The 144,179-nt window shown below is 42.4% G+C and overlaps 1 long non-coding RNA gene across 2 annotated transcripts; it reads left to right on the top strand.

Moving 5' to 3' along the window:
• The first annotated feature begins 34,991 nt into the window (after window positions 1-34,991).
• Window positions 34,992-110,619, top strand: LOC144292812 (uncharacterized). 2 transcript variants are annotated; one of them, XR_013360203.1, is made up of 5 exons: window positions 34,992-35,290; window positions 35,993-36,081; window positions 103,429-103,588; window positions 103,794-103,976; window positions 107,341-110,619. It is a non-coding gene; the product is annotated as an uncharacterized LOC144292812 (long non-coding RNA). The 2 variants fall into 2 exon arrangements; XR_013360204.1 differs by having other exon boundaries at window positions 103,429-103,592.
• Window positions 110,620-144,179: the final 33,560 nt, after the last annotated feature.

The following is a 144,179-nucleotide window of genomic DNA, read 5'->3' as shown; positions in this document are numbered from 1 at the left end:
GTATGTTTTTTACATGTATGAATACATGCCTATCTAAACTCATGCCATAAGGATGTGTCTTTTTCTGAGATAATGTCTGATGCATGTCAGACGGATTTAATGGATATACACATGTTTATGTACAACATACATATGTGTGTACACACATACATAATATGTGCATTCTTTTTTTTTTTTTGAAGAATTAGATTCTTTTTTTTTTTTAATTTTTATTTATTTATGATAGTAACAGAGGGAGAGAGAGAGAGAGGCAGAGACACAGGCAGAGGGAGAAGCAGGCTCCATGCACCGAGAGCCTGACATAGGATTCGATCCGGGGTCTCCAGGATCGCGCCCTGGGCCAAAGGCAGGCGCCAAACCGCGGCGCCACCCAGGGATCCCTAATATGTGCATTCTTTTTATATGTTTTATTTTATTCTTTATTTCATTCTTTTTATTTTATTTTATTTATTTTATTTATTTATTTTATTTTATTTTATTTTATTTTATTTTATTTTATTATTTATTTTGTTTTAATTTAATTTAATTTTATTTTAATTTTATTTTTTGGATCATTCTTTTTAAAAGTTGTATATCCTGCTTTTCACTTACTACTCTTCCTGTGGACGTGGACGAGGTGGCCATTCGTTCTCCATAGTACTGGACGGAGCCTACTTTCCTACTGTGTTCTCGCTGCTAGGCCTGTGTGTGTTACACTAGATGACTCTGCAGTCTGTGACCTTGGAGTTCTCATCTCCACTCCTTCATTGTGCGTTCTCAGGCAAACCCCTTAACTCTCCAGAGCAGTAATTGTCTCTTTCACAGAGTTTTTATAAAAATAAGACCATGAGCATGGAGGTTCCTATTACAGTATCTGGTACACAGAGGTGCTCAATGAATGCAGGTCCTTTTTCACACTCCTTAAATTCGACGGTAAAGGCCTCTTCGGTGTTGCAGGGTGGGCCAGCTTTTTTTTATTTTATTTATTTTTATTTATTTTTTGGGGGTGCCCAGCTTTGATAGATTTCTGGTACCTGGTGACTACAGTTTAGGCAGAGATCAGAGCTTGTGCATTCTCAACATAGTCCCTTTCTTTGGAATGTCCCCGAGAAGGTGCTGAGAGATACCAGTTGCTGTGTCCCAGCCACTATGCTCAGCCCCCAACATTCAATACATATTGGATGTGCTCCCAAATTGCCTGAGGTATCGATTGTCGAGCTAGCATTGCTCCCGTATGAGTCTGCTCAGGCTGCCCTAACGAGAAACTACAGATAGGGTGGCTTAGAAAATAGACGTTGATTTTCTTAACCATTCTGGAGGCCGGAAGTCCAAGATCAATGTACCAGAGGGTTGAGTTCTGAAGAGGCTTTTCTTCCTGGGTTACAGATGGCCATCACCTCTCCATGTCTTCACCTGACCTTTCTTCTGTGTCCACGTAAAGAGAGAAAGATCTCCAGTGCATCTTCCCTTTTCTTATAATGACACCAGTTACATCAGACAAGAGCCCTATTCTTAGGACCTCACTTAACCTTAAATAGCTCTTAAGAGGCCCTGTTTCTAAATATAGTCACATTGGGGGTTAGGTCTTCAACATACCAATTTTGGGGGGAATACAGTTCAGTCAGTAATAGCTCACAAGTGGTAGAGTCAGGGTTGAAACATATTTTCGCGTACAGTTTTACAGCTACATCTGCCCAGTGGCATTGCCCATCATGGGAATGAAAACGTGTCATTGGCCAGCATCATGGATTGTCATTATCATCCTCATCATTGTTATTCAAAACGATAAACTGCTCTGTCTCCACAGCCATCATATTTTTCAAAGTCTCTTCCTTTCTTTGGGCCATGATTAGATCTCTTTCCTGAAATGATGTCAAATGAATGTCAGAAGGAGCTAATGAATTGTGACAACAGAGAGGAGCTGCCGGATAGTGGGAGGGTTTTGTCAGCCCCAGCTGTGCACATCTCTCCTAATGACACTAAACCTTTGATCCCAGAAACTTCCGTAGAGTCTGTTAGGATCCATGGATCCAATCTTGTGAATGCTCAGGGCTATTTGGGAGCTGTTCTGAAGGCTAAGTTTTGTTTCTTCGGATCCTCATGTGGCCTCTGGCCAGTCTAGGTCTCTGTCTCCTCTTCCCTTGGTTTTACATCATAATCCCCTCCCTGTCTTTTTCAGTATCAGGTGCAATTTGTAGTCTTGTCTGAAGCCACCAGCTCACTTCACAGATGGCGAATTGCAGTTGAGAGTAATGGGCCTATTCGGTTCAGCCCAGAGAGTATATTAGTGTCTGATAGCCTATAACTGCTGAGCATTAGACATCATTCACGCTGCTCCAAGGTCATCTGTAGGGCCGCGTCTCACTCTCCTCCATCCCTCTCTCTTCCTCCATCAGATATGAATTAGACAAAAGTCATGAGGCCATTAGGAACTACTTCTGGGACTGTGGAACAATGCGTCTTTGTTACCAGACCAGCTCCGTTTTGCTTCAACTAACTGAGAAGACGGGATGAGCACTTGAAAGAGAATGCAATGAGGTGGTAAAGCTAAATTTAACTGCTCTGAGTATGTGGGTCTTCTCTTAGAGGACGTATCAGCCCCATACTCTAGGAGGCATCATTTCAAATGGAAAATCAGAAATCCAGTAGCTGATGAAGTGTGTTAATGGGCTATTTGAAATATTGGTTATGAAATGTAAATATGATGCTGGAAATTTGAATGCTAAATTCTGGTTTGGATCTTAATTAAATTAAATGAAGCAAAGTGTGTGCATGTGCCTAGCTTAATGCTTGTCCCCTAATGGTATCAAAGTCTTCTGGGACTACAAGCTCAACAGACACCTGGAGATCATCTAGTTCAGAGATTGAGTTAAATTTTACTTCATTTATTCTCATTTATTCTGAGTAGAGGCAAAATTGACAAAGGTAATACTGAGTTTACAACTCAGGTTTTCTAGTTCTTAGAGGGTTTTTGTTGTTGTTGTTGTTGTTGTTGTTTGTTTATTTTTTAAGAAATACCCTATACGGACTCTGTTGAGGTGTCGCTCTTTGGCTATAGTTGCAAACTGTTCCAAACATTATCTTTCATCTTTCCACCTCCCCTAAGCCAGTATCCTCTATTTAATGGTAGAGTTTGAGGGGGCTGGAAAAATAATACTTTTCTGAATTTTAAGCTAAATGAGAGATGAGACTAAAGAAGAGGTAAATGGAAACCACTATCAATTTTATCATCAATAAAAAAACAGAACAAAACAAAATTTTATCATCAATAAAGTTGATATTAAAGAATAAGGTGTGTGAGGCAACACTGATCTTTCTAATATTAAATCCCTACTCTCGAAATATGACCAGGTATGTCTCTATCTCTAAAGGAGGAGCAAAGGAATCTGAAAAGAAGCCAAGAGCATTTAAGAAAAATCATGGAAACTGAAAGACTGAGGAGTAATTATCCTCCTGCACACCCTCCTCTCCCTCCCAGGCACATTAGATAACCCCTGAACTCCAGGTCAGGATATATTGTCTGATTGTACAACTTGGTTTTTAAAACCTGGTGGAATCTTAAAAATTCAAAGTAGCTACAATGCTTTCTTTTTGAAAGTTCCCAGCCCTTATCCAAATCCCAGAGCACAGTCTGTTCTTTATAAAATGAAGATAATATGATAAATTTAGTACGTGCTAATGATCAGATTGGAGATGGCCAAGCGAGAAACACATGGTTATCAAGGGCTTACAGTCCCCTTGAGTAGCCTTAACAAAATAACAGCTTTCTGAGCTAACATCTCTGCCCTCGGTGGTCTGTCTGCAGTATAGTACACATCTGAAATGTAGTGCGGCGACTTCAGTCATATATATTAAGTCATGTTAAGTCAGTGAAGTATTACGCGTGGGCTAAGTTACATTAGCCCATCAAAGAGCTGTAGAGAGGGAGTTATAGAGAGGGGAGACTTCACACCAACACCGCAATGGTGGTAGTTTTGGTTCTGGTCTGAAGAACGACAAGGCCTTTGGTAAGGCCTATTGCAGCCAAAGGGGTAACGTGCACAGAGGGCAACCGTATCTTACACCTTTGGGGCGTCTGTCCTCATCAGTGTCGGGGCCTATTGAAGCCTGAGGCCCAGATGCTGCCATGAATTGCTCTGTCCCGGGGCCTCAAGGTCAGCTTGGCCCCTTGTCGGTGAACCTGGCCGGTCGCTGCTGTGGGTTCCGCTTGCACCTGGGAGCCGGCCCCAGCAGGATGGACAGAGGGTCCAGAGCCCCTCGGCCCAGCTTCTCACCATTTCTCTTACTCAGGAAGCTACTTGTTCTTTCCTTTCTCTTCCCTGTTCTGCACCCGAGTCCATGAGTGGCCTTGCTTATGAGTCCAGACCGTCCATTGCTGAGACCATCACTCTCCTCACTTGTCCTAGGGGTGGAACTCTCACTGTCCTTAGTCTCATTCTCTGTTAATCTGCCGGACCTGAGGCCACTCATGAACCTGCCATTTCTCCCTGTTGGAATGCCACTGTCTTCTGAGGAAGTCACCTCTTGACCGTGGACTCACATATCTTGGCTTTGTGTGGCTCTGGAGACGACACAGTCATAGGTGAGGTTTTCCAGAGCAAACTCACACCTGGAGATGTGCATGCAGTCAGTTCCTTGGAGGAGTCCTTCCAGGGGCGTGAAGGAAGCAGGGTTAGAGTTGACGTGTGTTCCCTTTGCAACGAAGGCCTCAGCTGAGGCTATGACAACACTGAGTCTAGGACTGCTTTTTAGAGTCGCATTGAAAGGAGGCAAGAGAACCAGGCCTTTCTGCGGGTTCACTGGACCGCAGCTTTGGCAGGGAGGAGTATGATCTGGGGGTGAGACCTCCTACAGTGAGAGCCTCCTCTGCTTGCTGCCTGTTGGGAGGGGAAATGATTCCCGAAGAGAGCTCTAGCTCTAGAAGGGAGTGCACAGGGTCTGCACCACGCAGTGTAGCGTGCGGTCAGAGATAAAGATGAGGGAGGCCCATCGAGTGCATTCTAAACACTTTTCTTAGGTTCCCTTACTCAGTACTTATGATGACCCTGTAAAGTAGATGTTACCATCATCATCATCATAATTATTATTTTATTGGGGCAAGAGCACATGAGATCTGTTCTCTTAACACATTTTTAAGTGTGCCATGTTAATACGTGACTTATAGGTACCATGTTTTATATCACGTAAAACTATTCAATTTGCTTAACTAAAACTTTATGCCCATTGGTTAATGACCCCTCAGCCATGCCCCCAAGCCCCAGGCAGCCATCATTCCACTCTTTAATTCTACAAATCTGACTGTTTTACATGCCTCATAGAAGTGGAATCATGTGGCATTTGTCTTTCTGTGACTGACTTATTTAGCACCGGAGATTTCTTCAAGGTTCACTCGTGTTTTACCATTATTGTCTCTATTTTGGTAATGAAAGGACTTAGGGAGGTCACACCGTGAGGGACTCTGTCTGTAGCCTGTGTCCTGTGAGGATGTTTTGGAACTCCGTGATTTCTGTAGACTCTATACAACTTTTGGGAACTCTGCAAAATAATGTGTGTATTGTTCATGATGCCCAAAAGGGTAACCTCATTTACTAGAGAACCTGAACGGTCTTGTCTAGTGGAGAAATACAAAATCTGGTGACCTGTTTTTCTTTCTGTGGCATGATTGCCATCTTTGATATGTACTACACCACACTTTTAATAAAACTGTTCAGATCTAGGTACAAATTAAAAGCATGGGTTCACAGCGTTTGTCACATCTTATCCAGACAGAACAAATGAAATCATCTTAAGTTGATGTCTACATGACTCCGGGCAATGGTCAAGTTGGGAGGATCTGGAATCTTCTGATGTTTTGACACCCAGCTGATACAAGTCAAAATTTTCTTTTTTGTAGGTTAGGAAATGAATCTTTTAGGGATTCCTTGAGGTTTGGTGAGGCCCACCACTCTCTGCCTCCTTGTCCTGCTGCTGCTTCCTCCTTGTTTCTCTCTCCTCCTTCTCTTTCATTTTTTTTTTTCCCCTCTCACAAAAGAGACCTCAAGTTGCTCTAGCTGCATACTTCCTAGAATAGATAGAGATTTTAAATAGTAGCAAGGTTTCCACAGAATTTGCCTCTTGATACTGCCTGTCAGCTGAATAGGGCCTAGCAGGAAACCATTAAAACTCCCTATTTCTGCAAAGGAGAGTCGGGGAGGGCCATTCTCTCGTTTATTAAGGTTTTGCGTGATGAGCTTCAATTGTGTTGAGGTTGGAGCAAGTTTATTTCATTTGTCTGTGTAAGTTTTGCTAGTACGGGGAGAGTGGAAACAGGAGGTCAGGGCTCAATCACAGAGTATAGACCTCTGTGAAGAGCTGGCTTTACAGGGCCTGGCCCTATTAGGGGCCTGTGCTTGCTTTAATACTCCGCTACTTGTATCTCGTAATTGTTAATGATACTTGAACAAAGGGCCCACATTTTCAGTTGACATTAGGCTCTACAAACTGTGTAGCGGGTCCTGTTTCAGTAACCCTGACTCATTCAGTCACCCTGAGTTCAGAACTGTTTGCCTATAGTTTCACATCCTAGGGACATAATTGTCTCATGGGGAATCAGATTGTTATTTATTTCTTCTATCTTTATTGAGATCCAATTGACATGTAGAATGGTGTAAGTTAAGTGCATACAATATGATGATTTGATACACATGCACATTGTGGCATGTTGACAACAATAAGATGACATATCAACATGTTGATAACAATAAGATAACATATCAACATGTTGATAACAATAAGATTATAAGATGACATATCAACATGTTGATAACAATAAGATAACATATCAACATGTTGATAACAATAAGATTAGTTAACACGTCCTTCACGAAGTTATTTTGTCATTGTTATGGTGAGCGTACTTAAGGTCTACTTTCACAGCCACTTTCAAGTATATAATACAGTATTGTTAACTGTCACCACCGTGTTGTACATTAGATTAGCACTCACAGAAGCAGAGAGTAAAACCGTGGTTTCAGGGGCCTGGAAAGTGGAGGAAATGAGGAGAAGTTGGACAAAGAATAAAAGCAAGAAGAAGGGAAACGTGAGGTCACATAGCGTAAAGCCTTGGAGATCCATCCACGTTGTCACAGATGGCAGGATTTCCCACTTTCTTACGCCTAAATAGTTTTCCGTTGTACATATATATACACCACATTTTCTTTATCCATTCAGCCATCAGCGGACTCTTCGGTTATTTCCGGATCTTGTCTGTTATGAATAATGCTGCAGTGAATGTGGGAGTGCAGATATTTTGTTGAGATACCGATTTTATTTTCTGTGGGTATATACCCAGAAGTGGTATTTCTGGATCATATGGTAGCTCTATTTTTAATTTTTTGAGGACTGCCCATACTATTTTCATAATGGCTGTGCCAATTTACATTACCACAAGCAGTGCCCAAGGGTTTACTTGTCTTCAAATCCTTGCTAGCGTTTGTTATCTCTTGTGTTTTCAATAACAGTCATTCTAACAGGTGTGAGGTGATATGTGATTGTGGTTTGTTTTATTTCCCAGGTAATTAATGATGTTGAACTCCTTTTCATGTACTTATTGGCCATTCGTATCACTTCTTTGGAAAAAATGTCTGTTCAGGTTGTTTGCCCATTTTGTAAATTACATTATTTGTGTTTTTTGTTTCTTGTTTTTTGTTTTTGCTATTGAAGGTTGTATGATTTCCTCATATGTTTTGGATATTAATCTCCCATCACATATATGTTTTGCAGGTATTTTTCCCCCATTCCGTAGGTTGCCTTTTCATTTTGTTGACTGTTCTTGCAGAGTGTGGAAGGTTTTTAATTTGATGTAGTCCCACTTGTTTACTTTTGCTTTTGGTGTCACACCCAAAATATCATTGCCAAGACTGATATCAAGGAGCTTTTCCCCCTATGTTTTCTTCTAGGAGTTTTAAAGTTTTGGGTCTTATATATTTTTTAAAATATTTATTTATTTATTCATGAGAGAGAGAGAGAGAGAGAGAGAGAGAGGCAGAGACATAGGCAGAGAGAGAAGCAGGCTCCTCGCAGGGACCCTGATGTGGGACTCCGTCCCCAGACCTGGGATCTGCCCTGAGCCAAAGGCAGACGCTCAACCGCTGAGCCAGCCAGGAGTCCCGGGTCTTATATTTATTCTTTAGCCCATTCATTTAATTTGGAGGAGTGATGTAAGATAGTTTCTTTTTCATGTAAATATCCAATTTTCCTAACTTATTGAAGGGACAATGCTTTTCCCATTGAGTGTCCTTGGCTTCTTTTTAAAAATTAATTGACTATAGGAGCTCCCGGGTGGCTCCGTGAAACCACTGACTCTTGGTTTCTGCTTGGGTCATGGTCTCAGAGTCCTGGGATTAAGCCCCATGGGGAGTCCAGTGTCAGGTTCCATGTTCAGTGGGGAGTTGACTGGGGTCTCTCTCTCCTTCTCCCTCTGCCCCCCCCCCCCGCCCACTTCTGTATTCTCTTTTTCTCACTAAAATAAATAAATAAATCTTTAAAAAATTAATTGACCATATATGCATGGATTTATTCCTAAGCTCTCAGTTCTGTTCCATTGGTCTATATGTTTCTATGCCAGTACCAGACTGTTTTCACACCTTTAGCTTTGTAATATAGTTTGAAATCAATAAGTGTGATGCCTGCAGCTTCTTTCTAAAGATGGCTTTGGCAAAATCCCAGTTTATCATGGTTAATGATCCTTTTAATATGCAGCTGAATTCCATTTGCTAATAGTTTGTTGAGGACTTTTGCATGTGTAGTCATCAAAGATATTGGCCTGTAGTTATAATATCCTTATCTGGCTTTGTTGTCAGGGTAATGGGGACCTCGTAAATAAATTTGGGAGTGTTCTCTCCTGTGTAGTTTTTAAAGAAGAGTTTAAAAAGGCTGATTGGCATTAATTCTTCTTTAAATGTTTGGTATAATTCACCAGTAAAGCCATTTGGCCCTAGGGTTTTCTTCCTTGGGAGGTTTTTGATTAACGATTCAATCTCCTTATTTATTATTGATCTCTTCAGATTTTCTGTTTATTCTTGATTCAGTCTTGGTAGATTTTATGTTTCTAGGAATTTATCCATTTTTTTTCTAGATTGTTCCATTTATTTTGGGTATACTTGTTCACAGTAGCCTCTAGTGAACCTTCCTGTTTCTTTGGTATCAGTCACAATGTCTCCTTTTTCATTTTATTTATTTGAGTTCTCTCTCTCTCTCTTTCTCTTTTTCTTGGAAAGTCACTGGGACCTGCAGTTTCTCCCACTGTGTAGCTGATACTGGTTGTCCTTTCCCTTCTTCCTTATTCTTAGCCATCTCTGTGCATCTGTGAGATGAAAACAAGGTGGGTACTTGTGTGGTGCTCCATAGAGCTGAGGAAGCTTGTTGCTCACGCCTCTCACCCTTCTCAGTGAGGGGAACTTTTCCTTGCTGGAGAATTCCCTCTTGGCACTGAGCAGAGCTGATCTGGGGAGTGGGGTAATGCAGGCAAAGTGAAGCTATTTTTCCCCCTTTTTTTGGTAGTTATTCTCAGGTTGTTTTGTTCTACTGTGTCCCTGAAGTTTCTTAAATGGACTCCCGAGCTCTCTCAGAGCTGGTTTGCTCCTAGATAGCTGTCAAGTAGTTGGTCTTTGTGGGGGTGTGGGAACTGAGCTCTCCTGCTTCTGCATGCATCATGATGACATCCTTGTAGAAAATAGTCAATTTCTAATTGCTGTGTGGGAAGATGGGATTTGACTGGATTCTATGAAAAATATTATTATTTTTAAAAGATTTTATTTATTCATTCATGACAGACACAGAGAGAGGCAGAGACACAGGCAGAGGGAGAAACAGGATCCATGTGAGGAGCCTGACGTGGGACTCGATCCCGGGACCCCAGGGTCATGACCTGAGCCAAAGGCAGACACTCAACCAGTGAGCCACCCAGGTGTCCTCTATGTGGCAAAAATCTTAATTAACCTGAAGGAAAAATATGGGTCAAAGCAAGAGACCCTAATATTGTTGAGCCTGGTACCTGGCATTTTATAATTTTTATATTAATCACCTCAGTTATTCTCCAAGGCAGGCATTTCACAAATGAGAGTTAGTGAGGCTAAGTAATGTATTGAAGATCGCACAACCAATAAATGAGAGCAAGAAATTGATCCTAGATCAATAGCTGACTATTTAATAAGTCTGTTTAGGATTGTCCTTAGGAAAGATAAAATAACTGGATGGAAAAGTCCTGTAGAGAACTGGAGAAAGGAGCATGATTTTAGAACATCAACTTTGAAAGATATCTGAAGAAGTCAGATCTGGAGCTAAAAGCCAGATGTGACCATAAAGTGAAGTGCTGCAGGAGTTCTGAGATACAGAGGGCACCATACTCAAAGTGAAGTGCAAGATGCAGATGCATTTTTTTAAAAACGATTTTATTTATTTATTCATGAGAGACACAGAGAGAGAGAGGCAGAGAAACACACAGGCAGAGGGAGAAGCAGGCTCCATGCAGGGAGCCCGACGTGGGACTTGATCCCAGGACTCTGGGGTCATGCCTTGGGATGAAGGCAGACACTAAACCACTGAGTCACCCAGGAATCCCTGCAGATGCACTTTTAAAAGATTTAGCCAAGGAGCTGATTATGAAGAACTCGTAGGGTAAAGGGCTACTCACATTAGAGCTTATGAAGTACAGGACAGAAAGAGTGAAAATGGAAAGAAACTTTATAAAGAGGACCTTTGGAGTAAACTTTAGTTGTGCTGTGAGTCCCATCACTCATCCCAAGCAAGATAGAAAGTCCCTGATTTGTATGGCAAACCTAACTACTGGCTTCAGTGGCCAGTACCTGACAGGTGCCCTCTTTGGTTTGGAGGACACAGTGGCCTGTTTCTAAAAACTATTTGAGAAATCTAAAAGGCAAGAGTGTGACCAGCCACCTGCTTTGGGATTGAGTGAAGAAGTATTACTGTAGCATAGGGAACATCCTACATTCTTGGGGTTTTTGGGAAAGAATGGGTGTGTGTTCTCCATGGACCGGAGGCAGGAGAGAGCTGGGATTCCATTCACATTAGGGCTCCATGGATAGCTGAACATTCTCCAGCAAATAGGAACTGACATTGTCACCAGATTCCTAGGGACCAACAAAGGAGTAAGTGACCAGCTGAAATAAGATTTGTCAAGGTCAAGAAAATTTCTTTGGTGAATGTCATGTGTTTTTTTTTTTTTTTTTAGAAAAAGAAAAAAAAAGAAAATCCTATGAAAGTACCTCTCAGAAAAGAGGCAGCTTTTATCTACAGTGAGCCCGGAGAGTACAAAGAAACCCACTAGAGTGCCAGCCAAGTAAGAACATTCCTGTCTTACCCTCTTCCCTCTCCTGCCTCCTCAGCACCAACCTATAAAGAGAAACCAACCACATCGCATCCCCAAATTCAGGGAAACAAATGGAGGAGAGGGAGAGTCTCGAACTATACAGCAAGTTTGTAGCTTTGACTGCTGGGTTTGATATTTTAATTTCTAGTCTGCTTACCAAGGGTGAGAAAAATCAGAGTCCACCTGAGTTTGCATTTAGGAGCCATTGAAAAAGGGCTCCCCACTGAGCAAATTTCAAGGGGAGAGGGCTACAAAATAATTTTTTTTTTTTTTTTTTTTTTTGTGATGACCTCCCCTGACTCCAACACCAGGCCTGTTGATGAGACATGTTCTCTGATTGTGGCAGGATCTAAATAGTTGATGGCAGGCGGAAGTAAGCAACTGTCAGTGGTGGATGTTTGGGAAGCATGGTGAAGCTGCCGTGTGGCAGCCCAGGCAGGTGGCCAGCAAGGGAGTTGATTACTTGACTGAAGGGTGGTGGAGGCTTAGGGGCCCATCCAGATATCCTTTACTAGGCTGGTGTACTTCCTTTCCCGTTGCTGAAGATGTTGGCTGGTAAAGGCTCCTACCTATATTCACCTCCTGGGAACTTACCTTACCTGACTCGAGCCTCTTCAAACACATTTGGGAGACTATACCCATCCTTCTGAGGTGGGCCACAGCCGATTCCTGACAGGTATGGGGTGCAAGGATCTCAAAAGGGGACAACCTTATAGGTGTATGTATGTTCTAGAGCTCACCACTCACCAAGAGATTCGTCTAATGCTCAGAGTTCAGCAAAGCCACATCTTTGCTGAGCTTCTTGCCCTTCTTTGTCCTCCTTTTCTGTCTTTTTTACAGTTTTCTTTTGAGAATATTCTCTCCATATATAGGTTGCACAAAAACCCCATCTCAGACTCTGCTTCTTGGGAATCTGACGTAAGACCAAGAGTGATCCTAGAAAGCTAACTTTAAAGAATGGGCTTCTGGAATTGGGTCATCTGCTGGCTGAATGGCAATGAGGACCCCTCCCAGGTCATAGGTGGATTATTGATGGGCCCTGGCATAGTGAGCAGTAACAGAATTGCTTAGGTTTTCACCTGTGAGGAACTGGCATGGGATACAGAGAGAAGGGAGTACATTAGCTTTTGCAACCCTGCTGGAATTTCCTTGGAACAATAATCACTGGGATTGTGGAATTGGGTGGTGGTGCAAATCACCACTAACACATTGAAGAACGAAAATTGTAAGTGCTTATCAGTGAATCGTCAATTTGAAGCAACGTGTGGAAGTTCAGATGGCCTTTCTGGACACCTTTGAAAGAGATATATTCTCCCAAACCTGGAGGTCAGTCTGAGTGATGAGTTTGGATTTTAGAAAGAGCATGTTCCACGGTTGTGGATACTGCTTTCATCCATTTATCAGGTGATGTTGAAGGCTAATTATTTTGAATGAGGCTCAGAGTAGGAAAATCCTTTGTAGCAGGTCCAGGCTGTTGCTTTGTCAACTTGAGCCATATGGCTCTGGGATCCCATGTTACCAGAGGTATTTGTGCTGAGCAAAGATGCTTTCTAGTATCTCTGCCAAGTGCCCACAGCACAGACCCTCAGGGCTCTGGAGTGAGGCCATATCATCCTTAGAGGAGGAAACAAACTGCTTGGCTTTTTCTAGAAGTTGGCCCTAATATATTAGTGTAAACCCAAAATAGAATGTGGTTGCATGATAGCTCTATGGGTAAGTGGGCGTCTAAAACCATAGTGAGTAGAAATCCTTCCAAAGAGAAGAGTAGAAGAGCTTTAGTTAGTCTGCTTGGTCATCCCCTCTGATGGACAAAGAAATGGCCTGAGTTTCACAGGCGGTGATGAATCGTCTTCCTGGTTGGTTAGGAACATGAAAGGCGAAGATTGGAAGATCAGTGACATGGAGGCCGGGAGAATGACACGTGGCTGGACTTACGGGAGCAAATACAAATCATGGGGATCTTTGTAGGCCACAGGACATCTGTTGCAGAATTTTTTATTTTAAAAATGAATATATAGAATGACTTCCCATAAGTGTTAGCTGGTCTCTGTCCTCAGTCACCCCCTGTTTGCACAGTGGACCAGTGAAAGGAAAAGCCATGGTGACAGAGCGGGAGGTTTTGCACAGTCAGAACCTGGGCTTCCGCTGACCAAGGCAGACCTAGCTCCTGGCATTGCCGAATACCGACTTCCCAGTCACAGAGACTGACACCGAGGGTTTAATACTGTACCTTCCGTGGAGGAGACCAGTTATCCACTTGGTGCACAGTTGATTACATTAGGCTCCTTGCCTTTCTGGAAGAGGTAGACATTCACCCCAGATTTGGACTGGCATCTATTCCAGGGATAGGTTTGCCCTTTCTTGCTACAGTACTCAGTCAGCATCACTGCCTGAGGGCGCGTCCAGCATGGGATTCTCTGTAACTTCTCCTTGAACTAAAGGGCCGTGTTGTGGTAATGAAGGTGCATCACTGGGCGCATCACCAGGGCTTCAGACCACCTGGACCTGGGATGCCACACCAGTTAGAAACTATCGACCTGACAGAGAGCATTGGTATGGTCCCTTGAAGTTACAGCTGTGGCGCAGCTTGGAGAGAGCACCTTGCAAGAATGAGGCCCTGTCCTTCAACGTGTGATATGTCCCCTGAAACCAACAGCCATTGTATCACTCCCAGTGACTTCCTTGGGGGAATTTGGTCTTCCCATCCTAACAACCTCCGCATCTACAGATATAGAGCATTTATTCCTAGTAGGGAGATGCTTCCAACATGGGGCCCATTGAGAGTCTCCGTAAACTTAAAGTTATGGCTATTGTCTGGTCGCCTTGGGCTTCTCATGCCAATATTCCAGCAGGAACAGATGGAGTTACCAAACTAGAGGAGGAAATTAACTTGATCACCAGGAGGAAGTAAGGCCGCTGCTCTACCATGGGAGCGGGGCAGCATATGGTTGACATACCCTTGGCACTGCCATGCCAAGTTTAAACTGTAAATGGCCAATGTAGCAGCTGCTGTCTCATAAACTCATGATAAACAAATGCTCAGATCCTTCCCAGATGAGAGTCTGGGTCTTCCACCTGCAGAGGTGAGAGGGATCTCTGTGTGGTAGAAGAGATGGGTATAAATTACTGCCTCAGGACCAACTTCTGCTTATAAATTTTTCCAGAAATTAAGACTAACCGGGATCCTAGAGAATCTGTGTCTGGTTGGAATAAACTTAATATAAGGTAAAAGTGGCTCTGAGCAGTCTAGGAGGTGGAATGTAGTGGATACTCCTGACACTCTACCTGGATCCCCTTTCCTGAACTGGTATGTCCATCTCCCAGATGTTGAATATTGGTTGCTAATGGGTGACACGGGGATCCTTCTTTTGAGAACTGCTCCTTGCCAACAGGAATCACCTTGTCTGCAAATACCTAGGAAATTGTACATAGGGCCTGGACTACAGTGACACAGCAGGGCCTCTAGAGACAAAAATTAAAGGGGATACTCATTTTAGGGGTTGTATAAGTTCAGAAGCAGCTTGTGAGAGTTCTCTCTCTCTCTCTTTCTCTCTTTTTTTTTTGCATTCAGTAATTCGTCAGTTGCGTACAACACCCAGCGCTCATCACGTCCCGCGCCCTCCTCAATGTCCATCACCCAATCCACCCATCCTGCCACCTTGTAGTTTGTTTCCTACAGATAAGAGTCTCTCATGGTTTTTCTTGATCTCCCATGAGCAAGGACCTTCTTAAATTTTGCACTCTGTGTCCCTTGATTTCTCTTTCTAGTTCTGGTGCCCATTGTGTTCTGCCCCAGGGAACGTCCTGTGTCCGTGGACTTACTAATACAGCAGTACAATAGCCTGGCCCCCTTCCTTCAAAGTGAGACAACTCTAGGGAACATTCACAACTCAGATCTCTCTACAAGATCAGACTAAGGCCAGATTTCACCTGAAACCATGTCTTTCAATGACTGCTTCTGCTGTGTTCTTGTTGACCTCTTTTCCTTACAGGTTTCTTTGAGATGACTCACCCCCCAAAATCACTTACTATGCAGCTAATAATCATGACACAGGACCCTTCAGATATGACAGCATCAACAGCATCAGCAACAACAACAGCATCAACAGTTCTCTGGGACAAGATTAAACCTCCTAACACCATTGGATGATGGCATCGCATAGAAAGCTGTGTGCCCTTGAGTTAAATTCCATCTTGGAGGACATTTCTGAGTGTCAATTTTATGTTCTGGAAAATGGGGTTAGCAATTAGTAATATCTTTCCTGGAAGACTATGCGCATGCATGTGTGCGTGCGTATGCGTGGTGTGCATGCATGTAAAATTCTTAGCACTGGTCTGGCGTATAATAAGTGTTCAATAAATGATAGATGCTTTTAATAGTTGTAGTATAGACTGTGCTTAGCATTTTCCCTGAGCTTCTCTGTGTTTCACTCCTTATAGTAATTTATTCAATTTTGGGGAATGAAATCTCAGCTTTATTACTGATTAGAGCTAATTTGGTAAATGTTGCTTAGATATATATCCATAATCAAGCTTTCTATGACTTTTCCATGATTTAAATGTAATCACAATTAATAGGTAATATTGAACAATCACAGGACTTTCTGAGGAGTAGAACTTATGCATGATGAGGAGATGACTTTCCTAAGTCCTTTGTATTATTTTCTCTGTCCCCAACTATGTCATAAAATGATATAATTTCTGCCTCTTTTCTGTGCACTAGTCATGTCTTTTGATTTGGATGCTTGAAAACGAGGGATGTATCTCTTACCCATGTGTATGTGTAGCCTAGTGCCTAGTGCTGAGCGTATACCAATAAAAGCTTGTAGAGTAAGTCGTAAATGTAATAATTTTAAATCAATTCTTGCTGCTACTCATCAGGGAGTAATATACACAGGGTTGTGTATGTGAGAAGTAACTCAATCACAAGTCACTGCCTGCAACCTAGAGCATTTATCTTTTACTTTGAGCTAATATTTGAAACCAATCCTTATTTTCTCTGACCCTGACAATCTCTCCCTCTTTTTCTTGCTTCTCTCATCTATCTAATCTTTTTTCTCTGCTCTTCATTCACACCGACATTTTTCTGTGCTTTTATGTTAGTTACTATGGACAGAAAATGTCTACCCCATTTGAACCATCCCCGTGTGATTTTATGTGGGCCTATGATATATCAGACTATTCTAAACAGACTCTAACTCCTGTTAAACCCATTGAGCTACTTTCATACGATGTTATAACAGACTGGCTCAAGGTCTCATGGCTGGTAATAGGAAGAGTCAAGGTTCTAGTCCTGGTATGCGTAGCCTCGAAGCCCACATTACATTATTCAGTAGTTGTGGTCTATAATAGACAAATGCGTGGTTTGCTGTGGTCACGAACTTTCTTACTCCAAGTTTCTATAATAAGATGATTGATATGCAGAATACTTTTTCCTTATTTCACATTTCTATAAAGGGGCTTCTGTTTCACTTTATAATCAAATGGTTTTTCTTTAAAGATTTTATTTATTTATATGACAGAGAGAGAGAGAGCAAGAACGAGAGAGAGCATGGGGCAGAGGGAGAGGGACAAGCAGACTCTCTGCCAAGCAGGAAGCCCGATGCGGGGCTCAATCCCAGGATCCTGAGGTCGTGATCTGAGCCAAAGGCAGACATTTAACTGACTGCACCACCCAGGCGCCCCTCAGATGGTGTTTTAAATGAGTATTTTAATTGGAATATTACTCCATTTACATGCCGTATAATTATTAATGCCTTTGTATTTATAAATATCATTTTACTATTTGTCTTCTACTTATCTCATGCTTTATATGGTCCCTTTGCTCTGTCTTTTCTCCCGTTAAACTTATAGATTATTTTGTTTTAAATATCCTCTTCTGTTGGTTTGTTAATAATCCATTCTTTTGTATTTCTTTTAATGTTTGCCTTAGAGACATTATTACATGCATTCTTGATTCATTATTATTTAACATAAATTAATACTTTTATTATTTCTTCTGATTGGATCTTACAAATCTTTAATTATATTTATTCTATTTATGTGCTGCTGTCATCCTGCATTTTACTTCTATGTATAGAATAAATCCAGCATGACATTGTTACTATTATTGTTGTGCATTATAAAGATTACATATGTTTAGCTACCTATTAATACTTAATGCCACGTTAATTTCTTATTATAAAGATTACATATGTTTAGCTACCTATTAATACTTAATGCCATGTTAATTTCTTATTGTATTCCCTTAGTTATATCTGAGATAATTTTCCTTCTTCCTGAAAAATTACTGTATTCTTAGTATTGCTGTTAGCAAGGAACTGCTTGTAACTAATTCACTCAATCTTTGTTTTTCTGGAAATGTTTGTACTCTGTTCTTACTTTTCAAAGGTTTTCTGTGGACGTAGAATTCTTTTTTTCTTTAATATTTTAAATATTTTATTTATTTATTCATGAGAGACACAGAGAGAGAGAGAGACAGTGACACAGGCAGAGGGAGAACCAGGCTCCCTGCGAGGCCCGATGTGGGACTCGATCCCAGGACCCCTGGATGATGCCGTGGGCCGAAGGCAGGTGCTCAACCACTGAGCCACCCAGGCATCCCAGTAGATGTAAAACTCTAAGTTGACACTTTTAGTATTTTCATAAAGTCATTCCATTGTCTTAATCTAACCATTTCTCTCCTGGAGTCATCTGTAATTCTTAGTGTTGCTTCTGTATAAGTGTGCATTTTTATCTATGATTGCTTTTAATGTTTTCTTTTTTGTTACTACTTTTCAGCAATTATGATATATCTTAGTGGTGGTTTTATTTACATTTATTCTGTTTGGGTTTCATTATGGTTCTTTAAACTGTGAGTTGATTTTTTTTAAAAGGTTTATTTATTTATTTGAGAGAGATAGAAGGAGTGGGTGTGTGGTAGGGAGGGGCAAAGAAAGTGGGAGAGAGAGAATCTGAAGCAGACTCTACACTGAGCCTGGAGCCTGACTCAGGGCTCGATCCCAGGACCCTGAGATCATGACCTGAGCTGAAACCAAGAGTCAGATGCTGGACTGACTGTGCCACCCAGGTGCCTCATGAGCTGATGTTTTTAATGGATTTCACAAAATTCTTGACCATTATCTCTTCAAAAATTGTTTCTTGTCCTCTCTTACAGTCTACTGCTTATCAAACTATAATTACATGTGTGTTAAAATTTTTTGCTATATCCATGTCTCTTTTTCCCTTTTATGCTCATTTTTCTCTATGTTTTAATCTGGACATTTTCTGTAGACCTTTAAGAAATGTAATTAATCCATACTTCAACTGTGCCAAACTATTCTGAACTCCTACTTTTAATTATAGTACTTTTTACTTCTGTGAACCCATTTGATTTTTAAAAAGTAATTTTCACTTCTCTGCCAAAATTCTCCACTCTTTTCTTAAATATATTAATAAAAAATGGAAAAGCAATTTTTGATTAGCTCCAATGTGGAATCATCTGAAAGTTTGTATTTCTCTTGATCTTTCTTCTTTTTTTTTTTTTTTTAATTTTTTTTTTCAATTTTCATTTATTTATGATAGAGAGAGAGAGAGAGAGAGGCAGAGACATAGGCAGAGGGATAAGCAGGCTCCATGCACCGGGATGCCCGATGTGGGATTCGATCCCAGGTCTCCAGGATCGCGCCCTGGGCCAAAGGCAGGCGCCAAACCGCTGCGCCACCCAGGGATCCCTGATCTTTCTTCTTGATATGAACGTGTGGATGCCAGAAAACTCCATAGAAAAGTCTCAAAGTAATCATTCTGCGTGAAAGAAGCCAGACTAAAAAGAGTACCTATTGTTTGATTCTATCTGTATAAAATTCTAGAAAATGCAAACTAACCCATAGCAACAGAAATCAAGCCATTGATTGACTGGAAGTGGGGCAGAAATCAGTCTTGACATTTGAAACACCTTAACAAAATCTGATGAGTGCTATGATATGGGAAGGAGAGTTAGGATATTGTCAGGAAAGGATTCTTGGGGAAGTTACATTTAATCTGAAACCTAATGTTAAAGAATGTGTTAAACATATAAAGTAGAGGAAAGGAAATATGTCCCAGATAGTAGGAGAAAGGTGAGTTATAATCTGGCATGGTGGAGTAGAAGGACTAAGCAGGTTAGAATAAAATGGGATCACAGGAGCTGAAGAGGTAATTGTAAGAGATGACGTGGGAAACGTAGTTAAAGGGCAGATCATAGGAATTGGAATTGGAACTAAGGTAATTGGAAATCTACCAAAGAGTTTTAAGTATTTAGGAGTGGGTGACATGATTAATTCTACTTCTCAGAAATTAAGCTACTATGTAGATATAGTTTTAGATGCTGATACAACTAGAGACATGAAAAGTCATTAAGTTTTCTGCTGTAGTACATATGTGTTCTACTACTGGCTTTGGACAGGACAGTGGGATAGATGGCACAAAGAATTTTGGCTGATTTGGTGACAGATTGAATGTGAGGAGTGAAGAAAACAGAAGTGATACTGAGGTTTCTTTCTTGGGTAATTATCTTGGTGTTGGTGCCATTTCCTGAGGTAACAAAGGAGTGAGATAAAAATATTGGAAGTGTAGAGAAATGTTGGAAGTATTTTCAGACATTTAATGTTTGAGGCGTTTATGTTAGGTGACTACTTCCATCGTACAGTTGTGTTTGTCAACTTGGAGACCAGGAGAGAGACCTGGGAGATACATACAAGGCAACGAAAGCCAAGGCAGCATAGAGAAGAGACGAAGGCTGGGGACAGAGCACTTAGGGGCACTGACGGTTAAGCTGAGAGAGAGAGGACCCCAACATGTGCCATAGAAACCAAAGCTAAGGAGGTATCAAGAAGCTAGTGTGTCATTAGAGGTGATGAAATTGGTCAAACTATATGTAGCTTTTCAAATACTTTATCCCATTTATATAATATTCCCTCTGCCTCCAATGCCTTTCCCTATTTCATTTGTTTTTAAGTCCTGTTCATCCTTCAAGTCAAGCTCAAGGGCCACTTCTTTTGAGAAGATCCCCCTGAGTCTCCAGGCAGACATTGGAGCACACTTCTTTGGGTTCCATTTGTTTTGATTCTGCTCATCACACTGCATTTTAATTACCAGTCTGTAAGCCTATCTCCTTGCCAAACCATGACTTTTGATTTTACATTCCCAGCATCATTACATTTCAACCTTGGCTGAATCTCTAGTGCCTAGTGTAGTAATTTTATGGAAGACACTCAAAAGTTATTTGTTGAATGAATAAAAAGCTATTTAAAATGAGGAAATCTGAATTGCTAATAATGAAAAAAGGCAAATGATGTTTCAGGGCGTATCTTCCAGAGGGACTGTGCCACAAACTAGCTTAGGCAAGTTGCTACGATTCCTAGGAAATCAGCTTCCTCATTAGTAAAGTCAAGATGTTGGTTAATGGTGGTATTCCATGTTCTATGACCAGTTCTGTTTCAGTAATTATTTTATTTCTGGATTTAAATGCATATTCTGATTGAAAAGGAATCTCTGCTTATCTTAGTTCTTCCTCTGGTTTTTAAATGGGTGTCGCATGTCTGAGTCTGGAAAGTATTGGATCTCAGTCTCTTGTGTGCCTTTGTTACTTTTATTTTCCATGAGAATTTCTGAACACAGTGTGCTTAAGACTCACAGACCCAGACGTGTCCTAAATACATGTCAGCAGGTGTTGAAAGGCTGTGGATGAGAAAGTGCCATCACTTCCTGGGTAATTGGAACAAGGAAGAGGACACCATGCACAGGGATTTGACAAAGGATTAACCTGTCTCCTCTACTGTAAAGCAGTAATAGGCTCATTTGTTACTCAGGGTACTGCTTGTCATCACATAGGGGTAGCACAGTTTCTAGCATACTTGCCCAGGATCCCTGACCAAGTAGCTGAAAACAGAGGAGTAAAGATGGGACCAAGATACCGGTTTATTCATAGCACATGCTTCAGTGTTCCTGGGGGTAGCCCCTGTGCCTAGTGCTCATTAAACTCTAAGTAGATAAAGGATATTGGATGACAGGCCTGAGAGTCATGCTTCTCTTTTTATATCCCGTTTTTTGGTATAATTTTCATGATAATTCATGATTATGGGAACCCTGAGGACATTTGCTTATAGGGTATTAGTGAAATGGGGCTCTTCCTATAGCCAAATTGAATATATGCTAAGCTCATGGTATAGTATCTGGCACTATGAAAATATAATCAAGACCTTATTATAATAGGTATTTTTTCTTTTTTTTTTTTAAGATTTTATTTATTTATGATAGTCACAGAGAGAGAGAGAGAGAGAGAGAGAGAGGCAGAGACACAGGCAGAGGGAGAAGCAGGCTCCATGCACCAGGAGCCTGACGTGGGATTCGATCCCGCGTCTCCAGGATCGCGCCCTGGGCCAAAGGCAGGCACCAAACTGCTGCGCCACCCAGGGATCCCTATAATAGGTATTAATACACAAGTGCTGACTGATTAAAAAAGAAAGAGTATTTGTGTATATTGGTGAGAAAATGAACACTTTGTAGGTTATAAATTCACGTTTGCATCACAATAAGTTGAAAATGCTTAGTATGCCAAACATATACCTGAAACTATATTTAGAATAAATGCATAATGTTTATGACAATTATTTATAATAGTGAACAGTTGAAATAAAGTACTTTTCATTATGGAGTTAGTTGGCTAAATAACCCCTGGCATGGCAGTTCAAAGCAGTATTATAAAGCCATTAAAAATGGTAATGAGACTACCCAGCAGTTATTACGTGTGTGGTGACAGTGTAACATATGCATATGAAGGAAGGCCCACGTAAGTAACTGTGTAAGGATAGCGGTCTTTGGGTGAACATTTTTCTTATCTCAAAATTCCAAACTTTCAGGGGTTAAGTATCTCACACATTTAAAAAAATCGATTTAAAGATTTCCAATTATGTCAGACGTTAACATTTCATAGAGGTTATACCCGTGGCCAAATTTTTCTTGTGAGTGGGATTCAGGAGAACCAGAAGATCCTGAAGAAGAATAGTGTTTTTAATACATTGGAAGATAAAAAATAGTAATGATGGGTTTATGTGGTTTCCATCCCCTGCAGACTCCAGGAGGGTGGGATTTGTGTAGCTTTCTTTGTTTTTGTTTTGTCAATTTTTAAAAATTTTACTTATTTGAGGTAGAGAAAGAGAGAGAGTGAAGGAGCAGCAGGAGCAGGGGAGAGAGACAGAGGGACAGGGAAAAGCAGACTCCCTGTTGAGCTGGGAGCCACCCACTTGGGGCTCAGTCCCAGGACCCAGAGCCAAAGGCAGACGCTTAACCATCTGGGCCACGTAGTTGTTTTTGGATTCAGAGAGGGGTTGGCTTGAATCCTAGTGCTGGTCTCTGAGGAAATTATATACCCTCTCGGAGCCTTGGTTCTCTTCTCTGTGACCTGGAGATAGTAGTATCTCTTTCACAGGGTTTTGCAAAGAATGAATGAAGTAGGATCATATACATGAAGTATTTAGCACAGTGCTGAATTCCTAACAAATGCTTGGAAAATTGTAGCTATTTATGCTGCTTGATGTAAGGTACTCCTTTCTTTCTTTCAGTGTTCTTGTGAGGCAGAAAGGGACAACCACCCATTCATTATCTGTCCTTTGCAGATGAGGAATTGAAATCCTTAGGGTGGGACGCACTAGTCTAGAGGCAGCACCAAGCCAGGTAACAGCAGTAACAACAACAAAACAGTGAAAAACTAAATCCATAGCTCTAGCCTTTCTACTTATAACAAGTAGGGCAGGGCCTAGGATACATTCAGGAGCCACCTGATTTATTTTTCTCATAACAGGGGTAAGTATATGGAAATAGGATGTTCTGACTTAAAGTTTGCAATTAAAATACTGTCTCAGGGTAGTGTCCCATCATGGAAATCAGCAAATGGTACAAGTCAGTGGTTTTGTTTGCTTGTTTTTACAGGAGAGCCAATTGCTAAATACTTACCAGCATGTCACTGCGGATACTTGTTATTCATGAGCTTCTTATGGGTATTAATAATAAAAACTGCTGAGTTGATTGGTTTCTCATCAGCATTTTTCTCAACTGGCACTGACTAATTGGCCCTTTGTGATCTGCTTGCTCTTCCAACATATTTCCATCATGTAGAAGTTTGTGATTTCTTTATCTTTATTTTTTAGTTAAGATGAGCTTGACCAGAGGGAAGCAAGGGACATATTGTTGAATTCCACTGTGCATTTCTGGAAATCCCACATTTAAATAGAATAAAATTCCCTGAATTCATTGTTGAGGACAGTAAGCCCAGGCGAGAGATGATGTTGGCTTGGGTCAGAGAGGTGGTAGTAGAAGACAGAGAGCAGGAGATTCACTGGTGGGATTTCTAAGAATAAGAAAAAAAGAAGTTTCAAGGATGTCTCCCAAATGTATGAATAGATGGGTTCACAACATGCCATTTGTCATTTAATGAGAAGATGAAATCTGAGGGAGAAGCAGAAGAGGAAGGGAAAGCCAAGAATTTGTATTTGGATATGATAAGTTTGAGATGCCTTTGGGATTTACAAGTAAGGATGTCAAGTTGACAGTTGGCTTTATGAGGATGGCGCACAATAGAGATGCCTATTGCATTTCTAACCCTCCAACATGAATTTACGTTTCTTCTAGATAAATTGCTGGTTTAGTATAGATGCAGACACATATTCCCATGACCAGAAGTGGGAAAGGGTCAGCAGATCATGTGTAACTTACTATGCTGCTCTGGGGATCCTGGGTAAATTCCATGGAGATGTCCTTGGGCATATGGTCCTTGGGTATCCGTATGGCATCTGGTGTTGAGGCCTGCTACTGATGAAGCAGCAGGTCTTTGGTTAGGGCCCATACTTCTCCCCTTGTCCCCATCTCTGGCTGGCATAGCAGATAGTCTAGACTTGGGCAACACCTTCTGTCTTATGCATGGACACAGTTACCACCTTTCAGCTTCCACTATCCGGTGCTTCACGACTTCCTAAGGTAGTTCTGTGATAGGCTGCTACACTTGACTCAGCCACCTTTGGTTTCCTCCAGTGAGCGTACAGAGGAATTTCTAGATATCGTCCATGCCCATGGATGAAGAGGGAGACTCTAGTGTCACTCTCTTTGATTCTTTCTCCTAGAATCTTTCCTCAGCTATATGTTAGCCTTTACTTAGATAACAGCTTATTGAACACAGTACTTCTTTAAAGGAAACTGAAACTATCCCAGTCTGTGGCCAGAGAAGTATGGAAACAAGCTAATCTGCTCTGTGCCCAAATTTTATGGCTATTTTAAACAAGATTATTTATCCATGGTTTTGACCCAGAATGGAGGGCCGGAACACGTGTGTTTACTATTTCACCTGCTCCCTCACTCTCCCATCATTCTCCTCTCTAGAACCTACCAGATTGGGTTTCATCTTCCACTTCCTGTCAGGTGGGGAGATAAAAACTTGCTCACAGAATATGCTCCATCTCTCTAATCCATGGTTTCTGGTAAGACTTCATTTTCAGACCATAAGCTTTATTTTCTGTAGAGGTAGTTTCTAGAATTTGAAAATTCAATTTCTTTCTTGGCCAGTCCTGTCCTTCAAAACTAATTGTATGTTTATATATTCTAAAAATGTCAGCTTTGAAAATTGATAAAAATAGCGGTTTCTTTCTTTTGGGTTTTTTTGCTTTAACTATAGGAATCTTTCCCAAAACAAAGTCTGACTTTAAAAAAGTGAAGGGAATGCCATAATGTAAGAGAGAATTTGTAAAGTACATCTGTCCATCCATCCATCCATCCATCCATCCATCCAACTTTTGTGTGAATGGTAATTGAAGTAGTGGCTAGTATATGTATGTGTGTGCGCACACTCATGTACACAGATATTTTTAAGAATATTAACAGAAGGGTAGCCCGGGTGGCTCAGCAGTTTAGTGCCACCTTCAGCACAGGGCCTATCCTGGAGACCCGGGATCGAGTCCCACATCAGGCTCCTTGCATGGGGCTTGCTTCTCCCTCTGCCTGTGTCTCTGCATCTGTGTGTGTGTGTGTGTGTGTGTGTGTGTGTCTCATGAATAAATAAATAAAATCTTAAAGAAAGAATATTAACATAAATAGAAGTACCTAGTTGGGGGCAATATGGACTGACCCAATGGTTAGGTTTTTAAATAATAAGAAATAGTAAAGCATGTTGATTGATGATGGGAATGATTCAGTAGGGAGACCAGCAAAATCTAAGAAAGAATAATTTAAGAACTGAGATTACTAGAAGAGTCAAGGGAGAAGAGGACCCAAGGGTTCTGATAGGAGGTTTTGGGTACTTCTCTTGTTAAAAGAAAAAAAAAAAAAGAAAGAAAGGTGAAGGTGCCGACGTGTTTGTAGTTTTGATAGTGAGACCTGTGGGAATTCATGGTTAATAATTTCTGTTTTCTCATGAAGTATAAGGTAAAGTCATTCATATGAAAGAGAGGATAGAAGGAGGTAGAAAATGTAAAGAGAAGGAGAAGATGTGAGATCATAATTGCAGATAATGAGAGAGTGGGAGAAATACCAATACAAGATCCAGATTTGGTGATCTCCAGGGTCCTGTTGAGTTCTAGGCCTCTGTAATGATTTTACTTTTCCATTGGACATCTGAGTGCTTTTCTGATCAGTAAGAGTGAGAACAAGCCTCTTCAGAATTTCTTATGTGTGTGATGACATCTCATGTGCCTTTTCAAATTCTGTCATTAGAAGTCTTGTCATTAGAAGTCACGAGACACTCTGCCTTCGGTCTTCCCAACTCAGTGAGAAAGGAAATGGATTACTCTCCAAGATTCTCTCAGTGCACAATTCACTATTCTGTTGTTCTATATTCATCCCTCTATCCTTTTCAGATTTGCCTGTTCCCCTTAAAATGTGTGAGCAGAAAATCAGAAAAAATAATACAGTGATTTTTAATTTATCATCAGAAGCTTTAGCTATTACAAAAAAAAATGTGCATGGAACTCAAAACTTAAAATAGAAGAGAGAAAACCTGCTGTGGTTCAATGATGGAATGAGGTTCTGAAGCCACAAAAAAACATGTGTTCACCTTGTCCCTCCAGTTATTTCCATGATATTTAAGGCTTTGACGTATACTACAAAGGCTGTGGATCACTACTTCAGATTTTTCTGGCTTTGGCACAAAAATGAAATTTTGGTTCTTAAATCATTTAAGAAATTCGATCCTACCCTCTTAGAGCTTTAAGACTATCTATGAACCAACCTCCTATTTTACACATGAGAAATTGAGCCCCTAAGAAGTGGTACAATTTGCCCTAGGTCATTTAGATGACATCAGAGCCGGAACTGGAACTCTCATCCATTAATATCTAAACTGATGCATTTTCCACTACACTGAAATACTCTGAAGCTGAGGGGGTTCTTGCAGAAGATCTGTTCTTTGTGATCCTGAACAGGAAGCTATGTTTAGACCCTGGAGGAGGCATATTTGTGCCAGCTTGTCCCTTCACTAGCACTGACACATTGTTCGTTTAATTTGTTCAGTCTACTACTCCATTAGCCTTATCCTATGGTGGGGCTGGCCCATTTATCCGTGCTTAAAATTTAATCAGACATTTCACTGCTCATCAACACTTTAACGGGACCATTTAGAGCTCTGAAACTCGACACATCTCTGCTTAATTACTGCTAGCCGACAGATGTCACTTTCACTGTCCTCTCTTCTCTTCTCCTCCAGTGGCACAGACCTGGGGAAGAAGCTTATTCTTTAAATAAACCTTAAAGCAGAAACACAATCAGAGATTAATGGAAGGACACCAACCCTATGTTTCTGCCTGATTGGAATCTAGTCATTTGGGGAAGTTAAAGGCTGTGTCTGGCACCTCAAACGGACTTGAAGCCCACTTTCATTTTTTTGTTGTTGTTGTACGAAGTAAAAGGGTTATGGGAAGGAGGAAGGATGCAGAATAAATGACTAGGCTCCCCCATCTGCCATGCTTGTCATGCCTTTCTTAGGCTACTCTCTGCTCATGCTTGTTCCTTATTCAACTGTGAAATTGAAATCACAAGAGGAATGTTGCATTTCTATTGCCAAAACTCCTCTCATGATGGAGCACAAGAAAGAGGGCCTGCTTTTGGAGCTGGGGAAAGAAATGTGGCAGGTGACTAACACTCTTGGCATGTAACAATGGCCCAATTTATTTGATATTATCAAATCCTGGTTCTCTCCAGCTATGCTATGTATTCCCTTCTCTGGGCCCTAACACATATACATGCTATTTTCAGGGACACTGTAAATATTATTGCAGGAAGCCTCTGAATATGAAAAATTCATTGAAACTGAGATGTTAATAGCTTATGCCCTTTTCTCTGAAACATTTGCAGAAAGAACAGGGCTATGTTGGATGCTTTGAGACTATGGAAGAATTTCAGATGACTATTGGTATTCCTAGATTAAATCGAATGGGATTGGCACAAGCTGATTCTACTCCACTGTGTCAGTTAACCAGCGGCACAGTAATGCTGCATAACAAACAATTATGAAATTTCAACGGCAGAACAATAAATGTATTTGCAAGCTTTAGTGGCTCTGACATGGCTCAGGTAATCTCAGATGGGCTTGCTCATAAACTTGAAGCCAAATGGAGCTTGACTGGATGGTTTGGCTGTTTTTGGCGGGGCTTGCTCATAGGTCTGAAGGTCACTGGATGATGAGGTGCAGTAGATTTGGCTAGGATGCTCGGGTCAACTTGGTTCTGTTCCGCATGTCTTTCATTTCTACGAGGTTAACCGAGACATGTTTTTATTGAAATAAGAGCAAGCGTAAGAGAGTAAGTAGCAATGTATAAATACTTTTTCCAACCTCACTTTAGCCAACAGGATTTAAATAAATATGATTCAAGAAAAGTCACATGGTTAGGTCCAGAGTTAGATAGGCTACTATAAGATTATATTGGAAAGGTTGTAGATCGAGGGAAAGGTGAAGAATGGGGCACAGAATGCAATAAGTCTACTCTGCCTAAGGATATAAGACTGAATGCTTCCTATCTAATATCAAGAACAAGAGAAGGAGATTCACTCTCACCTCTTTTATTTAGCATTGACCTGGAAAACATTGCCCGTGAAATAAAGAAAAGGGAAAAAGAGGCACACATATTGGAAAGGAAAAAATAAATATGCCTTTGTTCAAGATGCCAATGTCAAATCTATCGAAAACCTTCAGAAATACATTAAAAATATTAGAGCTGATAAATGGATTTAGCAAGGTCACAAGACATTAAATTAACATGCAGAAATGTATTATTTGTAGATTCTGGCAACTAAATATTCAAAATTACATCAAACAAAAAGTACTTAGGAATACATTTTGATGTGTCAGATCCTATCACTTCAAACTGAGTTTGCTGAGATAAATTAAAAACCTAAACAGATGGAGAATTACATGATGTTCTTGCACAGAAAAACATCAGTGTTGGAGCGTCTGGGTGGCTCAGTCGGTGAAGCATCTGCCTTCGGCTCTGGTCATGATCCCAGGGTCCCGGGATCCAGCTCTGCATTGGGCTCCCCACTTCTCCTGCTTCCTCTGCCTGCTGCTCCTCCTGCTTGTTCTCTGTCTCTCTGTCAAATAAATAAATAAACATTCTTTTAAAAAAAGAAAAACATCAGTGTTATTAATAGCAATTTCCCTAAAATTCGTCTCTAGATTTAATATAATCTATATCACAATCCCAGTAATTGTTTTTGTAATTTGACATGTTGATCCTAAAATTTATATGAAATTTCAAAACACCTAGAATATACAGGACAACCTTGAATAAAAAGGAAGTTGGGAGACTTAATGGCTAGGTGATTTTAAGACTAATTATAAAGCTATACTAATCAAGGTCATATGGTTTTGAAAGAGGAATAGACACACGGATCAGTGAAACAAGAGTTGAGAATTAAGAGATGGACCTATATTCATATAGTCCATTCATTTCTGACAAAGATGTTTTCTGACATGGCAGAGGGTGAGTGGACCACCTCTCAATTAACAGGTGGGATGATACCATGCAGGCTAAGAGGACTCGAGGGAAAAGGTGTTAGTCACACAAGGGACTCCTGGGAGAGCAGGTGAGGCACGAACAGGTGCAGGCTGGCTTGAGTGAGGCCTAGACGGTGCTTGGAACTTCACAGCGGCTCAGGGTTGCCCTCCAGAAAAGTGTGCGCGTGCTGGCTGGGGCTTTGTAAGGTCTGAATTTCCTGCTGATACCTGCCCAGCTGTGGGGCAGAATGGAAGAGTCAAGTGGGGCTTGACAGCTGTTGACAGTTAAACATCAGAAATGAAGTCAAACTTTTAATTACAGGTGCAGAGTTGATTTAGTATTGTAAGAATCATATTTTTTTAAATAAATAGAACCGGAATAACTATATATCCACATGGAAAGAAATGAACCTCCATCCTTTTATTATACCTTACAGAAAAATTAATTAAAAATGGGCCATAGATTAAACACAAAGTTGAAACCACAAAAATTCTAGAAGAAAACAGGATAAAATCTCTTTTACCCTGAGTTAGGCAAAGGTTTCCTAGTTTGGACACAAAGAGCACGAATCCTAAGAGCAAAAAAAAGATGAAATAGATTCATCAAAATTAAAACTTGCTTGTTGAAAGCTATGGTTAAGAAAATGAAAAGCAAGCCACGCATTTGGAGTAGACATTTGCAGAAAACATATCTGCCAGGAAATTGTATCAAGGGTATATATAGAGAAATCCTATTGCTCAATAATAAGTCCTACAGCCCATTTTAAATATGAGCAGAAGATTTGAACAGGCACTTCACACACATTCCAAAGGAACGCACATAGCAAGAAGCACATGCAAAGATGCTCGACATTATTGGTCACTAGGGAAATGCAGACTAAAGCTTCAGCGTAATCCCACCAGATATCTATTAGAAAAACTGAAATTAAGAGACTGAAAATTATGAGTGTTGTCAAGGATGTGAAACTTTCAGATCCTCACTGCTGGTGGGAATGAAGAACACTGGCCACTTTGGAAAGCAGTTTTACAGTTTTTACAAATTAAATGCACACTTACCAAATGAGCCAGCCACTCTCTCTCTCTTCCTCTCTCTCCCTCTCTCTTTTTTTTTTTATATCTTCCCATGAAAAATGGAAACATAGGTCTGCATACAGAATTTTACAGTATTGTTCAGAGCAGCATTATTGATAAGAGCTCTAAACTGGAAATAGAGCAAATGTCCATCTGTTGGCACATAGATAAATAAGTTTTGGCATAGTCATAGTATGAAATTGTGTTGGGATAAAAGGGATAAAAAAATTAATACTCATAACATGGATCAATCTCAAAAACATGCTACGTGAAAGAAGATGGATATAAGATTAAATACTAAATGATGACTCCATTTGTAGGAAGTTCTAGGAAGGACAAAACCATAGTGACAGTGGGTCATAGGTTTTCTGGGGCTGGAGGGTGAAGATTGTCTGCAAAGGGACATAAAGGAATTTTTGAGGTAATGGAAATGTCCCAAAGTTGATTGCGTCGGTAGCTGCCGTATGGTTTACATTTGCTAATATTTGCTGCGTATTGATAATCAGCCAGTTTTGCGGCTTGTCCGTTACACTTTAATAAAACTAGATAATATTTTTAAATTGATAAAGTTACTTTCAGCCACAGGGCCAGAGGATCCAAAATCTTTTGTGTGCCTTCATATAGATCTCGGTGTACCAGGAAATATTGCTGCTATGGTATCTTTATTCTTAGACCTATGGAAGGAGGCCTAATGAAGGTAATAGATATTCCTATGGTCATATATGCACCCACATCATCTCTTGTCCAGAAAGAGTGTTTATCAGGACACCCTGGCTCTTCCTCAAGGCTTGCGTTTGGGCCACATACGTCTCACGGCAGGAATATACAATCCAAAAGGACTATAATCCTCTGGTGTTCTAAGGTCAAACAAAACCATCTCGTGCTTACAAATAGATCTCTCAGAAAAGAGTAAGGGACAGGGATCCAGGGATCTTGCAGGCCAGAACTGTAATAGTGACAGTGACAATACGTTGAAAAATGAGGTATTTTCTTTTCTTGCCCTTCCTTGTCTTTTCTCTCTGGGTCAAGGATAAGCATATTTATCGATTGATAAGATTGTTTCTGATGATTTTTTTTTTTTGGCACAAAAATCTAATTGATATTTAAACTACTCTTACCCATGGTTTGGCAGTGCTGACCGCATTAGAATCTGTCCTTTGAGATTCAGGGTGGTGGTTACCTCTGAACGCTTACATTGTGGACAGGGAGAAAAATCTGTTTTTGCCGAAGGCCTGGTTATTTTATCTCGCGATTGGAGGATAACCCAGTAGTAACGGTCCACTTGACCGAATTTATATGGCTCTTTGTAAAGTCACATTTTGTCGTAGTTAAAACCTCATGTTCTCAAATAGATGTTGCTCAGTTGGTTTTTCTTGTTTTGGAAAATGCTCACCAAAGCACATGTGCAGGCAGCACTAAAGTACATTAGTCAGTAGTGGATGTGGTGTCCGGGGCAGGCGGGTGGCCGGGCGTTTTCATTGGTTGGGAAATACAGACTCAGATAATGTAGGACCTAAATAAAAAGGATCTTTGAGGCTATCTCATCTACAGTCTTATTGTTTACATTAGGAAAATGAGAAGAGAAGTTAAATGACTTGTCCAAGGTAACAGAGTGTGTTAGTGATGAGCCTGGGACTACATCCTAGTACTTTCTACTAAGCATGCGATATATATCAGGGCTAATAAGACTGCACGTATCCTATTCAGTGGACGGGACTCTCCCTCAATGAGCGATGTGAGGGCCTGTGTTCCGGTGCTATATGTGAATTCTATCTGTGGTGCAAGGAGCTCGTATTTGGAGGCTCATAGTATTATGTTAGTTGGTAAGAGGCAGAAAGCAACTGGGTGGAGATTTTAATAGCTCCTGGTAGTAAAACATAGTGACAGCCTCCTAGAATTTGATTCTGTTTTCAATATTTTATAACAAGCTCACTTTATTCCAAATGAATGGTGGTTCATGTGGTTCCAGGATGAATTTCTTTTATAAAGCTTCTTACTCTTTAAGAAATATAGACACGGATATAAAAACAATTCAGTCTTTTACCTCATTGCCTCCTTTTTCAAGTGGTAATAAATTGTTGGCTGAGTCTAGATAGGCACATAATAGGCAGTGTGAAAACCTTCCATCAATGAAGAGATTTATCTCTGAATAGCCTGAGAAACATTCCTTTATGCAATAAATACTAGAGGTGGGGGATATGGGCCGACAAGGAATGAATAGACTGTAAAGGAGCATTTATCAGGATGATGGTAAATACCAACCTTCAAAAAAAAGGAGAATTCTATAAACCACAGTCAGTTCCTAAATTTTTTCTGTGCTGTTTTTGACAGTATCTGCCTTAAGCACATTGCCTTAAACAAATTTATTCTAAACTTCCATAGAGATTTTGTCCACAACACTTCTCTGTGTCCTATATACTGAAACCTTCTTGCTGTGTAACATGGGCTACATTTTTTGATGATTTCGTTTTATTGGTTCAGTCTGCTCCATTTCCTATACCTGATATCAGTTCAGGTCATTACCCACATGGGCAGAGAATTTCGAAGGTTATTCTTAGATAAGCTTTTGGAAAATGCTGAATGCTTAGGAAGTGCTCAATAATTAGCTATTGATTGTTTGTTGGAACTGGTTATTATTCTTCTTCCTCAAGGCTGTTGGCCTATTTTTTTTCAACTGATGATTTTTAAGATGTTATAATTTTTGCAAACTTTTCAATATAGATTTAGACGATTCTCCTTTCTTCCGGAGTTATTATTTTTATAGTTACTTTTGCCATGGAGGCGACACCTGGTGGACCAGCGCGGTGTACTTTGAATCTAGCACGGAGTCCTGTGGGCCCATTTTATTGTTAAGGACAAGGACCGAAGCTGGACTTAATGGAAGATGCAATTGGATGCACCAAGAAGTATGCTCCAATTCAGCATTCCTGTTATATTTGCTTTAGCCAGAAATTGGAATTGTGGAGTATAAACAGATTTGCAGACTGCTGGTTGACCATCGTCTTGACTTTAAATGAATAGAAATAACCTGAGGCTGGCGTTAACGTGAGAGATTTGGACTGCAGTAAACCTAAGTTGCACACTCATGCTCCCACCCACTTAAGCCCAATACCCGTTTAACTTCCCCAACATAGGGTGGAAATCGTCAATTTAACGTGTGATGTCTCATCATCTGATTGGGCGTAGAATTTTCCGGACTGACTTCAGTCAGTAAGCATTAATGGGGAACCTTCTGTGTTTAGTCTAGTGGCTAATGGCAGTGAGGTAGGATCCGAGTCCATCTTAGAGTTAAAACTCATTGAGTACGTACTCTGTACTGGACACTCTGATGAGCATTTTACCTGCAGTATCAATTTAACAGTCACAAAAATCTTGAGAGGTCCTGCTGGTACCCATATTTATAGGTCGGGGAAACTCAAATAGGTCACGTAACTTGCCTGAGGTTGCTCACGTAACCAAACCAAGACTTGAACTCCAACTTGTGCGATTCTAGAGTCCCTGGTTGAAACCTCAATGACCTGAACCCTCACAGCTGGAGGCTTTGATGGGCCTCATCCCCTTGTGCAATTTCACCCAGCTTTAGCATCGGGAAACTTGTCTTTTGTTCTCTTTATTCCCAGTAATTGACAACCTCCTTGGCATTTTGTTTGTAAATGTTTGTTGTATCTGCGCGCATAGAAAGGACTGCTCCTCCTCTGGGCTTTTGGGTTGACCTTGGATGGCTACTCATTCCCTTTGTCAAAACACAGAGGATAATGCAGAGGCATTAAGAAGGACGAAGAGGATCAAATAACCAAGTTAAACTGTTTTATTCCAAACACTGGTAACAGGGCATTGGAATCAAAGCGCTGAGCATTACAGATTTCCCCCCTCCATGATATTCGTGATGTGAAGGACAAAGACATTTTGCAGTGTTTTAATGAAAGAGGAACATCTATAGAAGGCATAATTGAAATTTTTGATAATAGAGTTTTGCCTTTCTTTACCAAGCCTGTCTTGCCACATACATTCTTAATGAAGGCAGAGATCAACAAGCCACAAACACATCTTTCTTGTTAAAGATAAAGCAATTAGCGGGACACAAAGGAAGGAAAGAAAAAAGTTCCCACAAACTGGAACAATTACAAACATTATAAGAAAATCAATAAAATCAAATGTGCTCTGAAGGCAACAAGTCTACGGGAGCACTGTGACCGGCTCTCTGATCATCACCAAGAGATCTCGGTCTGGGAGGTCACAGCAGAATTAAATGAAGCTCAAAACGTTAAGCCCGGGCCGACGTGTGAGGGGGAGACACCTTCATGCCTCACGGGGAGCACGAACCCTGTCCTCGGCACAGGGGCCTGCAGAGGGCCTCGGGTTAATGGTCGGGTGGGATGGACAGACGGCCGAGCTCCCGGCTGGTCAGGTTGGCCTTGGGGCCAGCGGGGAGCCCCGAGGTCCCGTGGGAAGCTTAGGGCCGGGTGGCTGTAGCAGGGGGAGGCCACCCCGCACGTGCTTGTCCCCGGGGGGTGTCAGAGACCCGCTGACCCCTGAGTCATGTCAGCTGCTACCCTCTCCTTGCCCCCCCCTCCCCGGCCCCAGCGACTGGCTTCCCTTGCTGGGCTGGGTGGCAGTTGGTCTGGGCCTAACCTGTGCCCCCGCCCTGAGCAGGGGCAGGGAGCCGGGCTGGGTGGCTGCCCCTTCCCAGCCTGTGGGGGTCGGTGCCATCCACCCCCTGGGTCCCCGCCGGCGAGGCCCGGGTGTCAGGCCGAGGGACCGGGAGTAAGGCGGCCCCTCTGTCAGGGAGACTCCAGGTGTGGGAGCAGCGGGCTCCTTCCTGATGCTTTGCGGTCCGGTGGCTTGGATGCTACCCATTGTCACCACAAACAAAAGGGAACAAGGTGGGCTGTTCCCCCACCCAGAGGGGCCCGTGGGTGGCCAAGGCCAGGGCCTGTGCCAGGGCCGCGGGGAGAGGCCTAGGCCTGGGCCGCGGCCTAGGGTCCTGACCCGCGGCCTGGGCCCTTCACCCTCCCTGGCCCCGCGGCCCTCAGCAGCTGGGAGCTGTGCCCCCAAGGCTCACCCAGCCCCCCCAGGTGGCTGGGGACACACCGACGCCCCCCCATAGTCACCGAGACTTCCTAATGTCAGAGCTTGGATGACCTGGGTGCCAGCGGAGGCAGGAGCAGTTGGCGGGGGTCTTCTCCCGGGAGACCCCGACCTCCAGCCTCGGCCGCCTGGCTCGTGGGCTGCAGCAGGCGCCCACTTTAACTTTGTTCCAAAGAAGGGCAACATCTGTCGCTCCCAGGAAAAAAAATCGTTTCACCATTATCTATAGAGTAGAGGGTAGGAATGTGGATTCTTCATACTTTAATTTTTAAAAGAAACGTACTTATGTGTGTGTATATATATGTGTTTGAAAAATGAATATTATAGTGGCACTAAACAGAGGTAGCTGCTTTAACGCTTCAGGGCAGTCTTATCGTTTGTATACAGGTATATGAATTTTGTCTTACTGCTGTCTGGACAGAAGCATGACATGTTTTTATTTTTCCAAATCAAATTAAATGACTCTTTGCATCCTTTTCATCGTCCTCCTTTCTTAGAGTCCTGCAAGGAATCGGAGGATTTACATGGTACCCCCTGCAATGGAGGGCTCTGAGTCTTTAACCCATCGCAGGCCCAGCTGACACTGGTGAGGCTGTCTTGATTCCCCTTTTCTTTTTTTATTTTTTTAAATAGATTTATTCATGATAAACACACAGAGACAGAGGCAGAGACACAGGTAGAGGGAGGAGCAGGCTCCATGCAGGGAGCCCAACATGGGACTTGAACCTGGGACCCCAGGGCCACGCCCTGGGCTGAAGGCAGGTGCTAAACCTCTGAGCCCCCAGGCTGCCCTTGAAACCTTTTTTTCTATCCCGTGGAACCAGGAAGTTTTATCTGAGGCCTCAAAACCCCAGCGCTCACCCCTGTGGCCCTCCGTGTTGATGGTTCCAACACCTGCAAGCCACCTGGTCAAAGGCCTTGTCTCCCTGGCATTCCTGGAAGTCTCCCCCAAAGCCCTAACTGGCTTCATTTGCCTTAGGATGCTCCCTTTCAGCTGTGTCTTCCATTCACATAGCTCAGGGCTGTATCCTGCACCCTATGCGTAGACTTTGGGTCTGTGTCTCTGTAGACCTTGGCTTTTAAAAAAAACGAACTAGGGGTGGTAGAAGGGGAGAAGGGCGGGGGGTGGGAGTGAATGGGTGACAGGCACTGGGGGTTATTCTGTATGTTAGTAAATTGAACACCAATAAAAAATAAATTAAAAAAAATAAAAAATAAAATAAAATAAAAAATAAAAAAATAAAATAAAACAAATCAGCTTAATTCGCTGGAGATCTCTGGATTTTAGGATACAAAGCCTGGAATCTTCTCCCTTTGGATGGTGCGCGCACACACACACACACACACACCTTCTGTAGAAAGGAAAATATCTCACAGATGATTAAATTATCCTGCCACACATTTCATAATTTTGTATTTTATGGTATTTCACCCTTAGAACTCAGTTGAATAGATATTTGTTGGGTGTCTACTGTGTGGCTCACAACAGTGAGGAAGGTATTTTCTGTGAAAAACTCATAGTTCGGTGAGGAGGATAGGTCCCCAAATGGTTATTTATTCTCCTACTGTAGAGTTTTGGTCTTTGTGACTTCTGAAAACTGGTCTCTTTCTCCCTTGATGTTCTTGTTTCTTCTGTTTTTTTTTTTTCCTCTTCTCCTTTTTCACACCTAAGAACAGGTGCAAGTTTCTAGCATCTGTGCTGCTTCATAAGGAAGCAATTCAGCCATTCTTTAGGCTCAGTAATGCCAAGAACTACGGGTGTTTCTGCTACCTTCCTTTTCAGTTGATTTCAACTCTTTACTCCTCTCTCTTATGGTAGGAATGGGAGTCATTGGTGTCCACAGACACCCGCTGGGTGCAGAGATTAGCTCCAGATGCTGCTATAATGTGAAGTTCACCCAGGCAGAAATACCCCTCATTAAGACAAAATCCTGCCAGCAGAGATGCTTACCTGGCTCTTCCTACTGTGTGGTACCTGAGTGTGAACCGTGATTCTTCCATTGGGTCCACCCAGTCCTGACACTGTAGCGTCCTGGGAGCAGTTGTTTAATTGGGTCTTAATGAAGACAACAAAATAATTTGCTTAAAGTGCCAATGTTTGGAATGAGAACTCTATCAATGTAAGAATGAAAATATCATACAAATAGATGACATTTTTGAACTCATTATATATGGGCACTGTGCTGTGTTTTATGTTGAGTTAACCCATTTAATTTTCATCCTTCCATAAAGTAGATGTTATTACCCTTTTTTTTAAATGTCTAAGGAAATGCAAGCTTTGAGTGTTTATGCCCAAGGTCAATGGAATGAACAACTGACAGAGCTAAATAGTCTGGTCTCAGCACCCATGCTCTTAACCATGAGGTTTTATGCCTCAGAATATATGCGAAACCTGTGAATGATCTTCAGTGCAGTTCTGGTTTTATTAGTCACTTTTCACTTCCAGAAAAAGCCCTCATATTCTTGTCTTTACATGGGCTGCATCAAAATTACTGGCATATATTTTAGGGTACTTGTTATGGTTTACAGAACATTTTGCTTGTTGCACGTATATTTATTCCAAGTTACCTGTCAGTGTAATTTTTATCAACTGATTTCTATGAAAATTTGTTCCCACCTCTGCCTGTCGCTAATTAATTACTTATCATGAAATGCATTGGTTTCCTATGGTTGCTGTAACACATTACTACAAACTCAGTGACTTAAACACCATAAGTTTATTTATTTGCAGTTCTAGATGTTGAAAGTCTGAAATGGGTCTCAGTGGGGCTAAAATGAAGATGTCAGCAGGGTTATTTTCCTTTTGGAGGCTCTTGGGAAGAATCTACTTTCTTGCCTTTCCCAGGTTCTAGAGGCTCAAGCATTCCTCGCTCTTTGTATGATACTCTGTGGGCCACACTGAGGGATTGTTAGGGAGCCAGGAGGTCTTCTCACCTTTTTAATTTTCTCTCCTCAAACAGAAATCATAGGTCTTATGTAGTATAATCCCAATATTCCCCCCCTGGCTCCCAATACCATAGGGCAAAAATTTCCCTCGTCTTTAGAGAATGAGTGAGGCAAACATGGCTTCTTAATGGAGGGAAACTTTAAGGGAGGAATTTCTTAGATCACATATTTTTCTGAGTATTGTAGCTATGTAGCATATATTTTAGAAAGAGTTCAGAGACTATAGCATATGTTACATAAAAAAATAACTGCAGTTATTCAACACATCTATTCTTGGAAAAAGGAAAAAAAATCATTATTTTGTATTTCCAGGGCTGTCAGGCCCCCTAAAGGGAAATTTCCCAAGGGTTTCCAATCACACAGCGTTTGAAGGTTTCTGACAGGATAGTCTCACTGATATTTAAGTGAATTATCAAGTGTAAACCCATGCTGGTGGTTCTGTCCTAAACAAAGAGGAGATAGATGTCCAAAAATAACCTCTGTGTTCTGAGCCTATAATTGAAACTGAGATCCTTTTATTATCCTGAAAAGAATTTTGGAAAAGATTCCTGGGCCTGATGGTGGGACATTAAACAGCTTCTGGCTTCACCTCTAAACTTCAGCTCTAGAATGGAATGTTTCTCTGTAATGCTGTTGCTTGTCCAAAATAATTCTTCGCGTTGAAGAGTTGAAGAGTTTTCCTGTTCTAGGAGAAGCAGATACTTACTAACAACTAACTTCATCCCTGCTACCATAGTGAGTCCTTTAAACGTAAGGAGGTGCTTTGCCTCCCTCCGTTTCTCAAGTCAAAGTAATTCACGGTGATCCTCATTCTTTGCGAGCATAAAATTCTCTTGGGGATAATTGGAAAAAGGGAGAGAAAGAGGGAGAGAGAGAGAGAGAGAAAGAGGGGATTTCTAAGGTTCACTGCCAGAGATCTGACTTTGGTGTGACTGTATGTCTGGGCTGTTAACAGAAGTCCTGTACACGATTTATTTTGGAGGATATAGTCCTCATTCTGTCTTGGCCATGAACAAGGCTCATGGTTTAGAATGGGGTAGCTTTCTGCATAATGATGGGCTGGTTTTGAAAAATAGTGGAGATGCACCCTATGAAAAAAAAAGTTACTGGTGAAGAAAAATCACCTAACTCTTAAAAGGTAAGTGTAGGAGCCAAGACAAAGAAGTTGGGGAAGGTTGCTTGAGTTTTAAACATTCAGACTAAACCCAAACTTCGTATATAGTTCAGAGACTTAAAAAGTAGGAGAGGGTGTTTTGTTTTGTTTTGTTTTGTTTTGTTTTTTGCCTGTGTAATATTTTATTCCTGAATGTTTTGGCTTAGAGTTTTTTGTTGGTTTCTTTAAATTCAGTTAATTAACATATAGTGTATTATTAGTTTCAGAGGAAGAGGTCAGTGATTCATCAGTCTGATATAACACCTTGTGCTCATCCCATCACCCAGTTACCCCATTCCCTCCCGTCCAGAAACCCTGAGTGTTTCCTATGATTAAGAGTCTCCTGTGGTTTGTCTCCCTCTCTGATTATGTCTTGTTTTATTTTGTACTCCTTTGTTTCGTTTCTTAAATTCCACCCGTGAGTGAGATCATATGATAATTGTTTTCCTCTGTTTGACTTATTCTGCTCAGCATAATACCCTGAGAGGGTCATTTTAAATAAGGACAAGGAAGGGAAAAACAGAATCAAGTAAACAGATGGTAAATTGGATTTGATAAAGTTTTATTTATACAGTGACCTTAACAATGATACGGTATTTCATTCATTTGATGTTTGATTCCTCCGTTAATTCAGTGAGTATTTATGAGAATCTGCTGTATATCAAGGTCTGCGCCAGGCACCACGAGGAATTTTGAAAAGCATCACACATAGCACTTTCTTGAGGAGCTTGAAGTGTAAGAGGGGATTGGAGTCACGTTCACACAAAAGGCTACATAATACAAGACTTGCTACAAACAGCATCACCAGGCTCATCATAGCCAGTGCATGATTAAGTGCCACGTAAGTCAAACAGGTGCGTCAGGATGTACTTGTGCCCCTTCCACCTGATGCCTCCTGCTAGCCAGCCAGATAGAACCTGTTCCTCTGTGTGCCCTTTGGTGTTAGGTCCAACCCCAACAAAACCATCTTCAGAGAACATCTTGTTAGCAGAAGCCAGCTTGGGAGCCAAGGCTGCTTTTCTTAGATGCCCACTTTGTGTGACATTTCTGATGCTTGTGCATCAGTGCGTGTTGGCAACATGCTTGGCGCTTTGTCCCCATGGACTTACCTTGAGTATTTCTCAGGGACAGTTTCGTTGTTGGACATGGAAACCTAATCTGACGTAGGTGTGTACGAAGCCAAAGTTTAAATTTGATCAGCATCCATTCTCTCATTTCTCAGCTCTGCTTTCTCTTCATTGACTTGACACATGGATAAGTTCTTGTGACATGGTAGTGGCAGCAGCCAGCTTACATTTCTTCAGAGCCATCATTTCAAAAGGAGAGTGTGTGTTTGCCTCACATTTCCAGCAAATATCATGGGGAGGGAGGTAACAAATATGAATAGCTTTGTTGTGGTATGCTTCAGTCTGCTTGAAAACAAATGCATTTGAATAAATTTGGCTACATGCAACACTCCCCAAATAAAATCTAACAGTGCCCCAAAAATGTGGCAAGAAAGATACAGGAAGCATGACTAATTTTGTCAGGTTAACAAAAGAGAACCTCACTTGCAAACCCTAAATTCCTGTGATTGTCAGGGCCAGTGCCTGCCTTTTTTATTTCTTTTACATGAGTGCAAGCCATATAAACTCTGTTACACAATATGGCCCTGGCACATGTTGTCTTCTTATTGTTATTTACAGCTGACAATGATTACTTGGTACATGGGAAAATAAGATACTGTCAAGGGAATCATGTAATAATTAGTGTCTAAGGTATCTGTGTACATGAGTGGGGAAGGCGGTAATTACAAGTAAATTCTCAGTTTGTCAGCCAATAAATTTGCTTTAGGGAAAATATATTTATTTTTAAAATTCCATTGAAAATATATAAAAGCTATCCTTGCTCTTGTAATTGAGTCTACCAACACATGCCCCTGAGAATACTCAGGGATCTGCTCCAATCCAGTGGCTTTCAGGGTATTATATTATTCGAAACTTAGCTCAAGGCCCAAAATTGAGGTGGTAAATTTGGTAAAGAGAAGAAACCTCTCACAACTTAAGGATTTTGAAAGAGGATTGATGATCCTGTAGCTCAAGAATACTAGAAACATTCTCCATCTATTTTCTTGTCCCCTAATGGGATGTCCTTCAGATTTCTTCTGTGAACGGTCACATGAAATATCCTAAAGGACTGTGGATTTGGATGCAAGCAAACACAGCCAGATCCTGCTTCTACCACCAACCGGCCAAGTGACTGTACCAAGCTCTTAGTTTTCTTATCCACATAATGGAATTCAGATAGCTACCTCATAGTATCCATAAGAGCGGTACTGGAGATAATGTTCTTAAAATGCTTGCTTAAGTACCTGGCAAAACTTAAACCCTCCGTAAATGTTTGTTCCCTCTGCTTAACTTTTAGAAACACCAAGATTTGCACCAGAAAGGATCTGAGACATGCACAAAGATTTAGATTTCTCTAGTACATTATGTAGCTGCTTCTTTGAAATGCTTCCTTTCTTAGATGAAGTACTTAATACCCATTAGGGAACATCTCAGGAAAGGGGTAGGAATTCAAAATGATTTTGACTTTATTCTTTCTTGTTTGTTCTTGCAAATGGTGAGCATAGACATTCTTGACCACCCCTGTTGTGGGAGAAAGCTGTGCCTGTAGGACCCTAATAAAAAGCAAATCTATTTCTTGTAAGTACAAAGGTAATTCAATGCAGAAAGTAAAATATTTTCAACAAATCTGCTGACACCACTGGCTACCCATATAGGAAAGCAAAATAAATCATTAGACTCAATTCTTACTTCATACCAAAAATTAATTTGAAATGAATAATATATCTAAAGGAAAGCATAGAATAATATATTTGCAACCATGGGGCAGACAAAGATATCTTAGAACTGAAAGAGCACTAGCTAAAAAAGAGAAACTATAATATGCTGAATCTCATAAGAATAAAAATTTAAAAAAAAACTGTTTCTTACAAAACACCATTAAAAAATGTCAAGTCAAAAAAAAATGTCAAGCCACTGTCTGTAGCAAATATTTGCAATGCGTATTTCTGACAAATGGTTTGTATTTAGAAGATTAAAAAATCCCCACAATGTCTCAATAAAAAGACAACCCATTAAAAGTAGACCAAAAAACCCTGAATGGACGTTTCACAGAAGATGACACACAAATGACCAAAAAGTAAACATATTCCATATCATGAGATACACCTTTTCATCTAGTATAGTAGCTAAAAGAAAGAAGACTGACAATACCAAATATATGCAGAAATGTAGAGCAACCTGGAATAATTCTACATTTCTAGTGGGAGTACAAAAGTATAACCTCTTCAGAAAACAGCTTGGTGATTTCTTAAAAAGTTCAACATCCATCTGCCCTTATAGCATAGCAGTTTCATTTCTAAGTTATTTGCTGAAAAGAAGTGAAGACATATGTCCACAAAAGGACATGTTCACAATTCTTCATAGCAGTGTTTTTTTTCTTGTAATGGGTCAAACCGGAAAGTATCCAAACAGATGGACAAATTATGGTATGTTCGAGTAATGTAACACTAATTAGCAATAAAAAAGAACAAACTATTATTAATGCATGCAACAACATGGGCACATCCCCAAAATATGCCAAGCAAAAGAATGCAGGCAAGGAAGGACGCATACTGTGCACTTACATTTATACAAAGGTCTTTAACGAGCAGCATAAACCACGCGATGTTACCTGCAGTGATTTCCCAGCGGAGTGTTGTATTCCCTGCAAGGAACACAAAAGAACTTCCTGGGTGATGGAAATGCTCTATATCCTGACCGCAGTGATGTTTACGCAGGTGTATGCTCTCGTCAAAACTCATCTAAGCATTAACTTTTAAGGGTGCACTTTGTTCATGATTTATTTATTTATTTACTTACTTATTTATTTATTTAATTTATTTTTAATAATAAATTTATTTTTTATTGTTGTTCAATTTGCCAACATATAGAATAACACCCAGTGCTCATCCCATCAAGTGCCCTCCTCAGTGCCTGTCACCCAGTCACACCCACCCCCCGCCCTCCTCCCCTTCCACCACCCCTAGTTCGTTTCCCAGAGTTAGGAGTTTCTCATGTTCTGTCTCCCTTTCTGATATTTCCCACTTATTTTTCTCCTTTCCCCTTTATTCCCTTTCACTATTTTTCATATTCCCCAAATGAATTCATTTGAATTTTTCTTTTAAAAGTTAGAAAAGGGGATGCAGAAGAGTATATATAGACCATGAGTAGGGCAGCCCCTTCATAGGAAGTAACACTCAGTTCCTTCAGAATGGCCTGGGATAGTCTTTAAAGCAACTCCAAAGGCACCAGGCGTCTGTCATCCCCATCCCCGTGGCAAGGAGGTACAGAGTGTTGGGTGCCACTGGGACCAACCAGCCTTCTCCACCTGCTCCTTGAGTCACTGCAGCTCCCATCACCTCCCCCCTCCCTCTGCTCTTCCACCCCCCCCCCCCTTTCCTCCTTCCTCTTTCTCTTCTGCTTCTTCCTGTCCCTCCCCCTTCCTTTTGATGTTCATTGTGACAATTTTGGAGAACGTGAATCCACACGTGAAAAGCAGCAGAGGACAAACTCGTGTATAACTCACCACTTACACATCCAGATATTTCCATCCTTCAGTTAACTTTTTTCCTACTTGAGTTCATTTTTATCCTATTTGAGATGATGCTGATTGTACAATTTTGAAGCCTGCTGCTCTGTATTAACCATGAACATATGTCTGCTAAAACTCTCCTTCTAAAGATTATTTCATTCATAGTACATTCCATTATACAGTATATAGTAATTTATTCATTTTGTGAGTATGGATATTTAGTGTTAATTTTCTTATTTTTATAAGCAACTCTATGATCGGAATCTTTGTATATACTTTTTTACAATTTTAAAATTTTAATCAGCTATACGTACGGCATATTAGAAGGCAACACTGTACCATACCCCTCTCCCTCATCACTGTTTTCTCTCCCTGGAGGCAACTGCTTTCTATTATCATACCTACTCCTTTTGGTATTTACTTCTGTATTTCTAATTAATGTGCGTATGTTGGCACTTGTTAAATTTTGAGCATGGTCTGTTGAATTTACACTATGGAAGATGAGATTGAATTATCTTTTACAACATCTCTTACCATGTACCACACGTATACCCATCTATGCATCATCTCAATAGAGCTGTGAAGGTACATAATCCATCAATTGTTACTTTGTCTTGCTTAGAAAAGGTGGTGTGTAGGCAAACAGTAGGATTTGAATATTCATTGTTCCTCTGATGAAATATTATCATCATATCATCTTAATGACATCTCAGTCTCATTATGGCTTTTGACATGTATGGACATATTTAAGCTGATTTATCCTATTGGCAGATAAATCAGTTTTTATGGTCTTATATGACCTCAGGCTTTCTCATTGGTTTTCTGGAAAAAAAACAGAAGAGACTGTCATCAGGGTTTCTCATTGTCTAGGCTTCAGTGTTGATAATAACACGTCTCACTTAGGCCTCAATCAGAGAAGCAGAACCATGACCAGAAATATATATACATTGGTCTCCTGGGTCTCTAGCTTGCTGACTGAAGATCTTGGGCTTTCTCAGCCTCCATCATCATGTGAACTTAATCCTTATGATAGAGGCTCATTTACTATTAAAAATAATTATATATTTATTATGAAGAATATGACATAATACCTGTTATTATGAAGAAACAGGTACTTCTGTTTCTCTGAGCACACTGTTCTTCTTTGTGAGACATTTTGACTCTATTACTTGCTCTAAGAGCACCTGCTGGGCTTGGCAGGCACCACACACGCTTAATGTCAGCACATAGAGAATCATTTTCAGTTTCTCATAATGACATGTGGGTGACTATCCAGGACTTCACTATTTTACTTCTAAGCTTTATATGTACAGATCTGTGAGGTCTACAGGAGTCCACGGAAAGGCTTGCTACCTCTGAAGTGACAAGATTGACAAAATACTTTCAGAAATTCTTTTGAAACTTCTTTAACAAATGATAACATGCCATTGCACTTGGCCAATTAATGCATTTTTTAGGGACCCTATTTACAAACTAACCTTTATTGAGAAGCTATTATACGTCAGCTACTGTGCAAGGCACTTTTATATATAACATTATTCAGTCTTTAAAGCACATGATAGGTGGCATTAATTCCCTTAAAAATGGACAAATTGAGGCCTATCATGGCTAAAAACCATTCCTAATATCTGTATCTAATATCTAATAAGTATTGGAACCAGGATTTGGACAGTCTACCAGATTTTGCTTCATGGGATGAGCACATGTTTTGTCCATGTGAGATAAATCTTTTAATGAAAGGAGAATTAAATTCATTATGTAATTTTTCAAAATTGCTTTTTAAGATCATTAATTTAGCCAATTCTAGCTGGCAAGAGCTTTTAAAGGATTGCATGTTTCTATTTCTTGTTTATGAGCCAGAAGAGAATGTACATTTGCTTTAACAGTCTCATTAAATCCAAATTTCCCTTCTAATGTTGTAGCTAGTATCGGAAACAGAAATAGAGGGTGCTGTTGAATGTTTCATAACAATTACTTTTGCTATGCTTAGACCCAGATGGATGACCTCAAGTGAATTATGGCAGTCATTTTTGTTCTTGTCATTTATTTTTTATTTTTATTTTTTTTTGTTCTTGTCATTTATAGAGAGGAGTCTTGCCCTTACACCCCAAAGGTCTTTGAAACAGGGATCGCCTGCGTGCTTCTAAATGCCTTGTCTTCATGGTGGCCATCATCAGGACTACCAAGGGAGTCTACACCTCTGTATAGGGCCAAGCACAACTTGGCAGAGACCTGAGGGAGGCAAGAGGCCTCTTAAAGGCCAACCCTTAGAGGCCAAGATCTTGGGTTCTGGACTTAGGCAGATCTCAGTTCATAACCAGATTCTTGTCTCTAATTAGCTGTATGAGCTCTTTCACACTGCTTAACCTTGCTAAGTCTTGTGTTCATTTGTAAGAAAGAGTCAATAATACCAGCTATGAGAATTAAATGACATAATGCACAAGAAAATCTTAGTACAATGAGTAATGAATAGTAAACACAATAAACTTAGTGCTATCACATCTTTGTCATCATTATTGACACAAAACAGCAGGAAAGCTGACTTGAAGAAAATGGAAGGGCCCTGTAGCTCTAATGGAACTGGAGACTATGCAACAGTCCATGTAGGCTCATTCATGGACAGCACCCAGGGTGAGAAACAGAGGATATGAGTCTACTTCAGACTTTACCTTGTTATCTGTAGAGGGAGATGCACTGGACTGATGATTTTGAAGATCATGGCACCCTATAGTTTTTTGATCCTTAGCCATTAAGTAAATATTTCATGCTATTAAATATGAAGCAGATAACTGTGGATTTACTCATTCATTCATTCATTCATTCAAAATATATATGAGGTGCTTGTTTTGGATCTGACACATACTGTTTGAGGAACTGGGGCACAGCCTTGACTTAAAAAGATAAAAAATCCCTGACTTCATGCAACTTGCATACATGGGAGGATACAGACAATAGATCAACAAGGATAAAATACACGTTATGCCAAATAATGACAAGTGTTAGAAAAATTAAAGAGCAAAGAAGAGGAATAGGTAATTCTGAGAGGACGTTACAATTTAAAATGGGATGGTCAGAGAGGGTCTCACAAAGAAGGGGACATTTTAATCAGAGAACTGAAGGAGGTAAGGGAGACAGGAAAGAACATTTTAGGCAAAGGAAGAACAAGTGCAAAGCTTTGAAGTGGGGCCTGACTGTTGTATTCAGCGAAGAGTAAGAAGAAGCCGTTGTGCCAGAGTGGAGTGAGTCAGTGAGAGAATCACTGGGGATAAGGTCAAGAGAGGTGGGTTGGGAGGGACACATACTGTTAAAAGCCTTCTAAGCCATTGTAAGGACTTTGGCTTTTACTTTGAGTGAGATAGAAGACCATCAGTATGTGTTGAATAGAAGACTAACATGACTTGCTTTTAAAAGACATCACACTACTTGTGCTGAGAGTAGAATATAAGGGAACAAAGCCAAAAATAGGGAGGTGTGTTAGGCTAATCTAGGTAAGCAGGTTAGTTGCTTGGATCCCGAGGTAGGTGTGGCGAAAAGTGATAAGTTTCTGGATATACTTTAAAGGGGCCGCCCATTGAGATTTGTTGCTGGGTTGGGTTTGGAGTGTAAGAGAAAGTGATGAAACGCATTTATAGATACAGAGAGAGGAATGGATATACAGTTGACCTTTGAACAAGCGGCACCAACCCCCACACAGTTGAAAATCTGTGTGTAACTTCTGAATTCCCCCAGATTTAACTACTAATAACCTGCTGTTGACCAGAAGCCTTACCAATAACATAAATAGTTGATTAATACATATTTTGTAAGTTATATGTATCATACACTGTATTCTTACAATACCTGACTTTTTCTTAGTTTTTGGGTTTTTTTTTTTTTTTTTTTTGTATTTCTAGGCTATGTAGTTCATCTGTGAGTTCTTTCAAATTGCCACAAACTCTCCTAAAATTTTCTAATATATCTATTGAAAAAAATCTGCATTTAAGTGAACCCACACAGTACAAACCCATGTGATTTAAGGGTCAACTGTCTATATATATATTTAACACACATACGTGTGTGTGTTTATAAATTTCACATGCCATACAAATGAAGATGTTGAGTAGGCAGCAGGCTGAGTCTGGAGTTCAGGAAATAGTAGGTCAGAACTAGAGAAATACAGTTGTGAATGTATTTAAATGACAGTTAAGACCATGAGATGAGATGAGATCATTAATGCCTATAGAAAAGATCGGAAGCTTAACAGAGAGACCTAAAATATTCCAAAATTTAGAGGGCAGGTTGATGAGGAGGGGTCAGTAAAGAATTCTGAGAGCCAGAGTGGTAGGAGGAAAAGCAAGAGAGTTTGGGACCTTGGATGTCAAGTGCAAAATGTGTTTTAGGGACCAGAAACTGTCCATTGGTTTTAAAACTTGAAAGTCATTGATGATCTTGACACTAAATGAATAAAAAGCTGGTATGATTTGAAATTAAGCTGAGCTTGCCCCTGTTCAGTAATAGAACTCCAGGTGGACACATTGAGCTAAATGCTTGGCCACAGACAGATACAGGACATGACATCAGAAAAAGTGCCTAGCCATATTGGGTAAAGTAATGAGAAATTTGCCCAGGGGAGCTCCCTGATGAACAAGAGCTAAGAGGAGTGCAGCATTCACATTGCATTCCCGATCACATCCTGGAGAGGCAGTGACAGCTGAAAATAAGCTCGCTTCCCACTTGGTTGATACTGAAAGATTTTTTTTTTAACATTAACTATTCATATTCTTTTATTTAAAGGTGTGGTCTATATGTGTAATTCTATATAGGATGCCTTTGAGTCTCATTTAAGGGTTTAAGATATCTCCCTAATGTCTTCTCAAAGCAGTTCCTCTTAGTACTCTCAGCATTAGACTGCTATCTTGGTTATTAGGTTTATTAAGTGAATTAGCAAGTGGAGAAAAAATATAGTTCTTGATTTTTTCCATTGGAGCAGTCTTAAACTTCAGTTTATTCTGCATATCCAAGTTTGTTCAGCCTTGCAATTTGGGATTTCTCACCAAAGCTGGTTTGATCCTAAAATGCTTTCTGTGATACTGTCTAAATAAATTGCTGGGAGGTGCTTGTGGAAAAGAAGGGTCAGCCCTCTTGCTATGCAGTTTATACCTGAGATACAGCTTCTTCCATTTCCTATTATGGCAAATGTCTGTGCTTAGTAATTACCTAAGGCTATTAAAATATCTCCTCTTAGCCTACTCCAGGGTCCTTGGCAATTTGCAGCTGTGATGCATGGCTTTCATTATTAGTGGAACTAGCGATAGAATTTCACCTTGGGTGTTCTCCGGAATTGGGTTATCTGTGGGGGTGTTGCTGGGATCAGACACCAAAGCAGAAGGGTGTAATCATATTATTAGCAAAGGAATGGGGATTCCAAGGTATTAGTGGGGCTGCAAAAGGCTTCTGATTATAGCATGCAGGCGCATCACAAGTTTCTAAACAACTCCGTGTCCTTTTTTCTCCCTTCAGCCAATATGATGACATCTCAATAAAAAAATTAAAAATACATATTTTGCCTCTACAGTAGAGTATTCTTACCTTACTGTCTACATAGGCATCACTATGCACTTAAAAAAACCCAAATAAACAAACCGATGACCCTATTGCTCATTTATTCTTCAGAAGCAATTTATTAGCCAAATAAGAATGATGTCACAATACATTGCACAAGCCCAGTTGGAGATGAAAGTCTGAGATTTTTACCAGCAGTGTGACCCCGAGTTAGATGTTCGTTCTCTCAGACACTCAGTTTACTTTATGAAACAGGAACAATGACATTTACCTCTCATGATGTAGACTAATAGTGCCTTGCACTCAATAGACGTTTTAATCAATGGTAGGAGTCTCCCATAAAATAATTCATTTATTTTTCACCCTAGTTCAAGTATCAGACTCAACTGTAAATCATAATCAATATTTTCTCTAAAATAAAATCCTTGGGATGCCTGGGTGGCTGGGCAGTTGAGCCTCTGCCTTCCACCCAGGGGGTGATCCTGGAGTCCCGGGATTGAGTCCCACATCGGGCTCCCTGCATGGAGCCTGCTTCTCCCTCTGCCTGTGTCTCTGCCTCTCTCTCTCTCTCTCTCTCTCCTCTCTGTCTCTCATGAATAAATAAATAAAATCTTTAAAATAAAATAAAATCCTCTTTCAAAGGATTTCCTAAGTGATCAATCATATTACAACATATGTGCCATAAGTACCTAATCCGTAGTAACACTCATTTATGTAGAGAATCCACTTGAAGGACAAGGTTGTTGACTGCAATCCCTTCGAATATGAGTCTTGACGTTTTCCCCATTAACCCCATCTCGCCTCATAGCCCCTCTCTTAGAATCCTGTTTGGTCCTTATAATTGTCCCCGGAGCATGGCAGGGAGGCATCCGTAAGGGACATCCCAATGGTAACAGAGTTACCTTCCATACTGCCCATGGTGATGGCTTGGTGTGGCCCAAAGGATGTGCCCACGTGATGTCTACACACAGGTGCAGTCCTGTTGGGTGGACCTTCTGTGGGCACCCATGGGCTTATCAGATTTTCCCCTCGGGGTCACTTTTCCAGCTCTGATCTCCTGGGATTTTTCTCTCTTGCCTGCCTCCTTCAAACCTTCTCAGCTTCCTACATTTCCATCTTTTTTAACCCTCCACACTGTACCTTCTCTTAATCTCTTATATATTATTTTCCTCTCACAGTAGCTCTTAGCCAATCAGGAAGTTTTTCAACTCAAATCTTCAACAAACTGAAACTATCAGCCACAGCATAAGTGCTTCTTTTTTACCCAGGGTCAGTTTTGAAATAAACACAATGACTACCTCACTACTTTTCTGTTTTGTGAGAAGAGGGAGTATTTTCTTCTCATCCTGGAGAAGGTGGCCTTCTTCAACAGAATGTATGTAATGATTTCCTATAATGTATCATCGACAGGCATGACCTTGGAATTTTCGTGTCAGAAAATAGGTTAAACTTTCATATCCTACTGCGTTTACTATGATTTAGTGACCACAACAGGGAAAAAGAAAAAAAAAGAAAACACCAAAAAACTTCTGCAGAGAAAATAACTCTTGGGTATTATCCTTCCTCCCTTTTCTACCACAAAGTGTTTGATTCAGCATATTCTTTAGCTTCGGTCTTATCTAAAGAATAAGAAAATTAAGGATATTGTTTCAATATTAGGTGAACAATTTCTGGAAGCAATAGGTTTCCCTGTAGGGAAATAGCACTTGTGTCTTCAGATGTCTGAAACAAACATTGTGAAATTCTGTAAGGTGGAAAATGGCTCATTGTCTGTCCTGGAGGTTCATAAATCAGAGTCGTACCTGAATTCTTTTTGTTTCACAGTTTTATTGAAATATAATTCACATACCATAAAGTTCAGTGGCTCTCACTATATACCCAGAATTGTGCAACCATCACTACAATTTTAGAATATTTTCATCACTCTAAAATGAAAATGCTTACTCATTAGAGCCACTTCTCGTTTCTTCCTTCCTGTCTATATATTTGACTGTTTTGTACATTTCATATAAGTGGAATCATATGTGATATTTTATGACTGTCTTATTTCACTTTTAATACTGTTTTAAAGGTGTATCCATGTTGTAGTATGTACAAATACTTCTTTTTATTGCTAAATAATGTATTATCCTATGGATATACCATATTTTATTTATCCGTTAATCAGTTTATGAACGCTGGGTCATTTCTAATTTTTGGCTATTGTGAATAGTGCTCCTACGGACAAGTTTTACTGTGGACATGTATTTTCATCTATGTTAGATACTTGGGAGTTGAATTGATGGATCATTCAGAAGCTCTGTGTTTAATCCTTTGAAGAACCGCTAGATCGTTCTACAAAGTGGTTGTGCCATGTTATATATGGTACCATCACCACTATACACAGTTCATGTTTCTTCACCAACATTTGTTACATTTGTCTTTTTGATTATACCCATCCTATCCCCCCAGTGGGACTGCTTATGTCATCATGATTTTTATTTACATTACCTGATAGCTAACAATGCTGAGTTGTCTTTATATGTATTTATTGGCAATTTAGGTATCTTCTTTGGAGAAATGTCCCTTCAGATCCTTTGCTCCTTTTAAAATTAGGTTGTCTTTTGTTGTTGAGTTGTAAGAGTTCCTTATGTATTATAGATATAAATTCCTTTTGTATATATGTGATTTGCAAATATTTTCTCCCATAGTTTGGGTTAGCTTTTTTTTTTTTTTAGCTTCTTATTTTTAGTTTTTTACTCTTGTGTATTTATCGGTGGTGTCTTTTGACATACGAATTTTCTTACTTTTGTAGTCCATTTACATATTTATTTCTTTTGTTGCTTGTGATTTTGATGTCATCGCTACAAAGAAGTTGACTAATCCAAGTTCATGCAGATTTATTCCTGTATGTCTTCTAAGAGCTTTATAGTTTAAGCTCTTACTTACCTAGATATTTGATGCATTTTAAAAATTTATTACTTTTTAAGATTTTAACGCCAGTGTAATTAACACATAGTGTTATAATAGTTTCAGGTGTACAGTATAGTGATATAGTGATTCAACAATTATTTAAAAAACAATTATATACATTATTCAGTTCTCTTTGATGCATTTTTTAATTAATTTGTGTGTATGCTATGAAGTAGAGGTCTAACTCTCTGCTTCTTCATATGGAGATATATAGACAGAGTTGTCCCAGCACCATTTCTTGAAAAGACTGTTCTTGCACCACTGAATTGTCTTGGAACCCTTGTCAAAAATTGGCCATAATTTTAGATCCATATCTGGACTCTTGACTCTATTCTGTTGATCTATGTCTATCCTTATGCTAGTACCACTTTGTCTTCTTTATCACTATCAACTTCTAGTAAGTTTTGAAATTGGGAAGTACATGGCCCAAACATCTTTTTTCCCCCAAAATTGCTTTGACTATTCTGGATCTCTTGCATCTCCATATGAATTTTAGGATCAGCTTGTCAGTTTCTGAAAAAAAAAAAATCAACTGAGATTTGTTAGGGATTATGTTGAATCTATAGATCCATATGGGGGAATCCTGACAATGATATTAAGTCCTTGGATTCATGAAAACCGACATCTTCCTATTTATTTAAGTCTTCATTAATGTCTTTCAACAGTGTATTGTAGTTTTCAGAAGGTAAGTTTTTCAGTTCTTTTTTAAAAAATATTTTATTTATGTATTCATGAGAGACACACACACACAGAGAGAGAGAGGCAGAGACACAGGCAGAGGGAGAAGCAGGCTCCATGCAGGGAGCTCAACGTGGGACTCGATCCTGGATCTCCAGGATTATGCCCTGGGCTGAAGGTGGCGCTAAACCACTGAGCCACCTGGGCTGCCCAGTTTTTCAATTCTTTTGTTAAGTTTATTTCTAGGTGGAATTTTTTTCCTTATTTCATTTTGGGGTTTCTAGTGCATAGATATATAATTGATTTTTCATTTTATCTTATTTTATTTTATTATTTTTTATGACAGAGAGAGAATAGGTGGGCAGGAGCAGAGGGAGAAGGACATGCAGACTTCAGGCTGAGTGGGGCAAGCCTGACTGAGGGCTTAATCTCACGACCTTGAGATATGACCTGAGCTGAAACCAAGAGTCTGATGCCAACTGACTGAGCTACTCAGGTGCCCTGATGTATAATTAATTTTTGATTTTTATATATTGATCTATCCCCTGCTATGTCACAGAATATTTTTTATTAGTTTTAATAGATTTTTAATAGATTTCTTAGGAATCTCTTTCCATTAAATCATGCCATTTGCAAATAAAGATAGTTTTACTTTTTCCTTTCCAATCTGGATGTCTTTTCATTGTCTTTCTTGATTGCCCTGGCTAGAACTTCCAGCACCATGCTGAATAGAAGTGGTGAGATCAGACATTCTTGCCTTAATCCTAATGTTTAGGGGAAAAATTTTTTCAACATTGAATATGATGCTAGTTGTGAGTTTTCCATAGGTGACCTTTATTTAGTTGTAGGAGTGTTCTCTAGTTCTAGCTACCAATGTTTTTTGTCTTTGTTTTTGTTTTTATCATGAAGGGGTGTAGGATTTTTCAAAAGCTTTTCTCTACATTTATTGAGATTATTATGTGTGTTTTGCCCAATATTCTATTGATACAGTTTATTTTTTTCAGATGTGAAAACAACCTTGCCTTCTAGGTATAAATCTCACTGGGTCATTTATATAATCCTTTTTATTAGTTTCTAGACTTAATTTGCTTATATCTTATTGAGGACTGCTTAAAGTTTAAGATGAGAAAAATAGGAAGAAAAATATTCATTTTTCAATATTTTTTCATCTTTTTGTCAGGAAGGAAGATAAATGAGTGTGGTCATGCCTGTGTACGTACACACACATACTGTTAGCAAAACACATTCTTGGTGTTTTTCTTCTATTTGATGAAAATAATTTTTCAATTCCCGTTTGATGATCTTGGCTCCATCATAAATAGAGTATCTTTGTGATATTATCACTTTCTTCTCCCAGAGCATAGTAATGTGGATAAGTGAGCAGAGTTGGTTCCAAGAGTCAGAAATTGATGCAGAGAAAAGAATGCAAATGCTGAACTCATGTCCAAGTAACCTTTTAAAAAGAGACATGCAGTAAAACACATAGGCAAATATCTTAAATGATTCCGACTTCCTTAGGACTTTACAGTTTTTAAGGTCTAGTTCCTATTTGGTTCAGCAATACAGGAACATGGGAAAGAGTGGAATAAGGAGGTGCATTATAAAGTGGCAGCAGCACCAAGAGTAGAGGTTTGGTTTTGTTTCGGATCAGCTTTCCCACTGTTATGTCTTAGACTCCTTGGTGTTGCAGAGGAGCATCAGCAACTCTCTTCTGTGCCTCAGAATGAAATATTAGCCACATTGATAATTTTAGTAAAAGTCTGGTATAATAAATCATTTCTTTCCTATGTTAGAGTTACATGCTCAGTCTGTTTCCTCCCATAAGATAAAATTTCTTTTATACCCATCCCAAATGCCCTTGATGCTCTTGTCTTCCATAACTGTAGGTAAGGTTCATGTGTTTTGATTAACATTATCTTATTTAATCCCTCATAACATTATGAGATATCTTGTGAGATATCATTATCCCAATTTTATAAATGATGAAATGGAAGCATAGTAGGTACTTTGCCTAGGATCATCCACCTAATAAGGTGGGACCTGACCCCGGTTGGCTCCAGAGGTCAGATATTTGACTCCCTTGTGCCTGGGAAGCCGATATAACCTGAATTAGTCAAAGAAATCAGTTTTATTGTGGAGAGCTGAGAGGATTGTGATGATCTGTCTTTTCAAACCAGGCCATATTTCATCTTGAACCTGTCAATCAGAGAGGAGAAGATGGTACTTATGTTTCTTCTTTATAATATCCAACATGTAGGGATCCCTGGGTGGTGCAGCGGTTTGGTGCCTGCCTTTGGCCCGGGGCGCGATCCTGGAGACCCGGGATCAAATCCCACATCGGGTTCCCTGCATGGAGCCTGCTTCTCCCTCTGCCTGTGTCTCTGCCTCTCTGTCTCTCTCTGTGTGACTATCATGAATAAATAAATAAAATCTTAAAAAAAAAATATCCAACATGTAAATCAGTCTCTTCTTTCTTGGATGGCACTCTTTCATCCTCCAGTGGAGTTTGCTTATATTCCCGTTTTGGTCCATCATGTGTCATGCTTGGGTGGGGGGAGGGAAACAATTCTCATCCTAGCTCTCATAAAATCCATCACTGAAGGCGAACTTCGAGTTGATATATGAACACTGGAGATGATTTTCTATAATTTGGTTTGGTGTAGACACAATCTAAGAACTTAGGTCCATATGCTCCCACGTTCAAGTTTAATATTTGTCCTCCCACCTGATGGTCCTTTCACTGTAAGGAACTGCAAAGGTTTCAGAATCTGAAACTTTACCATAGATGAGTGTCTTTCTGGCACATGTTCTGAGTCTGATATTGGCTGCTGTGCTTACATTTGCAGTGACTTGGGTTTACATTTCCCGATCTCATCTAACATAAAAAATGACCAAAATGAAGCCACAGAATGTGTTTCTAAGACAACTTGAAATTGGTATTTGAAAACTCTATTGTGGTAATACTTTGCTCTTTAAGACTTAAGTGAAGTTAGGAATGATTGTAAAGAAGGCCACACAGTGTGATGGAAGTTATGCTGGATCTGAAGCCAGGAACTGCAAGATGCAGAGTACCACATTCAGATTTGATTCTGAGAAATGACAAAATGTGGTGGTAGCCCGGGCAGGAAGGGCTGTGATCCTTTGGAGCAGAAGACCTATGCTGATTGTAGGACTTGTCTCCCAAGGGGAAACCTGGAAGTTCAAATAATACTTGAAAATACCCAGTGAGGAAAAAAAAAATACCCAGTGAGTTTTCATGGAAATGGACACTCATGTCTTACTGACATAAGTACCAATTCATATTTTCTTGGAGCATACTTTGGCAGTATTGATCAAGAGTTGCTTATTTTCACTGTCTTTTCGTTGGATTATTCATATATCAATTTATTTGCTAAGTATTGTTTCTAATAGTTGCATTATTGTCTATTCTTTGGATATATCATAATTTAAAAAAAATCACACATCCTATTAGGTTGTTTCCAATTTTCTACTACTATAACTAAAGTTTTTAATTTTGTAAAATACATGCATACATTTAAAAAGAATAAAGTAAAAAAAAAAACACATGGTTAATCTCTCAGTGGTGACTTAGGTGTCATTTTAATTTTTCTGTACTTTTTTTTTTTAGTTTTTCAATTTTCCAAAAATGAACATATAACATTTGCAAATAATTTTTAAATTGTTAAAATGCATTTTGTCTCTTAGCATCTTTCAAATATATAATACAATATTATTAATTATAATCACAATGCCATACCATAGCTTCCTAGAACTTACTCATTGTCTTTTTTTTAAAGATTTATTTATTTATTTATTTGAGAGACAGAATGAGTGAGAGAGAGAGAAAGAGAGAGAGAATGAAGGGAGGAAGAAGGAGAAACAGATTCTTTGCAGGGAGCAAACAGCAGGGAGCCTGACTTGGGGCTCGAACCCAGGACCCTGGTATCATGACCTGAGCTGAAGGCAGATGCTTAACTAACTGAGCCACCCAGGTGCCCCACTTACTCATTTTCTAACTGCACGTTTACATTATTTCATCAACTTCTCTATTTTTCCCACCCCCAAGTCCCTAGCAATCAGTTTTCTACTCTATGTGTATGAGTTTGACTTTCCTTTTTTTTTTTTTTTTTTTAAAGATTCTACAAATAAGTGATGGTCTACTGTGTTTGTACTACTCTGTGTAGTTTATCCATTCATGTTGTCACAGATGGCAAGATTTCCTTCTTTTTCATGGCTAAATGGTATTTGGTTGTACATATAGACCACATTTTCCTCATCTATTCATCCACGGATGGACATTTAGATTATTTTCATATCTTGGCTGCTGTGAATAATACTGCAATAACATGAGATGCGGATATCTTTTGAGTATCTTGTTTTCATTCCCTTTGGATATATATATATATACTCAGAAGTAGAGGATTGCTGGACCACAAAGTAGTTCTATTTTTAGAATTTTTTGGGGAAACTTTGTACTTTTCCATAGTGGTGGGACCAATTTACATTCTCACTAACAATGTACAAGGGTTCCCTCTTCTCTACATTTTTGCCAACACTTGTTACTTCTTGTCTTTTTTTAAGTCTTAAATGTTCTCACCATAAAAAAGAAATGGTAATTATGCGATGCAGTGGAGGTGTTAGTTAATACTGTAGTGGTAATCATATTGCAGTATGTAAGTATATCAAATCAACATTTTGTACAATATGTCAATGATTAGACTTACACAATATGTCACAATGTCAATCATATCTCACAATATGTCAATTATATCTCAGTAAAAAAATTCAAAAAATATTAAATTAAGAAATGCATCTTGTCTTATAGAAAAAAGAAAGCTACTGAAGACTTCTAGGACAATATCAAAAGAACTCAAGAATCAACTTGGAGAAGCTCCCACTGGCTAAATTTAGGATAGATTGAACATTAATAACTATTACAGAAATAGACTGTACAAATCAAATATATTTAAATCCATGAATTCATAGTGATACTATAAATGAAAACCTGATTCACCACCCTTGGAGGATTTTAGGGAATCAAATTACTATTTTGAAAACAAATTAGAGAAAAGAATTAAGCATTTATCTTCATTTTTCTTTAAGGACCATACATGAGAGTAACCACATAGTTACTGAATACTTACTTTTATTTATCAAAACATTCTAGCTAATAAATGAAGAGATTGTAGATTTAGGATACTACAATTTTGTAATCTGAGATAAAATAATAGATGTGGCAATGATCATCAGTGCTGCTAACATCATAAAAAGGAAGACAGCCTATGGTGTTTATCTTCTGATAGAAAGACACATGGTCTATAATATATTTTTGACAAAATATCAACTGATTCTGGTTGAGTCTCTAGATCCAGTTGCCAATTTGGAAAGAAAATAGAGGAGAAGAGGAACATGTTAAATGACATCACATTGATTCATTCAGACAATGGAATTTCTAGAGCACCTATAACTTAGCCTCTTCACAAAGGACATAGAAGTTGGGGGGAAACTATAGGTTAAAAGTGACTTAGACATATGAAGTATTTAGACTTCATGTGACTCCTGATTTGAACAAAATAATTGTAGATCTACTCTCTGAAACAGTCAAGTAACTTTGAACATGGACTATTTGATGGTAGTAAGAAATTTAAAATTGTATTAGACATGATAATGACATCATAGTTAATTTTTAAGAAAAAGTCCTTAACAGGTTTATACCATACTGAAATATTTCTTTATGGTAATCACATGTCTGGATTTATTTATTTCACAGCCATCCAGGGAGAGAGGGAGAATGGATGGGGGTGTTGATGGGATAAGATTGGTCAGTAGGGGTAATTGTTAAACCCAGAAGTTAGGTACATGGAGATTTATTATGTGAATCTTCACTGTTTTATTATATTTAAAATTTTGTTACAAAAACTTTAAAATAATCAGGCTTGACTAGTGGTTAGGTTGTACAAACTGGGGAGGGAAGGGATGAATTCTGGTTGTAGGGCTCAGACTCAGAGGTCACCAGGCTGCAGAAACCCTCAGGTGAGGTTGGTGCCATGTGGCAGAGGAACAGCTCTTTGTTTCACTGTAACTGGCTTTGGGAATTAGCTCCTAAGAAGCCCAGAACTTAGAAGAAACTGGCCTCAGACGCATCTCTTTGAGGGACTACTGACCCTGCTACAAAAGATGTTCTGGCATAGAATGTGAGGTTCTTGACTAGGCCAGCCTGGGCCTTGGTGTCTGCCAAGGGGTCTTAGCCCCGAGCCACTTAATTTCCCGACCTCCAGTTCAAACTTCCTGCTCCTCCTCTGTCTCGGAGGTAGAAATTTCAGGAAAAGTGCCGTTAGTCCTCTCCAGGGCTGAGCTCACACCCAGGAAATCAAACCACATTGGGGATTAAACTAATAGAAAACAAGTCCCTGAGGTCTCGGTGAATCAACAACAGCGCCTCGGCCGGCGCAGGTGGCCTCTCCAGCTACCACGAGTGGGCCCGTTGAAATCCTGTGCTAATTGAGCTTATAGAAATCTAATGAAGTATTAATAGTTTTTTGAAAGAAATTTAAAGTTAACCATCTTCTAACACATTTTTTGACACCATGAATCCCATCACCTTCATTTTATTCCTTTGTAAATCCAGCTGTGGGGTAAGGCGTACACATCAGGAATTTGAAGATGGAGATGGCTTTTGGAGAACAATATCTCAGCGATGTCAAGTCACCGTCACCTGGACTTTTCTGGCTATTAGAGAGCGAACTACAAGCATCATCTTGGCTATTAGCTAAAGCCCGAGGAGATAAGTGATATAGTAGATGGTAGTGGGTACTTTGGACCCAGAGAGACCTGGGTCTGAATTCCTTTTCTTCTCCGATCAACTAGGTAAATGTAGAGGCTAATTAACTCCCCTCTAGGGTGAAAACAACTGGATCCCAGTGTTCTTGTCTGTAAAGGTATAAGAATACTTACCTTGGAAAATTGGGGTGATTACTAAGAACATCCTAAATAGTTGGTGCTTGATAACTGGTAGCGCTCAGGGTCTTTTGGGGTTTTTGTGAGTTTTTAGCTAAGTAAACTTATAATGTAAGTGTTAATTTAATGATAAACTGTCGTCTTTAATTGTTAGATCTGAGGAGAGCACTCAGAGCTCACGTGGTTCAGTTCTCTGAGTTTGCTTTGAAGCTGAGGCCCAGAGTGACAGAGTTACTCATGTAAAGTCATGTAACACGTTCAGATTTAGATTCAGCTAACATTTACTGACCAGCCACCATTCTTTACATTCATGTAACAGTGCCAGGAGTAAAGATAAACATTTATGATTAAGCCGAGCACTAGATTTTATGCTTCACTGCCATTACTATTCATACCAGAACCCGTGGAAATATATTTTGTTATTATTTCCATCTTACATATTAGGAAAGTTGACAGTGTGAGAATTAGGCATTTGATTCAAGGTCGTGACGTACTGAGAGGCCATGGTCAAGGTCACAGTGTTCTAATAGGCCAAAAGCTGGTGCTCTCTGCCTTCTGAGCCTTGTTCCTTGTGAGCTACCTCTTGTTTTGAATAAAGCTTTTTCCTGAAATACTCCCCAGATTTTCCACCTGGGTGAGAGTAGTAAAAATACAGCATGCATAGTGAAGGGCAAAAGCTCGCAGGCCCTGGGCTCATACTACCTGATTGACGTATCATTCAGTTCATCCATTCAGCAACCACGTGACTTTCAGTAAGTTAAGTATCCTCTCCCACCCAGGTTTGGGGATAATCACAACATCTTCTATTGTCCTGAGAATTGAATGAGATAACACGTGAGAGTCACCGTAAAAGAATCCACAGTGGGGGGAGATAGTCCACGAAGGGGCCACAGCCCTCAAGAGTAAAGGGTGAGGATGTGAAAGCTCAGAGAGGTGGGAGACAGAGCTGCTTGAACTTTCCTAACTGCTTAGGACGGCTTTATTATTTTTTTAAATTTTTAAATTTTATTTTATTTTATTTTTATTTATTTATTTTTTTTTAATTTTTATTTATTTATGATAGTCACACAGAGAGAGAGAGAGAGAGAGGCAGAGACACAGGCAGAGGGAAAAGCAGGCTCCATGCAGCGGGAGCTCGATGTGGGATTCGATCCCTGGTCTCCAGGATCGCGCCCTGGGCCAAAGGCAGGCGCTAAACCGCTGCGCCACCCAGGGTTCCCAAATTTTTAAATTTAAAAAATTTTTTTTCTTAGGCCGGTTTTAAATGAGATCTGTTTTCTCATCTAGGAAGGAGTCTTAGGTCCTTTTGTCTAGTAGTGGCCTAATCCACTTTGAATGATCTTTCCAGACCTCTGCAACGGGACCCTCTCTTCTCACCTGCTCTTGTCTGGCAGAGAATGTGCCTTGTTCTACTTGTTCTTTGCTCAAAATCAAGTCTGGGAAGCTGCTTCTTCTTCTTCTTCTTCTTCTTCTTCTTCTTCTTCTTCTTCTTTTTTTTTAACAACTTTACTGACATAATTTAGATGCCATAAAATATATCCTTCACCTGGTTTAACCAGACAAGTCAATGGCTTTTAGTGAATTTACAAAGTTCTACAACATTACCAAAATCTGGTTTTAGAACATTTCCATCAAACTTAGAGAAACCTCTTGCTCATTTATAGTCAGTTCCCATTTCCATCCCCAGCCCTAGACAACTACATTTCTGTCTCTGTAGATATGTTCTTTTCTGGACATTTTATATACCTGGATCCTACAAGCATGTGTTTTTTAAGGTCTTGCTTTTTTTTTTTAAATATGTATCAGTATTTCCATTCTTTTTATTACTGAATAGCATGCCATTGAGTAGATAGACATTCTCTTTATTCACTAGGTGATAGACATTCAGGTTATTTCCACTTTTTGGCTATTGTGAACTACTAGAACATGTGTGTATAGACCTCCATGTAGACATATCTTTTATTTGTTCTGGGTAGATACCTAGGAGTGGAATTCTTGTGTCACATGGTTATTCTGTATTTGCATTTTTAAGAAACTGCCAAGCAGTTTTCCAAAGTGATGGCATCATTTTACACTTTTGCCAGCACTATGTAATGGTTTCAATTTTTCTGTGTCATTCTGACTCCAGCCTTGTCTGGTTCATAGTCATTTCAGTGGGTAATGATGGGATGAGCATGTTTACAAAGACTCTGATCTAAACTGGGATATAGGGATCCCTGGGTGGCGCAGCGGTTTGGCGCCTGCCTTTGGCCCAGGGCGCGATCCTGGAGACCCGGGATCGAATCCCATGTCGGGCTCCCGGTGCATGGAGCCTGCTTCTCCCTCTGCCTGTGTCTCTGCCTCATTCTCTCTCTCTCTGTGACTATCACAAATAAATAAAAATTAAAAAATAAATAAATAAACTGGGATATACGTGAATGTTACCATCTTTATTTCTTCATTTTAACTTTTCTCCTGCTTTAGACACATGTGAGGGTTCAGGACCAGTGAATCTCATTTTTAAGCAGGATTCCAATAGTGTTTGTAAGTGTGCTTACTCTTGGTGTAGCCATGGTAAGTGCTTTTCCAGTTGGACGACAGTTTTTTCCTCTTTTGTTTTGTAGAATATTTACTTAAATTCTTCAATAAATTTGAGTAAACATTAATTTTAGCTTCTGGAACCCATTTTCATACTCTTTAATACCTTATTCAGATGCTCACTGGGAAAAGCCATGCAGTTAATGGACTAATGGAAGTCTATGAGGCTGTGCAATACTCACTTATAAGAACTGAGGCGAGCAATGGGGGTTTGGATCAGTTGGCGGCCCTTTCATGGAGAAGAGTAAACGCTTTGAGAGTCACTTTATCGTTCTGTAGCACAGCCTTACCAAAAGACATTAAAATTGTCAATATGAGTTTTATTTTGTGTTTTAGCAAGAATCAGAAACTGAATGATCCAGTTTCTCTCTTTATATTGTGTGCACCTGTGCCACGCACACCTGGCCTCCCCATCCTTGGGAAGTCTCTAACCCTTTTGTCAATTCATCAGAGCTGCTCAGTTCTGGGACACAGAAGACAAGTAAAAGTTGTGTCCCTACCCTTAAGGTGTCAACACTTTAGATGGGAAGATGAGAGGGCAGTAAATCACAGTGATTTAAAATCAGTTGTCAAACTGAATATATTCTAGGAGCAAAATGTTAGGCTCTCGGAGGTCACAGTTAGATTTCTCCAGGGCTGCTTCATGGTCTAAACGGGAAATGATGCAGACTTTTAAAAATTCTAGAATTCCGACTAATGTAGAATTGGAAGAAGTCTAATATATCCTGATATCTCCTCAAGCAGACATCTTCTGTCAGAGGTTTAAAAATTGCAGATCTCCCAGCAATGGGAGGAAAAGAAAATTTAGATAGAGGAAGCAGGTAGGCATTATTATCCCCATCTCTGTTATCTCCGTGTGCCATCTGTATGCCTGTCTCAAGCAGGAGGAAGAGAAAAGAGGGAGGAGTCTCACTCCAAGACACCCGCAGTTACGGGGTGCGGCTCTCGGTGGCTGAACACTGTCCTTCAGTGGGTCATTCAGCATACTTCCCCAGTTACCTGTAACCCTGTCTCTATTTTATTTAGACCAAATGAATGTGTCATTTTCGGACTATGAGGGAAGTTGGAAAAATCCTGGAAAGTACATAAGTTCATACTAAAACCAGCCAAACAAAAAATAAACATAAAAATTCTGCCTCTTATTCCTATAACTTGGATCTTTTGCATGATGAAGAATTCATAGTCAAGTTCTCATTTTTTTTTAAGTCTTCATTATTGGTTGGTTTCAGTTCTGTTATACCTGAAAATACATTTTAGAAGAGGGTGAGAAACTTCTGCCTTAGTTGAATCTCATGTGATCTATGCTGTCATTTTGTTTCAATCCAAAGTTATTTAAAATACATCTATTTTTCTCGTTGGCTTTCTAGGTCAAAGCATATACTTTAAAATTCTATCCACAGAATTGTCATAAGCGCACCATAAAATTAGAGGCAGACATTTTTAATTTCATAAAATAGCTAAACATGTGTATTCTTTTAGACACTGGTAATGGCTAGATCATATAGAGACCCTTAACTAGATTTGAAGATGAGAAAACTGAATCTTAGAGAGGGAAGAGCAAATTCACCCAGGATCACACACCTGGTTAGAGGCATAGCTTAGATTCAAAATGAGATCCGTGTGCTTCCAGTCATAATACTTTTGCCTCATTTACTCCAAAATTAAAATATCCTCATAATCTAAAGATTTGGCCATGCACATATATATATGTATGTAAAAATACAAAATTAGCAAAAAATATTTACTAAATATTGTTTATTACATATTCTCAAAAAAAAAACCCATAATTTTTAGTTGATTTATGCTTTTTTAAGCTTAGGCTAAAGTCATTATTGTTCAAGTGAATCAGAGCAAGGAATTATATAAAAATATTAAAATTGGTTATACATTGCCAGTAGGGCTATAGGTTTTAAAGAAAACATCCTGTTTTTCTATTTCCCAAATTTCTGCAGTTCTTTCTTAAAAAATAACTGCTGTAATTTAGTTGCCTATTATAAACTGGTATAGTATCTTTCCCTGCCATTAATAGGGCACTGAGATTGTACCCAGTGAATACATGTTGACAAAAATGGATGGATACAAACAGTGAACACACTGAGCCAAACATAAATTTCTTTTTTTTTAAAGATTTTATTGATTTATTCATGAGAGATGCAGAGATAGGGAGAGGCAGAGACACAGGCAGAGGGAGAAGCAGGCTCCATGCAGGGAGCCCGACGTGGGACTGGATCCCGGATCTCCAGGATCACGCCCTGGGCCGAAGGCGGCTCTAAACCGCTGAGCCACCCGGGCTGCCCCAAACATAAATTTCTTACAAACATTATTTCTAACATGGAAAAAACCATTATTATCATCATCTAACATGAAGAAACTGCAGTTCAGAATGGTTAAGCAACCTGTTTGAAATCCGGAGTCTCGGTTGCAAAGAGATGACATTTAAAACCAATGTGCCCCATTATGATGATGCAGGTATTTATGTTTACATCAGAAACTTGGCATACCTGAAAGTTTACTGTGAACTCTTGGGGAAGGTAGACAGTATCGATAGGCACCAAACTGCGAGGGTGTGGAGTAAATTCTGCGGAGTAGCTTGGATTTTAATACAGTGCATGCCCAGATCTGGGCCTGTCTCCCTTCCTACCATGGGAACAACCTGTCAGATAGAGGGAGAGTGTCCTGGAAACTTCTGTGAAACTGGGAAGCACGTACCCGGACGAGTCCTAATATCTCTGCTTACTTCGTTAGCCACCAAAATGTATCCAGGTGTTCTTGAAAATTAAAAAAAAAAAGAAGAAGGAAACAACTGATAAGTTTTCCCTTCTCCAAAACGTCATTTTTCTGTAGCAATGAAAGGCTGGCAGACCAGCAGGCCTCCAGCTACTGCCTTCCTAATTGACTGTGTTATGTTCTGGGCTCTCACTGCTTTTTCACTAAGGCATAAGAACAAGCCCCAGATGGTTCTTGAAAACTAACCTTTGTGCTCCAGGCCTTGGCCAGTCCATCTGGCCTTTCGTGCCTATTAATAGATTTTTCACCTGAGCCCTGCAAGTCAGGGATGGGAATTTGCTAGTTTCATTGGTTCCTGTGTTGCCAAGAGATAAATCATTGAAGTCCATTGGAAAGATTTAAACCAAGCAGCATCTTTGCCCAAAGAAAGCAATTCCTTTCTTTCCAGGATTGTGCCAACTCCCTTAATCTTGCAGTGCTAAGCAGGACTTTAGAGATGCATTCAGCCGTATTTTAAATTCTTTCCTTCTGATTCTTCATTCAGGCTACTCTTATTTTCCTCTACTACTTCCTCCTTCCCTAACCTTATTTTCACTATGATAATGCTGAATCTTTTGAGTAATTTGTTCTTCAGGATGCTTTCCAGATGCTACAGGAAATAAATATCATCTTATCATATTTGTGACCATAGTTTCCCTCTCTCAAGTACCACTAGGCTTATGAAGATATGCATAAAGTATCTCCATTTTTTTTGTAGATGATTATATTGTGTCTAAGAATAACTGACTCTCACACTTAACCCACAACCATATATATGGCAGGTCCAGAATATGTACCCTGTTCCCATGATCAAACCAAGGTTTTTTTTTTTTAAATATGTTAAATTCTGTTATTAAAATTCATAGTCATGACTATTGCTCTAGCCGTGGACATGACAGTTAGTACTTTATTAATCTTTTGAACTTCACTGTATCTTACAGCAAGGAGAATCACCTCGTGTACTGGAAAGAGCAAGATGAGGGGACATCGTGCATGTATGCATTTTAACCCTTCCAGATGTCCATTAAAATACCAGTGGAATAAAAACTATCAGAAAAAAAAATATGTGTATAAACACAAGGGTCACCGAGGTGTTACATGTAAAGGAAGAGCAAACAAAAGCCAACCAACCAAACACAGAACTCATGTACCAGGCAAATACAACGGTTTGGAAATTTGCCATTTTTCCATGCTCTAAAGCATTTTATTATAGAAGAGCAATTTAGTTCTTAAATATTTAGGCTTTTTCTTAACAGTGTCAGGTAAAGAGTTTTGGACCATTAACTCAGCAATCTCTAAACTTTTTGATCCCACATTTGTAGTAAGGAATTTTGGAGCACTGATCCCAACCTATGAATCTACCACATATGAATCTTGGGTCGAGTCCTCAGCTGCATTGATCTGCTAGTGATAGGAGCACTCTCACTGAGCATATATTAAATATTAGTAAAGCATACTTTAGTCCCTGTTACTTTTACATATGAATAAATATAGGGGCAGTTCTGGTATTTTCTTCCCACATCCTATTGACTCACCGTGTGCACCTGTATATTATCTGTGTCCTGATACTACTCTCAGGCTTAGGTAATCTGATTTTTCCCCCAATTACAGCAAGGCCAGTGCCGCATGAGGGAAGCTGAGTGGCCATCCTCTGAGGGTCCTGATGTGTTCAGAGGGTACGATGTAGGGAAATGGTTCATGGGCAGTAACATTGACCTCTTCCTAGGGCTTCCCTGTTGCCTTCTAAGGACCAGTTATTAAAGACCTTTCCCCTTTCTCTCTGAGTTTCTTAAGGCTCAAGAGAGATCACTGATTGGAAAAGTAATCACCTGGTCTCCTAGTTTGTCTCGGGAATCTGTTGTAAACGATGCAATGAATAAACACACTAAAGAAAGCCATGATTTTTTTTTTTTGTAGGTTCATATAGCAGACCATAAAAAGTATATATACTTGGCTGGCAGTAAAATCTATCAAAGTTTTTCAACAGCCTCATATTTTTTACATTCCTTCACTGCCACCAGCAGCTGCCTCTACATATGTTCCTTGATTTTATGGGTGCATTACAACAGCATCAAAGCTGCTGTAACATTGCAGGCACGTTTTTATGGGGAGCGATTTCAGCAGCACGCCGTCCGGCTGGCCCACCCCAGCCTTCTGTTGCTCGGATGGAATGGCACAGGCATTTAATAAAGGGGATAAAGAGTAAGAGAGTGGGTGGTCCAAAATGAGTATTGCTTTTGCTCCCTGTGGGGGGAGGGGCTTGAAGGTTACTTCCTTTATCAGCTCATGGGGCAGCTAACTTCCCTAGAAGTGGCAGGAGGACAAAGCATTGGGGCATCTACATTTCCATGAGGAAGTAGCCCAGGAAGAAGCAACACAACTTCCATAATGACAGCATATGTGTATGTGGCTAAATGAGGGTGCTTATGTTCGACGAGGGTGGTCAGAATAATCACATGATTATTTTCATTACGTGTAATATCTACCTAATTATGTCATTAATATTGAACTTTTAGGCTGCATCTGGAGAAGGGATGCACGTATGCCTAAGAGGATTGCATCTGCAGCCCATTTTTCTTTTCTCTCGTATCTAGATGGCAAATGAGCAGATGGCATGTGGGTGGCCTTGTGTTCGTGTCCTTAGGGCCCTCAGACACCATCATCTTCCCTCAGACCCACTTCTGCTTTCTGCACAGGACACACGCTTGAACGTATTGAGTCTGCGCCTCACGATCAAGAAGTGCCAGGCGCTGAGACTGGGGAGGAAGGATGTAGGCACGTGTGTGAAGGAGACTGGGCTTCCCTCTTGGCTTAGGAGGTAGTGGCTCTTGTTGCCACCTTTAGATTCTTTTTAAGGAGAGAGAATTCTTTTAAAATAAGAATTGAAAGGGGTGCTGATATTCTTGGGGAAGTTACGCTTTGACGCGTTGAGTTTCTGGATCTGGGTTTCAGTCTGAACTGGTTCCCGTAAGTGAAAGCCAGTGGCCTCCAGGTGATCTGTTTCAATTGACTGGGTGTTAACTAACCACTTTGAGCATTAGCTAGACATTCACTGATGGATTATAACTCTGAAACAGTGCACATCCAGGCGTATTTCCTTATTCAACTTGCACCGTCCTAGGCTCCATGCTAAGAGCTGCTTGGCAATTTGCTGACTTCTTTTTTTTTTAAATAAATTTATTTTTTATTGGTGTTCAGTTTGCCAACATATAGAATAACACCCAGTGCTCATCCCGTCAATTTGCTGACTTCTTGATGCTAATCAGGCTTAAATACCTTTAATACGGGAAAGACACACAGCATTTGTTGGTGCCGAAAGGAACCTCAGAAACCAGCCATTGCACCCTCCTTTATCTTACCAGATAAAGACATAGAGACAGAGGGGGAAGTGATTTGCTCAGGGTACAAAGTAGAGTGTAGGACAGGTCAGAAGTGAAATCTTCTGATACTTTTTCCACTGTATGTTTTCAGAGTTGCTTTTAAATTTGGGCTTGGAAGCCATAGTGTCTTTATCCTGCAGGTTGTCATTTCTGATTTGTCTTTCATGTGCTCAGACAGTCCTTCTCGAAAGGATGTGTGTTTTGAGCATATTTTTGCAGGGGCAGAGATGAATTGGCACTGAGCCCACTGTAATCATCTTTCTATTACATCTGTTGAGCAAGACCATACTTCTTGAAAGGTGTGCCCTTGGACAGAATCTATGTGCTCTTTCTTTTTTTGTACCTTCCAGAATGTTCGACATTCTTCCCAATGTTCCACACACAGTGGATTTCTCAGCTAACATTTTAAGCTCAAAAACCATCAAGTCACCGGTATCCTGTTTAACGTAATTACAACTCTTTTGGTCTCTTGTTGAACATTAGCATGTAGAAAAAAAAAAAAAAAACTCTGAATGAATATTGTTTTGGCATATTTGTCAATTTTTTTTGGTAAATTTGGGGAATCCTCTGGATTTTTTTTTTAATATTTCATAAATTGGTGCTAGGCATCTTCTTTTCCTAACTCATCCCACTCACTACCATCTTGGGAAAAGCCCTAGACCAGCAGATTATACAGATTTGCATCTTCTAATGAGATTCCATAGAAGTGAAAAGAAAACTTTTTTTTTTTGAGTTTGTAAAAATAAAGATAACTCAAGAAATAGGTTCTGTGCTATGCACTTCACAAATAATACTTCTAATATTTACAATAGATGATCAAATTCAGTGTTATTTGGCATTTGACAAATGAGGAAGGTGAGGCTCAGAACACCTGAGTTGCTCATGCAAACTCTCACAGAGCAGCAGTGGGATGGCCGGGGTACTTTTTAAAAAAAATTTTTTAGATTATTTATTTATTTATTCATAAGGACACAGAGAGAGAGAGAGAGAGAGAGAGAGAGGCAGAGACACAGGCAGAGGGAGAAGCAGGCTCCATGCAGAGAGCCTGATGTGGGCCTCGATCCTGGGTCTCCAGGATCACGCCCTGACGGCCTGGGTTCTAACTCCTCCACCTGGCTTCAAAGCACATGGTCTTTTTACAGCACCTTGTGTACAATCAAGCACCTTCACGTAATTTCACTCATTGAATGCTCACAATAACCCTCTGGAACAGGTGTTTTAAGACCAATTTACAGATAAGGAAACTGAAGCTGAGAGAGGTGAAGTGATCTGCCTAGGGTCACTCAGCAAACGAGCTGCACAACAAGTTTGTCTGGCTCTAGCGCCCATGTCCTCCCTGCACAACCATCTTCCTTTTAAGTAATTAATGTGTTCCTGGGCCCTATTTGACCCTACTGCCAACTCTGAATTACCCGTTTAAGAATTAAGTCATACCTGTTGTTATTATTTGTACTTTCAAAGGCATTTAGCTATTTAGATACTTTCAAGTTATTTCTCTGATCTTCCCGAGTGGTGGGAGATCCCTGAAGAACCAAGAAATGATATAGAGTTGTCTAGTCAGACGAAAGGGCAACCAAGGGAAGATGTGACCGAGGCTTCCAATTTTTTTCAAGGATTGCCACATGGAGAAGAGTCACTGCTATTGTAGATGACTTAATAGATTAGGATTAGAGCAAATGACGAACGTAAGCCACAGGGAAAGTATTTTGGGTGAAAATAAAGAAAAGCTTTCTAAAAGTCAGCGCTGTCTAAATACAGAATAAACTATCTTGTAATGTGGCAATGTTCAGGAGAAGCAGGGTGACCACTTGGCAAGGTTGCTGCAGCAGGGATATGATGACATTTAACGTCTTTGAGATTGGAAGATTGTCTGACATGGCTTTGCATTCCTGTGTATTCGCCGCTGGATGCTTGCCTGTTAATTCTGCAGAATCTGGGATGTGTTCCCTAACAACTTGGCACAAGAGGTTTAGAAAAATGGAGAGCCAGGAGGGGTGGAGCTCTGTGTCTGTCTTCATCAAGCCTGGGTGGGTTAGTCCACAAACCAAAGGAATGAGGTGCGTTAGTGCCAAGGATCATCAGTGGGCCTCTGTCAGAGTTCCAGACCGAGGGACGAGGGCGTACGATTTGCTGTACTCCTTTTCAGTTGTGTTTTCCTTTGTCTCGGTGTCACAATAATCAGAAAAGAAGAAAAAAACACTCCCTGGGGGTTGTTTTGAAAGGGCACCGAGTAGCTAAAAAACCTTAAGTCTTGAGTAAGGTTACCACTTGCAGCACTGAACGTTTTCTTTTTTGTTTGAATGGCAATCACAAAATTATTAAATATAACAATGATAATAATGGTAATGATAATTCATTGGGAAGTTACGGTATTTTAGTTATTATTCCTACTATCTTTTTTTTTTTTTAAGATTTATTTATTTATTCATGATAGACACAGAGAGAGAGAGAGAGGCGGAGACACAGGCAGAGGGAGAAGCAGGCTCCATGCAGGGAGCCCGATTTAGGACTCGATCCTGGGACTCCAGGATCGCGCCCTGGGCCAAAGGCAGGCGCCAAACCACCGAGCCACCCAGGGATCTCTATTCCTACTACCTTAAAGATGAGAAAAATAAGGTATAAAAAGCTTATACAACAAGGTCACACAGCTACAAAATGGTAGAATTAGGGTTAAAATCCAGTTGTATTTAGTATCAGAGCATGTGTTCTTATTTTTGTTGCTGATGTTTCCATCACCTATGATATTTCTTACTCTGTACAATAAGAATTACTAATATTTCTCTATTGCTGGATTATATTTTTTTGGATGAGATGCTGGAAAGAACCATAGTCATTCTCTTCTGGGCATGTTAGGCAACAACCATATGGACTGTCCATCTATAAAAGGCAGTGGGAAGACACTACCCTTGGTCTAGTTACATCGTTTTCTTCTCACCTCAATTCCTTTTTCTTTCAACCGAAAGAGTATCTTAGTTTATGTTCCCTGAAAGCAAAACCTGAGACAGGTACTTGGATGGAAGACTTTTTTTTTTTTTTTTTTTAGTTGCACTTAGGAAGCAGATGTCAAGGAGCAAGGAAGGAAGAAGAGTTAACGTAACATAAGGGAACGTTACTGAGGTCACTGGTGTAGGCAGCAGCGTTCAGTTCTCCTGAGCAGCATACCAGACGTGGCCCAGAATCATCCACCTGAAAGACGGGAGACTAGAGCACTTATCCATCCACTCCTGTCCCCTGTTTGTTGAGGGCTCCATTCAGGAACTCTCCTTGCATGATGTTCAGTGACTTGACCCCAGAGCAGGGTATGGAAAGGCCGGGCATATGCTTGAGGTGGGAAATTGGCAATTCTAAAGAGGCATAAACTTTCACAGAACTGTCCACCACAGCTGCAGCTAAAATCACTTGGTGGGCTTGGGAGATGTGATGTCTGCCACACAAAATTCGAACAGATGCTCTTTAAAATGTCTTTATAAAAAAAAATGTCTTTATAGACTCATACAATTTATATATTTTAAAATTTTTATCTCTCATCTATTTATCATCTATCTATATCTATCTATGATCTATCCATATATATCTATCTCTCTATCATCTATCTATATCTATCATCTATCATCTATATCTATCTAACAATCTATCATCTATCATTTATCTATCTATCTATCTATCATCTATCTATCATATATCTATAAGAGAGAGAGTATGTGCACATACCTTTGAGGGAGGGGCAAAGAGAGAGAGGGGGAGTCCTAGGCAGGCTCCACACTCATTGTGGAGCCCTACTAGGGGCTCTGTCTCACAACCCTGAGATCATGACCTGAGCTGAAACCAACAGTCGGACGCTTAAACAACTGTGCCACCCGGGCGCCCCCATACTGTGTACAAATTCATACAATTTTTTAGCTAGAGTCGTATACAAGAGCCTAATTGAACTCCATTTTTCAGTGGTGGAAGCTGGGGCCCAGAAAGAGAAATGATTTGTTCAAGTCCCACCCTGAGTTAGTGGATGAACTGAGCCTCAGGTTCACGTCCCGTGAACCCTGGCTACTGTACCTGTTGGCCTCCTTCCTAGCTGACCCTAATTAATACCTAATGACCGCTTCCTTGTTGTGGTCTTGAAGTTCTGAGTACGGTTGTCTCCACTGGCTTTGTTGAAGTTATCCTTTTCAGAAGCTGTCCCAACAGGGTTGCCTCATCCAAGTTGGCTAATTCCTCTTGAGACTCCAGGATAAGAGGGATCAGGATGATGATTGGAGAGGGATGCAACTGCTTCCTGAGAACTATGCAGCTCTCATATTGCTCATCGCTGCCCCTCGTAATCCTCCCTGCTGCCAGTGCCAGTTGGATTTGCATACATCCGTGTGCACAGCAAAGGCTCAGGGAGTGATGAAGAGGGATGCCAGGACATGAAATCCAATAAGGATACCGAGTTCTATCTTGTGAACTAAGGAGCCTGGTAATTAAAGCAGTATTTACAGTGCAATAAAGGCAGAGCTAATTACTGGCAAATGAGATCGAGATGATGCTCTTTCCCAGTGAAACTAGACTGGGATCAGCCTTCGCTATAAATCCTCCAACTGTCTTCTTTGTTAATTATGATCTTCATAATTCCCTTCTTGGCAGTATTTTCCTAATTTATTGCTACTCGATGGCAAAGAATTAATGGAAACTGAGGAAGGAGTGATAGAGTGAGCTCTGGCCAGCTGTTTGGGCTCCTGGATCACTGACATGGAAATAAAGACCTGGAGACGAGGGCAATCGGTAATGACCTTCAGGCGAATGAGGGCATTCTTCCAAATACTCAGCAAGAACTTAGTCTTTTGCTAAGGAGCACGAGGCTTCATATTTGATGACTGTTTTTAGCCCACACGCAGGGAGGGCGGGTAGCAGCTGCCCAGCTTCACTGCTGAAGTTACATCCGGGGTAGAGGGCCGTTTGGCACGGGGCTGAGTAATCGGCGCTCTGTAAGCAGAACCGGAGTCACCATCTCTGTTCTAAGGATGTTTAAGGTACAAATAACTGACACATCCATTTTCTTGTGTCAGCAAACTTTTTCTGTGAAGACCCAGATAGTAAACATTTGAGACTCCATGAGGCCACCTATGAACTTTGTCACATTCTCCTCCTCTTCCTCCTCTTCATTCTTCTCAAAAAACTCTTAAAAATCTAAAAACCATTCCTGGCTTCCAGATCATACAAAAAGCAGGACTGAAAACAATGGCTGAATGTGACCTGCAGGCCGTCATGTGGTGGCCCTGTAATATGTTGCACGCTCTTATCCTTGGCCAAAAATCCCTGGGGGTGCAGAACCCGACAGGCAGGTGCGGGTGTCCTGTCTGTTCCTGTTCAGGATTAAATCTGGGGACGAAGTCAGATGCACAATTAAGGGAGAGAGAAAGAGCACGAGCTCTCGGACAATAGTGAACAGTATTATTTTTTGTGAGATCTTCCTTTCTGGGCTGACCCTTATTTTTTTTTTAAAGCCATATTTAACATCCACATGTGTGACATCTGCACTTTTGACGAAGAATTCTCATAGTGTTTCCCTCATTTACTCTTTACCCTCGTCATTTATTATTTATGGCTAAGTCTTAAGAAAATACCAAACTAAGCTTTATTTCTGTACCCGACGCGGTGCCGGCTGCCTGTCACACCTCTCGTGTGCGAGGAGGAGTGTGATGGTGTGAGGAATTGAGGGACGAGGAAATAACCCGGAGCCCGAGGTGACCCCCAAGTGTGCGACCACATGATGGATCTCGATGAGAGAACTATTAGTTTGCCAGTGAAGGAGCTGACATCTTGGTGTCTTTGGGGACAGGGTCTTGAAGGGCCTTTGGATTTCTGGTCCCTTCCCGGGAAGGACAGACCGCAGCTCCTGCACAGTAGCCACACGCCCCCCAAGGCCTGCGTGAGTCCCCCGGGCAGCACTTCCCCGAGGCCGAGGCCTGGGCCAGCGGATTCCCGGGCCTGGGTGCCACTGAGGCCCGTTGGGGGCACCGCCAGTGTGGCTGTGGCAGGAAGGCTGGCAAGTGCAAGTGTGGAGCTTGGGGCCCCTGGCCGCTCCCCTTCTCAGCACCCCGTGGATAGCAGCTGGAAGAGGGGCTCCTGCCGCAGGCCTGCCTTGGGGGAGGGGAGCGCCCCTTTTCCCGCGGCGTCGGTGTGCAAGGTGTGGGGTCACGCGGCCGTCGGCCCGGCCCTGGCCTGGTGCAGCAGAGCTTCCACGCGTTGCAGACGGGAGTGCTGCCAGGCCCTGGGCCTGCTTTCTCGCCCTATGTGCACATTATGAGGTGCTGATTTACACACTTCAGGTTTCATATTCCTGAAGCGACAGTGCACCCTCGGATCTAGGTGAGCTGCAGGGGATGGCTCTGGGCCTCAGAGTCCCATTTGTGCTTGCGTGTCTCCTGTTCATCGAGAGCGAGCAACTGCGGCTACGCAGCGAGTCCTGTGCTCTCCATCACTGCTGGCTCCAGGGAAAACGCCGGGAATAAGAGATGGCCCTTCTGATCCAGTGTCAGCGAGAGCTCCGCATCTGAAAGTGTGGGAAGAGCGTGTGTCTCAGAGCCCGATAATTGTACATTTAAATCCCTGATCTAGAGCTTGCCAGCAGAGGAACCGAACCCTAGAAACGTCCCTCAGCTTCTCTTGATCTCAGAGGTTATCACGCCTGCCTTGCAGGGTGCAAGAGAAGACAGGTCACTGCGAGCGAGGTGTCGGTGCAAGGCCCGGCTTCACCAGGTCCTCAACAGGCCGCTGCTCCTAATAACACCAGGAATAAGTCAGATGGCCTCTGTGCACAAGCATGGCCTGTGGGCTCTTCATAATTGGCTGCTGCTAACCACTGATAAAGTGGGCGTTATGTGTCACCTAGGAGCGCAAATGGGGGCCCCTCCTGGTTTCAGGCCAGCATCCCTTTGCATGTGAACCCAAACACGGAGCTGTGTGAGGGGGTGTGGCCTAGTAGGTGTGGGGAGCCTGTCTCTGTTCCAATCCCAGGTTCGCCTCTTCCCAATTCTGGCTTGGGGGGAAGTTTTCCAATCTTAATATAGCTTTCCTCCTTCTCAGTAAAATAAAGCTATCCAGGAGGGCACGTGATGCCATGAGCTCTAGGTGTTACATAAGACGGATGAGTCCCTGAACTCTACGTCTGAAACGAATACAGTATATGTTACTTCATTGAATTTAAATTAAAAAAAAAAAGTAACTAGCTCCTCCTGGGTAATTGTGAGGATTAAATGTGACAACAGATCATCAGCTGCGGCGTCTGATTCACACTACATACTAGTTGCTCAACGTAAGTAGATTGTCCATAGTTTCCTCATTAGGGTCTGTCCTTGGCAAGATTTGCAATAGACATGTTTGTCTTTGACTTGATCTCCTTGCTTTCCTGCACTTTTTCTTCCAGCGTATTGAATTTTTCTGGTCTTTGGGGCAGCTAGCAGTAGTCCATTCGGGTTAAAGGGAAGGTAATTTCTTACTTTGCTGTCTCTTTCCATTTGGCACACAGAGTGTGAGCCCTGCCTCCGTTCCTGTTACAGAGGTATTATGCAGGTCATGATCACCCAAACAGTGACGGTATATCACGGTCAACTGTGAGAGGTTCCTTTGTCCATTTTGAGCCAATATGGGGCACCTGGATAGGTCAGCCCCAAGTAGGGGGTCGGACTGGCGTCGACCACATACAGGAGGTGACAATAATCTGAGGTCACAGTGAGACAACACACCCACCTGCACTGAAGTCGGCGTGAGACAGACCTTGAACAGTAGTCTAGAATGAAGGAATGAAGCAAAGGTTGGTAGGACCTCTGAATTTTATCAGGCCTATTATATTATTAGAATTGTATTGTTCTACAAATCTGTATTTTTTTTAAATTTTAAACTCTTGGGGACAACTGTGTTTTGGAATTTAAAAATGTTCATATTTTTAAAAAGTGCTCCAGTACTTGTAGTGCATGTTATGCAGAGCCCCTAGTGAGGTCTGGGGCAGCACCCCATTATCAAACACACTATTACTTTCTCGGCAGAGTAGATACATATTCACAATAATTAGAGTAAATAAAGATTAAAAATAGCCTTGTGTCAGTCCAGGTTAGGTTTTTCCACTAAATGAGGTCAAGTCAGGCTATATGTTGACACCAAATGAATTAGGGAAATACTTCTGGTTTTCAGAAGTTTTTGTGTTTTGGCATTGCTAATAATGGATGGCGAGCCTGAATTAGAAAGGGACAGTTATGGTTAAATAAGGGTCAAGATAACAAAATTTCTCACATTCCATTTTCCTTGTACCGGAGTTCATCTATCTGTCCAATAAATATTTATTGAGTGATGGAAATAATAAATATGGCAAGGTGGTGGATAAGACAGTGAACAAGGTAGACAAAATCCCTGCTTCTGTGCCTGTTGTACCATAGGCCGGGACACAGGTGCACACGTGTACTTCTCTTGGGTGAAGGAACTCATATCCTTCATCTGCTTGCACCTTTTCTGTGAGGTTTCCTGGGCTTATCTAGGAAGAAAAGTAGTTCCTTCCCCTATGCCCCCAGGGTAACGTAGTACATACCTTCATTGTAGCGTATAGCATCCGACTCCCTAGTTAAAATGTGAGCATTTGAGAAAAGGGAGTCTTAGAGCCTGGGTGTCTAATCCAGGGCGCTGCACATAGTAGGTGCTCAGCAGGGATTTGGTATATAAACACATGTTCCTCTGGATGATTGAAACACCTTTGTAATCTCAATTTTATTGACTTATGCAGGGGGATAAGAGAACAGGGCCACTCGCTTTTCCCCTGGCTCTCTGCCCGATTGGCAGGTTTTTTTCTTCTAAATTGTTAACCTAGAACCAAGTGAAAAAGTGTATTTTTATCATCACTCACCACCAGCAGTGAATCACCAATAGTGATGATTATTTTACCTTTTTGTACTGTCTTAGCTCTACAACATTATTACCCTTTTGCACTATCAGATATTAAAATCATATTAATAATCAGGAACTGTATTAAACTGTCTAAAGGTTAAATAATATAGTAGCACATTTGAAGGTTAGTGGCACCCGTTGGGTGTAATTCACCAAGAACACACTTAGCCCTTGCTTCTCTGGATATGCCACAGACTGTATTGTTTTCCAGGAGATTAATTATCCTTATGATATCTTGGAATGTGCAATAAAATCAATGTCATTTGGCTGACTAGGCTTTTTAAGGTACAGATTAGAAGCTAAGATGGTGGAATTACTCCCCTGAGGCTGGGTGTAAGGGCTCCTTGCTTTGGAGGAATGTCTTAGTGCTTTCCACACTTCCCTGTTATTTTCTCTGATGTGGTTAGGAGTAAGAGCCTGAGAAAGAGCTCAAGTATGAGGTCTTGAAGTCCCACCTGTATCTGACTGGTTGGGCATCTTCAAGCACTTAACCTGTATAGGACTTGATTTTTCTATTTATTGTGGAAGAGAATATCTCCCCTCACCCTTTTTTCTCTTGATAATATTGTAAAATGAAATGTGGTTATTCTCTGAGAATTTTTTTCAACCCTTGAAAGGATAGATGTGTCCATTCAGACCTAGAGTGGAGAAACTTTAGGGTCTGTTCTGATGCTCGTTGGTTACGCGTATGAGGGCAGAGTCTTGTTTTCTCCTTCCCCAGGGTAGCTGCCATTAATAAAGGAGTAGCAATTTTTGTCCTTTATTTCGAGGGACTGTTAGAGCACACCACTGTCTCAAAAAGCACTTGGTAAACTCAGTTACTCAGAAAATAGTACATATATGTATATATTTTTCTTTACTGGTAATGATAAGGTGGATAGATCGTCGCTGTTCATAGACTCATAGACTGAGTTTGTGTTGACTGGTAGATGTTGACTTTTTCTTTTTCTTTTTATTTAAAGATCCCATCTATTCATTCATGAGAGACACTGGGAATTAATGATCTACCCCTGCTCTTTTTGAGCTCAAAAGAGACTTCCCCATTAGGAGGCAGGGGCAGGATTGGCCTATGAGTTCCAGAAAGGAACTAGTATAAAGTTCTGAGAGTTTGAAGGCAGACTAATGGGTTGACTCAATAAAAAAAAAGAAATAAACATCTTTGGCATCAAGTAAAGCTAAAAGAAATAAATAAAATAGAGAAAAAAAGAAGAACTGAGGGAGAATTAAAAGAGTCTTTCCCAAGATTTAGTAGTGTAAATGCTTAGAATCATCTTGAATCTCTCCCTAAAGCCCTGACTTAGAGAGTTTGATAAATTATTGTGCACTGTGTCTGAGAGGAGCCTCTTTGTCTGTCAAGATCAAGGTGGATTAGCTTAAATCTTCCGTGGTTTGCAGAAGCCCAACACTCTTCGAGACGTTGGTGAATCTGGAGGGGGGAGTTCTGTTTTCAGAATTTTCTCTGCCTACTGTCCCTTTAACATATGCCACTCTGAGCTGTCTTATTTCACTCAAAGAAACTGTTTGTGAACCTGGACTTCATCAAAGATTTGGAGTTGCTTTTGCCTACTCCGTAGGCTCTACTGGAATCTGTTGTGTCCACTATGGGCTAAGACAGGGAATCCCTAACTCTAGCCATGATTGGCTCAATGAAAAAACAAAACACCTCTTTTGCTTTTCAGTGAAACAAAATAAAGTAACAGGAAGTAAGAGTTTGTCAAAAGAAAAATTCCATGAGATTTAGAAGATGGAAGTGGAAACCATTGCTCTCAGAAGGTTGTTGTGGTCAGACAGGGACAGGTAGATAAATGGGTGCCCTGAGCATCCCAACTTGGCTTCCTAACTGCTGACTCTGTTGGTAACTGTGGCCCCAAGCCCATCACCAGGCCAGTCTCTGTGGGCCCACTGAGGGACCAGAAGCTTCCCCCAGAAGAGGTAGTGTTCACAGATCCCTACATAAGCTCTATCTCTGTGCTCCTCCCTAGGGAGTCCCACGAGCCTGGCTCCCACTTATCCATCCCTGTCTAGACTTCAGGCAGACTAGTGTGTTAAGGTTTCTCTGATATTCCTGCTCAGCTACTTCACCAATCACTTTCTCAGCTTCTGTCACAATTGTCTAGAATCTAATTTCTGTGCTAGGTCTTCATTCTTGTATTCTTAAGAGTATCTTGACTGAGGCACACCTTTTGCTCCAATCTTGGCTTTTCTCTCTCCCCTAACCTCACTCATCTGTCACTTCTCTCTCATCTTCCACTCCTTGCCTGGAGCATCAAATATAATGTTTTCTTTTTGTTATGCCTAAAGAGGTTGCTGTTGTATCACACCTCCAGGGACTCCATTTTTACTCCACACTCATACCAAAGCATTGCTAGAATTCAATTAATTTCCTTCTTTAGAGGAATATAGGCATTAAATATTTCTACTTCAGCATTTCACCTGTGGTTCCATGTATTTGGGGGACATGCCAGGGCTTATGATTTTTCTCTATTTGTGTGCCTATGGATATTCTTGTAGATTAGCATACAAGGCATTTCATAAGACTTATATAGTAGGTTGGAAATGGCCTCCCAATGTGTGTCCACAGTCTATTCTCTTGAATCTGTAAATGCTACAGCACTTAGAGATGAAAAAAGGTCTTTGTAGATGTGATTAAGTGGAGGATCTTGAGGTGAGGAGATCATCCTGGATTATCCAGGGGGGCCTTAAATATCTTCATATATGTATCCTCATAAGAAGGAAGCAGAGTGAAATTAGGCCACCATATGAAGACTAAGGCCAAATTGGAGTGATGCAGGCACAGGACTGGGAATGCTGACAACTAGCAGAATCTGGAAGAGGCAAGGAACAGATTAGATCCTCCCCTCGAGCCTCAAAAGGGAACATGGTCCTGCTGACACCTTGATTTCAGTTCAGTGAACTGATTTCCAACTTCTGGCCTCCAGAATTGTTGTTGAGAAAATAAATGTATGCTGTTTTAAGGCACCAAGTTTGTAGTAGTTTGTTACAAAAGCTGTAAGAAACTAACCTACTCTCGTGTTGTTTTCTGTGAGTCAACTACTTGCAAATCCTAGAGCCCATCCTGCTCACCATGCCTCTGTGCTCTTGAATACATATGCAGTTCTTCTCTCCAGAGGGCTGCTTCCTCCAAACTTGTTCATTTATGTTTTTCCTTAAAAATTTTTCCTTAACAATTTGGCTGAATACTGCTGTCTCAAAATCTTCATTGAGTTTTGATTGGGCTTAGGTACTCCTCCTTTGCCTTCCAAGACTACCTGTATTTCTCTGTTAGACACCTCGTCATACTCTACTGTAATTATGACAGTTGACCTATTCAATCATCCCCACTGAAAGCCCTTGAAGGCAGGAACTATGTTCTCTACGATTCTGAAATCCAGCATTAGGCCTGGCATACATTAAAAACACAGTAAATGTTAGCTGAATGAAAGAATATAAGAATAAATGAGACTGTGTATAGAGAGTAGGGAGTAACTCATATTGAATTTTTCGCTACTTGTATATTGCTTCAGGAAAAAAAGATTTGCTAGAGTCGTATATCCTGTGAAGTTGAGGGATTTTTTGAGATTTTAATCATCTCTGCTTAAACAAATCTTTCACTCACATGGATTATGAGAGATGGCTGAAAATGAGCTTGCTCCAAGGATTGATTCACTCTTCAGTGTATTATTCCACTGACAAACATACAGTGTACATTTAATGTGTGAAAGGCACTGCTGGTGAAAAAAAAGAAAAAAAGGCAAGTGAAAAAAATGATTCTTATCATCCAAGAGTTTATATGGTAAGGAAAGTCCCTTTTTAGGTAACTATGATAAAATGCTATATATTACAAGTGATGTAGTCATTTATTGAAAAGAAAGAGAATTCATTGTAGTAAGAGAACAGGGAAACTTTTTGTAAAGGGAATAGTTTTATCCTGGATTTTGAAGAATGGACTAATAGAGAGGTAGAAACCAGCTAATAGGCAAAACACATGTGAAAAGGCATGCAAATGAGTAATGCCAAAGATTTTCAGGAAATGGCCAATAGCACAGTGTTCTGGATTATATAATTCAGAATAGGAGCCTGGTTGGAGACAGTCCTGGAAAGATGGCTCAGGTTAGTTTATGGGAGACACTGAATGTTAAATTAGGGAATTTGGATTTTACCCTGTAAGGTTATAGGGCTTAGCAAAAGCCTTTAGTGAAAGAAGCGTTAGCAGAATCATGTTTTAAGGGCCTTTGAGCTATTAGAAGGAACAAAAATATGGTCTCCAAGGAGATCTTTACAGAGAGGTGTAGGTAAAAGAGGATGAATGAACAAAGAGGATAGGGGATGAGGGAAAGGAATGGAGAGAAGTTATAGGATTTGGTGCTTTGACAGTGAGCATGAAGAAGATGCTGAGGCAAAGATAAACTTGGTATTTTGATTCTATGAGGTTGGTGATTCTTCCCAGCTATGGTGTAAAAAAAGCACTGGCTGCGGCCATTCTATTAACCGCTATTAGTGGCTCCTTCACTGGGAAATAACACAATTTTAAGTCCAGTATGGATCCTTCACAAATGCAGAACATCTTCACCATCCAATCCTCTTGGATTTGCCATAGAAATCCTGTTTTGACTCAGCCTGGTCCTCTGTGGTCCCTAAAGTGTTAGATCTTCACTCTTGACGTTAACTGGAGCAACTCCCCGAGTCTTCCACTGGCTCACACTTAGTTAACTGACCTATGCATTATTTGACTCATGATATGTTATCATTTGGATCCTCTAGTGTCCTTGTCCCAGAGTTGGGATTACAGTTCCATTGTTTCTTTTCTTGCATTCATCTCTGACTACGGTCTCTTTTTGAATGATTCTTATATATTTAGTATCCAGCTTCCAACTCTATTGTGACAGTCAGCAGAGAAACAAAAGCTAAAAGCACAAGGTGAGTAAATTGCTTAAGAAGGGAGAGTCAATACATTTATTTTGCATGCTAGCTCTAGTAAAATGGAAGTGGCATTTGGAGCATTGGGTTGAGAAATGTTTTTGTATCAGTGGAAAAGAGTACTGTAACTGATTAACCATGTGTTCCTTGTGAACATGAAGACAGAGGGAAAATATTTGTGGAGAAACATGCCATTCTTGTCCTAGAGAGCTAAGGGTAGAAGTCTGAAAAACCTTGGGAGGTTTTTTGGTTAATAGATATGATGGTTACATTGTATGTCAATTTGACTAGACTGTGTTGCCCAGTTGTTGGGTCAAAACCTTGTCCAGATGCTGGTGCGAAGGTGGTCTTGTAGATGTCTCTAACATCTGTAATCAGTTGACTTTAACTAGATTACTATCAATAATGTGAGTAGGTTTAATTCAATCAGTTGAAGACCTGAAGGTCAAAAATTAGGGTCTCTCAGAGAAGAAATGTGGCATTAAAACAGAACATAAAAATCCTGCCTGAATTTCCAACCTGCTAGCCTGACCTAACAACGATTGTGACCTAAAGATTTCAGACTCAAGACTTACAACATCAACTCCTCCTCATTTGAGTTTTTAGCCTGCTGGCCTACCCAACAGGTTCCGTATTTGTGGTTTTCATGGTTGCAAGAGCCAATTCCTTAATGATTTTTACGTCTTTTACATACACACACACATAGAGATAAACCCTAACCTTGTTGGTTGTGTTTCCCCGGAGAACTCTGACTAATACAACGGGGCCCATCTTTAAGGAGGAAATCAGGCTAGAGTATGGTAAGTCTAATACCAATTCCTTTAATAAAATAAATGGTTATGCCTGCCACTAGTTTGGACAACACAAGAAGATTAGCATTTACTGTCAAAGAAGCAGCTGCATCAAAGGATCAACATTCTCCTTCAGATCCCTCAAAGTTAAGATGGTACCATGTTGTGGGGAAATAGAGTTTACTGAGCCAGAGTAAACCCTGGTTCTGCGAAGCACGTTTTGTTGTTGTCCACACACCCCGCACCAGCCGCGTAAGTGATCCAGTCCAGAGGTATTGATTAGATGAAACATGACAGGCGGCAGACCCCCTTTCCTGCCACGTAATGCATTCCAGAAGACGTTTATGCTACTTGAATTTCCCAGCAAAGTTTGCCAGTCTCTGTTACTCAATCATTGTGTTTCCATGTGACCTGCAACAGCTGTTCTTTCACCAATTACACCATTTCTTCCTGATAAATTAAAAACAGTTCTAATTAAATGGTATAATGAAACCATCAATCTATGTTAGTGAGGCAAAGCTGTAATGTAATGAGTTATCGATACCACAAAGCAGAGCTCTGTTAGGATGAGTGTAGGACGGGCGGCTGGCTCTAGGATTCTCACAAGGCGCTTGGTCATTGTTGCACATTCACAAGTGATTCATCCGGTCATTTTCCCAAAGGACATTTGTTAGACTCGTATGGTCCATGAGAGCAGAATAATAGTGCTTTTACATATAACACAGTAGTTGTCAATCCTTCCAGTGAAGCTTTCAGGGCCAGAACAAGTCATTTTCCTTGGATCGTCTCAGTCATAAATAGTTTCAGGGAAAGAACAATTGATTTGAGGGATGGAATAGAAATTATGGAAATATAATGAGAACTTTTAGTTTGGATACCATTTTTTTTCCCCAAGGAAACTTCAATAGTGAGAGCTACTTGATAACTGGGATTATCTCCATTGTATTCATTTTGTGCATTTTATTTTTGCTACCCACTGTACATGGTAAGTAGGCAGTAATTGCTCACAGAATGTATGCCTTTAGGATTTAGAGTAATTACATTAGGCAGTCCCATCTCATCTTCCACAGAACTGTACTAAAATGAATCACCAGTAATAAAAACTATACCTGTAAAAACTCCTTCCTTTTTAATAGGTCAGAAATAGAGGCACCAAAGTATAAACATGAAAAAAAGAAGTGAAAAAAATCTATTAGCCAAGGAAGATTGGGTCACCATGTTGTTTGGACTGTGTAGCAAATGCCTAGTGTTTTGAGCGTTTGCTCTTTTTTCCTACTCAGAATCACAGTATTAACCTGTCAACACGAATGAGATTATTTTTTTTACACATACATGTTATGTGATGTGATTATTTATTCGTTCAGTAATTATAAAAGTGTTTTGCACTGCAAACAGCATCTAGTTTAACCAGAGCAGGAATTTTTAGAAGGTTGCTGGTACCTGATGACTTTCCAGGAGGGTGAGAACTGAATTCCCGAATCGCCTGTCCAGGGGCAAGTCTTGGTCCCACTAAAGGACCTCCGGCAGGGAAAAGTGTAACCTTATCACCACGGGGCCTGTGATGCTCTGTGAGTGGCCGCCAGAAGCTCTGCCACTGCCCCCTGCAAGGAACCGGGTGTCTCTGTCACCACAGTGGCCAGAATATCAATTCCTACATCCTTGGAAGCATCCATCTGTCACATCCTTCAAACCCAGGTGCGTTCAGGTGTGAGTGAGCAGCAGAACCCAGGTCACGTACATGTACCTCGGGAGCAGGGAGGTCTGGTGATGCAAGTTGTCTAGCTCTACCTTGGAATGGCAAGATTCCTAAAAGCATAAAATGACCAAAATATGAAGAAGGTTTGCAAGGCATGCTATCGATGCTCAGATGATGCACGCTCACAGCACGGAGGCAGTCCAGGTAGGTGATCTGCACACGCACTGGAGGCTTCTGGGCTGTTGAAATGTTTGAACTATTTTCAAATAAAGGGGAACATTCACTAATTTATAAGTCATAGCTTCATCAAGCTATTTATACCCCCCAGGTGAGTGCAGATATGGATTTTTATTGTAATGAATGTGGGACAAAATGACCAAATCAATAAGAAATTTCTGAGATTGCATGACGCAAGACATGTGTGTAGACATTGACTTTTAGTGACACTTCCTTTGTGAAGGAATTTATAAACTGTGAAGAAAAATAGCTGAATATATGACATGGGTTTAGAAGGGATATATTAAGGAGTTTGAAAAGAATTTTATCTGTGTAACTTAGAAAGGCATCCAAGGGCAAGGCCAGGATGACCAGTTGGTGATCTTGGATATATTCAATAGAGGGAAAAGTTCAATTTCGAATAGTGAGATCCATTGAAGAAAACAAAGATTTATCCCTAGAGATGTTTCAGGGCGTACTGTGAAGCCTGCAGAAGAATATGTTATAGGAAAGAATGTCTTTGTTGTAAGTTTCTCTATTTGAAAGAGTTTCAAAGTTCAGTTCTATAGGATTGCTTGGAGGCGAAGAGATCAGCAAAATCAGAGTGCTTTATTCTAATTTATGCTAATTTCCCACACCTAACCTCCACCATTATGCTAATTTTCTTCCCTATAACCTCATGGAAAATTTTCCTATTTCCTGGGAAAGTTTGAAATATTAAACAATGTGTTTTTTTAAATTTTTTATTTTTTATGACCGCTTCTGATAATTCCATCCTTGTGAACTTTCTTCTTCAAACAGCTAGGGCATCCTGGGCCATTGCCTCAGGAGGAGGATGTAGCAACCCAGAAAGAAAAAAAAAAATAGCCTACCAATCTCTCCTTGGCATTGGTTTACATCCTAAAGCACTTAAGAGAATTGAGAAAGCTCCAAGCCCAGAAAAAAAATGTTTGGAGAAACATAATGAGACAGAGGAAGTTCCAGCTCCCCTGCTGACACTGCACATTCTACAGTTCCATCCCTTCCACTACCCTGACCATCTTTTCTAGAGTAGAAACTTTTCTGGAATAAAAACCACGCTGAACTCTAGGACGCAGCAGCGTGCCCCTAAGTGGCTGCTCGTTGAGTCGAACCCAGTGAGGTCTTCTCCCCGAAGCTTCAGAGAGTGCCCCAGAGTGAACCAGAAGCCCAATTGTTCCTCCTCGGACATGAAGCACCAGAGCCCTGAGGACTATCCCTGTAGGGTTCCTGTGAATGGAAGGGAGGCCTGTCTGTGGACCCAGGACCAAAGACAAAGAAGGGGATGGGTTTACCAGTCAATGCCTGCATGGAGAAATGACATCCAAGGCCGGGATCCCACCTGGACCCGTGCGGCCTGTAGACACCCTGCTTGGGATGTGGAAGCTTCCCCAGGGAGAAAAAAGAAGAAACGTTAATTGGGTTGGCTGAGGAGTTCAAGATATATGCAGATCTTGAAAGATAAATTATGTTAAGTGAAAAAAAACAGGGTTTCTTTTATATGCAGTCCACAATCCAGGCACACCACCTCCACAAAGAAGCGGAAGAAGGGGTTTTGTTGCTTGTTTTTTCTTGTTTTTTATTAGGATGAATTAAAATGCAGTTGTTTTCTTGAACATAGATGTATTTACCTGCCATTTATTGAACTAAGGATTCTACTTGTTTAACAATATATACTTTTTCTTTACTCTTTATATTTTCCTGGAGAATATGTGATTTCATAATATTTCTATGAAAGGGGGCATACTCAAAGGAAATGTTTTCTTTTTTTTTTTTTTCAACAAGGTAATTATATTAGAGAAACTTCTAAGACTTTTACATTGTTTTTGTTTTTGTTTTTTTCAGCCTTTTTGAGGTATAATTGACCAGTGTTCTTTATAACTGACTATTCGTTGACTAACATTTTAAGACCTCTGACTTGTCTAGTGCCATTCCTGGCCTGGACTCCCGTTTTATACTTTATTTGAATAATTCCATTATACCTGGATAGAAAAATTTATTTTTGAACATAAACAAGGCAAAATAATACTACTGGCACATTTTCTAGTGGAAAAGTGTAGACTTTGAAGATATCAATTTATTAAAAACTATTTATGTATTTTAGATCTAGGCTTGAATGAAACCAATGAACAAGTTACAACATGCTTCTCATTTCTCATTAATTTTGACTATTCTTAATCCAGGAGAGGCTACTAGATTTGAAAGGAAGACTTCTTTTGTCCACATGGTATCTTTATCCCAAGTCTGAAGTCTTTCCAGGACTCACTCATAATTCTGTCTCTTGTTCTTTGGAAATTTAGAGAAGGTTTCACATAATCATTCTTTCTTCTTTCTCTCTTCTCCACTTTCCCTCTTTTATGCTTTTTTTTTTTCTATTTCAGTTTTCCTGCCACAAAAAGCAAACAAACGAGAAGCTCTTTAATTTCCTTCTTATAACTTGTTGGGGGAAAAGCCATTTTTCATTCAAAAATTCTCTATCCTTATCATCCTACCTTTCCCTTATGTCCTAATGAAGCAAGAAGTGTGATAAAATAAACTCCATGATGTCACTGACTGCATAAAATACTGAGATCTGGGAAAATGGAGCAACTTTCCATCTTTTCATAGAAGTAATTTGCTCTAATTTTCCTAGTATTCTTATTTTTTATCAGTAGCTTATATAGATAACAGTTCAGTTAATGAATGAATGAATGAATGAATGATTGAGTTTCTATGAAGAACCACTTTCTCCACCGCAGTTTTAGCTACAACTCCTTATATTCTTTTACAAGTTCCTTCTAACCCAATCTCCTGTAACAAGTGAAAAAAGCTTCCTGTTTCCATCCAGGTTTACCCTGCTTTTAAAAAAACATACTTTCTTCATGTTTGTAATATTTATGGAAGGCCCAGTATCTCTAAGCTACTGCGTTATGTCATGTCTGAGATACGAGGATAAACCAGATCCCTCCCCTCAAGGAGTCTGCATTCTTGTAGCAAAGATAAGACTTATACACATGTAATGATAATAAACGTAGCAAATGATAAATGCCGCAAGACAGGTGCAGATAAATTGTATGGATGCGACAGGCTATGGAGATTAGGGGGCATAACAAGGTTTTAAAAAGAGATACAAAGCATTCCCTTCAAAACATAAATACTGTAAAACAGCATATATTTGTTCAGTATGCCTCTTGAATATAGCTGACTACATTATTAGTATTTTTTTGCCCTAGTTTTCAAAGATCATCTTATGCTTCCGTTGATTGGTTGTTTTTTCTTTTGAGGAAGGCTTTGCCATATTTGCCCATGGCAATGATGCCTGGAGATACTATTGCACACTGCCTGGCATGGGGTGCCATTTTGATGTGCAGGGGGAGTGTGATCCCCACAAGTACAAGAAGGCAGTAATAAGAGGGGGGTGTTTTATGTGTGAGGTATTCATTAAGCTTGATGAGGACAGGTGGGGAAATAATTTTTTATGGTGTTGAACCACAAATCTCTTTTCCAAGTGCAGCCACTTCACAAGGGAACCCTTATAATCCAGTTGTAAGATTTTCTTATGTTCACCAAAATTTTAGTTTCCATTTGCTTGTTGAGTTTGGTTTATACAATTTGTGCTTGTAGAAGTTAAGATGATTTCTGCTGCCCATAAGCAAAACCTTGCCCACATCAGCTAAATTAAGAGCAGGAATTTATTTGCTCATGTAATTGAGGAGGACAGAGTTCAAAATTGCTCAGATATTGATCCAGGGGCTCAGGAATTACCATCAGTTCTTGGGATTTTCAGCATCTCTCATCATAACTGCCATTGTGTTAGGAACTAACACTATATATTTAATATATATAAATATATTAAAAGATTATATATAAATATTATATTATATAATTATATATAATATATAATATATAAATATTATATGTAAAATATATTATATATAAATATATTAAATGATTATATATAATATATATAATTTATATATATAAATATATATAAAAATATTATATGGGATACCTGGGTGGCTCAGCAGTTAAGCATCTGCCTTCAGCTCAGGGTGTGATCCTGGAGTTCTGGGATCGAGTCCCACATCGTGTTCCCTGCCTGCTTCTCTCTCTGCCTATGTCTCTGCCTCTCTCTCTCTCTCTCTCTGTTTCTCTCATGAATAAATAACTAAAATATTTTTAAAAATGTAAAAAGTAAATAAAAATATTATATGTAAAATATATATTATATAAATATTATATAATAATTATAAATTTATAATTTATATATATAAATTATATATTATAAATTTTTAATTTATAATAATTAATTAATTTAATTTAAAATAATTATAAATTTATAATTTATTACATAAATTATAAATTTATATATTTATATATAATATATAATATATATATAATATATATAATTTCCCCTAATGACTCAAATACTAGTTTAGTAAAACTAAATAGTAACTGACAGCTAAATAGTTTAGTATACTAAATGCTAAATAGTGATACCAAACTGTATACAGATCTTCCTTGACCTAAAGATAGGATTATATCCCAAAAAATTCATCGTAAATTGAAAATATTTGTAAGTTGAAAATCTGTTTAATATACCTAACCTACTAGACACGGGAGTTTAGCCTAGCCTACTTTACCTGTGCTCTCAGAGCATTTGTATTAGCCTACGGCCATGCAGAGTCATCTAACACGGGGACTATTTTGTAATAAAGTGCTGCCTAACTCCTTTAATATATTGAATACTGTACTGAAAGTGAAAAGCAGAATGGTTGTCGGGTACAAAATGGTTATAAGTGCTTTGGTTGTTTACCCTCATGATTACACAGCTGACAGGGAGCTGCCACTTGCTGCCAGTCCCGGCGTCGTGGGAGAAGAAGATCCTACCATTCCTTGCTAGCCCATGAAAACATCAAAAATTCCAAATTTGAAGTATGCTTTCTGCTGACTGCATATTGCTTCTACACCATTGTGAAGGTGAAAAATCATGAGTTCCACCATTATAAGTCAGGGACCATCTGTGTGTCTATATGCATCCATATATGAAAACATCATAATTTTAATTTTATCTTTTTTGTTTTATCTGAATTTTTTAGTTTCTATAATCATCTATTATAACTAAAATAATAACTAGGTATTTCAGAACTATGCAGTTGAAGTAAGTCAGATAACAGTTTACTAAGCTATTATTTGGAGTAAGTCATTCTTTTCTCAATTGATTTGCATGTATAAAACCAATCTTAATCTGATAATGAGTCTTGATCACACTTGGGAGATGCCAAGTTGCAGATACGCCATGTTAAATTGTGATCATCCCCTCCGAACTCCCTTGGCCACCCTATTAGGAGGGAGGAAAATAGATTCCCCTTTTTTCCTGTATGAATTCCTCCCAGTTACTCATCTTACTTTTTGGGCTTTGCTATGTATCTATATGATTTTTGTGTCTGCTGATACATAGCAATAACGAAACCAAAAATGTCATAATAGCAATGAGCATAGTAGCACAGCAGCTATGATTTATCGAGCAGGCTCTATATTTTAGATATAGAACTAAGTGGTTTGTAGGCTTTGTCTAATTTGATCCACTCAACAACTCTAGTATTCATTTAATACTTAATCAAGAGATATTTATTGAGCAAATACCACCTTATAACAAATGATCTACAAGTGAATATCGTATTACAAAGCCGAACTGGTCCAAAAGGGAAATCACTAAATAATGGAGGGTAGCCCATTCCAAGAACAAAGTGGGTGCAGGTGCTAAGAATGGTGGAGACCCACACCTAACGACTAGGAGCCTTTAAAATATGTGGCTGGAAATCGGACTGAGGAGAGTGGGTGTCCATGGTTCGGGGCCGAAAACTGAGTTCCATGCTGGATTTTGCCCACAGGGGATATAAAGAGGGATTGGTATTTGCTTTTGAGAACAAGATCATGCTGTCTTTTAGCGAAAGCTTTGATCTGAGTTCTGGGCCTTCTTGTAACTTTGGTTTCTCTCTCTGCATCTTGTAGGTTATGATACTTGCTGAATATTTAAGAGTAAGAGCACTGGTGTCTGAGAGATCTGAGTTCAAAATACCTGTCCCTCACTATCCAGGTGACCTTGCTGAAATATCCTAACCCTTCCAAGGCTCATTTGCTTCAATTATAAAATCGGCTTAGTATAATTACTAATAGCATTTGGAAAATGACTAGTAGGGTGCTATCCAGAAGCAATACAGGTCGGTGGTAGATGGCCCAGATCAGAGTCTGATTGCTTGGTCCAAACCCTGGATTCCCCTCATACTGACTGTGTGAGCTTGGACAGTCTACTTAAATTTCCACTGCTTTAGTTTCCTCCTCTGTAAAATGACAATAATAAGTTGAACAATTTCTTTCCTAAAGTATTATCGTGAGAATTAACCTGAATACATGAAGTGCTTAGAATGGGCCTGGACTCGCTATATGCATGTTTATTCTTAATAAGTCAGCACTTTCTTAGAGTCTAGTTGAGAGGACTCAAAGAGTGCCTGTTGATTAAAATGCACTTAGCACAATGCTTCTAGACACTAAGTGCTGTGTTTTATATTCAGGTTAAGGGACCAATGGTTGACACATGTTGCAGGCCAATAGGCACCCTCATTTCTGTTTTCAAATTAGGGATTTGATAGTTTTTTCAAGACAGTATTGTTTCAGTGATAAGATCGTGCCCAAACACTTTGACTTGTCACTTCCTTAAGTATCAGTTTGTTCTGGGGCATCCCGGTCTTCCTACCAAGTATTCCTTTCTGCCACCTTGCCATTCCTTTCTCAGTATTCATTGCTCTTTCTTCCTCCCCATCTCCTCTCTTGTGGGATGAAAATCGCACGACTTAGGAAATGATGGCCACCGGGATCCCCACCTCTCCTGCACCTCCGCTGTCTGTGAACAATAGGAGCCCGGGACGAAATGTTCTCCTTTGAAAGAGCTTTCCCCTCCTGTGAAGGCAGTTGCATGAGGCCTCCGAGCAAGCACTTAAGTAGCAGACTGCCATGGCTCGTGTTTCCCCTCCACTGTTTCACGGCTGTGTCACATAAGTGAACACAGAAAAAGGAGTTGAGCTGGAAGACTTACCTGCCCGCCTGCGATCACACCACGGAGCTTCGCCCCCTCTGGTCTCACCTTCGCTGGTTGTAATTCCTCTTCTTTCTCTGCCTCCTGGCAGATGGCAAAAATCAATAGGGAATAATAGGTGGGAAATGGTTGTGTTCCTCGGAGGAATTTCTAAGCTAAGCAGGAGGCCGTGTAGTTATTATATGACTAATGAATGCTGTTTTCCCTCACTGCACGCAGATGCGGGCAGTATTATTGAACCTGGCCTTGGTCAACTGTGGTATTGATTTTCTTTTGTGATTTCAGATTCTCTTCTCAAGTAACCTTAACTAAAGACTTGAAATAGGAAAACCAATTCAAATTAGACAAAATGTGTGCTGAACTTTAGACCTAAATTTTAATTGGTGATCTTTGATAAAATCTTAGGTTGACTTTTCTCCTGTATATACCTATTTTTATTTTTAATGTTTCTTGATTATTCTTTTTATGTAAAGTATCCTTTATCAATGCTTCATCGATATGGGGTAAATCATCTTCCTTTTTTTTTTACCAGCTTTTATCTGGGTATAATTTATATACCATAAAATCCACCTATTTAAAATGTACAATTTGATGTTTTGAGTATTTTTAAGGAGTCATGCAGCCATCACCATAATCTAATTGTATTTATCTATTTATTTATGAATATTTTGACACCTTAAAAGAAACCTTGTGCCCCTTATCCCTGCACCAAGCCCTAGGCAAACATTAATCTACTTTCTGGATCTACAGATTTGCTTATTCTGGACATTTCCTATAAATGGGGTGATATGTATGTAGTCTTTTGTATCTGGATTCTTCTACATAGCCTATCATAAGTCAGATTTATTAAGATCTTAACTTTACACTGATTGTGGAAAACCTTGGGGATCCCTGGGTGGCGCAGTGGTTTGGCGCCTGCCTTTGGCCCAGGGCGCGATCCTGGAGACCTGGGATCGAATCCCACGTCAGGCTTCCGGTGCATGGAGCCTGCTTCTCCCTCTGCCTGTGTCTCTGCCTCTCTCTCTCTCTCTCTCTCTCTCTCTGTGACTATCATAAATAAAAAAAATTAAAAAAAAAAGAAAAAAAAAAGAAAACCTTGGAATCATGATTATTTTTCCATTCCATTTGGTTCACCAGCACTTTGAATTGCTTTTTGAGGTCGCTTTTCTGAGGCCTCATCCTGGTGAATGTTGGAAGAGGCTATTACATACAAATATTATTTCCCCTAGGTCTCTTCTCAGGTGCTAGTGGAGGTTTATATGTATTTGGAGTCATTCAGAGGAGTTATATTTGGGTCCCAAAGACTCTGGTAACCTGGTGATAGGTTCGGTAAGTATTAAAAACATTGCCTTGGACTTTCCCTCTTCCATTTGCCATCTTCAGAACTTTCATGGATGCTTATGAGTCTCACAATGGTTCTAAGCAGTGAAGACCATCTTCCTTGTGAATCCCAGAGTCTTTCTAAGGACCTAGAGGTATCTGTAAAGGCTGCCACATTGACTTCAAGCTGGAGGAAAGGCTGTGGATCATTCTTTTTTAAAGATTTTATTTATTTATTCACAAGAGACACAGAAGCAGAGACACAGGTAGAGGGAGAAGCAGGCTCCCTGTGGGGAGCCCAATGCAGGACTCAGTCCCAGGACTTGGGATCACAACCTGAGCCAAAGGCAGGTGCTCAACCACTGAGCCACCCAGGTGTCCCAAGGCTGGGGATCATTAAAATCTGGTTTATTGCTAATAGCGGGAAGCCCTTGGCTCCTAACATCAATCTGCCTATATAGCAGATAGCGTAGACAGTATCTAATGACTTCTGCAAATTGTGGAGTTGTTTGAACATTCCCATGTGGCTTCTCTGAGCTTTCTGTTTTCTCACCAAGGAGACAGAGCATGAGACAGAGTGGAGGCAATACAGGCTCAGGGAACAGTCAGACCATGAATTAGGCATGGCTACTTAGCTCGCTGATTTTTGTCAAGTTTTCCTAGCCTCATTTTCCATGTGGAAAAATCAGGCAATAATAAATGTTATGGGGTTTCTGTAAACATTCAGTTAGGTAATATATGTAAAGAACATTATACTTGGAAGGAGCTGAATAACCGCTTACCATTTCTACAGGCAGCAGATGTAGGAGAAAGAACTAAGGTCGAGGACCCAGATGACTACCATTTGAACATTAGCTTTCAACTTATCAGCTATGTGACCATGAGCAAGTTTTTTTTTTGTCTTTGTTATCCTCTGCTTACTCATCTATAAAAGGGGAATAATATGTTTTTTGAAGAGTTGATATAAGAATTTAAGAGAATATGCACAAATTGCTCATTCCTGTACTTGTCATTATAGGAAGTGGTCAGTAATTGGTAACTATGACTTTTTGTTATTGTTAATCAAGCTGGCCATGGCCAGTGAAGATTTTTCTAAGTCAGTGTTACAAAATACCTTAAATAATATGGCTGCCTAGGTTGGAGTGATACTAGTAATGGTGCCCAAACACATTTGTTCCTTAGGGTTGGTGTGCCAATCACCCCTCCACTGCCCTAGCATTTTGGAACATCCATACAAAGATGCCAGATAGCAAAATAGTGGGGAAAAAAATCTAACTCCATCATGAGACTTTCTGGGGAAAGCTGGCTAAAACAAGATGGTGGACCCAGTGCCAACATGGGGCTGCTTATCTCTCAGTTTGAATTTACACTTAGGGATCTGCAAATTCAGGCATTCCCAGGAAGAGAGTGAGAGCAAGAATGGAGTGAGACAGACTCGGTGATGAGGCTGAGAAAAAGAAGCACGGATGGGTGCAGGCATGCAGTGCAGCCTGAGTCTGCCTACCCACCTACCGCACGGGGACATGGGGCTGCCTCATATTCCCCATAGAGCCATCATCGGAAAAAATTACAAGGTAGGCGCTGCCCTATGTGCTCACTGCCTGGGAACTGAATATAAAGCAGAGTTGGTCATACCTGAGCCCAGAAAGCACAAAGAAGGAGTTAACGGGAGCCAGCAAGTTTGCCCGTTGATGAGCACATGCACGGGCTGGCTGGCGTAGGTTATAAAGTCCTGGCCACTCGGCCCTATTTGGAGCAACCTGGAAGGCCATCGCAGTTCCAAAGCTCCCCATGAGCTCTGCTGAAGCCAGTTGTTGGGACTGCATGTTGGTTCAGCATCACCTTTTTCCCATCCTGCTTCTTTTACTCCCCTAAAGTGATTATCCTGAGAGCATCCTCATTAAAGCTACCTGCATGCAAACCTCCATCTCAGAGTCTGCTTCCCAGAGAAGGGGACCTAGGAAGCCTCCTTCACAAGGCCTTTCCTCCCCCATTCCCAGTGGACCTGGGTTTTCCTTTCTTTGAAATCCTTGACCCTTTTTAAATAGCCCTCTTACAGAGTTGGTATATTTCCGCCTTGAAATTTCTATCCAAGTTTCATCTTCCTCATCAGACCAGTGGCTTTCCAAGGATGGGATTCAGGTCTGACTTATTTTTATATACCCTCCAGATCCCAGTCTTCTGCTTGGCATATGTAACAAACATTTGCTGAAATAATTAATGAAGTCCAGGTTGCAATAGGAGTTGTCATCCCAGGGTTATCTCAGTAACTAAATGTTAAAGTGTGATTAGGAAGCACATGGAAAAAAGCAACCTAGTTAGGGAGGTAGTGTGTCTACCCAGATTAAAACTAAGTTTTCAAGGTGGATTACCTCCAAGGGTGAGCAGCTAAAGCAAATAGGGCAGGTGTAGCAAACGTAGGGTAAGCAGTCACTGGTGAAGCCAGTATCCCTGAGGACAGAGCTCCAACAACTGCCCTAAGGAATATGGGCTCAGCGTTATCAAATCCCTCAAGTCTTTCAAGATAAGATGGAAACTCAAGACTTTATGTGAAATTTTTTAATCTTTAAAACATGTGCAGGCCAAGCAAACAACATCTGTGAATTGGATTCAGTCCTGGGGGGCCTGTACGCCTGAAACTCCTGGGAAGGGCCTCTTAGGTTTTATACACCGTTGGCTTTCCGAATTGTGTATATCTGTCCAAAATAGTTGTATTTCATGAGAGAAAGATGAACTGTATTTATTGGAGAGTCATTTTTATCCACTCTTATGTACTGTATTTCTCACTGGGAGGACCAGAGGAGGATGGTTATGTGCTGAGCGCAGAGTTTGGACCATAATTTCCAGAATGTTTTAAGAGTCTCAGAGGAAAGGTGCAGTACTGCTGTAAGATAATTGTTGTTGTGTTTTTTAATGCCTCTTTTTTCACCTTTAAGATAAGCTTATGAAATGGTCTGGCTAACAGTCTTGCTGTTTATTGAAAAAGGCAGCCAGGTCATTTTGTGCCAGCATTATTGCATTTGTATTGCAAGGATACATAAATGGAAAATCCAATCCTGAATCTAAATCGTTTCTTCTGCAATACAGAAAAATATATCTCCTTTTTCTTCCATCTGATCACTCCTGACATCTGTGCAGTAAATATGGATTAGATAAGGACGCAAGTACTAAATTTATTTTGTGGCTTTTAGCCCACAAAATAGGATTATTAGCGTTGGTAAGAAAAGAGGCTTGTCTGTGAACAAACACACGGCTACTTAAGAGTGATACTGTCAACGAAGGAGGCACGTGTGTGTGCGTGTGCATGTACATGTGCATGTGTGTGAATTATCCAAGCTCAGAATACAGTACTGGGGTGGGGAGATACAGTACTCTTTGGTGCCAGTGCTAGGGAATTCAATAGCCTATTGTGCAAAAAGCCAAGAAATGCTCCAATCTCACTGCTGGGGAATTCAGCTCCAAGAGTTACATTTTCTTGCTAAGGAGAGAATTGCTAGGTTAGAATCTGATTTACTTAGTTTGGGACATTAGAGTGAGGCTAAAGAAAATAAATAAATAAATAAATAAATAAATAAATAAATAAATAAATAAATATCTTTATGGTTTACTGTGCTAAAATGTTCCATGGAAGGTGGACAATAAAGTCCTTACATAAGGTACCGTCTTTTTTTTTTTTTTTTTTTTTTGGTGCAAAGGGAAACACATGACACATACTATGAGCTGCTACCATTTATGTGGAGTTAGAGTCTGGCTTATGAACATCAGTCTTAGGTATAGAGTAAAGATCAGAGGTAAAGGACAAGAATGTCTTTTTTTAATTGATTATAATCATATGCTTATTTGGATTAAGATGTCTTATTTTCAGTAGTGCAAAGCTCAATAAGCAAAGTCAACTTAAAATATTACTCTCCAAAGGTGTTCTTAAGCTTTACATTTTGCTTCACAACATGGTGATTTGGTCTCAGTCGATATTCTTTAAAAATCACTCCTTATAAATAAAAGCATTAATTCAAGTAACAGAATTTTAACTTGCATGGTAAAGCTATTGATTTGACTCTGGTGACCATGTTAAATGTCCTTACTTGTTTCATTCACAACTTCATTGATTTTGAGGAGGAGATATATAGATGTCTATGAAATAAATCTATGAATGTTATTTTTAAATAGCCTTTTGGAAGGCACCAAGCGTTTCATCTCAATGGGGTTTTGTTGAGTCATAGCCTCTATTTTTGTAAGTGGGGAAACAGGCGCACAGAAAGGATGAAAGCAGTGTTTTAGAGTTGAGGAGATAAGAGCCCCTCAGCTTTCAGTGACTCTCCATTGCACCGGTCAACATCACCTTTTCCTGTAGGATGTTTCCAAGCAGCATTGCTTATTGAGTAGTATGTTCCTAGAAGAAGGAAAAGCCTGTCTCTTTTGAAAAAAAAAAGAAAGAAAATAATATTTTTCAACCAAGAGGAGATGAAGAAAGGGCTGGAACTAAGTCAGGTTGTCTCCGGCCAGACCACTCATCCGGCCCTCAGAATTCTGTAGCTGTTATAAACGAAAGCTAAGGCATTTGAACCATAGCTGTTAGCTCACACCTGCTAAGAACACGCCTGACTCATGGTAAGTAACCATGCTTTATCCTGGTCTCAGCGTGAAACACCTTTCCCTGAGATCAGTGCCCCTAACATAATGCTCCTCAAACTTTCTCACCAAAGTACCCTTCAGTAAAGAAGAGAGTGAATGCATATTTTTAAGTAGGATGAGGGAAGGAAATGGAAGAAATTGTGAGTCCAACGTAAAAGGCGATGCCGATGATATCTGAAGGCACCTGAAGGCAAGTCCCAAAGGCTGATCTTTTAGTAATGGTTGCAATTTGTCTTACAAATTCCTGCCGCAGTTTAACATGCTGTCCCACATTACGAAATGCCAAACTGTAAGATACAGTGTATGAGTTTCATACTTTTTAAAAAAATTTTCATACTTGACACTCTATCACAATGTTAATGCATAACACATTAACATTGAAAATAATGATTTCACACTGGTTTGCTAAAAAGCATTTCCTCTAAGAATGTGAGTAAAACTGATTATCCAGAATGTTGGGTTGACTTGATCCAGGGGTTTCTGCTCCTTTTACTGCACATTCCTCCCCGGCCTCATCCCCACCACTACCCAGGGGCGTGCGGGATAGTTAATGGGGACGTTGTTCGTTGGGTGTGCTGGCTGGTTAGCTCAATCTCGCCTTGAGTATTTACTCAGAGGCCTGAGATTTTACCCTTTTTATGCAGTTTTTACCTTTAATGTGGCAATCCTCTTTAAAAACGTCTATAAGGAGCACCAAAGTCAAGTCACAATTAGGATTATTGTCAAAGGTAATTTCCCCAGAACTGGCAGCCAGGGGGGAAGAAAATAAAAGCATAGAAGGACCCTCAGAAAGGGGTTCTGGAAGTGAGCTACTTTATCTTTTCATAAACTGTGTGGAGATTAGAACTTCATGCAAAATAAGAAAGTAAATCTAAAAAATAATAGGATATAGTTAAATCGATATCGATATTTAGAGTGAAAATGCTTTATGGGAGGCAGTAAAATCTTTTAGGATCCTGGGGGAAAATATGGGTGTAAGAATGGAATAAATTACTACAGTTTAATCACTTAGTAAATAACTAAAATACTGTTGCTGGATTTATGGTGTCAGAGAGCAGCCTCCTATTAAATAGAGAACATGTCAGTGATTCAGTGGAGCTAGATTTTAGAGAAATCGTGCAGGGGCCACGGCTGTCTTTCCAGCTTACCTTTAGTATTTCTCTTCATTATTCTTCCCTGCATGTGGGTCCATTTTAAACTGTCCTGTGTCAGTAAAACCATAAATTCTTATTTAAAGGGAGTCCATTGGATTCTGAAACATCCATTTAAGAGCCTTCCTTACCTGTGCCACTCACACTGCTGATCATTTTCATCGAGACCGTTTATGACTCCAGTTTCCTGTTCTCCATTACAACCAGGGTCGGCCGTTTGGCTTCAACCCCATGGCTGTGTTTGGCTCCAGAGTGTTTGGAGGTGACTGCTAGAGTCATAGTTTTGTGCAAGGAGGCAAAAATATTGGATCTGCAGATACTTAACATTTTCTGGCTTCCGCTAGCATTATGATGGTAAAGCACTGATGGGAAGAAATAAAGAAACTGGGGTAATAATAGGGCCTTTTATCAAAATTATGTGTTTGAAGGGGCCCCTGGGTGGCTCAGTTGGTTGAGCCTCAGACTCTTTTTTTTTTTTTTTTTTTTATTTATGATAGTTACAGAGAGAGAGAGAGAGAGAGGCAGAGACACAGGCAGAGGGAGAAGCAGGCTCCATGCGCCGGGAGCCCGATGTGGGATTCGATCCCGGGTCTCCAGGATCGCGCCCTGGGCCAAAAGCAGGCGCCAAACCGCTGCGCCACCCAGGGATCCCATCAGACTCTTAATTTTGGCTCAGGTCATGATCTCAGGGCCATGAGATGGAGCCCCAGGGCAGGCTCTGTGCTCAGCGGGGAGTCTGTTTGGGATTCTTTCTCCCTCTCCCTCTGCCTATTTTCTCCGCATGCTCTCTCTCTCTAAAATAAGTAAATCTTTTTTTTAAAAAAAGAAACCACCGTAAAAAATAATAATAATAAAATAAAATAATTAAAAAAAGAAACCAAAAAAACTACGTATTTGGTAAAGCCAGACATTGCCTCCAACAACAGAAAAAGGCAACATGTTTCCTTTATCCCTCTCACAGAAGTACTTTGCCAGTGACTCTCTTTCCTGAGCAGTTCTGTAATTTTGAAAACTTTTTCTTAACCCTCTTGTCAAAATTCATGTCTCCTTGGCCCCATTCTTAAAATTAATTGACTAGAAAATAGCGACAGATTAAGTCTCACCGAATGGTAAGTAATGAAATAATGAAATTTTAATTATGCTTTTATATTACACATATCTGATCAGGCTTCTATAGCAAAATAGCAAAAAAACAAGGAAGTGCAAAGTGTTAACACAATGTACAGAGACGATATATTCAATCATAACGTAGCTGCTTTCCCATACCCATTTTAAAATCATTTTTCTCATTTTCAGTCAACTGTACATTTGTCTTACATACGATACTTCTTTTTTGGCAACTGACTTTATATCACATTGAACCACAAGAGAGTAACGGAATTTGAGTGCACCAGTTGGCGTGCAACCCAGAGAAAGAGGAGCTACAGGAGACAGAAGTTAAGAGATTTACTGCAAAAATCAATCAATCAATCAATCAATCAATCAATCAATCGATAATTGGCTGATATCATTGTGGGGCCTGGCTAGGAAGGTTCCAAATCCTGGGGCGGGCAACCAGGAAGGGCAGGCTGGCACCCCCAGCACAGGCTGTGGCTGCTCCTCCCAGAGACAAAATTTCTTCATCCGAGAAGGTTCAGCCTCCTTCTTAAGGCCTTTCAGGTGACCGAATGAGACTCCCCTTTGGTAACAGTCTCTCTGGCTTAAAATCAAGTGATTATGGGCTTTACTCACATAGACCATGTATCTTCACAGCAACACCTCTGTGACTATTGGGCGGAATCACGCGGAGCCATAACCTAGCCAAGTCCACACATCAGAGGACCTCGACATGGACCATTTTGTCTATAGAAAAGGCAACTAAAAGAGGTTTGGTCTAATACAGTAGCCAAGTGCAGTTTCCAAGGTTCTTCCTGGATCTATATGGCTTTCCTGTTGGAGGACTTGAGGAAATTTCCCTGAAATTGCCTTGAACTCATCAGCGGGAAGACAGCTGATACCTCCTTAGATATTCTTCAAGCCCCCTGAATCATACTGGAATGTTGTTATTATTCCACATGAAAACCCTTTTATTATTTGAAGACCTGCTTTTAGTTCTTCTTTTCTTCTAGAAATGGGCCAGCTTCATTAATTGGGCTTCCATTATTCTCTACTTCATTCACAACAAAATAATGAAACAGTGTCTGTTAAATGCTTCACACAAAGCTCGGTGCCTTTGTACTATGGCATTTCTCTGTACCCATCGTAGGAGTGCGACAATGAACAAAGCAATAGTTCCAATTATTTTCTAATCGTGAACCAACCAGGTACCATATGCTGTTCACATACACTGAGGGACCTGGGACTTTTTATTTTTTTCTTTTTAAATAAACACTGGGCTGACTGATTTTAAGCAAGAGAGACTATTCTTTTTATTTTTATTTTTTTTTGAGAGACTATTCTTTTTAAATAAACCCTGTACTCACAGAAAGAAATTGCAAACTAAATTCTTGATCCAACTTCTGAGAATTGGCCTTCCCTGCAGCAGGACGGCTCCCTACTTCTTCTCCAGGGAGGGTGGGAGGTTGCCGTCTGTACTGTCCCCCGAAACTTTGAAGACCTTGCTGTGGGCTCTCTGGATTAAATAAGCCAAGGTACCAGTTCAGCTAAGGAGACCTTGGTAACAACGTCAGTCCGGTCAGTGGAAAGTAGCAGTTTTAAGCTTCAAACTCTTAAAAACAGGTGTTAGGAAAATGCCACCCCTGTCGTCGATGGGCTGCCGGGCGAGGGCCTTGCCTCGTACACCTGACACAGTCGCGTTTCCAGCATCACTGTGGTGGCGAAATCAGCAGACGGTAAATTTGCATTACTTTCGGCAAAGGACACGGTACATCCTCAGGTTTTTCTTCCCTATTTCTTTGGGTCTCTTAGTGACCCTTGCTAATTGCATAAAACGGAGTTAGATGAACATACAAATTAGTTTTTTAATGATGCTGAACCACAGACCAAAGGATTTACCAACAAATCCTCTTTGCTTTTCTGTCTCAACTTGCAGCAGAGCCTTTCCTGCTGTCATCTTGGCTGCTGTCTAGGCTCCTTGCCACTGCCCCTTCCCTCTTCCTGGGGCTGCCGCTGCTAATTTAGCGTGAAGATACAACCCTGATGAATTAGTGTGTCCAATCAGACATCTTTACGCTGTATAAACTAGGTTACCATTTATTAATCAGTCCATTACTCCGATCAAAGGTGCTGAGGCTGCCGCCCTTACTGCCACTGCCCCTGAGCCAGCAAAGTCCTGGCCGGGGCTCCGTGGAACCTTGGAACATCGGTTCATGGAGGTCTTTAGCCAGAAACTCTCTGCCGTGAAACATCAGATGGCAATGGCTATTATATCTTACTCGTCTCCTTTTAACATAATGTCTTGCTTTAAATTTTTATTGCCATTTACCTGATTGGGAATCATTTTTGGAGTCAAAGATGCTCTTGGTGAAATTTCATGATAAATACAGAGAAAATACACCCGTAGTTGATAAATTCCATAACATAGATGAAGCGAGTCAACGTAAAACCTTCATTGATTTAACAATATTTATAGACTGCATCTAAGATTATTTTCTTGTGATCGACAGAACCCTTCCATGCAATCTGGTATTTTCGTTTTCAGCATTCAGGGAGTGTTCAAGTGTTTGACATGCAATTAACCGTACAGAAGAGCAGGGAACAGCATCCAGAGTGAAGAAAGGGGGTAATGGTGAACAGAAATAGAAGCTCATTTGTTTTCAAGCTGGAAAGTGGAAAAAGGAAAACACACCATTCACACCTGGGTGTGTAAGTCAATATCTATTACATACCATTAAAAGTGCTAGAAGCCCCTGTTATAGGACTGGTGCGAATGCAGGAGGTAACTGGTCTACGCTTTCTGCGTTGTCCTAACATGTACGGTGCAGCACCTAGTATCCGGGGCAGGTGAAACTTGGGTACCAGGGGGGGCGTTCTTTTTTTTTTTTTTAATTTTAATTTTTTTTCCAGGGGGCCTTCTCAACAGGATTTTACCATATATGTTTTGAGTCGACTGATAAAATACAATTTCATATCATCCAATCAACATTTCTGCTACTGAAAGGGTAATTTCTGCCATGGGGAACGTGTTCCCAGAATCTACTTCCGGCCTGGTATTTAGGGACCAGAGATCGAGTTGGGCTCGTGCTACAGGTAACTCTAATTTACAGGTAGCTAGATAAAAGTGAAAGTAATGGCGCTCATTTGGGACACCTACTGCTAAAGGTTGGGGGCCTCCGCCAGGAAGAGGAACTTCCAAGCTGCTTGTCTGGTTTTATTAAAAAATAGTTGTCAAACCCCCGAAGGACATCTTTCCTTCCTTTTGTCAAAATGAGGCTGGATTCTTTCGTGATCAGCGCTCTACTTGTGTCTCTGGAGTTGGCTGTTGTTTAATTATGTATCACCTAAATATTATCTTGACAGCATAAATAATATATAGGCAATCGGTCTGGGATGTTTGTAAAGCCTGGAAAGACAATATTGATTAGCATTTCCTAGACATGACGGAGTCTGCATGGTTCAGGGCTAGGGAACAGAGCACCCGTTTTATTACTTGATGAATTCCAGAAGAGGAATTGGCTTCCTTCTCTCTGCTTTCTTGCTGGACTCCAGTATATGTATGTACGTGCGTGTGGGTCTGTGTGTGTGTGTGTGTGTGTATCACTATATATATATATCTTGATTATAAACAGGTACGTTTATTGAAAAAACTTAGAAAACATGAAAAGTCACATGAAGAAATTAAGACCACCCATAGGAAAAAAAATAAATAAATAAAACTACCCATAGACTTACTACCCAAATTCAAACATTTTATATCTATTGCATCCATTCATTCATTCATCAAATATTTACTAAGCCAACATATTGTGTGCAGGCAGTCTTCTAGGTGCTGGGAATATATTAGTGGCCAAAACGGACCAAAAAAAAAAAAAAAAAGCCCTATCCTCTCAGAAATTAAATTTTAATGAGGGGAGTCAATACCCAAATAACTAAGTAAACCTTGCAGTTGTTGACTGCTTTCCACCTGGGCATTTCCACCCAGCTCTGTGGGAGAATGGACTTTAAGGACCCCATCCAGCAGCTCTTTGGTCGTCTGCATTCCGGTTGGCTTCAGAATGTGTACTCTACGGGCCTCCCCTTGAGAAATAAAGTTGGTCCCGTGCAGCCAAGGAATGATCTCAGGAAAAGTTCTGTTCTCCGTTCAGAACTCCACTATACATGTTTTATGCACGTATGTTTATATATATACGTCATATCACGGGAGGCACCGGCAGGAGGTCAGGAAATGGAAGTCCAGAGAGGCCCTGGGTCCGCAGGGGCTTTGCCCCGTTGTGCAGCCACAGCTCCTGTCCAGTAGCCCTCTTCTGCGGTCACTTCTTTCTCTCCAGGTTCTGATAACTACACTCTCCTCGTGTCCCCTCATTTCCAGGGATGGCATTGTCCCTACCCCAATTGTTGCCCATCTTGGGATATTTCGCAGTATCTTGCTGATTTTCCTTCATGCTGCTTACACCCTTGCAAATACTCCCTGCACTATCCCCCTTCCCCCCCCCCCCCCTGCAGTGACTATACTCCGTGTGCCATCTGTTTCTTTCTAGGACCTTGACAGGTACACCTAGTATGCTGCAGAGTTATAAATACTAAGGAGGAAAAATAAACAAGGGAATGGGGACTCAAGTACTTGAGAAGAGCTTGGGATTTTAAGTGTAGAGTGCAGGGAAGGCTTCCATGAGAAAGTGAGGTTTTTTTTTTTTTAATATTTAATTTATTTATTCATGAGAGACACACACAGAAACAGGCAGAGACGCAGGCAGAGGGAGAAGCAGGCTCCAGGCAGGGAGCCCGATGCGGGACTCAATCCCGGGTCTCCAGGGTCACGCCCTGGGCTGAAGGCGGCGCTAAGCTGCTGAGCCACCTGGGATGCCCAAGAAAGTGAGTTTTGAGTGAGATCTGTAAGAAAAGAGTGAGCACCTTCTACAGACGCACAGAGACAGAGAGAAGGGGGGGAGGGGGAAATTGCTAGGAACCTACATCTTAACATATTGCAAGAATAGGATCGTCTTGTTGCCCACGGCGCTCTGCATCTTAACCCTGGGAGCAGTTCCCCGCGCCGTCGAATATGCTTTTATTATTCAACTGGAATGCGTATATGGAACTTCGTTTTAAAGTTACAGCATACTTGGTTTAATAGATCCCCTGCTTTTAGACAATTGGTTGATTTTACAACTCCATTACCATAAATGAACCTTGTTGACAGTGCTTACTTTCGGAAAGCATCTACACTGATTTCTGGGGCCTACTGGGTCATCTTTCAGGAATCACTGCTCTGCGCTCTCATAGAATGGCAGGATGGGCTCCGTTCTGGGAGCCGTTAGTGTCCGTCTCTGGGAGAGCTCCATCACGGGTGCGCAAGAGCAATTCTGCAAATGGGTGTGGGGTGTGTAGTTACCGTATGGAGCAACAAGAAGCAACATCTGGAATAAGGGAAAAGATCACAAAGGGAGCGATAGTTCTTTTTTCCCCCAAAAACGGGAAGCTTGTGTAGTGAAGTGGAAGCGCAGCATCCATCACTGCGGTCCTTCTCCACCGGAGGAGACCTCTTATCCACGCAGTCCCTCTCCCCTCCCTCAAGCTGATCCAGGAATGAAGAAGCCCTGGAAGTGCCAAATAGGTTGTTTCGTTGGTTAAGCTTCCCTTTTTGGATGAGCTCAGGATGGTGTCGGCATGCACGCTCGCTCATCTGATGGAGGTTGAGGACGGAGCGAGGGGGTGGTGGGGGGTCCTGCTGGCCATATCTGGAGTCTTTAGTGAGAGATGAGACGAACTGAAAGAGGCCTGGGGGTGCGTTTAGTTGAGCATCTGACTCTCGGTTTTGGCTCAGGTCCTGCTACCAGGGTCGTGGGATTGAACCTCACGTCGGGCTCCAGGCTCCGTGTTTAGCTTGGAGTCTGCGTAAGGCTCTCCCTCCCTCCGCCCTCCCCCACACCTGCCACTCTCTCCCTTTCTCTCTCCAAGAAATTGAGAAATCTTTTTTTTTTTTAAAGATGAGAATGACACTTTGATTGGCTCTATCACGCATCACTCTAGCTTTGGTGTGCTGCTCCCTGTTCTCAGAGGACATGGGTCATGTACACACTTAGGTTCTTATAAAAGCCTAGTTGTGTCGAGACCCTGAATCTTTTGCGTCTAATTTTGTCCCTGCATAAATTTTACTCTGCACTGACCTATTTCCGAAAAATAAAATAATAGTTTAAAACAGTAACTCTTTGCACATATTTTATCAATATTCATTGAAATTCTGAGTATACTTTACATCCTTTAAATTTTTTCTTACCGCCCCCCCCCATCTCTCTCAGCCAAGATCCCTCTTCCTATGAGATTATGCAGAAAGATACCCGGAAAGTTATTTAGAAGTCAACCCAGAGTGAAAAGACAAACTCTGGCACTTGTTCTGGCTTTTAAAAAGTTCTCTTTTTCTCTTGTCTTTTTTCATATCTCAATCCCACCTCCTGAGACTCCAAATGCCAACATAAATATCAACACAAGTCACTAAGTTTCTCAGGCACCGACACAGAATGAATCGACAATGGCAGCCCCGCTCGACTCCGACTGAAGACACCTTCGCTGCAAAGCCAAAGTTTGGATCAGAGGCTCTTCTCTCTCCGGGGAGCTTTGTTGTCTCTTTCCAACCGTGCAGAGGGTTACAGTGACAGCTCTGGGGTGTGGGACACGGGGAGAGTTGGTATAATCAAAGAAATCCCATATTCTCACAAGTGGTATCTTTGCAAATATTATGACTGTCTATTCACAAGGGAAGAAACTGGGGCATGAGAAGCCCAGGACCACACGGCTCTTAAGTGTGGGATCAAACCACAGAGCTGAGCATGACCGAGCCTTCGCCGTGATGGCCAGCACGGCGGCGTTCCCTGTCGTGCTGTGATGACTCCAGAGAAGATTGGAGAATTAAGCTCATCTTACACGTTACATCGGAGATCCAGGAGGCATGTGTTAGGACTCTCGATTGATCGTGAGAAGACTCCAGAATGTTTCCAACTCAGTATCTCTAGGTCTGGCTGTTGTACACCATAAAACTGTAGGGAAAAAAAAAAAATCCACCTTTCTGAATGCACAGTTTGTTAGTCGTGACATTGGATGTTTTACGCTCTTCATGTGATTTTAGAGCAGGTCTCCAGGGGCTAAAGTAACGGACACATTCTCTCCTTGCACTAAATTATTAAAATACTTTTAGTTTCCTGATTATCCCAATTCCTTCTTTGCTGTTAGACCTTTTCACATGCTTTTCTCTTTTTGAACCAACTTCCGTGCTCCAGGTTGCTTCTCCATAACCCTCTTCTCTGCATTTATGTTGGTACATTCTGCTTGACTAATCCCTGCTCATCTCTCACTCCTCACTTCACGTTACCATATTGAAGTGGGACAGATATTTCTCCGTGGTGATCCCATCACTCCCCACGTTTTACCCATGGTAGCGTGTATCATTTGCTGATGCACAGTTCTCTGCATTTTTCTGTATACCCCAGATGATGAGACAGGTCGGGATATTGTATGTCATGGGTACTATCGTATCCCTTGAACCTAACAACAGATGCTCAACACATCCTTTTAGAATGAATGCATAGGTGGGATCGTGACTGGGTGATCAGACTACGTAGATTAGTCCCTCTAGTGGTTAAGAAAGTTCACGTTAAACCCTTTGCACTTAGAACCGCTACGTTCAGGTCACTCAGTGCTTGAAATATTTACTTGATACAGTCAAATAGTCATCCTGGAAAAAGCTTTAGATCCCTGTCTATATTACCAATAACCACTTCGGCCATTTCTGAATTTAGAATGTTCCCCATTGGAAGAACTCTACCCAGAATTTGGTTCAGATGTCAGGACCAATGACACACATACACCATAGTCCAAGAGAGTATGAAAATGCTTATTACTCACAAAATGAGGCTTTCTGGGGAGGCCAAGGTGGATCTTGAGAAAGTTCAAAGTGGCTTGAGGTATTTTACGGCATTTGGGGTGGGAGGCCTGGAGTAAAGGCTCCTGTGTATGGCCTGGGGCTGCTGTGGTTTGAACTTCCAGAGTCAAATGAGGGGGTGCCCAGGCTTTCTTATCAGCCTGCCCAGATATGGGGCAGAATGGAAAGAGGAAGGCTTGATTAAGTATTGTCAGCAAATGCCAAAAAATGGAGTCAGACTCAACCTTGCATAATCTCATCCCCCTGAGTGCGGGTGGGATTTGTGACTTATTTATAACCAAAATAATATGACAAATAGAATGAAAAGTAATGGATGACCTCCTTTAAAATCATTCCTGTGATTATACTATGTCGAACCCATTTTAGCACGTTGCATCTAGAGGCTTGATGAGTAAGGGGCCAGACTGGAGAAGTCCACGTGGCAAGGAGTTGTTGGTGGCCTCTGGGAGCCACAGGTAGCCCCTGCGGTCTGATGGTGTCCTCCATCCCGCAGCCAACAAGGAGGCAGTTCCTGAATCCTGGGTCACAAGGAAACCGTTTCTGCCAGCATCCTCAGTGGGCGTACACATGGATCCTTCCTCAGTCAAGCCTTCGGATAAGAACATAGCCCAAAGTGTGCTTGATCACAGTCTTCAGACGCTGAGCAGAGGACCTAGCTAAGTCATGCCCACACTTATGACCCATAAAAACTGTGAGTCAGTCAATGTATATGTAGTTCCAAGTTGCAATATTTGTGATCACTTGTCGTGCTGCAATAGAAAATTAATATACATTCCAACCAAATAATCTGTCACACACTTTCTCCAGAATTGTGTTTTCAGCTAATGTCATACCACCACCAATCCTTGCTCGCTGGTTTACAAAACCACTCAGTTATTCTGCTACTCTGGTGATTTGTTACATTAGGGACCTTTTTAGGTTTCTCCAAGTCTTCAAGGCGGACCCAAGGATCATACAGCCAGGAAAATGGCACCTTAATAATGCCTCGTAATTGCTGAGAGCTCTTCATAGTCATTGCTTCCTGGAGTATCTGTCATGGGTTATTCCATTTAACCTGTACAATAAAACATGGGTGACACCTCTTCCCCCCATTCCACAGACAAGGATATGGGGATTCACAGTTAGGGAACTTGTGAAAAATAACCCAGCTAGTCAACTTCATATCTGGAATTCAAGCCTAGACTTGTGCCTAGGATGCACACTGTTTCTTTCCCAAGAGAGAGTTTTGGCCACTGGTATCTCCTGGTGACGTTGCAGTTTAAAACACATCTTAAAATTTTGCTTTCGGAACCAGCGATCTTTGTCATAAGTTTAGGCTTCCCACATTTAAATAAGCCAGTGCCGTGACTAAAACTCCAAAAATCAAAAGCATGGACTTTTATTTTCTCGAAACAAGGTAAGATTTGTCTTCCCCATGATATACCAGGCCTTCCGAGTTTTTGCTTTGGAGAAATCTGCGTGTGTCCATCTGCTTGCTTTTTACCCAGTGATCTATTCTCATGACTTTAGGATATAGCATGTCCTGCTCAAAGAAAAATGCGAAGCAGAAACAAATGAGCAAAAAACAACAATTTTTTTTTACAAGAACTATTAAAGGAAATCGGCTGGAACCAGAAAAATCTGGGGGCAAATTAATTTTTTCCAAGGGAAGCCTACTACTAAGTTATGCCTGGGCTGGAGATGTATTTGTTAAGTAGCATTAATGCAAGAAGATAATCTAGATTTCCTTTTGAGTCTCTGGGAAGCAGTACGTCTCTTTGTTTATCCCTCGTATAATTTATTTCGGCCTTAATTGTATTAGGTAAGGGGTGGAGAACTTAAAAATAAAAAGGTTTCAATAATTCTGGGAACGTGCATTTATTACTGTGATAAAAGAGCCAACTCTCGCAGTCTCTATTTGCTGCCTTGTTTCAGTGCTTCTCATCGCCAATAAATCAGAGGCTGGGATCTGGTCCCTTGGCGGAGATCAGCGCCTGAGATGGATGCTGTAGGTGGCTTAATAAAGCTTTCAGCCTAGGGCTTCCAGTTTCGATCACAATCTGGAATGTCTGTCTTCCTGTGACCTGTTGCCCCCCTTCTGGCCTTGGCCTGACTTCTGCCTTGGACTCCAGAAGAATATATAGGTTTTTCCTAGTAGAGGTGGACACGAAGCACATAGACGAAGGCCACGATTCCCACGCCAGGAAACATCGTCCCGGCAGTAGAAGGCCAGTTGGGCAGCTACTTCCTGGGATTGCCTTCCCTTTGTTGGCGCGGTCACTCCTTCCACCTGCCCACCCCCAGCCCTCCACGTAGGGTTCTCCAGCTTGTTACCCGTGGGTGTGTAGACAGCCCCAAGGTCCTGTGAGTTTTGCAGCCCAGCTTCCCTCACCACGGGCCCCAGTTTCCTGAATGCCTGGATGATGCAGTCCGGCTCCCGTGTTTGGAAAGAAGGAGGGGAGCAGGGCGAACCGGGGCGTCTGGGTCTAGTGTTCTCGTGCGGGTGCGGGGTCAGGCCAGAGCTGGGGCTTTTCCTGCAAGTGCCCCTGTGCTTGACGGTTTCCCCTTTCCTGCCTCGCATCTCCCAGCCTGTCCTTTGCACATACGACGCGGGCCTCTCGACAGACGTGTGACATGAGGAGTCCAGTCTCATCATAAAATAGTAGCTGAGGAGCTGCCTCCGGTCAGAACATCCGGATTCCTATCACCCTTTTTACTGACGTGTGAACTTGGGCAACTCGCTTCGCTTTTCTAAGCGTTGGCTTCTTCTTCTGTAGAGACAGAAGCCAACATCGGCCCTGCCTTTTAAAACTGCGGGGGCTCGATGTGAAGGTGAGCGTCGCTTTGGACTGGAGAGCACTAGAGCCAGGAGCATCACCTTTGTGTCTGGATTTGATGTGTGACTTTGCAAGTAAGCAGCCGTGTGGTCTTGCACAGGTGTTCGCCCTCCGCGCCACGTCTGCTCTGTGAGCCGGGGGGTGAGGTGCCTGGAGGGGCAAAGCTGCTCTGTGAGTTCTGCTCTGGGAGCAGCGTGGCGGGGTGTGCGGCGCGGGCTCGCTCCTGGTGAACGGCCGCCGTGCCAGCCTCCTTCGTGACTTCACTGCTTCACGCAGCTGCTTGGACTCTCACATAACCTACGGTGGTCACTTTTTCCCCAGCCACTTGCTCACAGGAGCGTATCTCTGTGTGCGTGTGAGTCTGTGTGTGTGCATGTGTGTGTATGTATGTCTCTGTGTGCGTGTGTGTGTGCACGTGTGTGTCTGGGTCTGTGTGTCGTGTGCATGTGTGTGTGTCTGGGCCTAGGTCTGTTCATGTGTGTGCGTGTGTCTGTGTACATATGTGTGTGTCTCTGCATGCATGCATGTGTGTGCGCATGTGTTTATGTGTGTGCATGTGTGTGTATGCAGGTGTGCATGTGTGCCTGTGTCTGCGTTGTATGCCTGTGTGTTTATGTGTCTGCGTGTGTCTGTGTGGGTCTGGGTGTGTCTGCATGTGCGTAGGTGTGCATGTGTGTATATGTGTGCGTGTCTGTGTCTGTGTGCACGTGCATATGTGTGTGCATGTGTGTGTGCGTGTCTGTATGCATGTGTCTGTGTGTGGGTGTATGCGTTTGTGTGTGCATGCGTGTGTGCATGCGAGTGTGTGTGTCTGTATGCATGTGTCTCTGTGTGCATGTGTGTGCATGTGTGTGTCTGTCCGTGTGCATATATGTGTGTGCGTGTGCCTGTCTGCGTGTGCGCGTGTACGTGTCTGTGCGTGCATGTGCGGGTGTGCCTGTGTTTATGTCTCTGCGCGGGTGTGTGTGTGAGTCTATGTGTGTGTGCACGCGTGTGTATATGTGTGCGTGTGTCTGCATGTGCGTGTGCGCCTGTGTTTATGTGTCTGTGCCTGTGTGTCTGCATGTGCGTGCGCACGCGTGTGTATGTGTGTACATGTGTGCTCATGTGCATGTGCGTGCACGCACGGAGGCACACGCGTTGCTGGAGCTCGTCGGTGCTTTGCGGCCAGCAGCTCCTGCGGCCGTGTGTTCGCCACCCACCCCCCCAGGCCGCACCTGCTCCTCGCTGCGCCCCCGCCGCTCCCGGCCTCTCGCAGCCACCGGGCTCTCTCCCCTTCCGCTCGTGCACCGCGAGACGTGGGGGGGGTTGTGTGGCCTCGGGGGGGGGTCTCACCCCGGGGGTCCTCGGGGCCCTGTCTTGGGACCCGCCAGCGCAGGGCCCTACGGGGTCAGTCTGAGCGCTGCCGCTCCGGGGGGGGGCGGCCTCGGATGGGGGGGAGGCCTAGTGGGGGATGCGGCCTCGGGGGGGTGGGGATGTGGCCTGGGGAGGGATGCGGCTGGGGGGGATGCGGCCTGTGGGGGATGCGGCCTGGGGGGCATGCGGCCTCAGTGGGAGGATGAGGCCTGAGGTGGGGGGATGCGGCCTGGGGGGGATGCGGCCTGGGGGGGTGGGGATGCAGCCTGGGGGGGATGCGGCCTGGGGGGGATGCGGCCTGGGGGGGATGCGGCCTCAGTGGGAGGATGCGGCCTGAGGCGGGGATGCGGCCTGGGGGGGGATGCGGCCTGGGGGGGTGGGGATGCGGCCTGGGGGGGATGCGGCCTCAGTGGGAGGATGCGGCCTGAGGCAGGGATGCGGCCTGGGGGAGGATGCGGCCTGGGGGGGATGAGGCCTGGGGGGGGATGCGGCTGGGGGGGATGCGGCCTGTGGGGGATGAGGCCTCGGGGCGGGATGCGGCCTGGGGGGGATGTGGCCTGGGGGGCATGCGGCCTCAGTGGGAGGATGCGGCCTGAGGGGAGGTATGCGGCCTGGGGGGGAGGCCTGGGGGGGATGCGGCCTGGGGGGGATGCGGCCTGGGGGGGGCATGCGGCCTGGGGGGGGATGCGGCCTCCGGGTAGGATGCGGCCTGGGGGGGATGCGGCCTGGGGGGGTTTGCGGCCTCGGGTGGGGGGGAGGCCTGGGGGAGGATGCGGCCTCGGGGGGTGGGGATGTGGCCTGGGCGGGGATGCGGCTGGGGGGGATGCGGCCTGGGGGCGATGAGGCCTCGGGGCGGGATGCGGCCTGGGGGGGATGTGGCCTGGGGGGCATGCGGCCTCAGTGGGAGGATGGGGCCTGAGGGGAGGGATGCGGCCTGGGGGGAGGCCCGGGGGGGATGCGGCCTGGGGGTGGTTTGCGGCCTCGGGGTCCGGGCAGCGCAGCACCCCGACGGGAGGGGTTCCAGGACTGCCCCCGACGCTGCCCCGGACACTGCCCCCCAGCACTGCAGGAGCCGCCCCCGCGCGGCCGGAGCGCCCCGGGATGGGTGGAGTCGGGGCCGGCGTGTGAGGCCCCCCCCCAGGGCGGGATGCCGAGCTGCACCGCAGAGCCGGGGGCAGGTCGGGGTTCGGGGACCCCTGCCCCGGGGACCCCTGCCCCGCCTCCGCCGCCGACAGCTGGTGACCGGGTCCCCTGGGGGTGAACGACGAGCCCCGTGGCCGCGTGGCCGAGGGAGGGGCGGCGCCTCCCACCTGCTCAGCTGCCGGGACCTGAAGATCCTTCGTGTCCCTCGTGGGCTGGGCCTGGGCCACGCTCGGCCAGCGATGCACCTTCACCCTGTCCCCTTGCATGTGGGGTGGGACTTGGTGTCCCCGAGCGTCCACACCGCAGCCACCCAGACGCACCCGGGTACAAAATAACCAGCAGAAAGGGAACCCGGGCCTGGTGAAGATGTTTCCCGCCTGGACACAGCCTGGATGCTGCAGACGCCCTGCCCAGGCCTCCGTCACCGCACTTTCCTGGTGGACACGGTCACCTGCACTCCAGAGGGGACGACACTGAAGGCCCATGACACTTCCTGGCCAGCTGAGAAAGATGCCTGGCTTGGCGGCAGCGCCGGGAGCCCGTGTAGACAGGAATGGGCCCGTTCCCTCTACAGCCGAGCGGCGTGGGGTGCAGAGGGGGGCAGGCCCCGTGTGCTCACAGCAGGTGGAGCGGGGCTGCCCTTTGCTCTGACCCCTGTTGTCTCCGTGACTGGCTCTGAGGGCAGAAGGGAGCCCAGGCCTGTCCTGCCGGGAGTGGGTGTCACTGTGCAAGCTTCGAGGACAGCCCTGAGCCTGCAGGCCGGCACCCCAGCTTCCCCGGGGGACGTGCCCGGAATTAGAGGCTTTGTGTCTGGAAAGTAATAGCTGGGTCTCCCAGGCAGGCCGTGTGTGAGGGCACGTGTGACACTGCAGGCCGGACGCACTCTGATTGTCCCTGACCCTGTCCACCTGGCCACTGTGGATGCCAGCGCCTGAGATGGGTGCTGAGGTGGGTGCTGAGGTTTCCAGAAGGGCTCCTGTGAATGAGCCTGACCTTATCCAGAGCTGAAAGAAGAGCAACACCCAGAGCAAGCAGAGAGGGATCTGGGTGCAGCCAGAGCCTCTCAACGAGGTCATGCTCCATTGACTTTGAAAACTAGCCCAACTCTCCTGCGCAGTGCACACCTGCGCAGTGCACACCCACGCAGCACACACCCGGGCACACAGACGCTCCCTGTGCAAGGACCTGTTGCTCGAAGCTGCTCTCCTCTAACGGAAGGGACCCTTCAGTTCCATCTGTCACCCAGGGGACACTTCAGCGAAGCAGTCACCGGCTAGGACCATTTGCTGCTGGCTCGGTTGTCAAAAGAGAGGAAGGTTGGGGCTCTAATCTAGTAAGTGCACGGGCCCTTGGGGCACCTGCAGGAAGGAGCCACCCCCACGTACCTCTTGGACGTGCCTTCACCCCCCTGCCAGGTGGGAGGCAGGATGCTGGAGCTAAGATCAGGACGCCTGCTTCCTGTTTCCGTGCAGGACCTCGGGCTGTTGGGGAGGGAGGGTCGGACCTGCAGGCAGGACTCTACTCACTTTACAGCCCCCGCGGTCCCTGCTGCCTGCTGGCGGCCTGGGCAAAGCCCCGTGGTGGCCCCACACCTGGGCCTGCTCCCCAGCTCCTTGCGCTGGCTCAGCCGGGTGCCTGGGGCCTGGCTAATGGGATGAGGGTGGACGGCACGAAAGCCAGCTCCGGGCCCGTCCATCCTGTCCTCATGTGGAGGCCGGGGCCGGGGACTCCTTACGGGGACCCCAGAGCCCTAGAGGCTGAGGCAAGGCCCTGCGTCCTCCATGGAGCCAAGCCCTTCCCGACTCCCTGCCCCCTCCCAGGTGGACCCCCCGAGGCCGGTGCTGCCCTGCTTGGTGCTAAGCCCTCGTCATAGTGGTGGCAGGAAGGGCTGACCCTGGGGAGCTTTTACATGGAGACAAGGCTGGGCCGCCACCAGCCGTCTGGTGGCCTTCAGGATGGCAGCCTCCCGGGTCCCGTGCGTGCGGGGATCCCGGAGCGTGGCGGCCGGCCTCGCGTGGTCAGCGCCTCTGCCTCATGCGGACGGGACCGTCCGCCCCGTGTACCCAAAATGTTGTCACCGGGGTCACGTGAGTTCAGCTAGAGAGGGGTGCCTGGTGGGCTAGGTGGCGTCATCCGTATGCCCCCCAGGTCTTGGGGTCACGACAGTCACTGTGCGTAGACACTAAGGCAAACGCAGTGACGGGCAGCACTGGGGTGTCCCGGGGAAGGCAGGTGACACTCGCGCTGTGACATTCCCGCTCCGCGAATGGCCGTCACTGGGAGGAAGCGTCAGGGCGGGGAGCTCGGGAACCAGTGGCAGGAGAAGCAGGAAGAAGCGCCCCCAGACCCTCTCCTCCCGGGTTCCCCTCCCCTCTCTCCCCTCCAACAGAGTAGCTCCTCCGCACCGTTATTAGGCACCTCTTCCCCTCTTGGGGTGGTGACCTAAGTGACCCTCGGGGACCTCGCCATCTGTCAGGTGGCTTACACAATACTCAGGGAAGGAAGGCCGGGCCTCAGGATCTGGGGGGCGGGGGTGGAGGCAAAAATCTGCTTTTGTGGGTTTTCTTTTAAAGAAAAGATAGAAAATCATCGTGACATGTGCTACTTGATGTTCAGCTCTGATGTGGATCTCAGCCCAGAGCCGACCTGGGGACATAGAGTTGGGGGACGGAAGGTTTTATGGCTCTTCCTTTGGAAAGAGCTGATTGTGCCCTCCGCCAGCTGAGTGAGTCTCAAGTCTGGCTCAGACTGAGAGGGGAAGAGCCCCCGGCAGACGATGGAGGCACGCTTTTAGCTTTTAGCATGTCTGTCATCTAAGGTTGACTTGCAAGGTCACGAGCTGCAGGGCTGTGGTCACTCTGCTGGGCTTGCAGGCGTGTCTTGCTGGATCCAGAGAGCAACGTTCACAGGAGCGTCGAATTGGCCTCAGGGGACCCCTTCGGCCCGCACAGCTGTGTCTGCTTGACCGTCAGAAAGATCTGGAAATTTTGAGGCGACGTGTCTGCATGGCGACTGTTGGGAAGAGCAGAGTGCCGCGCGTCTGGGTGGGCCTGTCCCGCGACACGGGAGCCAAGGGGCACCCCGCTGAGCGCCTGCATCTGACCCAGTTGTGGCCTGTGCCCGGATTTCCCGCTCCCTGCAGCGAATGCTACCTCGGACCCAGAAGACAGCTGCTCCGGGAGGACAGTCCAGGAGGAACCGGGATCAGACTGTCCCCTCCCGTTGCTCCTGCACTGAGGGAGGATGTTCCTCGGGCTGGTTCCTGAGCCCAGCGGGCCGGGGGCTGCTCCGGCCCGTGCCTCCTGCGTGCAGGTCCTCCCTCAGCATCCCTTCCCGCTCGAGCATCCGGTGTTCGTCACTCATGCTCACCCTTGGTGTCACCTCCTCCAGGAGCCTTCCACGACCTCAGCACCTTACCAGGCTGGCTTGGTTTTGCCTTACATATTTTCACGTAGCATCATATGCTTATTTCTTTTTTTTTTTAAATTTTTTAAAGATTTATTTATTCATGAGAGACACACAGGGAGAGAGAGAGGCAGAGACACAGGCAGAGGGAGAAGCAGGCTCCATGCAGGGAGCCCAACATGGGACTCGATCCCGGGACTCCGGGGTCACGCTCAGGGCTGAAGGCGGGCACTAAACCGTTGAGCCACCCGCGCTGCCCCCATATGCTCTTTTCTGTCGAAGGACTTACCCTGGCAGTTGCCGATTTACCTGTTTACCTGTCCCACCGAACCATGAACTTGGAGGAGCCGTCCCCCCTTCTGTACACGTCCCGTCCACCCTGACCCTGCATACGCGGTTTCTTCTTCCTGGGACGCTTGCCCCTACGGGCAGCACCCTCCTGGGCACAGGGGAATGTCGCTCATCCTAGGGCCCCGCAGCGTTGCCTCTCCAGGGAGGCTCCCGGGTGACCTTCCCAGTAGCCCGGTCCCCTGCCCTGCTCCCCTACAGCGCAGTGCCCTCCACCTCTGCCATCAGCCCGCCGCCTCCTCCATACGGGGAGCATCCCTGAAGCACACAGGGTTTCCATTCCCCGTAACTCCAGCTTGGAGCCGTGTGCCGAGACATGAAGGATTCTGTACACAAGTACGTGGGAGGGAAGGAGCGGGGGGGGGGGGGGGGTCAGGGAGGAGGAGCATTTCTTTGCCCTTACGCGGTCTCGGCGTTCCCCTGCGCTCTCTCGCACCGGCTCCGGCTGGGCTGGTGCTCTGCTCGTTGAGTACCACTGATGGGACCTGGCCCAGCTCCCTTCCTCTGCGGTCTCCTAACTTCTCAGGATATGATTATGCAGCATCTTATTTGGCCAGACCGCCCCTCGCTGGCTCTGTCTCTTGTTTGAGTCCCCCTGTCTTGCATTCGGAAAGGCCCCAGGTATGTTGCTATGTTATCTCTGGTTCCATTATGTTAGTGTTTCGTGTACCTCCTCATCCTCCGGCCTCTATCAGCTCCTGTGTCTTTTGCCAGGATGGTCTCTGCAATCACCAAGGCTCTTTTGGGTGTGACAAAGACCCATTTGGAACAAGTTTAAGCAAAACAAAACAAAACAAAACAAAAAAGGTGTTAGTTTTTCACCCAGTTGTCCCACAGCACAAGATGCATCGTAGAAAGGCCAGGGACAGGTTTGCAACCTAACCTAAGAGACGACTGCGCTCGAGCACTTCGGGGTCCTCGTGACTATCCCTTTACCTTATTTTCTTCATCAAACCGTTGTAGCTAATCAGCTTGCTACCCTGTGTCCCAAGCCCAAACATCCTAGGAAGGAGCTATGATTAGCAGTTTGATTATGGTCCCTTTTTCCTTGGACGTCCCGTCAGCTCCAGTTAGGAGCAGGTCACATACCCCGTGAGGTGGTCATTTCTGCAGTCGCCACGTGGGAGGTAGAGCAACGGCCAGAAACGCAGGAGCAGGTCGGGCAAAGCAGCGTGTCCGGCACAGCCCCGGCTAGATATATGGGAAGTGGCACCCAGGTGCTGGATGCCTAGCAAGTCTGCAGACACAAAGGGCAGCGATGAATGAATCAGGCCCACTCCTGTTACGAGACCGACAGTCTCCCCTTCCCCAGCAGGTATTGACCGGGCACCTGCTCCGCACAGACTGTAACGGGAGCTGCGGCGAGGCGAAGACGGAGGATGCAAAGATGCGTGGGTCGCTAAATGGGAACGAGGATGTTTGAACAAGTAAATGTGACGCCAGATGAGTCAGTGCCTTCGTCCTAGAGACGTGCCCCGAGCACCCTGCACGTGACAGTGTCTTAGACGCCGAGGACGTAAAGACCAACGAGGAAGCCTTGCGGTTACTACGATGTGCATTGCGCAGAACAGGACGCCGACCCACAAACAGTTGATTCCAACCCAGGATCGTTTTCTGGTGAAGCCATATAAAAAAGGAGAGACCTGAAGGCGCAGCAAACTGTTTTAGAAGAATCCCGGGAAGAGAGGGGTATAGTTGGCAGAGAGGCCTACACAGAAAGGATGAACCTGATCAATCCCAGTTGCAAGTAGCTGGACGAAGCTGCACCGTACGGAGACGTAGGAAATGCTGACGCCCAGTCGGGAAATCCTGACAGGTGAGAAGACACACCAGGAGTTGTGGCCGGGCCCGGGTTAGGAGACACTAATAAGGTCAGGGTTTCTTGCTCCATCATGAGAGGTCGCTGAGTGTTTTTGGACGGGCAATGCCTTGATGAAAATACGTTTTTAAGGGACACCTGGTGGCTTAGCAGTTGGGCATCTGCCTTCTGCTCACATCGTGACCCTGGGGCCCTGGGATCGAGTCCTGCATTGAGCTCCCTGCATGGAGCCTGCTTCTCCCTCTGCCTGGGTCTCTGCCTCTCTCTCTGTGTCTCTTGTGAATAGTGTTCTTAAAAAAATATATGTTTTTAAGGAACATCCGGGTGCCTCAGTTGGTTACACATCCTGACTCTTGGTTTTGGCCTGGGTCATGATCCCAGGGTCACAAGATCGAGCCCCCTGCCGGGCCCCGTACTCAGCAGGGAGTCTGTTTGAGATTCTCTCTCCCTCTCTCTCTCTCTCCCTCTGCCCCTCCAGTCACTCCCGCGTGCGTGCTCTTTTTCTCTCTAAAATAAATAAACAGAACTTTGAAAATACACATTTTTAAGTGATTAAGAGATGAGCTACTTCCTGGTGTCCCTGCCGGTGGAGGGAGTGCGGTACTATGAGTGGGATGGAAAAAGGCAAGAGTTTTCCTACAAACTACTCGAGGGGAGATTCTTTTCTCCTTTAATTTCTAATACATCTCATAGCCCTTGAGGGACTCAACTTATTACAGCTCCCTGTGTTATCATCTTTCCGAATAAACCAACGCTCTTTGAAAATAAGGAATGTTGTTCATTTTTGCATCCCCTGGAGCCTTACAGAGCCCTGTTTAAAACGGGTTCTAAATTCCGTATGTTGGCAAATTGAACACTAATAAAAAATAAATTTATTATTAAAAAAATAATAAATAAATTAAATAAATAATTATTGAATGGATGTAAAAATTGATGGATGGATGAATGAGTTAAAAAAAAAGAAATTAATGGCTCTACTAGAGGGATTTAAATATCCTACATCCCGAGTGTCCCCAGCATTTGTCCAAATCTTGAGCATCAGAGGGAGGCAGCACATCGCGATGCAAATCTTGACTGTTACTTCCTAGATGTGTGAACTGATGTAAGCTTCTCTACTTCCTGAGCCTCTAATTATTATTATTATTATTTTTTTTTTACTGCTGAAATGAGGCTAATAATTCTTACCCTTTCACAGTGCCAGCGTGAAGATGAAAAGGAACACTGTGCGTAACCACTTAGCTTGTTACTAGCACAAAGCGGGAACTCGTTAAACAGTATATGGCTCGATGTGTTTTCAGCGGCCTGTTAGCGATGGGGCCAAAAATAGCCCCTCGCCTTTTCTCATTCTTGCATTTATGCACTTGGCATTCGGTCAGAGATATCAGCAAGGGCCTATTATTAAGGGGCCGAAGGGAGTGTAATTCGGCGGATGCAGATTTTGAGTAGACGTGTGTGCGAGCAGGTGTGGTGAGCCCGAGAACTGTGAGTACAGCTCTTCCCCTTTACCTGCCGTTTCACTTTCTGCTTTCTACGGTTCCAGCTGCCTGTAGTCACCTGCAGTCTGGAAGCAGATGGTCCTTCTTCTTCGGAGGGAGTATCAGCTCAACAGAAGCCTCACTTCATCTCCTCATCTCAGATCATGGCCGGAAGAAGGAGGGTGGGTACAGTACAATAGTTGGAGAGACCACATTCATGTAACTGTTGTGTCAGCCCGAAATTGCCAGAAGGCCACAGTCAAGCAGAAGTGTCTATTTGGGATCAAGGATTTGCAGCGCAGGGTACACAGATTTGGGCAGCCACCCAAATAGGGTCCCCCCAGGGAGCAAAAGTCATGCATTTTTAAAGCAAAAGGGAACGCTTGTATAGGTTGTTTACAAAGCGTTTTGATCGGCGTTGGCAGGAGGAAGCTCATGTCCGCTACACATAGCTGGTTGCTAAGGCTGCCACTAAGCAGAAGTCTGTGACTCTAACAAGTTGCAGGTGTTCTTGCGAAATCCTTGGAATTTTTACAATTTGGCCCAGTTCAAAAGTCCATGGTTCCGCCTGGCAAGGAAGAGCGAGGACGTGCGTCAGGCTCGTCTTCTTAACAGACGCCGGTAAGCTCTATCTTAAAGGCCCGTGATGTGAGCGGCTGCAGTGAATTTCAGCTCTCGCAATGGTGACAGTCGCTCTCGTTTTATCATCAGGTATCGTTGTTAATCTCTTTCTGTGCCTAGTTTATCAATTAAACTTTATCCTAGGTGTGCATGTAGAGGAAACGAAAACATATATAGAGCTCCGTATTATTCGAAATGCAGTTCTCGGCGTCCACTGGGGGTCTTGGAACATATCCCTCCCCCCACCCCCGCCGTGGAAAATCCGTCCCGCTGGAGCTTCGAGGCTAAGGGGGTGCAGTCATGAGGCTGGAGAAGTGAGCCCAGTCAAGTCATGGTTTTTGTATCCAAGACTCGTGACTTTTTCACAGCTCTGGGAAGGGAGTCCTAAATTCTCGACTCTTTATCCTCTTCAACCCCAGATTATCTTCTTACTGAGGTCTATCGGTTTAGATCCCTTTCTGGGCAGAGAGGACCATGTTTCGGGAGGTACAGAGCATGCTCGGGAGCTCTGGCTGCCCCAGGTGGTTTAAAAACATGTTTAAAATGTTTAAAAACCAAAAGCTGCGTTTTCTCCCCCCCCCTCCCTGCCCCGGGGTCTTTAGTTTCCTGACCAGAACCATCGCTCTGTGTTGTTAAACGCAGGAAAGGCAGGGTTGCATTGCTGTGTCTTACCATCCACCTGTTTACCCTCCCAGGTGTTGGAAAACTGGGTTTGGCATTACAGGGCTCCTCGGCTCACGCTTCCTGCCTTTGGAGTAAGTACTAGCTAGGAAATGGATTCTTTTCTTTTCCTTTCTTTTCTTTTCTTTTCTTTTCTTTTCTTTTCTTTTCTTTTCTTTTCTTTTCTTTTCTTTTTTCTTTCTTTTTTCTTCCCCCCTCCCCCTTTTTCAAAGTCAGTTGTAAGCAACCCATGATTAGACCCGGAGGTGGGGAAGAATGACGTCGCCAGACTCACCCTCCAACTCCGCTAGAGAGACGAAGTCCGGTGTATTACTGACTCTGAGAAGTGGGCCCCTTCTCTGGCTGGGCACCCTGATTCCGCTCTGTCCACATTGGGGGGCTTTGCCCAGGGACGTTTATTTCCAGAACGGACGCTGTCGTTAGCCTAGGGCCACCCAGCTTCAGTATTTTGGAATATGCCTGAAATAAGGTTGGATAAACAAATGCTCAGGGGGTTTTTTGTGTGTTTTTTGCTTTTTAATTCTGGATTATCTACAGCCAAGGGGACGCCTCCCGCGGGCAGCCCGAGATCCGGCAGAGGCGAGCCAGACGTGTGTCTTCCAGGGTGGTAATCAGCTAACCTGATGAGAGCTGCCGGTGGATGTTTTGGTACTTGAGCCTTTACCTGTGCAAGGCTCTGTCATCCTCACTGCCATCCACTGAAGACGTGGCATTATTATTCTTTTAGCAGATGATGGCAGTGGCTCAGAGAGGCCAGTGATCTGTCAACAGTTAGGAGTCAGTACTCTGGGGAGTCTGACTTAAACCCGAATTTATTTGATTCCCTCCACTTGTGCTTATGTTACTGCACCTTTTGCACAAAAGGTAGAGAATCTGTTTTGCATTTCTCAGTCTTTAGGAGAAATGCAGCATACTGGTAAGCTGCTGAGCGTGGACATCGCTCCGGATGGAACCCAAGGCTGCTCTCTCTTAACGTCTCTTCTCTCCTGTGCTCACAAACGTCCTTGGGAAGAGTCCAGGTTCAGATAAACCAGTGATTTCTACTCAGTGCTCACATGCACAGAATGGAGATCCGGGAATCTAACAGCAGCTTGAGAAAATTGAGACTAGGATTCAGAGTATAAGGATGAGTGCTAGGGTCGGAGGTAGACCCCATTTCTGGATAAACGTTTCATTTGCCGGGTTTCCCTGGGCGGGTTACCGCAGGTCTCTGAGACTCGGTCGATTCTTCGCCTCTAGAATGGTGATACGATATTCCTTTCTTCTCGGTTATTTTGATGATTTAATGTGATGATTAATGTAGGTACTTGGCACATGATAGGTTGTTCATAAATGGCAACTGTTATTATTAGCTTGGAGTCACAGCATTTGGCTCTGAGGCTAGGTCTTCTGGAGAAGGAATACTTGGTAGGTGAAAACTCACCCTTAAACCTTTGCTTAGTTACCTAATATTTATGTGGCCAGTCAAATGCAAAACCAATGCAAAAAAAAAAAAAAAAAGAAAAGAAAAGACAAAAAAAAAAAAAACCCAAAGACAGAACAACAGATAAAAAAATACCCCATAAAATAAGGGGTTTGAGTTAGTTCCCAGTGTTTTCACTACCAGGTATTCCTTCTCTTAATCGCGGTCTACCACTTGAACTGCATTTATTGATTCTTAATTTGTTTTCCTATCTTAATTAATCGAAAGTTTATATATATATATATATATATATATATATATATATGAGCGTGCAGCATAAACAATAACTAGTAAACCAACAATAAGAAGACGAAAGAGAAACAAAGCAACGATAAATCTTACCGACTCCACGTTTCCGTAAGCAAGTAGAGCCTTGTCTTGTGTAAATATTCCATTTCTAATCGGTATTTTTTTGAATATCTAAAGAGTTCAGAGATCCCCACTGAGGCTTTCTTAGATCCCTGGAAACATGAGGACTCGAGATTTGGCACCACTGGTCTTGTCTGACGTCTCTTTAGCTATATCTGGTCTTCAAAATTCGGGGCCTGTCCTTAAATTTCCCTGACTTTCTACTTTTTTTTTTTCCTTCTAGTTTTTGCTAAACTAATTCACCCTGTTGCTAGCATTCCTGTGCTCTGATTGCAACCCCCCCCCCCTTAGTTGCTAGTATGTGCTTTTTGAGCAGTGTCCTCACTCGGGATCTTTACTCCACAAAACGAGGTCTGTGGAGCAGCAGAAACGCTATGACTCGGCAGCTTGTCAGAAATGCTAAGTCTCGGACCCTACTCCAGACTCCCTAAACCTGAGTCGGTTACTGAACGAGATCCCTGGGTGGTTGATGTACACGTTATGTTTGGGAAGCACCAGTTTAGAATCCAGATTAGAACCGAGCACGGGACAGTTCACTAGCAGATTCGAATCCCTGACCTGTTGGCCTCGCACAAGCATCATCGATAATAAAATATTTCATAAGCCTGTTAACTGATTATTTTTTAAAGATTTTACTTATTTATTTGTGAGAGACACAGAGAGGGAGGCAGAGACACAGGCAAAGGGAGAAGCAGGCTCCATGCAGGGAGCCCGACGCGGGAGTCGATCCTGGGACCCCGGGGTCACACTCTGGGCCGAAGGCAGGTGCTAAACAGCTGAGCCACCCACCGGGGCTGCCCTGATCTTTGTACTCCAAGTGCATATTGCTTCTTAATTATTCTATAACTTTTTTTTTCTAAGAATCAGCATTTTCTTAAAATTTCCTTTTAGAATTGAGACGACTCTTCCGCATCACATCACCGCTCCCCTGTACTTCTTCTGGAGGCCGTGTCCCTCCTTCTCAGCTCTGTCTGGATATAATCAGAGTTATCTGTTTACCCACCTGCCTCCTCTTGAGATTCATTAATTCCTTGCAAACCCTGATGCAGAGGCCATATTTGGCTCCCCTCTGCACTCTCCTTCCTTCTCTGTGCTCCTGGACACCCGCCTGCGCCTAGAACAGAGTTGCCCCCCACCGCCCCGCCACGCTGGTAGAATGGACAGTAGGTCCAGCCCACCTGACAGCATCTGTCTGAACAAACGCAGCCTGTGCAGCGAGTACCTGCATCACCTGCTCAAGAGGGTGGTTGAGAGAGTCTATTGGGGCTGGGCCTAGGGGCCTGGTGAGCTGGGACACACCGGGTCAAAGTGGGGAGGATGATTAGGCACAGGTAGTCCCGAGGGCCTTGCAGGTGGCTGTCACCTGTCATGATGAAAATGATGTTTCACCACAGCTGGAGAGGGAGTGACTGCAGAGGCCCCCGCTGGCGTCCCTATGTGCCCCCCACCGTAGCACCCCACCCCCGGGAGCTGGGCGTGCCCCTCCGGGGTGCTCTCCGGCCTGCCCTAGCTCTCATCCTGCCCGTGGGCTTGCCGTGTCCGCGCTGTTGCTTCCTCACGGAGACTCGCTCAGGTTGTTCGCCAGGAGGCCAGGCCTGCGCTGGGACAGCAGAGCCGCGCAGCGCAAGTCAGGGAGCAGTTCTGTGGCCTGGGCGCTGTTGACACCCTGGGGAAACGCTGCCAGCCATGTCCTCCTAGTCCAAGGTGGCTTTATTAAAGACATTGTAAAAAAAAAAAAATTGCATTTAAGATTCCTAGAATATACTTCGGTTTTGCTTAAATATGTCCAGAGAGCCTCTGAGTTCCACATCTTGATCCTGATGTGGGTTCTTCTAGAAGGAGGCCGTGTACCCTGAAGGAGGGCCGCGGGCTCTCCACTCCCGTGCATCAAGTTCAAAACCCAGGCTCCATCCTTCTCTCTGGGTGGAAGGCAGGGATGGAGGGACCGTCCCACCTGGCAGCGATTGGCTCACTGCCCAAAGCACAGGACAGAAGGGGGGGGTCGGTGGATGACCAGGGCCTTGTGTTGTTGTAAAGAGTAGAATAGTCCAGTGGTGGCTTGAACCCCTTCCGGTAACCGGATCACTTCCAATTTGTGACCTCAGTGGCCTCAAGCTTCAGTGTCTTTTTTATGATTTTCGACTTCTGTTCCCACATCCCAAGGTTGGACTCTTGGACTTAACCTCATCGGTGCACTGAGAAGGACAACAAAAAAGGGGGCTTAGAGAGTCCAAGTGACCTGTTCAAGGACAGGCGGCCAACATACAGCTGGGACCGTGCTCCGCTAGGAAATTGGCCCCATTGATCCGGTAGGGGTGGGCAAAGATGTGCCAGAGGCTGGAAGACGCAGCCGTTCTGGTCCATAGACCCCAGGCTGCAGGGTAACCCTGGCCCTGGGTGAGAGCCTCTGCCTGAATTACCCTGACCCATAAATGAGACACCAGTAGGACCTACTGGTGGGTGTGCATGTGCTAAGCTGGTGCCTGTAAATTCCTGTGCCGCCAGGAATACCCGAGGCTCCCCACAGCCCCTTTCACTCCCGTGTGTCGGATTTGGGGCTGTGCACACGCAGGGTGGCCGCTCTCTATGCGCACATGTTACCCCTGGACAGCTCGGGGTCTGGGCCGCGGCCGTCAGGACAGCTTCCCTTTCCCTGGGATGTGACAGGGCAACTCACAGGGGCCTTCTTTGGGACCCTTTGCCAGCGAGGCCCAGCGCACAGTAGCAGCCCTGTCCCCGCTGCTCCCTCCCCAGGGCTGCCTTCGTCCCCTCTGGGAAAGGGCTGCTCCCCCGGGCCTGCCCGGCCTCTGTGGCCTGTCCCCGCGGGTACCACTGTCACCCTTTGGAGGAAGTCGTGCGTGCTGTGGGGCTGACCCGGGAAGGCGGCCCTGCGCCCTGGAAACCCCGGGGTCCTCCCTCCTCGGCTGGGCGCGGCCCCCTCCAGCCTGCACCTGCGGGGGGCGGGGAGGCTGCCCTGGGGTGTCCTGGGCGCGGGCCCCTCCAGCTTGGACCTGCGGGGGTGGGTGGGAGGCGGGGAGCTGCCCTGGGGTGTCCTGGGCGCGGCCCCCTCCAGCCTGCACCTGCGGGCGGGTCCGGCGGCGGCTCCGGCTGGGGCGCGGGCGGCAGTGCTCGCGGCCGGCGGGCGGTGGCGCTGTTGCACCGGGAGCGGCTCCGGCGGGGCGGGAGGGGGGGCGCCTGCAGCCCCGGAGCCTCCTGGCGCCAAAGCCCGAGTCCCCTCCCCCCTCCCCCCTCCCCCTTCCCCCCGCGCGGACCCGCGGCTGCGACCCCGGGCGCCGGCTCCCTGCACCCCGAGCCCCGAGCCCCGAGCCCTGAGCCCCGAGCCCCGGGGGGAGCCCGCCGGTTCCGGGAGCGCAGGGCCGACAGCAGGTGCACCCGCGACTGGCTCTCGGCGGCCCTGCAAGTGCCTCCCCCCTCCCCCTCCTCTCTTCCCCTCTCCTCCTCTTCTCCCCCCTCCCCTTCTCCCCGCTCCCACTTCCCCCTTCTCTCCCTCCCTCCCCTTCTCCCCTCCCCTCCCTTCCGTTCTCCTCTCTCTTCCCCCCTCCCCTTCCTCCTTCTTCCCCTTCCTCCCTCCCCTCCCCTACCCCTGCTCCCCTCCTCCCTCTCCCTCTACTTCTCCCCTCTCTTCCTCCCCTCCCCTCCTTTCCTCTTTCTGTCTCCCCTTCCTCCCCTCTCCCCCTCCCCTCCCTCCCTCCGTTCCCCTCCTCTCCCCCCCTCCCCCTGCTCCCCTCCCCTCCTCTTCTCCCCCCTCCCGTTCCTCCTTCTCTCCCTCCTCTCTTCCCCCTACCTCCCCTTCTCCCCTTCTCCCCTCTCCTCCTCTCCTCTCCTTCCACCTTCCCTTCCTCCCCTCTCCCCCTCCCTTCCCTCCCCTCCCCTCTCCCCCCTCCCTTCCCTCCCCTCCCCTCCCCTTCCTCCTTCTCCTCCCTCCCTCTCTCCCCTCCCCTCCCCCTGCCCTCCCCCCTCCTCTCCTCTTCCTTCCCTCTCCCCCCTTCCTCCCTCCCCTCGGCTCCTCTCCCCTCTCCCCAGCCGTGGACTCCAGCCGCAGACTCACTCCCAGGCCTGTGTCCCTGGGCGGCCCCCTGGGTCCCTGAGCGCTGGTTCCATCATTGTCATTGTCCCCAGTTAACCAGGGCAGCCCCAGAAGCCACCTCGGAGTTGGTCAGCAGCAAACAGGCTGCATCCTCCCCGGGACCAGCTCTTCGGCTGCTCCGGCTGCTCCGTGGCTTCAGCTGCTCCTCCCGAGACCCGGAGCCTCCAGGCCATCCCTTATCAGGCTTGCCGCAGACCTGGCCACCCCGCCCTGCTGCACGGGCCCAGCTCCTCCAGTGGAAGGTCCACAGAAGCAAACCCGAGACAAACCCTTTTACCTGTGATGATTCTCAAGCCGGGCCACATGGGACAGTTACCTCCAGAGCTTTTCAAAAATACCCAGGCTCCCAGGCCACCGAAAGGCAAATCACTGCTGAATTTCTGGAGCCCTGAGCCGGGCATGGTTTTTTTAAAATTGTCTCGTGATTTGTAGCCTGGATTGACAAGGGCTGCAGCCTTAGGTCCTTGCTCACCTGCAATGGGTACGCTCCTTTATAAAATGAGGGATTTAGATTAGTGATGCTCCTAGTAATAGCATCATCCTCTTGAATTCCTAAAATAAATATCATGAGGTGCCATACTGGCTGAAGCACCTGTGCAGGCACCCACTTGTGCACAGTTCAGGGTTGCTTTGGTGACATCCTGTGTCCCCCTCCTTCCTCATCACCTTTTCCCAAGACAGAACAGCTTTAGAGGCCAGATATTTGCATAATGCACTTCTTCTCTCCTGTTCATTCATTCATTTGTTTCAACAAACAAACGTCTATTTGAACCTTTTCCTCTGAGCCGGATTAAATCTCTGCCATCATGGATCTTAAAGTTCAACAAATACACAAATGACATGTCATTACAGTTGCACCAAGTACAATGAAGTAAAAATGCAGGGTGCCCTGGGAGCATTGGATGGAGAGACAGAAGGGAGCATGTGAGTCAGAGAAGGCTCCCCCAGGAAGTGACATTTATAGGGAGACCTGAGGGTTGAGAGGAATTAGCCTGGTGGGGGTCATGGGGAGAGGACAAGGCTTCTTAGGGGAAGGAATGATCCGTGCAAAAGGCCAGTGGGTAGGTGCTTTATTGTAGGTATTGGAAGGAAGCCTAAGGGGAGAATGTGGAGTTTGACACTAAGAGGGAGGGACCGGTTAATGTAGAGCTTTGTAGGTCATTTTGGGGACTTTATCTGAAAATTAAAGGGAAGCTTTTGCATAATTTTAAGAAGGGGAATTTAAATGCTTAGCCTAGTGCTTTTAAAGATACTTCTTTAGGAGAAGAATTTCTAGAAAAATGGCTAAGAAAGGACCTCGGAAACTCTTCTCCTTCACGAAAACGACAGTGGCAAGGATTGTTAACACTGACCTTTTCAGAACCCTAGAAATTAAGCAAAGGCTTGCAAAAATTTGTGGATTGTGTAAGAAAAATGGTTAAAGCTCAGAAAGAGCCATGAGTTTGTCGTGTTTTAACTTGCCCTATTCCAGTCTTCCACTTCCTAGCCCTCCTGCTCTCTTAAAAACTAGTGGCTTTGCAAGCTTGCTAGCTATGAAATACGGAAGCCTCCAGCCATGGAGGAGGCAGAGTTTGGAGCCTCTCAACAGCCCTATTCCCTGGAGAGTTGTAACTCTCTGACCTGCCTGACAGCTCCCCAGAAAAACCCGAACCACAAAGCTAGTTTTTATTTCATCTGACTCCGAGATCATTCAGTGGGAAAAGCCCTTTCCCCGGGGTGTTTACTGACAATCATTGGCAATTGTTTAATATCACAACTGCCTAAGGCACTGATACCAGTTGACTCAAACAAGAGATGGGCCAAAAAACGTCAAGGAAAATCTGGGGAATAAGATATTATCTAGTGGGCTTTGAAGAACTATGGGGATTTAGAAGTCCCTGCACATGGGCAGAGCTGTTCATGTACTCAGAAAAGACCTAAGAAGGCCCTATTTTTTCATCTCTGGTTGACCTTCAGGGTCTGTGCAAGCAGGAAATAAAAGCTAAGGCACATGTGTAAACATTGGGAGTGCTGAAGCTGGGCCCTACTACACACGCAGAGCTCTACAGGAAAGGATGGGAGACTCATTAGTTTAAGGTATTTAAGAAAACCTGTCCAATCATTAGCTGACCACTGGGCAACGCAAGCAGATATTCCAATCAGTAGTTAGAGATAACAAAGAATATAGACTTTCCAGAATTATTATTATTTTTTTAGGGGGACATGTTAGCAAGACAACTTTAATAATAAAAAAAAAGGCAATTTAAGTTCTAGATTTGTACTAAAGCCTTTGTTCAGCTGTGTGTGTGTGTGTTTAATTTAAATTCAATTAATTAACATATGATGTATTATTAGTTTCAGAGGTAGAGGTCAGTGATTCATCAGTCTGATATAACACCCAGTGCTCACTCTACAGAATGAGAACCAAGAAATTCACTAAGCAAACAGCAACAGGAGCAACAAGAACAACAAAAGCCCTGTGGTGGGGTGGGATTCTGATTTACAGGGTTGCCACAGTATATGATTTATAGTGTCCAGGTTAAAAAACTAAACTTAAGAGACATACAAGGAAACAGGAAAATGTGGCTACACCTAGGAAAAAAACAATCAATAGATGTTCAAAGAACCAAAGGAAACCATGTCTAAGGAGTTAGAAAAGTGTAAGAACTATGCCTTTCTAAATAGAGAATATCAATAAAATGATTAAAAACAACAACAAAAAAGTATTGACTAGAAATTCTGGAGTTGAAAAGTGCAATAACTGAAGGGGAAAAAAAAAAAAAATCATTGAATGGTTTTAATAGCAGATTTGACCCGGTAGGAAGAAGGATCATTAACTTAAGGTTAATGGAGATTATGTATTCTGAAGATCAGAGAGAAAAAAGATTGGAGAAAGACAAATAGAACCTCAGAGACCTGTGAGACAGTCAAACAAAGAAGCACACATAGTAGTAGTGGAAGGAAAGAAGAGAGACAAAGGGGTGGGTGCTATGAATATTTGAAGAAATAATGGGCAAAAACTTTCTAAATTTGATGAAAAACTCAATTTGCCCATCCAAGAAATTCAATGCTCTCCAAGTAGGATACACCCAAAGAGTTCCACACCTATACACTTTAGATTCAAAACGTTAAAAGCTAAAAAAATCAAATAAAATAAAAAATTAAAAAAAATTGTTAAAAGCTAAAGACAAGTAGAGAATCTTGAAACAGCAAACAGAAAAATAACTTGTCATGTACAAAGGATCCTCAATAACATTAATAATTGGCTTCTCATCAGAAACTACCAAGGCCAAAAAGCAGTAGAATGATATACTCAAAGTGCCGAAAGTAAAAGATGGTCAACCAAAAATTCCACATCCAGGAAAAGTATGGTTCAAAATGAAAGTGAGATGAGAGGTGAAGAAAGCCCCAGATAAACAAAAAGTGGGAGAATCTGATGTCAGCAGTTCTGCCTTAGAAGAAATACAAAAGAATCCTCAGGCCACAATGAAAGATATTAAGCGATAATTCAAATCCACATAAAGAAATATGCACTCATAATGGTGACTATAGTGGTAAATATAAATGATGGTAGAAGTATTTTTGTGTTAAAATATTCTTTTCATATTCAACTTAAATGATAATATCATAAAGCAATAATTGATACTCTAACAATATAGATTAAATACAGAAGAGGGCAGTAAAGAAATTTAAAAATAAAAAAAATCATACAATGTATGGAAAATAATTATCTAAATGGCAGACATAAGTTTTAAATCATCAGTAATTACATTAGATGGAAATAGAGTAGATACTCCAACCAAAAACCGGAGATTGAAGGATAGATTAAAGAAATCAGGGGATCCTGAGCGGCTCAGTCAGCTAAGCGTCTGCTCTTGGTTCAGGTCATGATCTCAGGGCCCTGGGACTGAGTTCCCGAGTCCGGCTCCCTGCACAGTGGGGCATCTGCTTCTCTGTCTCCCTCTACCTCTCCTTCCCGCTCATGCTCTCCCTCTCTGTCATATAAATAAAATTAAAAAAAAAAAAAAAAAAGAAGAAATCATCCAGCTCTATGGTTTCTACAAGAGACACATTTTTAATTTGAAGACACATAGTTCGGATATAAAATGATGAAAAAAGCACATCATTGCAGTGACCAGGAGAGCTAAGTGCAGTAATCATATTAGACAAAATAGACAAATGTTTACACTAGAGACAAAGAAGGACATTTTATACTGGTAAAAGGGTCAGTCCATAAGAAAAAGATAAATATGACAAACTTGTATGTTTTTAAAAACAGAGCTCTAAAATACATTAAGCAAAATAGCATTGAAAGATAAAAGTTGGTTTTTATAAAATCAATGAAGCTGACAAAACTTTAGCTAAACTGACCAGGAAAAAAGTGAGGATGTGATAATTGGAGACTTAAATACCACCTCTTGATAATCAATATAACAAATAGGTCAAAGATCAGCAAGGAAATAGACTTGTAAAACACTGTGACCTGGCTATGCCTGACAGATTATAAAGCATTCCACCCAGGAACAGTAGAATATATATTCTTCTCAAGTGCATAAGCAAAATTCCCCAGGGTGCATTACATTATGTTTGAACATAATATAATTATTAGTAAATTTAAAAGGACCAAAACGTATACAAAGTATGTTGTAAAACCACAAAGGGTTGAAATCAAATGCAAACAGAAATTTGGAAAATTCAACATATGTGGAAGTTTTAAAATGTGCTTCTATAAATAATCAATGAGAGAAGAACACGCAAGGAAAATTAGCATCTCAGGATAAGTGAAAATGAAGATACAACATACGAAAATTCACAGGATGCAGCTATCGCAGTGCATAGAGGAAAACATATACTTGTAAATAATGATAGAAAAAAAAAGGATCTCAAATCAATAACCCACATTTTCCAGTCACCATTAAGAAGGTGAAAAGACAACTCATAGAATGGTAGAAAATATTTACAAATAATGTATCTGGTAAGGAACACTGATCTAGAATATATACAGTATATTTACAACTCAACAATGAAGACAGCTAACCTAATTACAAAAAACGGGCAATGATTTGAATATAGACATTTCTCTGAAGAAGATACATATATGGCTAATAAATTGATAAAAGATGGTTGCCAATATCACTAGTTATAATGGAACTAGAACTCAAATCCACAGTGAAATACCACGTCACACCCACGGAGATGGCTAACATCAAAAAGTGAGTTATTACCAGTATCGACAAAAATGTGGGTAAATTGGAACCGTCATATATTTTTGATGGGATTGGAAAATAGTGGGCCACGTTGCAAGCCAGTTTGACGGTTCTCCAAGATGTTAAACAGAATTGTATCATTGTGAAATTCTACTTTTAACTGTATACCTAAGACAAACCAAAACATATGCCCACACAGAAACCTAGAGATGATGTAGCATCATTACACATACGAGCCAAAAAGGTAGGAACAACCTACACATTTCTCAATTGATGAGTAATCGACAAACAAATGTTATTTATCCCTGTAAGAGAATATTATTCCAGCAATAAAAAGGACTGCAGTACTAATACCCACGAAGACATAGATGAACCTTGAAAATAGTATTTTGAGAAGCCGGTCAGCAAAGCACCCATATTGTTTGATCCCATTCGGTCTGGAATAAGCAAATCTGTAGAGATAAAAGTGGGTTATTGGTTGCGAGGGGCTGCCTGGAAGAGTAGCGGGAGTGGCTGCTAACTGGTGTGGGGTTTCTTTTTTGGGGTGACGAAAATGCCCTATAATTATATAATGGTGATAGTTGCATTTTAGTGAATATACCAAAAGTCGGTGAATTGTATGATCTAAAACAGTGGATTTTATGTTATTTGGATTATATCTCAAAGCTCTTCTAAAAAAGTGCTACTTTATATGCTTCGTGGGTATGTTTGGAAAGACAAGAGTGCATGTACAGAGAGCCAGTTCAGAGACAGAGCAACTCAGATGAGTGCGAGTGGCGGCCGGGAGTAGGGTCGCACACAAATAGGTAGAATTGGAAAAGTAGCAGATTTGAAAATTATTTTGTTTTTGTTTTTTTTTTGTTGTTGTTGTTTTTTTTTAATTTATTTTTTATTGGTGTTCAATTTACTAACATACAGAATTGTTTTTGATTTATTGATTTATTGATTTAATTTTTTTTGAAATTATTTTGGTGGCATATGCAATATCAATGATACTGACCTCTATGTCTTTTAGTTTTCTGGCCCTGTGCTACTTTCTCTGTAAATACCGACCCATAATCCTTCCAGCTGCCCTTATCGGTAGGTGCCCTCTTAAGTAACGCTTTCCGAATGGGGAAACTGATACACAGACGGATGTGTGTTCATTATCTCCACGGAAGGAGTCTAATAAAATGCTGGTACAGTCTCTTAATGGAGCACAGTTTGAGGACATGTCAGGTGGTCCGAATCCAGTCATACTGCTTCACCTTGGTACTTTAGCTCCTCTACGCGTACACTCCCGGATTATGTCCTTGCTGGATTCATGCTCCCTCCTCCGTGATCTCTCATCAGAGAGGTCTCTCATCAGAGACCATCAGATCTCATTAGAGATCACGGAGGAGGGAGCCCAGGCTGAGACTAAGCCCAGACCTCCTCTTCCTCATGGAAGGGATTGTGACAACCACAACTTGCATCCTCTTGGTGTTCTCAACCTTCCCACCACCATCTGCTTTCAGCTGACCAGCACCTCATTTCATTATTCACCGTATCCCTTGTTATGTCAGCAATAAAAAGAAGCCACAGACTACGTGGTTACTCCTATTACCTGTTCTTTACACAGGAAGGCTCTGCACATCCTCCGTTCTCTTCTCTCCTCCCTCCCTAACTGCTGAACCTTTCTCCTCCGCCTTCTGAAATTGTTGTCTATCATCGGCAAAAGCCTTGATTTCTAAAATCTCTTCTTGGTGCATTTTCATCTTCCGGCACCGAACGAAACATTGTTCCTCACTTCTTCCACTATTTTTCTCTTCCTCCTCATCCTCCTCCTTCTTCTTTCTCCCTTTTCTCTCTTTTTGGTGGTTTCATTTATGCCGACAGCAATAACTCTACGCTCGTGATTCCCAAATTTGTGTATTTCCCCAAGAGCTGTCTTCCAAAGTCTAGACGTGTGTCTCTTTCTCCGTGTCTCTGTCTCCTCTGCTTCCAGCATGCTCTGAGATTATTCTCTCGATGTTGCGTATAAATAGTATCATTACATCTTTGCTGTGTCACCTGCAGTCTATTCCCATCACAGCCAAAGAGATCTTCTTTTAAAAAACCTAAGTGAAGGGACGCCTGCATGGCTCAGCAGTTGGGTGTCTGTCTTTGGTTCAGGTCGTGATCCTGGGATCTCAGGATCCAGGATCGAGTCCCACACCGGGCTCCCTGCATGGAGCCTGCTTCTCCCTCTGCCTGTGTCTCTGCCTCTGTCTCTCACTCTGTGTCTTTCATGAATAAATAAATAAATCTTTAAAAAAATAATTTAAAAAATTAAAAATAAAAAAATACAATAACTAAGTGAAATCTTGTCCCTCCTCTGCTCCAAAGTCCTGCATTGCCTCTCCATTTCAGCTGGCGCCGAGGATGAGGTGCTTGGCCTTGGTCTCTGCCCATCTGTGACCTTACCTATCATTCTTCTTCTGGTCATTTATTCCCCTGTATGTCAAATCTCCAAGGACAACCCAACCTCAGGACACATACTCCCTGGAACTACTCCCCCTTAGATACCTGCATGGCTCATTCATTCACTTCGTTCAGAACGTCCCTCAGATGCCACCTTCTCAACGAGATCCACTCTCAACACCTTATTTAAATTTGGACCTTCTCTCACTCTACACGTCTGACTCTTGATTCCTGTTCCTTTGTTCAGCTTTTTTTTCTTTTTCTCCGATATGCTTATAATCGTTAAACTTGCTATTTACTCCAGTCATAGCCTCTGTCACCACTTGCTTTTCATCTCTATCTGCTAGTTGATAAGCTCCCTTAGGGAAGACATTTTTGTTAGGTGTGGTTTGTTCTCCAGTATATTCCAAATAATAATAATAACAGCACCTGGCACAGAGCAGGTGTTTAATATTTTTCGAGTGGATATATAAATAATTCTATGGTCAAGCACTATTTAGTGGAGAGTGCAATGGAATGTTTTTGATCCCTTTGAGAACATATAACTAAACCTTGATTCCAACACACTGCAGATAAAGAAAAAGGAAAATGTTGGACCTTTTCTTCCCCAACAGACAAGAGATAGGATCTATAAAACTAGCCAGGTATACCTCAGGATAGACTCCATCAGACCCATTATAATTGAACTCTCCAAAATCTTTGTCTTCCTTATACTTAATTAAATTAGGCCACCTTACTGAAGAGTTTGGTTTTAAACAATTATCTTTTAAACATTTTTCCTTTTTTTTTTTTTTTAAAGATTTCATTTATTTATTCATGAGAGACACACACAGAGAGAGAGGCAGAGACACAGGCAGAGGGAGAAGCAGGCTCCCTGCAGGGAGCCCGACGTGGGACTCCATCCCGGGTCTCCAGGATCACGCCCCGGGTCGAAGGTGGTGCTAAACAGCTGAGCCACCCAGGGATCCCCTATTTTTCCTTTTTGTGTTTGGCTAGAATATCAAGTGTCCTTGTTGTAATTTTCTTCTTCTTTGTGTTATAGATTATCTTCATCTTTTTTTTTTAATCCTCCTGTTATTTTAAGTTTCATGTTGAAATGTATCTGTCCACTGTCTGGGTTCCTTCCTCTGATAGGAGTAGGTCTTCTGGACTCTACCTTTTTCCCTGCTCATCACAAAATAATGTAGGTTAATGTGTTCGTTACTTATGGTTTAGAGACCTTCTGTGTATCTAAGTGTGTCTTAGGTGCTGGGGGATATTCCAAAGGAAATTAAACATGTGATTCATATTTGTTAGGGCTTTCACAATTGCAAGTGGTGGCACTCAATTTATGTTGGTCATCAAACCCAAAGGAAGGTTGAATAATCTGCTGATTGCATAAGGCGGGGCTAGGCCACAGAAACATCCTAACCAAGGACTCCAGTACCATTAGGGTCCTCTGCCCCTCTTTTATTTTTAGCTTTCTTGGGAATTTTGCTTTATTGCCCTTCCCTGCAATTATGCTCTGTTCGCATGGTAGGAAACCTAGTTTTTGACAACTCACAAATTTTATGTTTTATGGTTTGATCACTGAATGGGGATTGTTCTGTTACTCTCTCTGGCCCAAATACTATTCACATGGAGGAAGGGTCTCATCATCCTAGTCAGGGTCTGTTGCTCACCTCTGTGAAAAATGTGGTAGGATGATATTGTACGAAAATTGCTGCTTTTATGGAAGCCAGTGGTGCAAGCTTGCATTTCCCATAAAAGCAATGCTGTTTAGATGAATCAATATATCTTCTACCTGAAACCTATAATCGCAGTTTGTGTTTTCAGAGAAAGACTGAATAATAATTGAGAGAAGTATGCATTTAGAGGAAAGTTTATAATCAATCAAGCTACATAGAAGGGTTGCTGAAAAACTGGAGCAACTATGGGCTGATGGCATCAAATTGAAGAAATTTGAGAGGTTAATATTAAACCAGTATCATGTAAAGCTGAATTTTATAAAGAGAAAGGGATACAGGATTATTTACTCCAGTGTTCTCATACTAGAGTGTCTGGGCCCTTCAGAATCCTGGAAACAGAGAGTTTTCTATGAACTATTTTTTTCTAAAAACATATTTTTATTCTATTAAATTTCTTTCCCACAATATGAAACAACAGCAACAACAACAGTAAACCTCTATTTACTGAAACTGTAGCATAATGCTGTAAATAAACACACTTCATAATCTTCTCCTACCCTATTTTCGTTGCTTTCCTTGGTCTTAGAAAGATATTACACATAAAGACTTGTGGGGGTTATTTCTTTTCACAAAACAGTGTCATATTTTACATATTACTTTGAAATTTCACTTTGTTCCTTAATAATATGGCATGGCTGTCCCTTCAAGTCAGTAACTGTAACTTTAAAGCATTATTTCAAGCAGCTGCATAATTTTTCATAGAAATGAAGTACTTTTTAATCATTCATTTATTGATGTTATTCAGATTCTTTACCTTTTTTCACCTTTTCAAACCGTGATCCAATAAAATTTCCCTTAATACTTTGGCTTGGCAACTTGTACTTTTATTTTAAGAAGGTAGAGTCTTAAAACTGTTATTTCTCAATCAAAGGTTTTATCTATTTTAAATTTTAATGAATATTACTAGATACTTTACAAAGAGCTTGTATGAATTCATTTCCATACCAGCAGCATATTTAAGAATATACTTAAAGATGCCATTTCTCTGTATCTTCAAAAATGTGGTATTGTGTTTTATTTTAAGTATGGGAGTGTAATTTCATTACTGACTTGATTTTTTCTGATGACTATTGAGGTTGCATATATTCTCATATATTTATTGTCAATTGAATGTTTTTCTTTCATGAATTTCAAATTCATATTCTTTTATCATCTGTTCATTAATTCATCTTTTTTTTCTGGTCCATTTGGAAGAGTTATTTGGATTTTATGGAATAGTTGTCTCTGTTGTATCTGGTGCTAATTTTCTCTAGCTTATTATATGTGGATATGACTTTTTGTTATTTTTTATGCACACATGCACACAGTTATTTTGCTATTATATATTTTTTTTCTTTTATAACAATTGAGTTTTTTATTTTGAAAAATTTAGCAAGACCTCATGCACCTCTCATTTTGAGAGGACAATTTTGATGAGTAAAAAAATGGTAGAATGAGATAATTGCTTTATAAATGGAATTTTATTAATAATTTTCATATTTTGAATATGGAGATTATAGTGACTTCAACACAAGTTGACCATGGCTGGAAAGTGTTTAGAGATTTCTGGTCTAATATAGGTGACTCATTTTATGGTAGATGCAAAAAAAAAACAATAGAGTAAAATGGCTTTTATCTGTCTCTGCCGTTGAAGATGAGCAAATTTAATGAATCTGTGAAGTAACATGTTATCTGGAAATACATTTAATGAGAACAAGATGAAACTGGCTACATATTTTTTCCCCACTGACTTCTGTTTTGCTACATGCTCCTTATCACTGACTCCAACATTATAGAAAATAACTAGTCCAACAAAGAAGTAGGGGGAAGGGTTAATCCTTGACAGGTTTTTAAGGGAATACTTGGGGGTAAAGTTACCCTAACCAGATATGGCCAACTGTAAGAACAGATAAGTCTCTTAATCTTTACAATTTACTCTGATCAACATAATAATGTAGCCCCATGATAGGACCATGGCATTAAGATAAAGAGAAGCACTGTGTATAGTTGAACTGATGAGCTAACTTGAAAAGACACGCAAGATTTGTGGCAACTGGATAGTCCGGTACAAGGGAAGATGACAGGAGGGAGGGACCACCTACAAATCCTAAAAGACCATGGTGCTTAGCCATATAAAGTCATAATTTAACAGCACAACAGTACTAATAAACAGGAATCAGCAGAGCCTGTTCCCTTGCCAGCATCCTAAATGTTTGAATCAAGCTTCTTTGGGTTCCTTATCTACCAATTGCAAATGTAGGTACAACTGTGCATGTCCCACTGGAACAGTCTATATTTTGAGGTCAATAGGAAGCAGAGCCTCAAATAGGATCTAAAAAACTCAAATAACAGTTCAGCACTGATGACCAAACTCAAAAGTATGTGGAGCCTGCTCAAAATTTTACCTGAACGATGAATTACTTTTCTATAATACATCCCTTCCTTGACATGATCTACTTGATGCCCTCATATACTCTTCAGAGACTCTCTTTTCAAAAGTGGTCCATGGGGTTCAGTATTTTGCATGTTGAGGGTCCATTTCATCTTAATCTGCTTATTGAACTTGCTTGGCTGTTTTGTCAGAATCCAAACCAGTTATTGTGTTGAGGACATGTAATTGAATAATATAATCTTTTCCCCCTAAAGACGTTTTCTCTCTCAAGTTTGTCCCTGTCTCTCCACACTATCTCTTCAGAGCCTCCAAGAATCTGTACTTCGGAGCATCCATTCTCTCTCAGTCACTGCAATGGCCAAAATGTCCTCTCATCTTCTGTCTCGTCCCAATGTTCCTCCAAGTGAGGCCGTATTAATATTTCTAAAATATAAATTTCGTCATGCTTCAAATACTTCAAGAATCTCCCATGCACACCTTTTCATATAGTGGAACATTTTGGGGTGGCATCTGTAACAGAATCTGATTCCATTTTTTGATGTTTGACTACTAACAAGTTTTTAAGCCTCATCTCTCCTTCTTCCCCTTTTGTCCACATCTGGGCAAACTCATAAGAAAGCTTGGGTGCTAACTCCTTCAGCAATGTGAGATCCAATCATTGTAAGCCCCTATCCATGAACAATCCTTGTCCCAGTCCCATATCCTAACCACAATACAAACCTCAAATTCATCTCATTACCTTAGCCTCTCAAGCCAGTTTTTGGACTAGCTTAGAAAGGTTTCCCTGTTCTTCCCCCCAAACCTCATTATATAATTAATACATACCCACTTGGTGTTTATGTGGCATCATGAGTCTTGATATATGAAAATTTTATTTATTTATTTATGAGACACACACACAGAGAGGCAGGGACATAGGCAGAGGGAGAAGCAGGCTCCCTGCAGGGAGCCCGATACAGGGCTTGATCTGAGGTTTCCTGAATCACGACCCGGGCTGAAAGCAGATGTTCAACCACTGAGCCACCCAGGTGTCCTGAACCATATTTTATTGGGGAGGGTCCATCCTATTTACCACCATCTAGCTACAACATATACAGGGCTTTTCTCTCCAGTGCTTGCCTACCTCTACATTCTCATCCAACCAGCAAATACTTACTGAGGACCTGCTATATGCCATGTACTTTGTAGGTATTTGGGAAGTGGTGGGAAACAACATAGGTAAGATCCTGTATTCTAGTGCAGTGAAAAAATAAGTAAACAGCTAATAAAATGAACTTGTGATAATTGCCATTAAAAAAAACAGAGTGATATGACATGACATCCATGGCAAATAGCATTAGACAGGATCATAAGAGAATGATTCATTGAGAAGATGATGTGTGACTTGACTATTAAAAGCAAGAAGAAAGGACTGGAGAGATAGGCAGGCTAGATCATAGGATCTGTAGGTCATGTCAAGGAATACGAATTTTATTCTAAGTTCAGTGGAAAGCCAATGAAGTGTTTGACCATGATCTGATTTGCTTTTTAACCAATAATCCTGGCTTCTAGGAGGAGAATGAATTGCACTAAACATAGGGAACAATTAGTGTGCTCAGGAAAATAATTCAGGTAAGAGAAGATGAGGCTCAGACAACAGTGGTAGTGTTGGGGAAGAGGTGGGTTTTGAGAGTAGACTAAAAAGGGTTTACTTTAGTTTTTTTTTTTTTTTTTTTTTTTGACTGGGAGTGGCAAACACCATTTCACTGGGCGTATGGAGCATCGCACAGCTCCTGAACTCTCCTCTATGGCTTATACTGGATATGCCCTGTAAATGTCACAATTCCTGCTGAGAATCCTTTCTTGCCTAGCCCTATCATGTTGGGCTCACAGAGAGTCCTTGGAATACTTTTATCATAGCACTTATCAGAACATATTGTAATTGTTGTTTTTCTCCCTAAGTAGGAACTTAACCCAATGATGAACACAGGGCTTGACAGTGTTGGCATTTAATAAATCTCTGTCGAATGAACAAGTGAGAGCGTGCTTTATGAGACACTGCAGTGGAGGGTGTAAATAAGGCCTTTGAGCCTTGCAACAGTTTTAGCATTTGACGAGTCCTGCCAAAGGTCAGGGACCCATCCAGAGGATTTCTTTTAATTACTTCAGGAACTCTCAAGAAGAATGATCAGAACTTCTTAAATGGTAATGATCTGGAAAATGGAAAGGGGCTTACAAATTGGAAAATAAAAATAGGTAACCTTAGATGCTACAAAATTAGCTTAAAAGGCAAGCTAACTGGAGGGAGGAAAGCAAGTCATCCCAAGAGAGAAAATTAAATTCACCTGAGTACGGGTCAGGTCCTATTAGCTAATACATTAATCTTGCAGGGTTGGTTTTTTTCCCTCAATTTCCAAAAATTACTTTATAAGCTCTGACTGATGTCCTGTTATTTCAAGGTGTATTTTGTGCAACAAGAGCCCATGGGGGGGGGGGGAAACACCAGATTTTTAAATAGTACGGTAGTGGAAAGTTACATAAAACTGGGATTTCTGATTAAGATCTTGTCTCTACCTTCCCCTGTTGTGTAAGAGGATCTCTGGGACTCAGTCCCTTCATACATTAAAGAAAGATACAGAATTAGTATTCTACATTCTTTACAACTCTAAGTTGCACGGCATTCATTGCTTTAGCATTTGTCTTAATGGTTTGGCAATGATGTGAGGAGGAGCAGAGAACCCTAATTCAACCTAAAAATAGAGAAAGCGTTAGTGTAAGTATGGTGAGTATACAGGTGTAACAATAGAAATTCTGCCGAGAACCTAGACACTGAGCTGTGTGTCAGCTGAACAGTCACTGCGCTTTGCTTGAATGAGTTACTTTGAATTTATGGTTAATACTTTTCCAGTTTACAAAGTGCTTCCCATTCACCCTTTAAGTGTAGCATCAAAACCATTGACTACTGAACAAAGTTGGTGCTATGAGTTGCCTTTTAAAGGTGAGTACGCTGAATCAAGCAGATGTCATGTTATGAAACTAAATAAATTGCATGAAGCATCACTGAGGCTTAAGCCCAGATCTTAAGCTCCTAGTCTAGAGGTCTTTCCTTAACTCCAAAATATTTCTATTTCCAAGACTTTACATGTGGTACGTTATGACATCCCTGACCAGTCCTGTGACGTAAGTCTTCGTAGTTCCCATTGTCAAGTGAGAAAACCAATCTGAGAAGTAACTTGCTCAAGATCTCAGAGATATGAAGGGACTGAGTTGAGACTCCACCCAAGATCTAATTCTAAAGACCACCGCCACTAGGAACTGTCTTCCCCACTGCTATGGTAGGTAAGTGCCAAACTCTTTTAAGGAATTATGAAAACAACAACAATACAAAAGCACTGAGTTGACCAGGTGGGGACAGTAAAGTGAAAAATAGTAAGGTAAATTGTAAACTTAGGATTTTTCATAGGATGGTTTAGATAAAGCCATTTGGGCGTGTGTTTCACGTGGCACCCCATCTATTTATCTCTGCATGTCTGTAGAGCAGAAAGATCTAAGCCTAATTTAGTGATACATAAAAGTAATGGCTGTGACATAAGGATCCATAATATTTTATAGTTATAGGATGCATCGTTCCTCCCTGGAAAAATCTGTAGGTATGTAATGTATGATTATGAAATATGATGATATTCCTCAGTCTAATGTTTCTTACATCCTACTGCTTCCCTGCTAATGGTCTATCATATTCTTATGAAGAGTCCATGAACTATATCCTTCCTCTATGTAGGTGTTCTTATATTCCATTCCCTTCTTTTGCTGTGTATCAAGTACCTTTTTACAATTAATTGCTAGTTCATTAATTAAGAACTTCTGCTAAGTTCATTAATTAAGTTCTTAAAGACTCAGGATCATCTCCTCCAAACCCAGTGGCTTCTGAGGTCTATACAGTTAGGTCTTGACATCTACAAGCCTACTCTTTATCAGTATTAGCACTTGCATTTTAAAGGTTTATTATTCCAAAATATCTGTGCCATTGTTATTTTTTTTTATTAAAATGTGCTTTTAAAGAAAACAGTTTA

This window comes from Canis aureus, chromosome 21 (assembly GCF_053574225.1).
Source record: "Canis aureus isolate CA01 chromosome 21, VMU_Caureus_v.1.0, whole genome shotgun sequence".
NCBI classification, from domain to species: domain Eukaryota; kingdom Metazoa; phylum Chordata; class Mammalia; order Carnivora; family Canidae; genus Canis; species Canis aureus.
This window is presented reverse-complemented; position numbering and strand designations above follow the sequence as displayed.